At 35.3% G+C, this 121896-nt stretch overlaps 2 protein-coding genes across 3 annotated transcripts; one reads left to right on the top strand and one right to left on the bottom strand.

The window, feature by feature from the left end:
* The first annotated feature begins 17996 nt into the window (after nucleotides 1-17996).
* SERINC1 (serine incorporator 1) lies at nucleotides 17997-50200 on the top strand. The gene is made up of 10 exons (XM_006189568.3): nucleotides 17997-18151; nucleotides 34783-34944; nucleotides 37803-37972; nucleotides 42914-42993; nucleotides 43229-43366; nucleotides 45080-45249; nucleotides 45358-45448; nucleotides 46786-46930; nucleotides 47035-47265; nucleotides 48585-50200. The coding sequence occupies exons 1-10, from the start codon at nucleotides 18113-18115 to the stop codon at nucleotides 48718-48720; spliced, it is 1362 nt and encodes a 453-aa protein (XP_006189630.1). The 5' UTR covers nucleotides 17997-18112; the 3' UTR covers nucleotides 48721-50200.
* A 3352-nt stretch (nucleotides 50201-53552) lies between these two features.
* On the bottom strand, nucleotides 53553-83720 carry HSF2 (heat shock transcription factor 2). 2 transcript variants are annotated; one of them, XM_032484794.1, is made up of 13 exons: nucleotides 83500-83720; nucleotides 72251-72359; nucleotides 71965-72092; nucleotides 70950-71074; nucleotides 68884-68959; nucleotides 65990-66051; nucleotides 65015-65102; nucleotides 63365-63513; nucleotides 62723-62962; nucleotides 61971-62076; nucleotides 57870-57923; nucleotides 55010-55094; nucleotides 53553-54556 (listed from the first exon to the last, which is right to left on the bottom strand). In XM_032484794.1, the coding sequence occupies exons 1-13, from the start codon at nucleotides 83590-83592 to the stop codon at nucleotides 54264-54266; spliced, it is 1608 nt and encodes a 535-aa protein (XP_032340685.1). In that variant the 5' UTR covers nucleotides 83593-83720; the 3' UTR covers nucleotides 53553-54263. The 2 variants fall into 2 exon arrangements, with proteins under 2 accessions (XP_032340685.1, XP_032340686.1); XM_032484795.1 differs by lacking the exon at nucleotides 57870-57923.
* Nucleotides 83721-121896: the final 38176 nt, after the last annotated feature.

The following is a 121896-nucleotide window of genomic DNA, read 5'->3' as shown; positions in this document are numbered from 1 at the left end:
CTCTATGGTGTGGGAAAGAATGTTTCTCCCAGGGAAAACACTATAAGCACATGGCAGTGGCCGGAGATGATACATAATTCTCTTACAGAGAAGGAGAGAATGAATACTTAGAAACAATAATACAAACTGCCCACAAGAGAGATCACAGGTAGAAGAGTAAATTTGGTGAGTAAGTTGATGGATTCACATCAGACATATGATGCTTATAATGTCTGTGAGACATCCAAGTACAGATACTGAGCAAGCCATTTGATACATGGGTCAGAAGTTGAGGGAAAAGATCTGAATGGGAGATATTATATACTTAGAAACATTAATTTAAAATGTTAGCTGAAATCTTACAGAAGTAAATTAAATCTTTTGGGGACAAAAGGGTACACTTGCCATTTGCATATTATTATTTGCGTTCTTCCTACATTCCTTAAAACACAAGGCTCTCTTGGTCTTGCATTTTGCAATTTTTTATAGAAACATGGATATCAAGAAGTACTTCTCTATTTCAAGAAAAACAACACCCCAGGTGAGCTAAGCAGTAACTGGGGCTTAGGGTTAGTGTGTGCTGGACAGCAAAGGAAATAGTAATTGGAAGGGATACTACCTGTCCTGTCCACATGGGCAGCTGACACACAGCTCTAGCTAACTATTGCCAGGTGGAAATACTAGCTTAGGTTGTACAGGTGGTCCAGTTTTTCAGGAAAAGCTGAAAACATTTAATGTGTAATTCCCAAATTTTTAAATATTGAATATATTTATTTCAAAATATTGCAAGAGCCAAATTATTATTATTATTATTATCATTATCATTATTATCGTCGTCATCATCATCATTATCATTATTATTCACTATCTGTAGGCAGATTCAGGCTATGGAGTCACCAGTTTGCTATATGACCTATGATATAAAGTGAGAAGAGGACAAAGAGAGAAACATTAGAACATTTAAAGAGTGAGCAGAAAAAGAGAACTCCACTAAGGAGAGTGGAAAGAGAAACATAAGAGCACAGGGAAGTCACATATCCCAGAGGAAAGGAATATTGCAGGAAGACCCTAATCTGGTTATTTCAAGGCACTGATGCTTTCCTATTTCTCAAAAATGCATTTTATATGACTTGAGTTAAAAATATAATCCTGAGGTGCTATATTAAGGTGGTATATTAAGATACTACCACAATTTAAAGAAGTTAGGATATGCCCTGAAAAATGCAATACAAATCTTTATACGCTTCTAAACCAAAACATTTTATTTACTACCATAATGTAAAATGCTTGTCTTTCAATGAATAAACTATACAGATATGTCTATGCCAAAATACAAGAAAAATAAGAAAAATGTTGCATAACATGGCAAACTTCTTTAAAATAATAGTTTAAAGCCAGAAAATATAGCACAGTTTGTGGAAATGTGCTAAATCATTTTTCAAGTTATGGGCAGTAACTACCTCTGAGCATCCAGGTGTCTCTAATGAACATGCTAAAATTAGACCAAAAAATGCATTAAGAGAGACTGATACCAGCTTTCAAGGAATCTTAAATAAAGGGTAGCACTATTTGAGCAATTGCACTCAGCCACTAGGTACTGATCCCTTAATGGTATGATGTTACTTGAACTATATAGTAGGGGGAAAAAAAAAAAGCAGTGCTTCATTTAACTCATGTTTATTCCAGGTGTCATGGCCCATAATCCCTAAGACAAGATGAGCTTTATCGTTAAATAAAGTATTTTATCAAAAGGAAAATGTATTTAATTGATTGTAAAGAGTCTAATATAAGGAAGAATTCAGATTATTAAAGATACTTAAAGCCCTAATCTTCAAGATCAAAAGACTTGATACCCACTGATCTCAGAAAGGAAACTCAATACTCATTACTGCAAAGTCTACCACAAAAGATAATAAATGTACTCCCAACCTACTAAACCAGGAAGTGAAAAAAAAAAACACTTATGAATATATCCCTTGTTAGCATCGTTCCAAAGAATATGGATAGTTGTGTGTTTTAACTTCTAGAAAATATTCTGGGAACTGCCATTAAAGGCATTAGAATCAACTCTGTCACTACTAGAAACTGAAATGGAGTTGCGTATGCTTGGCTTAATAAATCTCTTTTTGTTTGTTTTTGGTCTTTCCATATTCTTTTTATCTCTCCTAAATTTGTTTGATATTGGAGTCCTTACTTTCTTTGGAAAATTGTTCTTTCTCAACCCCAGCCTGGAGAATAGGTGCTAAAAAATCACAATGCCTCTCCTTCATGACCCAAGAGGTGGATATGTGACCATGGTTGTCCACTGCCCTGGCCACAGGAAATAGCAGAGGAGTGGGTAAGACTAAAGCTAGATATTCAGTCTGCCTTGTAATACCCCCAAATAAACAAGTTCCATTATTTTTGGGGTGCCAACTGGAATGATATACCCTTCATGAAGGAAGCTTGTGGTAGTCAAAGAGAATTAAGCTACAAGCATAAAAGAAAAGAGGTAAGTGATGGAAAAAGAAAATCCTGAAGACATTAAATCCCTGGATTCAGTCACTCTGAAATACAAAATAAATTCCTTTAGTCCTTGAAGCCAGTTTGAATTGAGTTTTAGGAAACAGAAACATGTATATTACATTATTAACATCAAATGCCAACTACCCATAATAATGGTAGCATTTGGATAAATTTATAAGTAATACACAAGCCTCTCATGAAGCATAATTTTTACTTCCTCTGTGACATTTAAATCTTTATAAGGGTTGCTACATGAAAATTTCAGAGACTTACTACCCTTTCCTGACTCTTTCAAGGAAGGTATGTAATTAGTTATGATAAATTACTGAAAAGTTATCTTTGAGAGAAAAGAAACCAGGATCTACATAATTCACAAGCTGCAGAGTTCATCTCCCCCAAATCTGGAACTGATTATATTTAGCAAGCAAAGAAAATATGTTTGACAGACAGCTTATAGCAAAATGAATTTCCTTATACCTAAGAAAATGCAATATCTACTTATTTTATACAAATAAACCATATCTAGGATTCTATGGATGTAACAAAGGGTAAGTTCTTAATTCTCTGTAGCAATCAAACTAATTCTAGAGACATGCCAGACAGCATTTTTGTGTGTGAACTCCCAGCTAAGCAGTGTAAAGTTTTATAACTGCCAATGTGTGAAAAGACTCAAAGAAAATTATTTCTTGCTCTAGCTGTGTAAATGTACTGCAAGTAAAAATTTATAGGAAAAGGCAGACATAGGCAAACTTCTGTTTCCTTCCTCAGTATTACAATTTAGTTTTATTAATACTTATTGAGCACCTAGTATGTGCTAGATATTGAATATAAAAAATGAACATGACATAACCTCTGCTATCTAGGAATTCAAAGCCTGTTGAGAATTTTCTGCCATTATTCCTAATCTCACTGGGGAGTCAATGACTTCAATACTGAATAGGCTACTAAGGAAAGTGTTTTCTCTGTCATGGGCCAGGCTGCCCATTGTCTAAATCAACGCATCATAAAACTGATTTATCTGTAGAAGCGTTGTTGAAAGGATTGGTTATATGTAGCCTTATTCCTGTGGTGCAAGGCTAAGTCCCACCTTCTTAGTTGTGCTGTTTCATCCCACTTACCTACCATCCTCACCACCACGCAGACTGAAAGTATTAAAAAAAAAAAAACTGGAAACTGGGAGCAGGGTTTCATATACTTCCTGTACTATCTTTATAACTTTTTGGTATACCTAAAACTATCCTAAAAATTAAGTTTATTTTAAATAACTTAATATGTGGATAATGAGTAACCCTCAACTTGGCCATGGACCCAAGAAGAGAATTCTATAAACCTAGAGTAAAAGTACAGAGAGGAAGGCCCCAGAGTCAAGGCTGCAAATATTGAACTGGCTAGACCAATCCCTTATGTAAAGATGATTAAGGAAATTTAAGGACTAGGAAAAGATTCTGAAGGGACAAGGGAAATAAAATAGAAACCTGAAGCTCAGAAAAAGGACAACCTGTGAATCTTATACACTAATGAGGCAGAAAAACATTGTAGAAAACTCCTTGGAGCTCTCAATTTCATGGAAAAAGACAAAATAGGACCTCAGGCAAAAGGTTCTATTTATGAGACATTATCAGTATCAAAGTTATAGAACAATGAACATTTATGTGTTGAAAAGCATGGCATGACATATATAAATATTAAAATATATATTATAGATGATAAATATATAATTAAATCTGATACGTACATGTGTGTGTATGTGTATATATAATTAAATCTGATACGTACATGAGGCTGCAGTTGAGCTTGCATCATGGCACAACTTCTTCTGCCCATTCTTGTTTATTTCTCCTCCCTGCTGCAGGTGTTGATCCCTGCTCTATTAGGCACTACCTAATAAACATCCTCGTGCTAAATCTCATCTCAGAGTCCTCTTCCTGGGGAACCCAACATGTGACAACGATGAACATAACTGCATAAAACATCACCCCCCTTCTTGTGGAAAGTATTCAAAATATATAATATATATATATATTAGATTCTGATCTAGAGTCCTGAAGTTGCCCTGGGTCATAGATTCAAAAGATGTACACGTTCCCTGGCAAGCCCATGGCTTCCCTAAAACCTGGATTCTATTTCCTTTTCCTCTGTTCAGTTTTTAATCCCAGGAGTACTACACATGAAAAATTGGTGATTCTCCCAGTATGCTTATAACTGACTTTTCTTAAGCACAAGCACCACCTTCTGTGTTTAGCATAAGTGGATAAATCTGTCTGGGTCTCCAAGACCAAGCCAGAGCCCTTCTCACTGATATGTCCTATACCTGTAGTGCACTGCTCTGGTGGCCCTCTGCTGCCCCCTCTTGGTTGTAGGCGATGCTTTCTCAGGAACTGGGACAAAGGGCTTAAAGCCTCTGAATAAAACTTTGAAATAGTTCAGAAATACCTGCATAACCAAAGCACACTTGGTGAGTCTTTGCTTTTAGTAGCATAACAAAATCACAAAGAGTTTTCGATACTCAAAATCCTCACATACAACTAGAGAGAATTTGCCAACTGTAAAAAGCAGAATACTTATTTTTACCAAGTAGTTTTGAAAATTAACTTCAGCTCAAAGCTTTCTAGATAAAAACAGTTAAGGTACAGACGTAATAAGTTTTCCCAATAATTCAGTGATTCTTTACATTTCTGAGTCATGAATAGCTTTGAAATCAGATGAAGACTACAGCCCAGAAGAGTGCATATCCAGAGTACATCCACTAGGACAGGGTGGTGTGATCCATTTTGAAGGAAAGACTTGTTGCATGAACAGTGAGCTATCTTCAGATGGCCTTCAGCTGTCTGCTCCTTTAGGAAGCCTTGGCTTGTCTGTCACCATGCCCCTTCTAGAGCCCTACACCAACAATGATTGATGCCAAGGTATGAATGTCTGGCCATTTTAGCCCCACTCAGGCAAGTCGAAAGGGTCATTCTAGGTCCAGAGCTTCCCCACGGAGTCAGCTGAGGCTGCAGTTGAGCTTGCATCATGACACAACTTCTCCTTCTGCCCATTCTTGTTTATTTCTCCTCCCTGCTGCAGGTGTTGATCCCTGCTCTATTAGGCACTACCTAATAAACATCCTCGTGCTAAATCTCATCTCAGAGTCCTCTTCCTGGGGAACCCAACATGTGACAACGATGAACATAACTGCATAAAACATCACCCCCCTTCTTGTGGAAAGTATTCAAAAACTGCAAGACCAGGTTATCTATCTATCTATCTATCTATCTATCTATCTATCTATCTATCTGTCTGTCTATCTATCCATCTGTCCACCCACTATAAAAGATAACATTAGGACAATTGGCAAAATGTGACTGTGCTCTATAGAGAGTAGTATTGGACCAACTTATTTTCTTTGTACTATTCTAAAACTTTTCTGTAAATTTGAAATTATTTCAACTAAGAAATTTTAAAATGTTTCACTTTTAAAGAACAAAATATACAAGAAAAATGTTGTCATGGTGTAGATTAAAACTGTGATCAAACATTCTTCCAAAAAATTTGAAACTTATTAAAACGAATCCCTCTAACTAGAAGACCACAAGGCAGAAAGGGGAGTATCATGTCTGTAACATTCTCAATGGATTCAAGCACATTCATTGTTAATTCACAACAAAGAAGACATTGGCAGATGCAGTTGAGTGTTCACTCCTCAGGCATTCTTCAATCAGCAAAGGATTTCTATCACCACTCTTCAGGTCATAAACCTGAACTTCATCATCTGCTGTAACACTGCCTTTGATGTTTCTGCCGTTAAACTAGCCATCCTTAACCAACTCTGTTCTTTCTTAGCTTTGACTTGAAATACATTAACCACTCCTTTGTCACTTAATTTGTTTCTTGTATGCTATGTGTTCTTCCCTTAGATCCTAATTTCTATATTCCTGTCACATACTACTGATTTTATCTAGACTCTGAACTACTCCAGAGAATTTCATGTTGTTTTTATTGCAGATACATCTGCCACTTACCTACAGAACAAAGCTTTGACATGTCAGTTTGTTCTAATATTTTAACCCAAACTCCTCAAATAAATACTTTATGGAAGACTATCTGCTCTATTTCTAAAACAAGATTCTAATTTTCCTTTGGGAAATAATTTCAGTGCATAAATTCTTACTTAGAACTATTATTTGTATTCCATGTAATAGATTAATCCAGTTTTCTCATTTTGTCTCATTTTATTCTCCAAGGAAATATAGACCAAGTTCTGAAAGAGTTTATTTTAACAGTGTTTCCCTAAACACTGACCCATGGGATGTGGTATGTGTTATTTCGTTTCAGGAGACAGAAAGCCCTGACGTCATATAAATTTGAGAAACCCTGGCTTAATAGGTTTATCACAGGATTTCTTGAAGCCTTTAAAAAGTAACGTGTAATGTGAATCTCTGAGAGGGAAAGTACCAGACTTATTTGAAAAAGGTCTCTTTACTTTGGCTGCCCTTTTATTTCAGAAACTTTCTTCTTTCAACAGGGTTGAGTGAAGTTCCTCTTCCTGTAAGTGGCTACCTGATGTACTGCCACTTACCTGCCACTCTACCACGATGGGGTAGCCTTGGGCAAGTCACTTGATATCTCCAGGCTTCAGATTCCTCATCTGTCAAATAGGAATATTAATAATATTTTCCTTATAGATTTGTGATGAGGATTAAATGAGTTAATACATGTAAATACTCATAATAATGGCTTTCATATACTACAGGTTATAGGTTAGTATATAATTATTGTTGTTACTATTATGATTGATTGATGATGACAATGATGTTAAAGGTCATGTAGAGGAAAAGCAGCTAGGTGATTACTTTTACTACCCTGGAATAAATGTGTGTGCCTCTAAACTAAACATAAAACCAAGACACTAACTTGTAAAACAGTCCACTAAAATATTCTTCTTGGCTTTTGTTTTGAAATGGAAAATGATCCAGAAGTGTCAGCTCTCTTAATTTGGTTCTCATGTTTTAAAAGGAAATATATATTACAAAAATTCAGTCATTAATGGACAAAAAAATAACTCTAATAATTCAAGGACTGCCTAGATAGCGTAAGAAGGAAAAAAAACCCAAACCTGATTATAATTTAAAACAAATGTCAAAGTTGTAAGATTTCAAAGTGTATCTATAGTATAGTACTCCATTACTTTGCCTTGGACAAGACTAAACCTCACTACTGCAAACACACAGTATACACAAGTCTCTTGTAAATTGCAGTCTGTTTTGCACTCCATATATTTATTACCCCAGGCCATAACTTATAACCTTATAAAATAAGTCAGGATGCTTTCATCTTAAATATTCCAACCCAACTTTCAAGTGGTTTAACGTATAGTTTCAAGATAAAATTTGAATATTGATATAGAATAAAATCTTACTTAAAACTGAAGTCACATTTCAAAAATAAATATATATTGAATCAACAACTTATTTTTAGAAGAAATAGCTGTTCTACTTTCTCAGATAAAACATTGGTCTTATTTATATAAAACCTACCATACTTATTCATTGGCATAAATAATGCCTACACAAATCTCTCAAGCATTATAATGCCTGCTTTTTATGAAGCCTACATTCTACCTTTAATACAAAAGAAAGGTCAAGCTGTGAAAGTCGAAAGAATTCATGTCATTGTCCCCTCACCAGTGCCTACAGAAGAGGGTATTATTGAGGAAGCAATGAAGAGCTCTTAAAGAATCAAAAATCAATCTGTTTACAACTAACATTGACTGCAGGCATTTTTGGAAGAGGGAGTAGATACACTCAAAACATTTTATTTTTACTTGAAGTAAATATCAATTTAAAAAAATAGTCTGTGAGTTTTGGGAACAACAAATAACAAGAGGTACTTATAATGATGGAATTATTTGCAATCACATTGTGGGTGAGGTGTTTTATTTTTCATTCACTTATATAACATTCACAGTCATGCTTCATCTTTTTAGTACAGTTTATTTTTTTGCTTCTCTCTTCAATGAATTGAAAGTACCTCATGGATTAAGCAATCATATTTTCTGCAAGACTGGCTTCCTTCTCCACATCTCTTTAATCTCAATTTCCTAAGTCAAGACTTGTACCTTCTGAAATAGAGGATGATTTGAATGCTGTGAACCTTTAAATTGGCTTGATATTTTTAACAGCTAAGAGAAAAAGTTTTAAAATTCTTCAAGGCTGTAAGGATTTTCTTAGTTAAAATTCATGGCATTTCACATTCCTGGCTTTCAAAGTGTTACAATTGTGGCAACTCCAACTTCTGGCTTTCTAAATTAAATTCTAAGACAAATCATAGATTCAAGTTTGGTTTCCAAGACAGTCACTTGTTCTACCCACTCATGTATAAAAGAGGTCAAATGTTTTCAGATCCCATTTTTTAGACAAGTGAAGTTTTGTTGAGATATTTCATCATAATGTACTGTACTTACTACCATTTCTATAACTGAGGAAGAACAAAATAGAAAATGAAATTTTGTTTTGTGAGCTAGAGTTCAACTTAACACTGCACTATAGGGGAGCAAAACTTGCCACCCCAAAATGTTACTTTGGCATTTGGATTATTTCTAACTGAATAGTTAGGCCCAAAAGACTCAGGAATAAGCTTTGACTTTCCCCCTAACTGCCTGAAAAATTTAGATAGAGGGCCTATTACAAGAACAGAGCTATCACCAGAGATGTCTGTAATGAATATTGGCTAGATGTGGCAGGGGAAACTTAAGAAGTTAGAGACCACTCTGTGTCCTATTTTCTCTACTTTGCCCAGCAAACATTTGTTTACCAAACATTTGCTTTTCCATCTTCCATGGGAATTGCCTTCTTCTCCTTTGAAGTCCCAAAGCAACACCCTCAACATCCTCTTTTTTCTTTGGCTGAAGACGGTATTTAAGGTGAGGGCTTCAGTCATCTTGGCAAGTCACTTAGTTTTTCAGGGTCTCTCCCTTGTATACATGTTACTAGAATTTTGTCTGATTTTCTCTGGTTAATGGATCTCAGGTCACTTTCATTCTTAGACCAGCCTCAAGAACCTAGAAGGGTAGAGGAAAATTTCTTTCCCCACAACAGCATTAAAGCTCTTCTATTTTGCTGGAATTTGGGGGGATAGACAGGCGTTAGGAAGAAAACACTAAGAGATTTTCTCAATTGATAATGTCATAGATTGCTTTCCTCTAAATTTGTTAATATTATAAGATTTAATAATAGTTATTCATTTAGGACTGTCAACATACATGTTTGATTTTTTAATAGACAATAATAATTAATCTGGGAAAAATGATTTCCAGATTTTGTTATCTTACATTATTTCCAAGAAAATAATTTTTAATCTCCTAAAGAAATATTTTCATTGCAGGATCAAGAGAAGGCAAAAAGGGACTCTAAGTAAGTACTTAGTGTCATCAAAATCCTTCTTCACTTATTTCTCCCTGCCATCAAGTTCACTCTTAAATTCACTTATTTATAAGTATTTATTGAATATATATTATATGCAGAAGCATGCCCAGTACCATCAGAGCATACAAATAATCTATGACCTTATGCACTTATGTAATTTATACTATAGTGGGGCATTCAAGTAGGGAAACAGAACTAAAAGGAATAGTTAAGTTTATTTCATACCAGCTCTGTAATTCATTAATTAATTTAACAAACATTTATTTAAAGACACCTATTATGTGAAGGGCATACTTTTATTCTGTGTATACAGTCAATTGCATAGGTATTGTGTGATTAAATTCTGGGTATAGTGTCTGGGGTAAGGTGAAGACTGCACATGGCTTAAATATATAACAGTATGCTTCTCCAGAGAAGACCTTATGAAAACAAACCAGAAGCTTCATTAACATTTTCATGTAAATATTTTGCAAATGTGTTATTTATTTCTGAAGAATACTGAAATATTTTCTTAAAAGTTACTTTCCATAGACAAAAATTGTATAAACATAAATAGAATAAAAATACTCATTAACCAGGCAATGACAACCTCCAGTTATTGCCAAAATCATAGCACCTGTAGTAGGTTGAATAATGGCCCCTCCAAAGAAGGCCACATCCTAATTTCCAGAGCATATGAGTATGCTACCTATGCAAAGGGGACTTTTCAGGTATAATTAAGTTTAGAATCTGGAAATGGGAAATCAGTCAAGATTATCCAGTTGGGCCCAGTGTCATCACAAGAGTCATTATGAGATAAAGGGAGAGGCAGGAGAGTCAGAGAGAGAAACAGGACAGCACAGCAGAGGTTGAAGTGATGTGAAATTAATAAAATAACCCTTTGCAGGTTAAAAAAAAAAATTAGGTTATTCATACAGGGGGAGAAAAATCAGCCTGCCCTCAGACTTCTTCACAGAAACATTTAATTAAAAAGAAAAAAGACAGTTTCTAAAACCTTAAAAATCCTTAAGAGGAGGTGATCCAATAATTTTATTTCCAGCCAAACTACTATACAAATATAAAGGCAAAAAAAAAAAAAAAAAAAATTAAAGCCACTTCTAAATGAGCAAGAACTCAAGGAATCTTGTTTTCATGAGTCCTCTCTTGGAGAATCCACAAAGAACCTCAGTAACACAAAGATGACTCAAGAAACTGTAGCAAAATATTGCAGGTGAATATTGATGATACATTACCATGGAACAGGATATTAAAATAAACATAGAGCTAAGAGGATCAGAAGAGAATATAAATGTTATAAGCTTTCATGCCTTAGAAATGGCAAAATAACAAAAACTAGGGTAGGAAGATATGGAAAAAAAATATAAGAATACTGATTGCATCCATTAAAATGGCAGAAGGTCAAATAATATCATTTAAAGCAAATCAAGAGAAAGCAAAATAGTATTATAAACATTGGAGAAGGTGAAGATTAAGGTAAAACATAACAGAATAAAGGATTCAGTGTAATGAAGAAAGTCATAATTGAAGTTAATATAACTATAAACCTGAAATAGAAACTAAATACAAAGTAAATACTATAAGAAATGCAAGAAGAATGTGACTTAAAAACTTAGGGGGAGGGTAGAGCTCAGTGGTAAGAGTGTGTGCTTAGCATGCAGGAGGTCCTGGGTTCAATCCCCAGTGCCTCCACTAAAATGAAAAATGATAAATTGAAAAAATAAACCTAATTACCTATCCCCCGAAAAACAAACAAAAAAACCCTTAATTATGGTGGGAGATTTAGGCCCCACTTATAAATGAATTTATCTGGTAAGCAAAAAATAAGTAAGGACAGAGGAATTGAATAATAGATATAATAAACCTAAATTAATAGATTTATGGATCTTTATATTCCTCTAATAATTAGTATACTTTTTTCCTATTTATGTCAGTGAACATTTAGAAACATAAATCAGATGCTTGGTCACAAACTAATAAAATAAGAATTTTTATAGCATTTTTCTAATTATAAGCCAATAACATTGGAAAAGTCTTTTCTATTTTGAAATTAAGAAATACATTGCTGATAACACTCATATCAAAAAGGGAGTTTTAAAAGAAATATGATCTTTATAGAAAACAAAGGAAGGGAGAACTTTATATACTGATATCTACAAGAAAGGAAAAAATCATTTAGGGAAAAATCTATTTCTTCAAATGTCTTCATTATTAAAACAGAATTATAAAAAGTAAAAGATATGTGTATTAATATTAAGAACTTTAAAATATTTGTGGGAAGAAAAAAATGACTGAAAAATAAGGAAATGAAAAGACAGGAGACTGGAGACATCAGCAGGTGATTTACAAGGCATGTTTAACTTTATTCTTTAAACAGAGGGTAAAAATGCCCAAATAGAAATAGTTAGCTCTTTTCTTATAGTATAATAAATAATAGTAGTCATTCTCAATGATTCTAAAGCAATATACTAAACATTAGAAACATCTGAACTCCCTACCCACTTCATTGTTTACATGGTAAATATTTGCTTTTTTTCCCTAAATTTATATACTTTTTTTTCTGAAATAAATATTTTATTTTTGTAGCCATCTACCTCACTAGTAAAAGCATATCTGATTGTCCATGGGATTTACTGGCTTAGATTTAGGCAAAAAAAGAAAATCTGCATGGAAAGAAAATTATTTCCTTTATTTTAATATGAAGTTAATAATGTAGGAGAGTGTTTTTGGTCTCTTCCAACTCTAAGTTTATACTGACCCCTATAGGTTATTATGTCCTAATCTATTTCTGGCTTATTCTTACAAAACACATGGCAAGATATTTAAACATATTTACATTTAGGATTAAAGCCATGAAATGCTTTTTACGGGCCTTTTCTTTCTTTGTCAATGCAAATTTTACTTATCCTTTAAGAGCCAGATGTTTTAGTCCTCAGTAGTTTCAGTCCTGATCTACAGAGAACAGAGAAGCTAAACAGCATAATTTCTAATTCACAGGAGAATATAACCTAATTATTTTCCTCAAAAAATATGTTCTATTTTAACGTTTCATAGCTATAGTCCATTAGGAAATTAACTTTAAAACTTATACAGAAATTTGTATAAAGGCAGGAAAAACTTGGGACGAAAGGTAAGTGATTTCAGTTAACCTTGGTGTAGGGACATTCATTCTTGGTTAAACTGAGAACTTTTAACATGCGATACTAAACCATTTCCTTATGAGTATGGATGAGGGATTACAGGAGAGGGTGAAAGGCTACAGAATTCTGACTTACGGGCACAGGTATTTCCCAAAATAAGCAGTGGGAAAGGAATTGTCTGTGAATGAACACTAGACAATATTGAAAGGAGCATGGCAGCAGGAACTGGCCAAGGTAGCAGTGGAAATTGTCCAAAAGGTCATCACTGATAATCTGCAACCAGAACTCTATACATTCCATATGCTTCCTAAAATTTCCAGACACTGCATGAGATGCTGAACTAATTTCTTCCCAGTCTATGATTTGCAGAGATAGTAAGAAAGGAAAAGCCTCAACCTCTTAAAAGAAGAGTTTCGACAGTGTTAATTTTCAGGGAGCAGGAATTGCAGCAGCTCAGGAGTAAATGTGGGGTAGTTCCAAAAAGTACAATGTTGTGAAGCCCAGAATGTCGGTTCTGTATTCCTCTATCGTAATAAACCCTCTGGGAAGAATAGTGCATGACTATGAGGTGTTTAACCAGTTTTTAAAAAGATTTTTCATTACTCACACTTATTCTGGAGAAAAAAATCAGTCATGGACTGATTGTAGGAATTCAATATGAGGCCCAGCCCACTCTTGTTTTTCTTAAACTTGTGCTTCAATGTAATCTGAGAATTAAGGATAGTACAAATAGGTCTCTTTACAGATCAGATAGTAATTTCCAGAGTGTTATAAAGCAGAGATGGATCTTGACCCATTTTCTGACTTGAAGCTAGGCATGGATTGCCACAGAAAACATAAAGCTAAGTATTGTCCTTTACACTGAAGATACGACTTTACTGCCATGCAGGTAAGTTCCAAAACCAAAATTATTATTTTAGGTAGATATTCTCATAATACTTAATGACTGATAAGTCAATAAGTCTAAATTTCAGAATAACTTATTTAATTACATTAGGGTAAATTTTGTGCCTAATTCATACTGGGGATTACATAGATCTAAACTGATTTTTATTAATGTAATTCTGACACTTTTACCATTACGAAATAAGCCTGATGCCTCTGCTTTACATTTTTCTCAGGCTACAGTTATCACAATCATGCTGTCCGTGGGAGCTTCCATTCTTTGTTTATCCATATGTGAGAATGAATCCAGAATGTTTCCTGAGGAAAACCTCAAGCCCACCTGTGGTATTCCAGAATTCTCTGAGCCCACTTCTGTCCATGTCTATTCTGACCTGTGTCTTGGTCTTACTCCTGAATTTCCCTGAGAGACTATTAATTTTAAATTCCATTTACTTTAATGGTAAAACTTGTATCTTGTCCTTAATTGGCAACATAGAGCATGCTCAGATTCTTGCCAAAGAATATAACCTTGAGCTCTCCACATTCAAAAAGACCTCATCTTTTGAACTAATAATCAAAAAGCTCAGTTATGAAAAATGATATTTTAGGAGGACTGCCAGAAGGCTATGCAGTCTGTCCTTCCCTCTATCAGCATTTCTTAAACTGTATTCCACAGAATATTAATTATGACAGATAATAATACATGTTGCATGGAAAAGAAAAAAGTTTTTAAAAGTCAAATAAGTTTCAAATGTTAACATGCAACATCAATAACAAGAATATAATATGCAGTACCATCCAAACTTATTTGAAATCTTTTTTGGGGTGGCTGTCTATTAACACCTCAAAAAATTAATATTTTAATGTTTTTGGAAGCTGCCCACTTGAGATACTCTAAAGTTGACCCCTGAATCAGGTCATGTGATTAGAGAACTGAGCAATTAGATGGCATTTTTTAAAACTCCTAATTTACTTACTTCCAGATATCAGGACTGACTTTAAAGCAACCATAATTGAAACTATGTATTAGAGATGCAACTATAATTAAAGCTATGTGTTAGTAAATTATGTGTAGATAGACAACTCAATCCATAGAATAGAACAGAGTTCAGAAACAGACACATGTATGAAAATGTGATATATGACAGCAATGGTGTTACAGATGAGACATGAAGGACTGCTATCCTCTGATTCACACTAGGACAACTGATTATCTATAAGAAAAACTAGAATACAGTTAAATCCAGTGGTATGTTGTAGCTAGATCAAACTGACCAGCTGCTAAATAGTCCAGAATTTCACAAGTGTATTGTTTGTTACACCATTGGTAGATGGGAATCAGCCCTGGTGGGAGTATTTATACTGGAAATTAGCAAATGCTATCAGGGCTATTCTCCAGCCCTCTTCCCTGGAGAGCCAGCACATCATTGATTGGATTTCTACCTTATACCATACACAAAAATTGGCTCTAAGTGGATTAAAAAGCTAAGTGTTAAAAGCAAAATGTTACAACTTAGAAGAAAACACACAGTGGAAAATATCTTTAAAATCTTGGTACTAGTAATGCATTCTCAACAACAAAATCATGTAACTTAAGGGTCAAGTTTGCTAAATTTGACTACGTTATAATAAATTTTAAAACTACATGGAGGTGTCATCAAAGGACACCACAAGAAAGTAAATAAGTCCAGACTGGGGAATGCAATTGCTACACACATAACAAAGAATTTGTATCCAAAAATATGTTAAGGCTATCTACAAATCTATAAAGAATAGATGGATAACCCAACTGATGAATGGGCAAAAGACTTGAAAAGGCACTTTACTCAGAAGAGGATGTCCCAATGGTTGATAAACAAAAAGTTCTCAGCCTTATTAGCTATCAGGGAAATGCAAATTGATAGTATAATGAGACATCATTTCTCTCATGTTAGCTAAAGTGTGACACACCTAAGTGCTAACAAAGATGTGGAGCAATTCTCACACACTACTGGAGAAAGCTCACATTGGTAAAACCACTTTGAAGAACAATTTGCAACAGTCAGTAAATTGAAGATGTTGTAGCACAGATTGCTAGTTGGTACCTAACATTCATTTATTATGATCTCTTGGTGGAGGGGGAGGAGCAATGCACTAAGGACCAATTCTAGTTGTAATGTTTTATTTCTTGAAACGGGAAAGTTCATGGTTAAGACATTATTGTCTTTACCTTTTTGTAAGTCAAAATATTTCAACTTTTAAAGCTGTTTGTAGTTTATTGGGTGATACTGCACTTTCTGATGTGTTGCATTTAAGTGCCCATTAGGTGTCCGGATGCATCTCCTTATGGAGATGAAAATGTGGATCTGGCCCTTTTTCTTGAAACTCTCTACTATTTGCATGCCATTCCTTCTTAATTGGATTTGGTAGATCTTCTCATCTCCTATAATTGTAGATTTTCCAATGTCTTCCTAAGGATTGTGATAAAACAAACTTGTATAGAAGCTATGATATTTACAATGAAGATATCATTTTATTGTTGGATTGCATAAAAAAGGTCAATCTCATATAAATTACTATAAGCCTGCCTAAGGAAAAGACACAGCTCTGAGATCAGAAATTGTAACTGAGTAGAAAATCTCTAGATGAGCATTTAAGATTAAATGCTATCTGGGCTTCATCCATAAAAGTATCAAGGAGTCTGGGAAGTAAGCTTCCATGTTATAAGTCACAATATGATATCCTTCCCAAGGATATAGACCAGGAAATGTTAAATAACTTGGGGAAATTATCTGAGAATTTGAAGTGGCCCTTTGGGTATACACTATGCCTGTTCTAAGTTGGCAAGCCACAAAAGCTAATTAGTTTTGGTAGGAAAAAAGGGAAGGAAATTAGCTTGTAATGAAATCTACAAGATGCTACACCTGGTGCTATCAAGTATAAGACCATGTGATAGTATTTAACCCTCACAACTCTTTAGGGTTGATATACCACTAACAAGGATAGTGAAATTCTGAGGAGTCAAGTATCTTACAAAAGGTATTTTCACAACTTATACTCAAAACAGAATTCACAATGCAGAACTTGGAAGGAGGGGTGTGTAGAGACATCAACAACCAAAGCAAGAAGATAAGAACTAAGTCAATAGCTTCTCCCCACCTGATAATTCTTCCAGAGTTTAATTTTTGGGTTCTACATTAAGGCCTCTTATAACTCTGTGACATTTCTCTTTGGTTATTTTTCTCAATTCTGTATCTTCAACTATAACTGCAATGTTAAATTACTTTAAATTTAGTATCTCATTAACTTTTGGTTTTTAAGCTTGTACTTTCAAGGGCTGAAGGGTAGCATTTCAGAGACTTCAAGTTCAACAAGTCCAAACTAAACCCATTATCTTTTATCCAGTCCCATTCCTTCCTTTTTACCACCACCTAATGGTCATAGTTCTTTCAGATTCCTAGGTGGTACCTCAACTTCACCCACCTAATTGTGGTGGATTTTATAAGACTCATTATTAGCTACGACAGTGACTATTTCAAGTTTATGTGTGCCACACTCTTCTCTCGGAATATCTTCAGTAACAAATCACTATAAAAATAACTAGAACATTTAATGAATACATTCCCTGGAGGTGTCCATTATCACCTATGCACAAGGGTTCCAAATATCTCAACAATTCGTGACATTCAATAAAATAAATGAAATATGTTTGTTTGTTTTTTTAGTACGTCTTATCTAATTTAAAACTGTGACATGTGCAAACTTCTTGTAACATCCTAATAGGACAAGAAATTAAAATGCGTTGGCAACCACAAACTGTGATAGAAAGAACAGGAAGCACCCAAATGAGTAGAAATATTATAATAAAACTTGTCCTAGACAGTGGGATGCAGGAACAAATTGAAATGCAAGTGAGGAATAAAAACACGCCGAAGTGGAAACACAAGATGCTTCCTCCAGCTGGCTTACAAGAGATCGGAAGGAGAGTGCCTGGGGCTGGGGGAGGGGGGCGGTCTCAGGACCGCGCTTGCGCAACCTCACCACGACACCCTCCCTCTCCCACCCCACCCACCCCACCCAGGCCGCAAAGGAAGTGACGCAAAGACGAGGGGTGGGGTGGGCTATGCGCCGGAAGTGGCTCGTAGTTAGTAAATAAGCGGGGAAAGGCGAGATAGGCGCTGTCTCCATCTTGTTGGCTTCGGCTGCTCCTGCGACGTTGTGGAGATGGGGAGCGTCCTGGGGCTGTGCTCCATGGCGAGCTGGGTAAGGTGGTTTTAGCAGCGTTCGGGGTGCTAGCGTGAGAGACGGAAGAGAAAGGCACCGCGCGGGGCTGGGTGAGGCCCGGGGGACCGTGTTACCCCACCCAACGGGGAGTGCCTTCCTTCCCCGTTTTCTCCCCTGATCACTCCCGACTTAGCTTCAGGGCCTAGTCTTTGGAAGAGCTGACGGGGGTGGCCATGAGGAGGAGTGCTCTTGGGAAGATGACCCCCCCTAGAAGAAGTGGAGGAGGGAGCTGGTAGTCTCTCCCCTACCCGTCTTCCGGGGAAGCTTCTCCCTACTCTTCCAGGCCGCTTTTTGTCTTTTTCTTAGGTCTGCCTAGGCAATCTCTACAAAGGCCTTAGGTCCCTTTCTTTGGGGAATCCCATCTCTTCCCCTAACGACCTCAGACTGCAGCACTATCATCCCTGGAGGCCTACCGGCCTCTTTGTTCTGTCGCGCAGACTACAATTAAGTGCCGGGTATCTGGGGCAGCTTGGCAGTAATACTGATGTAATTATATCCTTTTTAAATAGTCAGCTCTGCGACTTGGTCCTCGACCTTCATGGTATGAGAAAATTAATGTACACAATAATCTCAAGTAATAATTGATGTAACTGAAAAAACTGGTCAGTTCTGTGGTATTAAATACCTGTTTTTTTGACTTAAAGATCCTGGTGTTATTTGACATCTCAGGTTTAATTAGGTGTACGTTGAAATTGATTAGATAGCGTTGTTAGAGTGAAACCATTCTTCATAATAGTGGCAAGGTTTCTTAATTGAGGTAGTACAAAATAAACCTGAGATTGATATACGCCGTCTAGTAGACAAAAATTGACTTTACAGTTAATACAGGTATTTGTGATTTGGGGCGATGTATTTGGGTTCAAATCATTTCTTTAATCCATGATTTCTAAATTACACTTCTAACAATTATTGTTTGACTTTCCAAATAACTCCATTATATACATTAGCTAGCATTTTTATTATTTTACGTACTTTGCCTCTTTTCAGAAAATTCTTCATGTGACTTGAACTGTGTTAAATTTTAATAAAACAGTACCTGGAGGCTGTTACTCCAACCCAGGTCATTGTCTTGATTATGTTACATTTTTCTCTTGCAGTTGGGCGTGGAAAGCTGATAACATTTTTCTTCTCAGTGAGAAAGAGACTCCATTTGAATCTATTAACTGTTTTATACATAAGAGGCATATTTAGTGCAATAAAATGTATTACGAAGTAGTAAATGATTACTATAAAATTGTCTAAATTTCTTGGGGGGTGGGGAGATGTGTAATTCGATTTGTAAAGTCAGATTCCAGTTAGCAAGTGGGCATGTTCTTTGTATGTAGTAAAGATTTAAAAGGAGAAATACATGTTTTCCATTTTGTTCTCAATTTCTAAATCAGTGATGATCAATTTTTTTGCCTCAAGGACTAATTCAAGTTTTTAGGGCTCTTTAAAAATATGTCTGTGTTTTAAATCAGGAAGAAAATAGTTTTAGTGAACAATATGGGAAAAATTATATTCCTGATCATATTTTTACAACTTAGTTCTCAACCTTTACTGACTAAAAAAAAAATGTGTTGGTGATAAAATTAGCAAAGCCTTTTAGTCACTGTTACTATCAAAGTATATTGGAAAGATAGTAATGGAGGCAGTTTTCTTATTTTTAGTAATTAGATCTCTGATAGAGAGGTTACGTGGCTAAAGGTGCTCATCATGGTTCTAGATTATGGTGGCCAGTCTGGGAATTGGTTCTATAGTGTGCAATTCTGGTCTTTTTTCCTTTCTTTCTTGGTGCCTCAGTCTCTTTATTCCTGAATTGTTCAATTTTAGTGCAGTTCGATAGCAATTAAAAGGGAATATGCCTTGTATTTTACAAACCATTTCTTCCACATTCTTAACAGTCAGTATGCTCATTTACTTCAGAGGTTTTGACAAATTTAAAATTTATTCAAATGTTCAAAGTATTCACGTCATTAAATTAGATCAGTTAAGCCAGAATTAAAACAGACCTCCTTGTTTTGCTCAGGTTCCTTTAGACTTAATCAACTTTGTAAAGGCTTTTTCTTTTTTATAAAACTGTAGAAAGTGAACTCTGAAAGAGGTACAAGAAGAAAAATTACAAGTAAACACTACTGTGTAGAGATTGGAGTTAAATTTTCTGTTTTCATCTTGTGTGTGGGTTTTTTTTTTCTTTCTGTTAAATGGACTAGGATTAGATTGATCATGAGCCTTGGTTTATGCATGGCTATCTATTTGATTGGCGATTACTTTAAGCATTATTGTAAACATCTGGATCTTCCGCCTAATCCTGTAACTACATTACCAGCAATTTATGCCTACTTAAGTGCATTTCCCTACCCCAATCTTAAAATGCTGTCAGTTAATATAATTGATTTTTTTTTGAATCGCTAGGCTTTGTATGCAATAACTATCATATTTTGCCCAAGATACGTAATGTAGTTAAGTAAGTGAGAAGAAAGAGCTAGTGATTCCTTACTGCTTATTTTGTGCAGCCTCTGCTAGATTTTTATTCTTCTGGTACAATGGCTTTTTTTTTTTTTAGAAATGATTCATAGTTGCTATGAATAGTCAAGCAGTGCAGAGTACAAAATGAAAATGTCATCAAAAAAATATTCCACCAGTAACATTCCTTCTTTCTCAGTGCATTTATACAAATGGATGAATGAATAGGCAAAAATACTGTTTTAAGGAATAGTAGTATTGCTAAACATGTGTTTTTAAATAAAACATTAAATTATTATTTTTTTAAATCTAACAAAAGAAAAATAAAAGTAAAGGAATTGTTGGATGTTAAGTAAACATTTCTTCATCAGGTGACATTCCTGAAAAGATTTCAAGGAGATGTTTCTATGAAGCAGTGGTCCTCAGCTAGGCATTGTTTTGCCTCCAGGGGACATTTGGCATTGTCTGCAGACATTTTTCATTGTCACAACTTGGGGTAAGGGGTGCTAATAGCATCTAGTGGGAAGAGGCTAAGGATATTGCTGAATATTTTACAGTTTACAGGATAGCCCTCAACAACAGAATTATTTGTCCCAAAATGTCTGTAGTGCCATGGTTGAGAAATCTTACCTCATCCTCCTTACTTGGCCAGTTCAAGAAATGCATTAAAATCTAGGAGTCTTAACTGCTCTTTAAAAAGACGTTCAACCAATCATCCTATTTTCCCCCTACATTCAGCCTCACTTACAGAAGCACCAGGTGCCACCAATTCCTGATAGATTTGGGTATTCTATACAAATTTTATTGTTTCTTAACTTCTTTCTTTGATGGCTCATGATTCAACTTTCTTGACCTGTTAAATCAATGTTACTTTGTACCTTCCAAATTATTCTCCTGCTTTGACCTAAGTTTATTCGTTCTTTTAAAAATCCTTTTATTTTTCACTTTATTGGTGTTTCTAAAGTAAATTCATATATTCAGTTTGCCGTCTTTAACCAGAATCCCTTTGTATTATTTTTATATGTGGCCATTTTGTTTTATAACCATAATTCCCAAAGGTGTTTAATCTTAGAACTAAACCAGTCATTCTTATAGTGTCCTGGATCCAGTAGAATCAGCACAATAGGAGACTTACTGGAAACACTGACTAGGGCCTAGCATTTTGTTTTAATATGCTCTCCTGGTGATTCTCATGGATAATAGTTTGAAAAGCACTGTTCTGTACTTAACATGGATTCAAACTCAAAGCATTCCTTTTCACCATTTCTTCCTTCTCCCAGTTTTTTTTTTTTAAATTATAATGTCATCTCATAATTGACCAAATTTGGTTGCTTAATAGATTTTTTAAAAAAGATTCATGAATGATGAAATCTCTGAACTTTTTCATATTTAAAAATTCCTCTTGCATTCTTGAGAGACATTGTAGACTGGCATAATAGTATACTCATTTCCTTCAGAACTTTGTATTTATTTCTATGGATTATGTTCTGTTTTACCTGCCTTGGTAGCCATCCACTTCCAGCACATCTCATACTCAATTGACTTGTTTCTTCTGCCTGAGTATCTGAAGAGTTTTACTTATCTTTGAAATTAGTTAATCAAGTCTGTTATACTTTTAAGTCTTTTATCACTTATTTTCTTCTGGATAATAGTATTCTTTGAAAATACAGATTTATTTCTTCATCTAAGGAAATTCTTATTGTATTTTATCTTTGAATGTCCTTTTTTGCTTCATTTATTTTGAGGATTCTCTCTTAAGGGTATGAGTTACTTTCATGTTACATTGTTTTTGTTTTCCTTCCATAAAATTTTTCTGTTAATTTTTTTAGTTGATACAATTTATGTAAAATTCATGCTTTGTAGTTATATGGCCCTGTGAGTTTTGACAAATCATGTAGTTGTGTAACCACTACAGAATATTTGTCACCTTAAAAATTATGCTATCTCCTTCCTGGACAGTCTCTGTTTTTTCTGTTTCCAGAGCTTGCTTTTCCAGAATGTCATATAAATGGAATCATACAGCATATATAGCCTTTTGAGTCTGGCTGCTTTTAGTATAATTAATTTGAGATTTATTCATATTAGGGTGTGTATTAGTAGTTTCTCCCTTTTATTGTTGCATAGTATTCCATTTCTTGGATGTACTTACCTAGCCATTCACCAGTTGAGGGGCATTTCCAGATTTTGGTGATAAAGTAGCAGTAAGCATTCCCATAAAGGTTTTTTTCTGTGACTATAATTTCTTATTTTGTTTACCTAAATACCTAGCAGTGAGATTGGTAACTCATACGGTAAATGTGTATTTGACTTACAAGAAATTGCCAAACTGATTTCCAAGATGGCTGTTGTACCAGTTTTCTTTCTCACTAGCAATTATTTTCTTCAAGTGTGTAACTTGCTTTTTCATTCTCTTAATGATGTCTTTCAAAGAGTAGAAGTGGTTGTTCTTTCTGTATTGATTTGCTTTGGAATTTTTGTCAAAAACCCCTTTACCATGTTTGTGTGAATCTATGTCTGAACTCTGTTCGATTTATTTATGTGTCCGTACTTTTGCCTAAAATATCCTATTTTGATTACTGTAACTTTAAAGTTAGTCTTGAAATCAGGTAGTATGAGTCTTCCAACTCTTGTTTTCTAAAATTCTTTTGGCTATTCTAGTTCTTTTACCTTCCCATAAAAGTTTGAGAAGCAGCTAGTTTGTTCTTACCAAACTCCTGCTGGATTTATGATTGGAATTGGGTTGAATTTATAGATTAATTTGGAAAGAATTGGTTTCTTAACAATATTGAGTCTTCCAATTCATGAGCCCAGTTTATCTTGCCGTTTATTTAGATCTTTGATTTCTTTCATTAGTGATTTTCTAATTTAAATCATTTAGGATCTAGTGTGTATTTTGTTAGATTTATACCTGTTTTTGTTTAATTTCAATTTTCAATTATTTGTTGCTAGTATGCAGAAGTATAATTGATAACAAATTTATGGATCTTGTGTCCTGTGACCTTATTAAACTCACTTGTAGTTCTGGTAGCATTTTTGTAAGTTCTTTGTAATTTTTCATTTAAGACAGTTTTATGTGTGAAAGAAAGCAGTTTTTTTTTTTTTTTTTTTTTTTTTTTTCCTTTTCAAAGTATATACCTTTTCTTTCTTTTTCTTGCCTTGTTATATTGGCTAGGAACTCCAGAGTGAAGTCAGAATACAAGTGATGAGAACAGATATCCTTGGCCTTGTTTTGGGTCTTAAGGGAAATCATTCAGATTTTTACCATGAAGTATTAGTGACAGCTATAGATTTTTTTTTGTAAGTGCCTTTTTTTAAAGTCAGGGATATTCTGTTTCTCATTTGCTGAGTTTTGTAGTTTGTTTTATAATGGATATTGAATTTTTTTCAAATGATTTTTCTGTATTTGTTAAGATGACCATAATGGTTTTTCTTTAGTCTGTGAATGTGATGAATCAATTTGATTGATTTTCAAAAGCTTAACCTGCCTTGCTTTCCCCCAGTTAAACCCTACTTGGTCACAATGTATTATCCTTTTGTATACTTCAAGAGGTTTTTTTTTTAAGCAGTTTTAGCTTCACAGAAAAATTGAGAGGAAGATACAGGGATTTCCCATGTATCCCCTGCCGCCACACATGGATGACCTCCCACATTGCCAACATTCCCCTCCGGAGTTGTGCATTTGTTACAATTAATGAACCTACATTAACACATCATAGTCACCCAAAGTCTATAGTTTACACTGGGGTTCACTCTTGGTGTTGGACATTCTGTGGGTTTAGACATGTGTATAATGACATACATCCTTGATTATAGTAGCATACGGAATAGTTCCACTGCCCTAAAAATCCTCCCTGTGCCTTAACCTGTCCATTCCTCCACCCACTCCCAACTCCTGGTCTTTTTGCTGTCTTCATAGTTTTGTCTTTTCCAGAATGTCATACACCTAGAATCAAACAGCATGTGGCCTTTTCGGATTGGTTTCTTTTAGTTAGTAATGTTCATTTAATAAGTTTCCTCCATGTCTTTTCTAGTTATGTGGATCTATTTCTGTGCTATTTTATTCCACTGATCTGTTTGTCTGTTCTTTTGCCATACCACACTGTCTTGATTACTGTTGTAGTTGTATAATGTCTTGAAATTGGGTAGTGTCAATCCTTCAACTTTTGTTTTTCTCCATCAGTATTGTGTTGGCTATTCTAGGTCTTTTGTCTCTTCATACAAACTTTAGAGTTAATTTGTCACTATCCACACAGTAACTTGCTGGGATTTTGATTGGGATTACATTGAGTCTATAGATCAAGTTTGAGGAACTGACATCTTGATGGTATTGAGTGTTCCTAATTCATAAACATGGAATATTTGTCCATTTGTGTAGTACTTTCATTTTGCTCATCAGAGTTATGCAGTATTCTTGATATCAATCTTGTATGTACTTTATCAGATTTATACTGTTTTGTGTTTTTGGATGCTAATGTAAATAGTATTATTTCAAATTCCACTTTTTCATTGCTGATGTGTAGGGGAAATCATTGACTTTTGTACATTAACCTTGTATTCTACAACCTTAAAATAATCACTTATTAGTTCCAGGAGTTTTTTTGTTAATCCTTTTGCATTTTCTGCCTAGATAATGTCATTAGTGAATGAAGACAATTTCATTTCTTCCTTCCAATGTGTTTATCTTTTATTTTTTTTTTCTTGCCTTACTGCATTCTAGATCTTCCAGTAAAATGTTGAAAAAGAGTAGTGAGAGGAACATCTTTGCCTGATTTTTAATTGGAAAGCCTCCAGTTTCTCATCATTAAGGATACGTTAGCTGAAGGTGTTTTGATGATATTCTTTATGAAATTGAGGAAGTTCTCCTCTATTCTAGTATTGAGGGTTTTTGTCATGAGTGAATGCTCAGTTTTCAAATGCATTTTCTACATCTATTGATGTGATAATAGATTTTTCCTTTTTTATCCTCTTGATATGATGGATTACATTAATTGATTTTCAAATGTTGAACCAGTCTTGCATTTCTAGGATAAATCCCACTTGGTTGTGATGTGTAATTCTTTTTATATATTGTTGGATTTGATTTGCTAATATTTTGTTGAAGATTTATGCCTCTGTATTCATGAGAGATACTAATCTGTAGTTTTATTTTCTTGTAATGCGTTTGTTGGTTTTGTTATTAGAGTAACGCTGATCTCATAGAATGAGTTAGGAAGTATTTCCTCTCTTTCTATTCTCTGAAAGAGATTGTAGAGAGTTGATATAATTTGTTCCTTAAATTTTTAGTAGTATGCACCAGTGAACTTATCTGGGCCTGGCGCTTTCTGTTTTGGAAGGCAATTAATGACTGACTAAATTTCTTTAATAGATACAGGCTTATTCAGATTGACTTTCTTGTATGAGTTTTGGCAGCTTGTGTCTTTCAAGGAGTTGGTCCATTTACCTAAGTTATAAAATTTGTAGGCATAGAGTTGTTCATAGTATTCCTTTATTCTTTTAATGTCCATTGGACCTTTAGTGACATCCCCTCTTACATTTCTAATATTAGTAGTCTGTGTTCTTTTTTTCTTAGTTAGCTTAGCTAGGGGATTATCGATTTTATTGATCTTTTCAAAGAACCAGCTTTTGGTTTCATTGATTTTTCTCTATTAATTTCCTGTTTTTAATTGCATTGCTTTCTGCTCTAGTTCTTATTTCTTTTGTTTACTTCAGATTTAATTTGCTTTTCTTTTTCTTGTTTCCTAAGATGGAAGGTTAGATGATTTATTTTCTATCTTCTTTTTTGGTAAATGCATTTAATGCTGTAAATTTCCCTCAAACTGCTTTCACTGCATCCCACAAATTTCAATAAATTGTTTATTTTCAATTAGTTCAAAAATTTTTTAAATTTCTCTTGATCTTTCTTTTGACCTATGTTTATTTAGAAAAATATGTTGATTAATCTCTCAGTATTTGGGGATTTTCCAGTTTTTCTTTGTTATTGATTTCTAGTTAATTTCATTGTAGTCTGAGAGCAGTCAGTGTATGATTTCTACTCTTGTTAAGTTTGTTAAAGTGTGTTTTATTGTCGAAAATGTGGTCTTGGTGAATGTTCCATGTGATCTTGAGAGGAATGTGTATTCTGTAGTTATTGGATAAAGTAGTCTGTAGATGTCAGTTATCCATTTGATTGGTGTTACTGAGTTCACCTGTGTCCTTACTGATTTTCTTCTTGCTGTCTCCATTTTTGAGAGGGATATTGAAGTCTGTAACTGATAGTGGATTCCTCTGTTTCTCTTTGCAGTTTAATCAGTTTTTGTCTTGCATGGTTTGATGCCCTATTGTTAGCTGAATACATATTAAGAATTGTTATGTCTTCTTGGAGAGTTGGCCTCTTTATCATTATGTAGTGCACTTCTCTGTCTTGGGTAACTTTACTTATTCACAGGTCTACTCTGTCTGAAATTAATATAGCTGCTGCTTTCATTTAGTGTTAGCCGTGTGATTTCTCCTCATCCATTTAGCTTTATTCTGCAGATGTCTTTGTATTTAAAGTGGGTTTCTTTTAGGCAACATAATTGGATCTTGTTTTTTGATCCACTATGACAGTATTTTTTAATTAATACATTTAGAGCTTTGATCTTCAACATGATTATTGATTGATTTGAGTTAATATTTATCATATTTGTTACTGTTTTCTATTTGTTTCCCTGTTCTTCCTGTTTCTTTGTGTGTGTATGTGTATCTGGTTTTAATTGAGCATTGTATGTAATTCCATTTTCTCTCCTTTCTTAGCATATCAGTTATATTTTTTTACCTTTTAAAATTTTTATTTATTTTTGCATTGTTGCCCTATTTTGTAGTCCATTTGGACTGCTGTAACAAAATACCACAGTATTTTGAGTGACATATAAACAACAGAAGTTTATTTCTCACAGTTCAAGAGGCTGGTAGTCCAAGATTAAGTGCCTATGGTTATCTTTTGTGTCTGGTGAATGCCCTCTTCCAGGTTGCAGTTGGCCAACTTCTTGCTGTGTCCTCACATGGTAGTAGGGTTGAGGATCTCTCTAGGGCCTCTTTTATGACAGCACTAATCCCACTCATGAGGGCTCTACCCTTTTGATTTAATTCCTCCCAAAGGCCAGTACCTCCTAGCATCATCACGTTCTGCATTAGATTTTCAACATACGAATTTTGAGGTGACACAAATATTTAACCTATAGCATCCTAGAATTTGCAGTGTATATTTACAACGAATCCACTTTGAAATAACAATATACTCCTACACTACACACTTTGGTATAATGCTGTACCACTTTACGGCTAGTGTGAATACTTCATAATAGCAAAACAATTCTAATTCCTTTCTCCTGTCCTACGTTACTGTCGTTCATTTCACAAACATCCGTATGTGTACATAAGTATATGTATATAGACTTAACATATTTATATGCATACATTATTGAAATCACTGTTGCTGTTGTTACTTTCAACAAACATGTTAGTTCAACTAAGAAGAAAAAGATTATTTTTAACCTCTGCTTATTCCTTTTTCGATGCTCTTTCCTTTTTTGTGTAGATTAGAATCTCTGGCCTATATTATTTTCCTCATCTCTGAAGAACTCTCAACATTTTTTGCAAGGCTGGTCTACAGTTTGACAAGAAATTCAATCAATTTTTGTTTGCAAAAGTATTTCTCCTTCACTTTTGAGGGATAATTCTCAGTATATAGTACTCTAGGTTGGTGTGGTTTTTTCTCACACTTTTAAATATTTCACTTTACTGTTCTTGCTTGCATGCTTTCTGAGGAGAACTTGAATGTAATTCTTACCCTTGTTTCTGTGTAGGTAAGGTGTTTTTTCCTCTGGCTTCTTTCAGGATTTTTTTCTTTATTTTTGATTTTCGGTAGTTTGAAAGTGATATACTAATTGTAGAGGTTTTTTTTTTGTTGGTAGTTTGGGTTTTTTGGGGGGCAGTGGGGCATAAATGTCTGATGTTAATTTGGGAAAATTCTGGTTTTTTTTTTTTTTCCAAATATTCTGTTCCCTTTTCTCTTTCTTGCCCTTCTGGTATTTCCATTATATTATACCTTCTGTAGTTTTCTTGCAGGTCTTGGATATTCTGTTGAACAGAGTATCAGTCTTTACTCTCTCTGCTTTTCAATTACTGGTGAGATAACCTCAGGCTCAGAAATTATTCCCTCAGCCATGTCTGCATTCTTTATTTCTGTTACAGTGCCTTTTATTTCTAGCTGTTCTCTTTGGTTCTTTCCTAGGATTTCCATCTCTCTGCTTCTTGCATGCTATTTTATCCGTTAGAACTCTTAATTAATTATTAGTTGGTTTTTGGTTTTGGTTTGCTAAGTGCAGCACCCCTGCCATGTCTGGTTTTGATGCTTGCTCTGTCTCTTCAAATTATTATTTTTGCCTTTTGTTATGCCGTGTAGCTTTTTTTCCTAATAGCTGGACATGATGTACCAGGTGAAAGGAACTGCTATAACTAGACTTTTGATCATGTCATGGTGAGGTGAGGGGGAAGGAGAAACATTCAGTCATTCTTTAATTAGTTCTTAGTATTTTAGTAATCTTGTGCCTATGGACTGTGAACTTCACAAATGCTTCCGTTTTTTTTCTCCCCCACCCTTAGATGGGAGAAGATGGCTGAAATAGGCTGGAGTTGAGTATTTCTCTTCCCCTAGGTTATTTATCTTCTGATAATACCCCAGCAGACTAGGCTCTATTTAACTGGTTTCTCCTGAGGCCAGGTGTTAAGAACAGAGTGTTCTAGCATATTTTTAAATGGTTACTTTTCCCCTCTGCTGCAAGAAGCATGAGGGAATTTTTCTCTCGTTTACTGTGAGAATCTGGTTCAACTCCTAGAGGAAGAGTTCACAAAATTGTGGGGGCCCTTTTATAACTGGCTTTTTCTGGAGTTTTAAACTCTTAGACTTGTCCACAGTGAGCCTACAGCAATTCTTCAGTTATAGTTCAGGTAGGACAGGCAGAAAACAAATAGAAAAATGGCTGATTTAAGCCCAAACATAATCAATAATCACACTAATAATGTACAAATGGGCTACACACTCTCAATTAAAAACCATTTTGTTAAGATTGGCTAGAAGATCCAACTGCATCTTTTCTAAAAGAAACCCACTTAAACACAAAGACACAATTGGTTAAAAGTTTAAAAAAAAAAAAGGGAAAATACATACCAAGCTAGAGCAGTATCAGACTTGGTTCCCAAGTCAGTTTCCACCTGTGAGCTCCTTGCTCTAGTAAGCCATGACTCCCCTTACCCACCTTCACCTGTCTCTCTCCAGTCTTGGGGACAGTGACTTACCCTGTGTTATCACCTAGCTTATGGATCCTAGAAGAGTTGCTGATTTTATAGTCTCTTTGGCTTTTTACTTGCTGTTAGAGTGCAGTGATGATTTCCAAGTTCCTTATATGTGGATTGAAAAGTGGAAATCTGTATACTTTTTATATTGTTGATTTTGACTTGACAAGATATTAAGTACTTTTTCATGTTCATTAAGGATATTGGCCTGTAGTTTTCTTATGTCTTTGGATTTAGTGTCAGTGTCTTCCCTCTTCAGTTTTTCCAGAATAATTTGCAGAGTTCGTATGATTTGTTCTTTAAATGTGTAATAGAATTCACTAGTGAAGTCGTCTATGCTTGGGTAGGTTTTTAACTATAGTTTCTTTAAGAGATATGGGCTATTCATCATATGTATTTCTCATTGAATGATTTTTGCTGGTTTGGATTTTTCATGGAGTTTGTCCATTTTATCTAAGCTGTTGAATTATTAAATAAAATTGCTCATACTTTACTCTTGTAATCCTTTAATGCCATGGGATCTGTAATAATGTCTTCTCTCTAATTTCCAACACTGATGATTTGTGTGTTCACTTTCTTGCTGTTTTTCATCCTGATCAGTCTGACTGTAGGTTTCTAAATTGTAATGGTCTTCTAAAATCATCTTCAGTGACGTTTTTTCTGTTTTTTACTTAATTGATTTATCTTTATGATTTCCTTTAGTCTGCCTGTTTTGGTTCTAATTTACTCATTTAATAAAGTAGAAGCTCTAATCATTGGTTTGATATGTTTATTCTTGTCTAATACAGCCACTTAATGCTGTAGGTTTCCTTTGAACACTGCTTTAGGTGCATCCCAAAAATGTGATATGTTATTTTCATTCTGTTTAATTTCTTTTTTGATATCTTCCGCCTGGAGTTTAATTACTACGTTACTTAGTTTCTGGAGCTATCTTTCTGTTACTGATCAGAATTTAATTCCCTTATGGGCCAAGAATACATGTATGATTTGAATCATTTTATATTTATTGAGATTTGAGATTTGTTTTATGGCCCAGAATATGGTCTCCTTTGGTTAAGTGTTCTATGTGCTTTTGAAAATAATTTTTACTCTGCTTGGTTAGATGCAGTATTTCCTAAAGATCAGTTAGGCACAGTTGATTGATAATGTTGTTCAAGTTTTCTATATAGTTGTTGATTTTTGTTTTGCTATTTCAGTTAAGGAGGGAACATAAGTATAGATTTGTTTGTTATGCTTTCAGTTTTGTTAATTTTTTCTTGATGCATTTTGAAGTTCTTTTTAAAATGCAGAAATATTTAGGATTGTATGTCTCCTCCCCGAATATTCCATATCTCCATGTATGTCCCCTTTTCATTATAAAGTGGCTTCCTTACCCCTAGTAAAATTCTTCGATCTCCTTTGTCTGATACTGCTCTAGCTTGGTATGTATTTTTCCTTTTTTTTTTTTTTTTTAAACTTTTAACCAGTTGTGTCTTTGTGTTTAAGTCAGTTTCTTTTAGAAAAGATGCAGTTGGATCTTCTAGCCAATCTTAACCAACTGCTTTTTAATTGAGAGTGTTTAGTCCATTTGTACATTATGCGTGTGATTATTGATTGTGTTTGGGCTTAAATCAGCCATTTTTCTATTTGTTTTCTGTTTGTCCTCCCTATTCGTTGTCCCTTTCCCCTAATTTTTGCCTTATTTTGGGTTAATTGACCATTTCTTAGTATTGTTTTATATCCTTTGGCTTACTAGCTGTATTTCTTTGTTTTGCTTATTTAGAAGTCATTTTAGTTAGGGTTTATAGTATTTGTCTTTAACTTATTACAATCTACCTTGTATCATATCATATCACTTCATTTCTAATTTAAGAACCTTACAGTAGTAGAGTTGAATGTTTCTGCTTCTAGACTTTTTGCAGTTGTCACATATTTTAATTCTTTGTTATAACTACCCAGAATTCATTGCTGTTATTTTTGCTTTAAAAAGAGAATTATCTTTTAAAGTAACCTTTTATAAAAGAAAAATCTACGCTTATTATTTCCTTTGTTTATTTCTTTTGTGTAGATCCACATTTCTGTCTGGTGTAAACTTTGAAAGATTTCCTTCAACATTTCTAGTAGTTTAGGTTTGCTAGTTTTGGATTCTTTTTTCTATGCCTAAAAATGTCTTTATTTTGCTTAATTTTTGAAAGATTTTCGCTGAATGGAAACTTATCTTTACAGCTTTTTTTTGTTTGTTCAGTACTGACTTTTGGCTTGCAGTCTTTCTTACTAGAAATCTGATACCTTTCTTTGTTTCTCTTTATATAATGTGCCTTTATTCTTCCTGCTTTTAAGATTTTTCGGTTTATCCTTGTTTTTAAGCAGGTTTATTATGATGTGACTTGTGTGTAGTTTTCATTATGTTTATATTACTAGGGCTTTGTTGAGCTTCTTGGATCTGTGAGTTTGTAGTTTTCATTAAATTTAGGAACATTTTGGCAGTTACTGCCTCAAAAGGAAAGTCTCCTGTCTCTTTTCTCCTTCAGAAGCCCCAGTTTCACATACATCAGGCTGATTGAAGTTGTCTCACAACACTGATCCTCTGTTGTATTTGTTCTAGTCTTTTAATCTCTTTTTCATTTTGGGTCACTTATTTTGCTGTGTCTTCCGGTTTATTAATCTTTTCTGCAGTGTCTTAACAAGTACTTTTTGGTTCTGATGTCTCAGATGCAGAAGTTTGATACGGATCTTTCAAATTATCTTCCATGTCTCTCCTTAACGTGCCGTGTTTTCCTCTATTTGAGCAAATGAAGCACACTCACAGTAACATTAGAGTGCCACTATTTATAATTGAATTCAGTCATCTGTGTTGTTTCCAGATTGGTTTTGATTTATTGGTTTTTCTCCTCATTATAGGTTGTATTTTCCTGCTTCTTTGCATGCCTACCAATTTCTTATTAGCTGTCAGATACTGTACATTTTACCTTGTTGGGTACTAGCTATCTTATATTTTAAGAAAATATTCTTGAGCCCTGTTTTAGACATAGGTGAGTTATTTGAAGGTAATTTGATCTTTCAGTGTTTGTTTTTAGGGTTTGTAGAGTGAGACTGGAGTGGCCTATAGCCTTATGGCTGGTTTTTTGTTCCCTCCACTTCTGTGCAATAATAGCCTTATAACTCTACTCAAGGTCTCAAGAATTACAAGGTTTTTCCACTCTGGCTGGTAATACCACCACCCCGACATGGAGTAATTTAATCAAATGTGCACACTGATCAGTGTTTTGCTGAAGACACAAGTTGAAGCCTCTGCAGATCTCCAGAGCTCACTTTCCGCGTAGCTTTCTCCTCTCCATGATTCTGCCATATGAACTCTAGCTGCTTTTACTTCTCTGAGCTCTCAACTCTTCCCCAGCTCTGTCTCCTCAGCTCAAGTAGACTGCTGGCCTCTGGATTCCCCTCCCTGTACTGAAAACTGTCTGCAGGCAGAAAAATTGGATTAATCATAGAGCTCATGTTGTTTCATCTCTCAGAAATTAATATCGTACATTGTCTAATGTAATTGTCTGAAAACCATTGTTTAGTTACTTTTTCCCCATGGTTTAAGGCAGTAGGGTAAGTCTGGTCACTTACTCTGTCTTGGCCTGCATTTATTATACTTATCCCAAGCTTTATTTATCCATGAGTAATTTTGTTTTCACCTGGTTTTGTTTTGTTCCTTGATAGTTACTAGTTTTTTTTTTAATTGAAGTATAGTTGATTTACAATGTTTTGTTAGTTTCTGGTGATTCAGTTATACATTTATATATATTCTTTTTCATAGTCTTTTTCATTATAAGTTATTATTAGATATTGAATGTAGTTCCCTGTGCTTTAAGCTTGTTTTTCCTCTTCTTATTTCTTAGCTCTGCATTCCTCCTTTTCATCTTGTTTGTTCTTTTTCTGTTTCATTTTTGAGCCCTCCTTTTTGCTTCTTTTTCTTTTCTTTTTAGCTCAAGTGAAGCAATTTTGGGAATTTCCTTTTCTAACTGAGCTGTTTTATTTCAGACTGGATTTTTCAAATGCCTTGCTCTTTTTTTTTTGTCTGAGTGGGCTTGTTTGTTTTGCTGAAGTATGTTTGCATTGTTGTTGTGACATTTATTTCTGTCTTACTGAAATCTAGTATAAGAGGCTCTGATTCTGCTTTATATTGGTTGTTACAGTGTGTCTGGCTTCTGCAATACTCCGTATGGTATCTGGGTATGGTGGAGCTCAGCCTAGATTATGGTCAATGAGAATACTTTCACTTTCCCTTTCTGAGATATTGTTAAATGCCATTACCAGTGTTCACCTCTCCTGCTTAGGGAGATATCCTGTTCCGCTGGGATATACTACTAGTTTAGTGTCGAGTTCTGTTAGAGAATGCTAGGTAGCCCCAGTTGTTCACTTACCTTATTTTGCCTAATTCTATTAGAAATTTTTACTGTTATCACTGCCACCAAGTCAGAAAAGAGAACAGATAGGGATACCAGTTCACTTCTTTTCCTTCTGTGGGGTATGTCAGAAATCTGAGTTTTGTGAATTCACCAGCATGACTTCTGGGGGTTAAAGGGCAGTAGTTGGAGATCATTTTTCAGCTAAATTTTGATTGTTGCTGGTGATTTTTTTTCCCTTTGTTTTAACTGAGTTTATTCATTTTGCTTGATATAAAGGGCAAGCACTTTTTATCTTACTTCATTTTTCCTTTAGCCAGAAGTTACTGAGTTTTATAGCTTAGAGGTAATATATGTGAACCAAAAACCGTTTGTTCCTTGGTAATTACTTTAATTCAGTCCGTTCTTTTCTGAGTAGATAGAATATAAATTTTCACTGTATCATTTTAAACTATTGATTTTTAATATTATTTTTCCTAGATACCATGCTTGTGTGGCAGTGCCCCGTGTTTGCTGTGCCGGTGCTGTCCTAGTGGAAACAACTCCACTGTAACTAGGTTGATCTATGCACTATTTTTGCTTGTTGGAGTGTGTGTAGCTTGTGTAATGTTGATACCGGGAATGGAAGAACAACTGAATAAGGTTAGTCTTTTTTATTTTACTGAACCTTTAGTATGTATATGCATAAAACTGCTTATGTATTGGAAACCGAATACTATACCAAGTAAGATAATACTTAATCCTAATTCTGGTCATTCATAATCTTTTAGGAGAATCAAATAATAAAAGGCAGCTCTTTAAATTCTATGAAGGTGGTACAGAAACTGCTGTGATAAGAGGAAATAAGTAATTCTAGTCAGGGAAATATCAATCACTGTGGGTCTCATGGAAAAGTGGATATTCTAAGAACGAGTATAACTTTTATATGCAGAGATTGAAAAATAGGAAGTAGAATGAGGATAGAAGCTCTTTGAGCAGAGTATGTATACTTTAGGAAGATTTATCTGATAATTTGAGTAGAAGGCTAGCAGTTAAGTGGAGGCTGTTGCAATGGTGTAATCAAGAAGTGCATAGAAGGCCTGAAATATATTTTCTGAATGTAGAATTGACTGAATCTTGATTTAAATATTGACAGTGGTAGAATCGTAAATAATAACCAGTTCTGATCCTAGATAACTGAGAGGAAACTGTTGCTATTAACCTAGGGAAAAAGAAAGAAAAGATGTTTTATTTTTTAAAAAAGTTTTTCAGGGAGTCAGGTTGTGGATGGAGATGGGGAAAATATAGTTTGTAACATGTTGGCTTGGGGATGCTGTGCTACATATGTGTGTGTATCCAGCAGGAAGTGGAAAACAGGGTTGTGTAACTCAAAAAAGAAATCAGGGATAGAGATGAAAGTTGAAACTGGCAGCGTGTGCTGAAGAAGACAGTGAGCAGAGCTAGAACTTTGACGAAACCTCTTAATGGGCATTGGTGGAGAAAAGGGAACCTCTGAAGGGACAGTGAAAAAAGAGAACCAAGAACCTGTTTTGTAGGCCTTAGAAACAGTTTTCAGAATGACAGGATAGTGTCAGTAAAAAAGGTAAAAGGGTGTCAGGATCAAGAAGTAGGCTTTGGACTTGACAACCAGTATATGTTTAGTGTCTTGGAAAAGCAGTATTTTTAGAGTGCTGGGGCTACCACGAGTGGGAGGGAGAATCAAACGGCTGTGAGGAAATGTATTCAATGGATATAAACTGCTGATTTGAAGAGTTTTATAATGAAGATAGTAAGTCTTAGCAGGAGGCTGAGTTTAAAAAAAAAATTTTTTTAGGATGGGGAGATTTAATCATTTGTATTTTGAAAAAAGTCATAAGAGATCTAACCCTTGAGAGAATGTGGTCAAGAGAAGGCATATGGAAGTTAGCTTTCCTCCAAGGAAAGATGAAAGACAATAGAAAATTTGAGGTTGAGAGAGAGTATTTATGTCAGGTAACCTCCATTTTAAAACAAAGTTACCTGCTTGGGGTTGGCTTTGGGGAAAGGAAAAATAGTGTAAGTTTGAGAAATGAGCTTATTACAGTTGTGAAAGTAGCATGGTTGTACATGGCATATACAGATGCTCAGTTAATGTTATTCAAATCCTGCGAGTCCTGGATATAAGCAAAGACAGACCAAAAGACGTTCAGATGGTTTTGTTATGGATCCAGTTGATCGTTGTTATGAATGTTTAGTTGGTAGATGTTAGTGCTTATCCCCAAATATTTCTGCTTCTCTGGTTTCTGAAGGTCCTCAGAGATTTGCATTTCCTAGAGTGCTTGTGATATGTAGGGTCATGTCTCTAGGACTGGTTAGTGAGTTATGAGTAGACGTGGTAACACATCAGCCTCTACTTTCTGATGCAAGTTCTCCTTTTCTGTCACAACCTGTACATCATTTGAGATGGTGGCTTCTCTTACAGCCTGGATTCTTTAGTTAACTACTCAGAACCAATCATGTACATGTACGTGAGCAAGAATACACCTTTGTGGCTTAAGCCACTTATATTTGGAGATTGTTACTATAGCACCCAACCTAATATAGATGGTTGAATTAAGTTGATGCTGGGAATTTGCCAGGTGATGTGCTGATCTCATTTAAGGGCATGGGATAATTAGAGGTGCTAGTGAGTACATGTTACAAGTGAGTATGGATAAGTATATATTGCTGTAATTGTTAATTGTTGGGTTGGGAAGGGAGGTTTTAAGTGAGACCAAGAAAGAGCCTGTAGACTGTATAGGAACTAGCAAAAGGAGCACCTCCAGTAGCTTAAATATAATTTTAGTTTCTTGGTTTTAAAGGCACAGTTTAACAGTTACATTTTCATGTTGGGTTTACTTCAACATTTTCTAGAGGGTGTGATTAATTCTGATACATGTGAATAGTATATGTACTCTCATTTATGTCACTTAAAAATATTTTCTTGTACTCTGATTCCAGTGTGATTTTCTGAAATGGTTATCAGTCTTTTTCAAGATTTTAAGTTAAAAAATAAAAGTACAGCCAGCCATTTGTTCTGTTAATCCAAATCCATTCACTATCAGAAATAACACTTGTAGAATAAGGGACCAAACTCAAAATGATTTTAAATAGCACTGGCTTTGAAAAGCCATCATTGTTCTCTCTAGTATTTAGAAACTGATTTAGTTACTCTAATTCTTTAACCTTTTATTATGTTTTTCTCTTATACATGTGATTCAGCATATCACAGTAGAATGCCACTTTAAAAAAAATTTAGAATGTCTCAAAGTCAAAACAAGCATCTACTTTAGGATTGGCATTTGTAGTTTATCCTGTGCTCACATAAAGTGAAAAAAGTTAAACTTCTATTTTTTGAAAATGTTCGTCTTGCCTTGATTACATTTTCAGCATAAACTGTAAAGCCAGCCTCAATTTTCTAAATCTTAAAAACTATTTGACTACAAAGAATTTTCATTTTTTACTTGAAAAAATTCTAGACCACAAATTGTTTCGTTTTTCAGATTCCTGGATTTTGTGAGAATGAGAAAGGGGTGGTCCCTTGTAATATTCTGGTTGGCTATAAAGCCGTATACCGTTTGTGCTTTGGCTTGGCAATGTTCTATCTTCTCCTGTCCTTACTAATGATCAAAGTGAAGAGTAGCAGTGATCCTCGAGCTGCAGTGCACAATGGGTAAGTTTCTGAATAAATGGAAAGTCTGGGTAGCCACTTCTAGTAATTTTGAGTCTGCCTAAAGAAAGTTTAAAGTAAAATAGACTTAAACAGTATGTAGAATTATTTTGTTACTCATGAATGACAAGGTAAGAAAATCCTCTTGTCTCTACTGGAGAATGTGTCAGGATGTGCAAATATAAATATTGAATAGTAACCTTGGGTCATTTATTGGTATAATCTCTGGTGCATAATGTTTAATATAAAGTTGACTCTTAAACAACATGGGTTTGAATTGTTCAGGTCCACTTATGTGCAGATTTTTTCCATAGTAAGTACTGCAGTACTAGATAATCCATAACCCATGACTTTGAATTCACAGATGAGGAACCTCAGATACAGAGGGCCAACTATAAGCTATATGTGGATTTTCAACCATGCAGAGTTGATGCCTCTAACCCTAGCATTGTTCAAGGGTCAACTGTATTTTCATCCTAAAAAGATTTACCACATTTGTGACTAATAATGAGGAGCTTATTCCTCCTCCTCCTCTTAGCTTTTAGTGGACCAGTCTCACTACCTAAAACTGAAATCACTTCCTAAGATCCCCCCCACCCAATTGCATCCAGCATGAGAAACTTTATTCCTAACAAGGTGACTGATTGATTTTCTAAATGGTTGTACTGGACAGCCTGGACAGTTTTGAAGGTTTTGAATTTTATCTTTTTTCCCCCCCATAAACTAAATATTTTTTAATATCTGCTGTTGCTTATCTATTAATATATGCTACCAAAGAGAGGAAGAATGAACAAGTGAAATGTAGATATTAAGGAAAGAAAATGTGCTGTGCTAGGTTGATTTTATTTTATTTTTTTTGTTTCCTTAGTCATTGGTTGTTTTTGGTTTTTAATTTAATTTTATTTTTTATCTTTTTAATTGGGATACAATTGACATATAACATTGTGTTAGGTTTAAATTGTACAAAGTATTGATTTCATACTTTTATATATTACAGTATGATTACCATCATTGTTCGCTAACAAACCTAGCACATCACATAATTATTTGTTAGTTTTGTTGAGAACAATTAATATCTAGTCTCTTAGTGACTTGAAGTTTGGATTTTGCAGATTCCACCTATTAGTAATATCATACATTTTTTTTTTTTTGGCTTATCTCATTTAGCATAATGCTCTCATATTCCATCCATTTTGTTACAAATGGCAGGATTTCCATCTTTTCTCATGGCTGAATCATATTCCACTGAGTATATATGCTATAATTTCTTTATATACTCATCTGTTGACAGACACTTAGGTTGTTTTTATATATCGCCTATTGTGAATAATCCTGCAGTAAGCATGGGTATGCATGTATCTTTTCAGTACCCTATTTTCAATTTCTTTATTTAGAATTATGCTTGCTAGATTATGTGGTAGTTCCATTTTCAATTTTTTGAAGAACCTCCATATTATTTTCCAGAGTGGCTGAATAGTAGACATTTTCACTAACAGTGCATAAGGGTTTGCATTTCACCACATTCTCACCAACACTTCTTGTCACCTTGATAACCATTCTAACAGGTATAAGGTGATGCTGTCTCATGAAGGTTTTGATTTACATTTCCCTGATGATTAGTGATGTTGAGCACCTTTTTGTATGCCTGTTGGCCTTTTATATTCCTTCTTTGGAAAAATACCTATTTAGTTCCTCTGCCCATTTTTAAAGTTGGATTTTATTTTTTATTATTAAATTGTATGAGTTCTTTATATATATTGGATATTAACCACTTCTTTGATATATTGTTTGCAAATATTTTCTCCTGTGGATTGTCTTTTCATTTTGTTGATTGTTCCTTTTGCTCTGCAGAAGTTTTTTTATTTGATGTAGTCCCACTTGTTTGATTTTACTTTTGTTGTCTTATCTAAAAACTCATGCCAAGACCAAAGTTCAGGAAACTTCTTCCTCATTTTCTTCTTCCCAGTATCCATACCTTCCTGGTATCTTTCACGGTATCAGATCTTACATTTAAGTCCAATTTCATTTTTCTGCCTGCAATTATCCCGTTTTTCCCAAGACTGTTGAAGAGAATGTCCTTTCCCCATTGAGTGTTCTTGACTCCCCTGTCAAATATTAGTTGATCCAAAATGCAAGGGATTGTTGCTAGACTCTCTCTATTCTTTTATATTGGCCTGTGTGTCTGTTTTTATGGCACTACTGTTTTAATTTGGATGCTTTTTATTTCTTTTATGTTTTAATTACTATAGTTTTGTAGTATAGTTTAGAATCAGTAAGTGATAGTCTAGCTTTGTCCTTCCTTCTCATGACTGATTTGGCTATTTAGGGTCTTCTGTGGTTACATACAAATTTTAGGATTTTTTTTTCTGTTTCTTTGTATATGGCATTGGAAATTTTATAGGGAATGCTTTGAATCTATGCATGGCTCTGGGTAGTATGGACATTTTAACTATTCTTCAGATCCACAAACATGAGATACCTTCCCGTTTGTGTCTTCTTGACTTTCTTTCATCAAAGTCTTGCAGTTTTCATCTTTCAGAAGATCTCTCACTTCTTCTAATTTATTCCTAGGTATGTCCTGTTTTTGATGCTGCTGAGAATGGGATAGTTTTCTTTCTTTTTCAGATATTTTGTTGTTCATGTATAGAAACACGGTTGATTATGTTGCTTTTTTTTTTTTAAATGACCTGCAACTTCACTGAATTCATTCATTAGTTCCAACAGTTTCTTGATTTACTCTTTAGGATTTTCTGTATATAAGATCACAGCATCTGCAGAGAACGACAGTTTTACTCTGTCCTTTCCAATTTGGATGCCTTTTATTTCTTTGTCTTAACCTAATTGCTTGAACTAGCCAGTCCTGTGTTGGGCAAGAGTGGTGAGAGTGAGCACCTTTGTCTTTTTCCGAATCATAGAGGAAAAGATTTCACACTTTGACCATTGAGTATGTTAGCTGTGGATTTTTCACATGTGACTTTTATCATGTTGAGGTATATTCCTTTTATACGCAACTTGTTGACGGTATATAATCCTGTTAATGTGATGTTGAATTCAGTTTGCTAACATTTTGTTGAGGATTTTTGCGTCTTTAATCATCAGAGGAATTAGTCTACAGTTACCTTTTCTTGTCCCATCCTTGTCCAGCTTTGGCATCAGAGTGGTGCTGGCCTGGTAAATGAGTTTGGAAGTATCCCCTCCTCTTCAGTTTTTTGGGACAGTTTCAAAGGGATTGGCATTAATTTTTTAAATGTTTGGTAGAATTTACCAGTGAAATTATGTGCTCCTAGACCTTTCTTTTAGGGGAGATTTTTGATTACTGATTTAATCTCCTTGTTTGTTACTGTTCAGATTTTCTATTTCTTTCTGATTCAGTCTTGATAGGTTGTGTATTTCTAAGAATTTATCCAGTTCTTCTAGGTATCCAGTTTGTTGGTATAAATTGTTTAGAGCAGTCTATTATAATCCTGTGTATTTCTTCAGTATCAGTTGTAATACCTCTTTCATTCCTGATTTTGAGTCTTCTCTCTTTTTCTTAGTCTAGCGTTTGTCAGTTTTATCTTTTTGAAATACCAGCTCTCAGTTTTGTTGATCTTCTTTGTTGGTTTTCTGGTATCTATTTCATTTACTTTTGCTCTAATGTTTGTTGTTTCCTTCTGTTTCCTAACTTGGGTTTAGTTCTTTTTTCTCATCCTTGAGGCATAAAGTTAGGTTGTTTATTTGAGATCTTTTCATTTTCTTATTATATGCAATTATAAAGTTCTTTGTGTGCACTATAAACTTCTTTTCAGAACTGCTTTTGCAGCATTGCATACATTTTATTTTTTAAAATTTCCATTTTTACTTACTTTGAGAATTCTTGATTCCCTTTTGAACTCTGTGGGCCCCCCCCTTTTTTTTTCAGGAATGACTTTGTTTTCATTTCCATGTGCTTATAATTTTTCCAGCTATGTACTTGATGAATCGACCCCTTTATCATTATATAATAGCATTCTTTATGTCTTGTTACCATTTTTAGCTTAATGTCTATTTTGTCTGGTAGAAGTATGCCGTGCTTGCTTCCTTTTGATTTTCACTTGCATGGAATATCTTTTACTATCCTTTACTTTGAACCATTTCTTAATCTGAAATGAGTATTGTAGGCATCATAGTTGGGTCTTGTTTTTTTATTCATCCAGTCGCTGTACCTTTTGATTGGTAAATTCACTGCATTTACGTTTAGAATAATTACTGATAGGTAAGGACTTACTAATGCCATCTTCATTCATTGCTTTCTGGTTTTGTATTTCCATTGGTTTTTTTTGTTAATGCCTGTTCAGATTAGTGATTTTCTTTGTAAATTGGTGGTATGCTTCTCTATATTCTGTGAATCTGTTCTAGCTTTTTGCTTTGTGGTTACCATAAGGCTTACTTAAAACATCTTATAGATAAAACAGTCCATTTTAAGCTGATAGTAATAAGCTGACTGCATACTAAAGTTCTACTTATTTATTCCTCCTCTTTTATATTTTTGATCTCACAGTTTACCTCTTTATATTTGTATACCTATTAACCAATTATAGTAGTTAGTATCTTTTTAATACTCTTTAACTTTTATGCTGTAGTTAAGTAGTTAACACACCATCCTATTAAAGAATTATATTTTTCTAAATCTGTGTATTTACTTTGCCTGTGTGTTGTATGCTTTTGTATGTTTTCATGTCACAAATACAGTGTCTTTTCATTGCAACTTGAAGAATTCCTTTCACCATATTTTACAAGGCAGTTTTAGTGGGGGTAAACTTCTTGGATATTGACTGGGAAAATCTTTATTTCTCCTTCATACCTGAAGGATAACTTTGCTGAAAGTTACTACAAACTGTGTAATAGTCACATAAAATGTAGCTATTCTTCAAGAATAGCTCTTTAAAGAGTTCATATATGAAACTGGTATTTCTTTTGTTTTAGATTCTGGTTCTTTAAATTTGCTGCAGCAATTGCAATTATTATTGGGGCTTTCTTCATTCCAGAAGGAACTTTTACAACTGGTAAGAAGTCTTTTTTTTTTTTTTTTTTAATTGTGTGATGTTGATATTTTATAAGAAAATTGAAATAATTGTTGCCTGGCACTTAGCTATTTGTTTTGTCCTCCCCCTCTCCCCTGCCTCTGTTGGCAAAATCAAGCATTTATGTAAAATTTTATTTTCCCTTTTGTGCATTCATTGTGAAAATGAAATAATAAAAAATGAACCAGTCACTCATTTGTGGCTTTTTTCCTTTCAGTGTGGTTTTACGTAGGAATGGCAGGTGCCTTTTGCTTCATTCTCATACAGCTAGTCTTACTTATTGATTTTGCCCATTCATGGAATGAGTCATGGGTTGAAAAAATGGAAGAAGGAAACTCAAGATGTTGGTATGCAGGTAAGCTTTTTGTCTTGCAGAACATCTTCAAGATAGTTGAACTTTGATAGTGAAAGCAGATAATGTAGACTTATGAGGAAATCATGATTTTTATGGTATAAATTTTCTGTGATGAGTTTTTTAGTTTAACAATTTGTGAGTGGCATTATATCATCAACTTTGTAGAGAGAGCTTTTGGCATGTCAGCCAGGAACCAGGAGATAATCCAGAAGACCCTGACTGGTGACAGTAGAAATTCCAAAGCCTATTGCTGAATGTTTGTAATTTACAGCCTTATTTAACCTGCCTACAGCAGATTGAAAGTAAAATATTAGAAGGACAAGGACTGCTAGAAATGAGCGAACAGTGGTACAATTCCTAAACATCAGCAAGCAGGAAAAATAAAGCAGCTCTGAAACATTTTATATATAAGTGCAAAGGATGTCTTATGTGTAACAGTAACACCAAAGAAAGTTATTATAGTAGTGTATGTGATGTTTATTTACAGTGATGAGCTTGAGTCCTATGGTTATACTCTAAGATAGGGATTGACATTCAGATGCTTACAACAGGTGACAAAAACGAGGGAGGAGAACCAGGTTAAGTGCATTTTAAATCCTTGTGCAAATAGAAGAAACTGATGAATTAGAGAGTATGAAGGTCCTTATCTAAAATACATAGCTACTGCTCAGTTCCATCCAGTAGTTGCCTTGTGGAAATGTGAACCCAGTATTGCTTAATTTTTCTGATTTTTTTTCAAAAGAAGCCGTAAGTCTGGATTTTTATGTGAAATGATCTTGAGTTTCAGCTAAAATAATAATAATAATAATAATAATAATAATAATAATAATAATAATAATAATAATAATACTAAAACCAGAATGAATGCTAAACTCAGCATGTCTGCTAGCTTCATGTTTTCTCTCTCACAACTAGTGTGTAGTATTTGATCTCAGTGTTTAAAATAAAGAGTTTGGTATTCAAGAAGTAAGTTTTAGTCATTTGGAACATCTGTTTATGTAGATTATTTCATTTTTTAACGGTAAGTGTAATGCAGGAGTTTGTTTTGTTCCATACTGTCCATACTGTATCCCCAGGGCCTGGAACTTTGTAGGCATTCAGTAAGTGTATGTTGAGAGGCTCCGCTGTCAGTGAGGCACATCTGCGTAAATACATGTATATTAAGCACACATTTGCACCCACTCTAAACTGTGTGTGATGAAGTTTACATAGAAGAAACTTATGTTGTCTCACTAAATAATAATGACTTATTCTTGCATAATTTTTTTAAAGCTTTTAGTTGATGAGGAAAAGCATCATTGTTTTGTGAGCTTAATAAAAATAATTCTTATGCCCTTGTTTACAACTAAACGATTATTGTTCTTTAAAAACCTTAAGTAATATTCACCTTCTAGTTATTTTTCTTAATTTTTAAAATAATGGCTAACATGTGAATGTGTTTTAGAAACTCTGTACTATAAGTATTCCTACTAAGAAAAATCATGTTAATATGTTACTGTCCTTGGAAATACAATAGTGAGCTATGTGTAAAGACTATTAAATTCTTCTTGTGATAAAGTTCAGAATTAATATCCTTACTTACCTGTATAATGCTGACACAACGTAAGTTGCTTAAAATGTATTTGTGAATAAAATTGTTTTTAAAATGAATTAAAATGCTTAATTCCTGATATTTGTAATAAAGCCTAATTGTCCAATGCATTTCTTTCACAGCTTTGTTATCAGCTACAGCTCTGAATTATCTGCTGTCTTTAGTCGCTGTTGTCCTATTTTTTGTTTACTATACTCATCCAGCCAGTTGTGCAGAAAATAAAGCATTCATCAGTGTCAACATGCTTCTCTGTCTTGGTGCTTCTGTAATGTCCATCCTGCCTAAAATCCAAGTAAGATCTTTATATCATTAGTTTTTATGAAGCTTCTAAGTTTTCCTGAACCTTGACTGCCAACAGAATATTTTTCTGTGTTTGATTTTTTTTTTTTTTTTTTTGAAGGAATCACAACCAAGATCTGGTTTGTTACAGTCTTCAGTAATTACAGTCTACACAATGTATCTGACATGGTCTGCTATGACCAATGAACCAGGTATGTTTTGTTTGCTTGGATTTATTTCCTGCAGCTTTTCTTTTTGTCCAGGAGAATCAAACTCCTGGAGGGGAAGTAATACGATTTTCATCTTTGATGTGTTGCTGTGTTTTTTTCACTTAGTTTTGAAAGAACTAAAAAAAAAATTATATGAAAATTGTAAGAAATATACCCAGTTTCTACAGTGCATGTGATAATGTATGTAGAAATAAATAATAGCTGTTAAAATGCTTGTTGATTGAATTGTAAACAGTATAGTTTTGTGATTTTTTTTCACTAATTATTAAAGTTTTCTTTTTGTCTGGAACTACCTTGCAGGTGAATATATTTTGTCTTTGTAATCATTTTATAAGCTAGTAACTTTGCACTTCATGGAAGTAGACACCCATGTATGTCATTTGTGAGATGAGTGAGAATAATAACAAATTAGTGAGAATAATAACAGATTAGTGAGAAATTAATTATAGTTGACTCTCGAACAACAAGAGTTTTTGAATCGCACAGGTCCATTTATACATGGATTTTTTTCAAAAATATGTACTACGGCATTACACGTTCTGAATTTGGTTGAAGCCATGGATGCAGAACTGAAGATACGAAGGGCTGGATACAGAGGCCGACCGTAAAGTTGTACATAAATTTTCCACTTGGTGGGGAGTTGGTGCCGTAATCCCCTCGTTGTTCAAGAGTCAGCTGCATTATTTTTTGAAAATGAAGAAAATGGTCTCTTTTCCTCAAAGTAAAGAAAAATTATAAAATGTTTTCTGAATCTCATTTCATATAGTTTATGAATTTCATAGGTGCTTTTTCACTAGTTGGAGAAAGGGTTTTTTTTTTTTTTTTTAGTATATTAGAGAAGGCTTCCTTACTGTTTTTGTAAAATAAATGTGTAGAAAAAAATAATACTAAATTGCTCTAGGGATTGTCCTTACCTGAATGGCTTTTAGATAAGAATCATTTTTCATTAATAAGGTGGCTATTGACATATCTGACTTTGTGGGAGGGAAAAAACATATCTGGGACACTTAAGTGAATATAAACCCCATTTTAATTCTTTCTTATAAGAGTTAAGAAGCTGAATAGGCATTAGGTCATTATGACTTATTTGGTCATTTTCACAGACTATTTGCTAAAATACTAATAACTGGCTTTATGTGTTTGCTACCTTGCTTTATAGCAATGTATTTTGAAAAATTGATAAATTTCATAAGCTCACTATTGTTATCACAGTATATAGTAGAAAGACAGTGTGTTTTAGTTTAGAATATCTGAATTTTGTTCTTAATTAGTTTTTATACTATTCTAACATTTTAATTTGACCTTAACTTACATTGCAGAAACAGACTGCAACCCGAGTCTACTGAGCATAATTGGATACAATACAACAAGCACTATCCCAAAGGATGGGCAGTCTGTACAGTGGTGGCATGCTCAAGGAATTATTGGACTAATTCTCTTTTTATTGTGTGTATTTTATTCAAGGTAAGAAAAATTACGAATTTTATTTTTTAAGGAAGTCCTGCTATTCATTTATGCATCTTTTGTTTAAATGCCCTTTTTCCTTCTCTAAACTGTCATTCATGCAGCATCCGTACTTCGAACAATAGTCAGGTTAATAAACTGACTCTAACAAGTGATGAATCAACATTAATAGAAGATGGTGGAGCTAGAAGTGATGGATCACTGGAGGAAGGAGATGATGTTCACCGAGCTGTAGACAACGAAAGAGATGGTGTCACTTACAGTTACTCCTTCTTTCACTTTATGCTTTTCCTGGCTTCACTTTATATCATGATGACCCTTACCAACTGGTACAGGTACTTACATTTTATGAAAACTTTGCTTGTGATAATACTGGTGGCTCTTCTGTAATTCTGTTGTAAAACATGTGTAGAGTGTATTTCAAAATTCACAACTAAATAGTGAGATCAGTGTGAGAAGGCAGACTTTTACTTTGTTGCTTTAGTTATAGCAATCATTGAAAAACTTCTAAATCTTGCAGGAAGTTTTATGAAACACATTCTTAGGCAAATACATGTTGACAGTTGATCCAACAAATGTTTTCTTTTTAATACTGATTGTAACCAGTTCCTAACATAGTGTAGTAAAAGATACCTGTCTTGTTCTGTTTTGTTCAACTTTGTCATTAAAAGCTCTGAAGATTTCAGAATTGGGGTGCCTATATATTAATATAGATGGGTTCTTAGAACTCTTAAAAAAAAAACAAACGAGCTCTTCAGAACTGTAATTTAGGCTTCTTAAAAGTCAACTTCAAAACTAATAATCTTTTTTTGTTAAGAGGAAGGTAGCAATTTATGTTTTTAAAAATTCTAATTTTGTCCAAAGGATTACTGAAAGATTTAAAATTTTCAGTTGAACTCTATGGTTTGGGCAGTTCTATTTTTAATAAAATTTAATGCATAATACCCTTAACAATTTGTAAGAAGACTTTGAATACCAGCAAAAGATGTAGAAAAAAGATTATTCTTTGCCTCATTTCTTTGAGAGCAGCCTTTACCAGCATTTATTATTGAGAAAATATATATTTAAAAATTTCTACACTGCAGCATATTGAGGTACAAGAATCCAAATAGCTCTCAGTAATTCACAGCTTTGGCTGTCAGGTAATAGTAAATGTTAAGACTTTTAAGTCAAAAATATTTTTGGTACGTTTCATTAAAACAAGAATCAGCTACATTTGGGATGGATTTCCTTCCCAGTTTCTTAAATCTGAGAAGGTGGATGGGGTTCCCACGTATACATCTTGAACGAATTATATTCTTTACACACGTTAGGGTTGGTAGGTCTTTGTTGTAGCGTCTTATTTATCCAGAGGTCACACTCCATTTCTCTGCTATCTTGTAATTACTGAGCCAGAAATACATAAAGATTCTGAGTATTACGTAAAGGAGCTACTTTAGAGGGCTGTGTCCTTTACTCCTTGAAAGAAAGTTGATTGTTTGCTTTGTAGCTGTCAAAGTGGTATTGAAAGCAAGGCAACAGATGTTAGTCCAGCAACGATGTATCTGTTACCACAGATTACATACAAAGAACACTTCTGAAGTAGTGAAGTTTAGTGACTTGATGACTGATAATCCAACCTCCCTCCCCCCTTTTTGTTGTCCTTAAATTTTAGGTATGAACCTTCTCGTGAGATGAAAAGTCAGTGGACAGCTGTCTGGGTGAAGATCTCTTCTAGCTGGATCGGCATCGTGCTGTATGTTTGGACACTGGTAGCACCGCTTGTTCTTACAAACCGTGACTTTGACTGAATGGGACTTCTGGCATGAGGGTCTCGCTTTGATCATCACTTATTTGAAATTAACAGTATTCCCAGCTTTCGTAAAGTTGTGTATGTGTGTGTTTCCCATGTAACTTCTCCAGTGTTCTGGCATGAATTAGATTTTACTGCTTGCCGTTTTATCCGTGGTAGTCTTGCCGAGCGCACTGATGTGTGTATTAGAATGAATCACAGAGGGTTTTGTGAGTATGGTGGTTAAGTTAAGAGAAGTGGACGTTGTTACGTTTATCTTCTGCTCTGTACCTGTAAAAATAAGAATAGAAACAACTGCTTAACAGTTTGATTTTTAAATTGTTAGAACTTAAGCTGTTTTAGAAAATGATAGAAACGTATGGCTGCCTTTTGAAATATTTGATGCCTTGCCCTACAGGAGACTGCAAAGAATGTGGCTGTTCTAAAATTGTATAAACAAGTCACTTAAATGCCAATTTTCTGAAAAATTTTTTCAGGTTTTTCCCTTCATATGAAGATAAGGAACTTAATACAGGTATGGAGTGTTTGACTGACAACAGTGTATGTAGTTTATGATGGAGATTGAGACACAGTTTTCAAAGAAAGTCAGAGTATCTGCTGATGGTGGGTACAAAATTGAAGACCCAGTAGGTTGTAATGTTCCCTGGGTAGGGATGGCCTTCCATACCTACATAGTGACCTTCGTTTTTGTCGTGACGAACACATGCAGATGTGTTTAGTGCATTCAGTGGAGGTGTTAGGAACTCTGAAGACTTTAGACAAAAGTTTTGAGAAGGATAATCATGCATTAGAAAGAGGTTGTTGAGAATCACTTTGAAAGTGTGTTTTGAAAATCAGAGTTGGTAAATTTTTGACAGGACAGGAAGAAACTGCAAAATTGGCTTCAGTAGATACTTAGACAAAATCTAGCCAGTCTTCTCATTTTAAAAATGAAGAAGCTGAAGCACAGGCTTAAACAGCTCAGCAGCAGCAAAGCTGGGAAATCCCAAGTCTGTCAAAGTAACTAGCATTCTTTCTGGCATTAAAAAATAATTTCTCTTCAAATACATGCATAATAGATTTTACACCTTGTGAGTGGTGGATGATTTATGTGGTGTGACTTGCTGGTGTCCAGCATGCCTTCTGCGTATAGACTGAGGTCAGGGGAGTGATGGAGTGCTGTAGAGTAAACTCCTGCTTACAGTGCACTGTACAGTTCAAAATGCTTTTGTATTTGCTGCCATCTAATTGAAATATATAGGTTATTATAATCTTTCACCCTGAAAATCAAGCAGTATCACTGTTAACTTAGAAACTCTTAGTTACTTGTCATTAGTATCTTAGTGAATATTAAAATGTACGTTTACTTTTAAGGTATTTATTATTGTAAATGAAATATAACAATTCAGTTTAATTCTCCAACTTTATTCTGTATTGATATTGTGTTCTGTGATTTTGAATGGCTGTGTCCTATCCTTAAATAAAAGAATTCAGAGAAAGTTTGTGGTGTATTCTTTAGCAATTCAAATCTAGTTGCTGTAATACTCAGACCTACTTTCTTCTTGTGTATAGAAGAACCTGGCAGTAGAGGGTTAACTGACCATTTTCTGTCCTCAAAAACTGAATTGTTTTAAAGGTGGTATTCACCCTTTTGGTCCTCTGAAGTAACCCCATGAAGTTGGATCTCAGGGTAATTAGTGATATTCTCCAAGAACCTTCAGGAGGTGGACCAGTTAAGTTTGGAGATTTTTTTTTTAATTGAAGTATAGTTGATTTACAATGTTGTGTTAGTTACAGGTGTACAGCAGAGTGATTCAGTTATATATATTCTTTTTCATATTCTTTTCCATTATAGGAATTATACTGAGTATACTTCACTGTGGTATATAGTATGTCCTTGTGTTTATTTTATATATATAGTAGTGTGTATATGTTAATCTCAAACTTAATTTTGGAGAATATTTTTAATTCATTTGATAGGAAAAAAAAAATCCCTGGAGGACACAGCAAGTGTAGGACATCTTAGTTGCCAATTGATGCTTCTTTGACACTTAAGATAGTGTATAAAGAAATCCCTTACTAAAAAAATATAATACAGTGCTCTATTCCATCTGAGTTGTCAAATTCAGTCCTTTTTTTTTTTTTTTTTTTTTTTTTTTGTTCAATAATTCATTTGAAGTGGTCTGAGTTTCTCCAATGCCTATAAAACTCTTGGGTATTTACCCAGTGAAGTAAGTACTGTTTAAACAAAAACCTGTATGTGAATGTTCATAGCAGCTTTATATGTAGTAGCTTAAACTGGAAATAGCCCAGATGTGCTTAAATGTGTGAGAGTTTAAAACTCAGTGGTACGTCTGTGTAATACAGCAGTGCTACTTAACGGTAAAAAGGAGGGAACTGTTGGTATATGCAGCAACTTCAGTGGGTCTCCAGGGAGTTGTACTGGGTTAAAAAAGCGAGTCCCAAAAGGTCACAGAGATTATGCCATATATATAATGGCATGGTTTCTGTCATCCTTGATGATCTCTGTCATCCTTTCTAATGTTACCATCCTTGCGGTGATAAAATTAATAAAATGGAGAACAGATTAGTGGTTGCCCAGAGTCAGGGGTGAAGGGAGAGATACTTCTGTTTGGGTTCAATGTGTAGTTTTACAAGAAATTGCCACTCTGTTTCCAGAGTACCATTTCATAGTCACACATTTGATGAATGAACAGTTCAGTTTCTTTGCATCTCACCAGCACTTGGTGTCACTATATTTTAGCCATTCTGATAGGAATGTTGTGAAAACTCACTGTGGCTTTAATTTACCTTCCCGAAATGGCTAATGATGAATAATATATTTTCATGTGCTTGTTTGCCATCTATATTCTCTTTAGTGAAATCTCTTCGTTTCTTTTAGCTATTTGTTATTGGATTATTTTGATTACTGTTGAGTTTTGAGTTTTTCACATATCCTAGATACTTGTCTTTTGTCAGATGTGGTTTATATTTTTTTTTTCTTCCGATCTGTAGCTTTGTCTTTCCATCTTCTTAACAGGGTCTTTTGCAGAGCAAAAGTGTTTTAATTTGGAATAGCTTAGTTTCTTAGGACTTGATAAAAAAAATTGATGCTATTATACTGATACAAATTTTGGGAAAGAAAACCCCCTAAGACCTGTTCATCTCACTAAAAGATGTATTTCTGATTTAAAAAAAAAAAAAAACCTTAGTAACAGTTCATCAAAATTTGAACTATATTACATTAGTAAATACTAAAAACTCTTTAACAGATCAACCCTCAAAAATTCAGAGGCAGAACATGTTTGTTCACCCTTCACCTGAAGTCTAAAATGAATATCCAGGATTGCTGGGTGGTTCTCCTCTAAGCAGTAATTCAGGAAGCCAAGTTTATCCCTTCTTGAGTGTATAGTAGGAAGCCACATACTCCTCTGCATCAAGTTAGTAGAAGGGTAAAAGGTGAGGAAGGTTGCATGGCGGAGGTTTTCACAGACCAGACCTGGAAGTCCTGAACATCACTTCACCTGATTTATTAGAACTCGGTTACACAGCTTCCCTGTTTACAACAGTGGAAATAATCTAATTGCATGATAGGAAATGGTTCAGCAATCAATCAGTCTCTGCCACATACATTTATACTAGTTTGAGCAACTGTGTATTAATAATTGGACGTAAACTTTAATGTTTAGAATCTTAATGTTACAGGAAGCAATTTCAAATGTAGTTGCAAACGTGTGAGTAATCGTCAGTGTATGACCTTCACACATAATAAAAGTAGAATAAAGTTCTTCAGAGGAAGTAGAATGGATGATGATGGATTATCAAAATCATTATGGTGTTTAGAGTCTTTTAGATACACTTAAAAGCATGTTAACAGTTCTATTTCTTTTAAAAAGGCAGTATTAACAATATCCTAAAGTCCTCCCAACTACTTAGGATGAAAAATGTTAAAATCTCAATTTAGTACCAGGAGATAAAAGTTTTCAAAATTATTAAAATACTTCTAGAGCTCCAAAATATCCCCAAGGAGAAGAAACTTAATCATAGCTCATAAAGAGGACAAGAAGGATAAAGAAAGTCTCAAACTCTCTCTCCTCTCGGTTTCTAAACTTCACACCTTAACAACTTCGAGGAAAGTGACCTCTAAAGCTTATGAAGGAAACTACTCTGTGGTCTTGAATTAGTTCACCAGTACCCCAGCGTCAGAGCCAAGTATTTTAGGATCTGCTAGGGAAGGGTTTCTTGTCCCTCTGTGCTAGGCTTTGAATTTTTTAGTAAGAGAAGTTTCAAGATACTGAGAGAATATAGCCAATAGGAAGGCCGTCTTTCTAATTCATCATCAAACAGCCCTATAAAATATTCATATATTAGCTGTACCGCTTCCTGCCCTCTGCTTGAAAGTGGAATTCTTCAAGTGATAGTGCCTGGCCTTGCATAAGTCTCTGTAATTTCTCTGAGCAAATGTTCCAAAGGGAGGAAGTGATTTGACTATTTTTCTTATCTACTCTCAGGGCAAAAATTGTAGGCCATTGGCGTCCAGTGATAATGTTCTTAACCTCATTTGGGACAATGAGAGGCATACTTCTCTCAGTTCTTCATTAGAAACAGAACACAAGTCAGTTTAAGTTTTCAACAAAAAAACCCTCTAAAACACATTAAATTTGGAGGCACCATATTCCTTCCTCACTGCAATACACAGTCTGTCTTCTTAGATGAGGCACAAAGGTCTTGGTATGACTCATTAAGAATAATGGACAACAAAGTACAGTTTAAATCTGTGTATTTCCTATGAAAAGGAAAAACTGTCAAATGTGGATGTCACCTACAAAGAAGACACATAACAGACACTAGTATGCAACATTCATTATATTTATTTTACTAAATAGTATGCTTCAAAAAAAACACAAACCAGAAAACTTTTACTTAAAACTAGTCCAATGAAGTGGACAGGCTGACACCATCCCATCCCCTTCTTGTATGTGTACAGAGCTGGAACCGTATCAGAGCAAGCACTCAAGTACACTTTGCCTTTCATGTTGAACATGAACTTTTCTGAACCGAGAGACAAATGAAGTTTTACAAGATACAGGCACTTTATGTTCCCAGTTTTAAAAATAAGCTGAGTGAAAAATATTTAATAAAAGCAACTGGAACAGAGAAAGCTTTAGAAGTTCTACCATTAGTTATAAGTGACTTACACTCAATGCAAACAGACACAAACAAGTAAAACAAAAAGTTTAACTGGGGTTAATGAGCAAATATGTAAAAAATCCAATTTACTACAATTGGGGAAAATTGGCCATCTGAATCCAACTTAAAGATATGCCAATAATGTGATTTAACACATCAAATCTTATGTACCTACGTAGCTGAGTAACATCTGAAAGCTTTGCAAGAGTGTGGTTAGTGAGAAAAGCAAAAGGTGCTTTTGATTCCACAGTATCTGATTAAACGAAACAAAGCAATTTACAAAAAAAAAAAACCAAGTACCAAATGATACTTTAAAATAAATAGTTCATCATTTTGATGAATATATACATGTAGAGTCCACTTCCTGGGGATTTAGCTATCTAAAAGTGGCATATCACTATCCAGAGGTGCAGGAGCGAGTTCACATAAATAAAACAGTGTGGCTTCACTTGCTTCAGCTTCAGTCAACGGCTCCAGGCGAACAAGCTTACTCTGGGTTGGTTCTGGGTCCAGGCTGCTATCCAGAAGCTCATCAACTTCTATGGGTTTGTCTACAGAGGACATAACTTCTGAAGAAGCTGTGCTCCCCTGTTCAACAGCAGAAGCAGGGTTCCCATCGAGGAATGCAAGAAGTGGAAAGGCAGTGTACTGGATAAGCTGCTTATCTATAATAAAGATTTGAAAAATGATCTTTTATCACCAGCTTATACAGGGTTCAACCTGAAGGTGGAAATAACAGAAGCAGATGTGCATATGTGTAATCACTACCCTTGTATCACCAAACAAGAAATATTTTGTGTCAGGTAAATTTAAAAATGTACGAGGCAGAAAATGTAGTCTTTTGTTCAATAATCAAGAAATGACAGTTCTTTCAGTTCTCCTAAAATTAATAGGAAAAAAAACACATGACAAACTTGAAGAACTATTACCACACCAATTCCAATTTCCTTTATATGCTGGAACCTTGATACTTGACATGCTATGCATAGAATTGAAACTAGTGCAATCTGTGTTCAACTGTGAAGCACGGCAAGACTTTCTTTGGCTAACAATAGTTTCTACATAGAAATCTTAATTAAAAAAACATCTATAGAAACTAATGCTACATTTATACTTACCTGTTTTGGGTTTAGATTTTCTCCCTTCTTCTGAAACTGGCTGAACTACATTGCTTTTGGTAGTTTCTAATCCTTTATTCTCAGACTAAAAGAGAAAAAATAATATAAAAATACTTGTCTCATATTTTATATGTTCCTGAAAATTGCAAAAAATTAAAAACTGGTACAGTATACGAATATTGGTATGTTATCTGAAATACATGGGAAGAGGGTGTGTCAGGAAAGGTGAACTAGAGAGAGAAAGATCTGAGTAGAGGTCACAAGACTGGCTAAGAAAACTATTGCTGTCATCAAGAGGATGAAACAGAACTTGAACTAGGAAGACAGTAAAAGAGGAAGGAGCACTTCAGCAGTAGAACAGACAGAGTTTGTCAAGGGTAGAAGATGGGAATGAATCAAATATGGCTGGTTTCAAACTACTGATTAAGAGATAATTCTTTAAACAATTAAACTCATTTTAAACAGTTTTGATTAAAAATCTATTACACATTTCTTTTCACTCACAAACAATATCTAGCATACGTGAACATATTTACAGTAGCTCAGAATGACATGACAACCTTAAAGCTATGTATCCCTAACTGCCCCCCAACCCCCCAAAATAAAACACTACTATGTATCTCTGTATTTGGAAGCCTCAAAGCTGAGGTGGTGTTTCTTCATCTCCTTTTTGTGGCTCTTTCAGTTCTTTTCTGTCATTTAAATTGCTTCTTTCAACCACTGTCTTCTCTCCTTACATCTCATTGTAAGGGGATTGAATCTTTAATGCTAAGTTCTTCAGTGCTCTTTTCAATGATGTTCAAACTGAGGTGCTGAGGTTCACAATTTTTCCTGAACAGCTGTAAGTTCCACATATCTGCATGCTTGTTAAGTTTACATGGTGTAAACAAACATACTAATTCCTATAATTCCCCTGATTCATCATAAAACAAAGCAATACAACCTCCAGGATTCATAGATAATAATGTCCCCAAGATATAATAAAAACAACTTAAATTTTCCCCAAAATTTACATAAAAATATCATTTAGCATTCACAATAAATAAACATTAATGCAATAATACCTTCTTTATTTTTCTACTTCCTAAAATAGGTACTGGATGCCACTGTTGTTTTCCCAAAGCATATGAGAATCAGGATAACAAATGGGTTTCACCTCCCATGCAAATTTTTACTCATTAGTAGTGGCCACTTAGATTACTATACTGAGGAGTATAAGGCATCCTGATTCATTAGGAAGGAGTACTGAAATCCATGTCATATAATACCCATCATGAGCAAGGGAATGACATTTGATGTGCCAATTATTTGAAAACTATCTGGATTCTAGAACTATGATAAAAACTCACTCTCAATTTTAATTTTTCTGTAGTATTGTGGAGCAATATGCAACTTACTGCTTAATTGCTATTTCTGAAAGCTGTTTTAAGGTTCTGGTTTTGGGAATAAGAGGATGATCCAAGAATAAAGAATGACTCACTGTCTAGCAATAAACAAACAGTAGAGAACATTCACTAAATGAACGCATGGTGTGAGTTCATTCGACCTCAAGTAACATTCAATAATATCATGTGTACTGAAACACAGTGCTGCCATGGTCCAGATTCTTATACTGCACATCTAGGCAAACTGTGGTCCACATGCCAAATTCAGCATGCTGCCTGTTTCTGTCAGTAAGGTTTTCCTGATGCACAGCCACACTCGTTCTTTGTACTGTCTATGGCTGCTTTTGCACTACAACTGCAGAGTTGAGTAGCTGTGACAGGGAACACCTGGCCCTGAAAAACCAAAAATATCTACTACCTAGTCTTCACAGAAAAAGCATGCCAACCCCTGATATAAATCATCGAAATACTAAATGTATAATCAACTTTCTAGTTCAAAAATTCACAAATTCTTTCAACTTTAAGTTACCCAGGCTTAACTTTGAAAATGTAGAAAATCTGGTTAGGTCCTCAACACATGGCAATAGTTAGAAAAATTCCACATCCTCACTCTAATAAGTCATACTAATTGATATGTATTCATTTTCAACTACAAAGAACAAGAATAAAAATTAAATTTGACTCCACTAATCTAGAACTTACACAAATTTCAGAGGACCCAATTTACCTTTGTACTCAATGAAAAAAAGGGATTACTGAACAATATGGTGTAAATATACAAAACAAATGAAGTATATACCTATTCAAGGCAGTAAGCTATACAAAATAATAAAATGATTTTAATGTCTGCTCTAACAAATTCAAATTGTTCTTATTATTTATTAAAAACAAGTTCTAAAGAATTTGTCAACACTTGCTAATCCCAATTGTAGTTCCTATATGTTTAAGAAAATAACAAAACCATTACTTAAAAAAGGAGTCCAAAATCCATATGTCACTATTTCAACTCGCTTTACCTACAAATAGTATTAATCCCTAAGCTTTTATTGTATACTAATAAAATGAAGGAACTTATTTAAATATGGGTACCAGTAAGTTTTCAATAAAAAATGCTGAGAAATTGTTCATAGAAGAATGTAAAATGAAGACATAAAACATGAAGAAACCATATTTTAATAATTTTTCAGTGATTATCACTGAACATGCCATATTTAGTCAGGTGATCTCCCAGCTGAGGGCTGATTTCACACTGGTAGTATTATAGCACAAGGGACAGAAGAATTGGGCAATCATTCACCCCATTACCAAAAGCTAATTTTTCATCTAGAATTTTACTATCTTGATCACATATATTAGGTAATAAGACTATAAAATGCTTTTTGTAACTGGAAGTGATATTTATCGCTCTCTACTTACTAGGACTTTTTTCAAATTCTTACAGCTATGGGTCCTGAGCAACATGAATTAAAACTTACTTTTGTATTATTGATGTAATCTGTGGGATTCATCTGCACAGAACTAGTGAAAAGCTGAAAGACCAAACAAGAAAGATGATAAGTTTTAAAAATATTTTTAAAAAATTAACTGCGTGTTCAAAATTTTTATACAGCCATGTTGGGTGAAGAGATGTAGCTCCTGCACTAGGAAGTTTCCATACAGTAAAACAAGTTTGGAAGAGAAAAGCAGGAAAGCAGAAAGAAAAACAAACAAAAGCAGAGCAAGCTAGCCCATGCATCAGATGTTGTAAGAATTTCTATTCTATAAAATAGTGGGGTAAATTTCTTGAGACAAATGGTGGTTTTCCCCACCTCTTCTCTCCTTCATTTCCTTTACTTTTTTTCCTCCATAAATGCCTTTGGCCTTAAATGGCACCCAGGGCTGAGTTCCTTGCCCTGACACTGAGCCTTCACTGACTACCTGCTAAATTATGTGATAAATTTATAGAATCTGCTCTATGACAGTGGCCCCTAAATTATACCTCAAGTAGAGCCCTCAGACCAAATGGCATAACTCCATGTTGGTTCTTTTCACCTCACCTAGCAAGGGAAGCTATAAATGTTAAGACCACTGCTTACTATATTCCTCAGACCAACCAGTTTACATATATAACTTCTGTTTACATCATAAGCTTCAAAGTCATCCATTCCACAGGGATTTACTGAGAATCTAAGAAATAATTGACATCATGAAGAATACAAAGTGAAGACACTATTTCTGCTCTCCAGGAGCTTACAATCTAAAAGACAAGATAAGAGAACAACCTCAAATAGCAACATAAGATTGATACAATCCAGCATTATAATAATGAGAGATTGGGGGGTGCTCAAAAGTACTAAGGAGTTAAGAGAAAGAACACAGACACAGGCAGACACAGGATGAAACAAAAAGTCCTGATAAAGCTATGTGTCATGTATCAGTTCCTGGAAAATGGTTAGGACTTAGAAAGGAGAGGATGAAGGGGAAAGTACATTGCTATAGCTTTAGAAACAACAGAGAAGAAGGAATGGTTTTGGGGCAAGTTCTAGAAATAAGATGATTACAGAAAAGTTCTGAGTTGAATGTGGAAAGGACCACATTCTGCCAGCGATAAGAGACTTGAGAATGGCCTGAGCAATGAAATTTACTGATTTTAAAGCATTTTAAGAGAATGAGCACACCAAACAGTTCACAGGGTAGAAAGAAATGCAGTGAGGCGCCTCTACCCTCTCTAGACACTGATTCCTCTCCTTAAAGTTCCACATTCACGGTAGCCCTAAAAACACCCCTAGCTCTTCCTTTTCTTTCCTTTAACTTTTCCTCCTTTCATACTACCTACTATCCATGAAGAGGAAGAGACTCAGTTCCTTAAGAATACAGAACTATATATACATCATTGCCAATCTCTACCAGTTCAGCCTGTCATCACCCCAAAGGCCTAACCAGATTTTATCCCTACTGAGAGTGGCATTTGAGGAGGACCAGCAGTTGTAAACTCCTCACTCCTTTGCCCTATTTCCCCCACCCACTAACTCACGGATACCTTCATGTATTCCCAGCAGACACACCGTCTGTGAAGCAGGAAAAAGTAAATCATATATGGAGGAGGAAGTGACAAAGATGGCTGATTCCTAAGGCCAGGTCCTTCCTGCTGATTCCACACTGGGTCACTCAGTACTGAACTCTGCAGCAAGAAATCCATGACCTCTTCAGCACACTTATTACTCACACACGTCCTTACCATCTTTGCCATCTCAGAAAACAAGATTTTTTATTTATGACAATACAGCATAATTCAAGGATGAAACAACGAAGGTCTCAGATGACAGAGGCAACAGTGGAAACAAAGTAGGGATGGTTTGTTAATGCTGTTTTGGAAAATACACAGTACTAGGTGAATGATGAGATAAAGAAATCAAGATGACTGTGATTACTAACTTGTGTGAGTGAAGAGAAATATGATACTACTACAGAAAATAAAGCTAAAAAGACAGCTAGTTTAGAGAATAAACAAAAGTCTGTGTTAAACACAAATAATTTAAGGCAAAATCTGATGATCTCAAAGGCATGGAATTAGAATTCAAGAAAAGTTTACCGTAAAAAATATTAAGAGCTGAAGATATACATTTGAGAGCAATCCTATAAACCAAATCCCTCCAGGGAGGGACAGAAAAAAGAAAAGAGGTAGAAAAAAATAGGATAAAAGACTGGGTACCTTAGGGAATATCCACAAGTAGAAGACAGCAAGGAAAAGAAAAGCTCTTAGAGGAAACAGAATGGTTAAGGAGACAGGAAAAGAATAAAGAGGTCCAGTACCTTTAAAATCAACAGAAAAAGTTCTGTTGTAGAAAATCAATACTGTTAAATAATAATAGTGTTAATTACTTATAATCCTTGCAAAAGCCCTTCACATTAGGCATTAGCCACATTTAATAGATGGGGATATTGAGCAAGACAGGTTCACTTTCCCATGGTTGAAAACATAGCTAGTAAGAGCATGAGCCAAAACTGGAACCCAAATCTGTCTGATTCAAAACAAACCTTCTTCCACTAGCCCACTGGTCTAATTTTGGGAGAAAAAAAAAAGTTGCAGCCTACTTACAACAGATAAATCAAGAAAGCACAGGCTTTGAGTAAGTAAGACAATCCAGGATTTCAAAAGAAATACAGAGTGAAAAAGAAGTAACAAATACACTACTCATTTCTAAAGTTCTGTAGTAAAAGGATTAGAGAAGCAGAATGGTAACTGAGCAGGGCAACACATCAAAATGTTTTATAAAATGGAGATGATCTGTACCTATTGAAGGCAGTTGGGAAAGATGAAGGATAGAGATAGAAAAACAAAGAGGCAGAGGGCAGGTGTACAAATTGGCTTTAAAGAGGAAGTACTTCCTCTAAGAAGAAAGGATATGAGATTCCACAGCTTATGAGAGGACCAGGGCATGGTGAATTACTCTCTGTGAATGGGGAATAAGGAACTGGCTGGATAAGATCCTGAATATAAACGAACAGTAACAGTTCTAAATTTAAATTAAAATGACCTAGTTGATGATTGTGAGGATTTGTAGAGTCGTAATTATAGGATCTGATTTCCTTCTTAGTGATCTAAGGGACAGATATTCTAAAAAGTCTCTGGATTCAGACTGGGGACAAAGACTGATAGAATCAAGAAGGGCTGTCAAGTTACTGTTCAAGTCAAAGTAGGTAATTAACACAGATGTTGAATTCACTTAAGAGGGTAACATGGAAAGGAAATCTTCAAAGAAGGTGTTATCTATCCTGGGAGGCACTAATGATTTAGGAAAAATGATAGTCATATGACACTGACAAACTGTAGCATCTTTTAATGTGAGACAAGTTGCATTTTAAGGTAAGAAATGCAAAGAAAAAAAAAAAAAGGAACAAAAAACCTGGAACATGTTCACAACAGAAAACGGAAATAGAGAAAAGAACAAGATTCATCTGGATGAGACCAGGCCACACAGGAAGCTTTAGATAAGGGAGACAGGAACAAGAGAAAAGAGAGCGAGGAAGGCAGTTAGTGCCAAATATGATAGACAGAGATTCAAACTCGAGACAACACTGGAATCAAGTTCATACAGGTGGTAGTGAGGACTGGAGCAGGGGAACCTTAGGACTCAGGACATGAAAATTTTTTAAATATAGCAAATATAGTAACATATAATACATTTGATTGAAAAACATTAATTCTCAAAGGATTAAGAAGTATCTCCATGCTGTTTCCTGGATAAGTATTTCTACTAATTTCCACCGATTGCTAGTCAGTGACAATTTATTCTAGAGCAAAACAAAACACAGCAACAAGTCCAGACAAGACCTGGATTTAACAGCACTGTTGAATAGACATGATATGTTGCTACAAGGGGATTAACTGAACTTCTACTCAGAGACGAACAGTGATCACCCTCCTTCACTGTCCTGAACCCATCTGTTCATTCTCTCTGATAAACAAAACCATTCATTTAAAAAAAAGAAAGTGCAAAAACAGTGTAGAATTCAAGAAAATGATGCACTGATTTATAAATAATACACATAAATACACAACTGCCAGTACAGCAAAGAATATTCAAAGTACCTACATCAACCAGGAGATCTGGGTCTATGCTAAACTGTCTTCCTGACAGCATGGCTTGAAAGTCCTCTAAACTGCAATCAATACTGTCAAGATAATCCAACAGCTCAACCCTAAGGAAAAAAGATTAAAAGAAAATCAAATACTACGTCTCTTTGGTTTTATGTTTAAAATCACACTGCAATCTAGCTAGGCAAAATATTCCTAGCAACTGCTGAATCCTTACCAGTTCTTAATCTTAAGATCCTATTCAGTATTCAGAATTTCAAAGAATTTGGTTATCAGAGAACCCAGAGCCTTTACACAAAACTTCAGTATTTACAGAAAAAAGGTTCTGCAATAACACAATCTGATTTATTTTTTCCTCTATACTATAAATTATAAAATGTTTAACCTCTTATTACTAGTTACTGCTACTGATTTCTAGTTTTCTTATGCTGTAAATTCCTTAATAGACATTGTGTTATTCCATAGTCTTGATAAAAACACAAATACACACAATCACACATTTTGTGGACATTCAAAAACAAGTATTTCATTAAAGAGATCTGAGGAATTGACAAGAAAATCCCAAGACTGCTCTGGGGATAATTAAATCTTTTTCAAAATATCATTTGCAGAGCTCAGCCCTGACCAAACAGAAAAAGGCTGACTACACACATTTATAATCTGAAAGGAAAATCACTCAAAGAGAAATAGAACATGTGAAGTAAACAAAGAAAGCAAATAAATTTAGACAACATTTAGATGAGCACTCACTTTCCCAAAAGATTGATGTTATCATTTAAAATGGAATCCATCATGGTAACAGGATCTTCTGTGGTTAGACTAGATGAGCCATTTAGCTGGACAGCACTAGACATGAGAGGGCTAGTGACATCACTGCCTGAACTTAATGATTCTCTGGCTGGTTCACTCTGATCTCCACTCTGAATGACAGGTGCATATTCATCTTCATTGTCATCTTCAACAATGACAATATCAGGGTATTGGCTACAGCTAGATCAGCAATATGAGAAAAAATCAATTACATTTTTCAGACCAATAAATTCATTCTATCCATCCATTCTCCATGGAAACTCTCCAAACCACCTATCAAAAGGATTAGTTTTCTTGTGTGTATAGCTTAATGATAAATATTGACACTTCATAAGATAAAAGATCACAAAGAATCAAACTTTAAAAATAAGAATTAATTCTCATTACTTTTAGATTGGGAGCCTTTTTGCTAGAGGGAGAGGGATATTTGGTTGAATAATTTGGCTTAATTTTTCAGTTCAATAATTAAAATATGAGTTAGATATAGTAGTTTTAAATTTAGTTTTAAAGTAGTTTTAAATTTAATTTTTGATAAGAAAAGTAATTAATATTTTCATAAATTTTATTTTACAATCTCCTTACTTGGAGGGATCAGACATAACATCCTCATTAGCTTCTGGGATAACTGGGATATTTTCTTCATCTGCATTATCATCAGTAACATCATAAATAATGATATCATCTGAAATCCGCTCCCTTGGCTTTAAACCTTCAGTCCTACTGTGTGGAACCTAAAAAATCAGATAGGAGATATATCAGAGAACTAAAATTATTTTGACTACCAAACAACATACCATTTAAAAATGCTAACTGGACACCTGCTCTTTGACTACATGTCAGAGATACAATGTAAACAAAACAGATATGTTCCCTGCCATTATGGGACTTACACACTAAACTCGTATTAGAAGTACCAGTTCACAGATGTATGAAGTATATTATCTGCATTCCACCTATTTTTTTTTTTTTTTTTTTACTTAAAAGGACCTTAAAGATGGCATGCCTCGGAATAGTGCTATGAAAAGATCTTCAAATTTTAAGGTATTTTTTATACCCAAAGAGTAAAAAAGTCTTGGGACTTCATCAGAAATCTCAAGCATAACCCCAATAGGCTGATGGGGATTATTTTATCTCAAGCTACTCTGTTAGATGCATGATTTATTCTTAGTCATTAAATGGCTTCATTAATAGGAGGAAAAAAACTCAGTTTGGCTTTTCAAGCAATGACTTTTTTAAAGAATTCAACTGCAGATTTATTCAGACCACAGGTACATAAATAAAAATATTCTCTACAGCATATTGAAGTTATTATTATAATGCAAAATTCTATAAATTTCAACACTAGGTAATTACAGGCAAAAGTAAATCAAGTTAAATTAAGAAATCTTCATCCATTTATAGCAGTCTTCAATCCTAATAACAGGTAAGCTTGATTAATTAAAAACAGTGGGAAGAGGAACCAGATGTTAGGTTAACTCTGATTTGCCTAAGAACAAAAATCTCAGTACTTTAATAATAAATATAAAGCAGTACTTAGGATTCTAAGATTTGAAAGTAACAATGATAGTCAGATATTAAAAGAAGTCTGGACTCAACTAATTTGCCACTGGGTGTAGGTTTGACAAGTTATCCAGAGAGCTTCTGAAACAGTGATGGTAAACAAAAATATTTTTTGAAATTGCTATAGTAAAAGAGAGTCTAATCTATACATATTTATAATAAAAGTTGGAAAAAAAAATCAATTGGCATGTGCATAATTACATTATCATAATATTCAATTAATCTCATATAGTAGTTAAGATGAACTAAATCTGCATGTTTAATAAATCTCAAAAGCAAGACCAAGTGAAAAAAGCCACACTGCAAAATGATATGTACAAAATGCTATCATTTATATGAAGTTTAGATATATGCAAAATAATACCAAATATTGTTCATGGATTCACACATATAAAATGGCTATGGGAATGATAAATACTAATTCAAGACAGTAATTTATCTCTGGGTGAGAGGGGAGACTACAGAGGTTTCAAAAAATTGAACTTAGGAACAGGCAATTAAGAAAACTGTATTTGTAACAGCTTATTTCTTAAAATAATCTAAAGTAAATAAAAGTCACAATCTTAAAAAGCTGGATTAGATTTTTCAGTGAACTTTTTAAAATGCATGAACTACTACTGTAATAAAATTTAGTTTGAGGTAATAAATTTAAAATAGAATTTTAAAAATTACTTTATGATGGTGATTATCAGCTGGTTCTTTTACTATGTGCTGAAACAGATTCTTCTTTTGGGCTCCGTTAGTGTTTAGAAGTAGAGGCCTGAAAATCAGAAGACATTTATGAAGTTCAGTGAAGCAAACAAATAAGGAATTCAAACTGCTTTTAATAATTTACCCAAACACAAACATACTCACTTTAATAATGAATAAAAATTTCAGTAAGGATATACAAGAAACTTAAAAATGATTACCTTTTAGAAACAGAAACTGCGGAATGAGTGTGTCTAGGACTTTTACTTCTCCATTCTCCTGTATTATCTTTGTTATAATAAATTACTAATTGCTGACCGAACTATGTAACTGTATGGTACTTACATAGTAAGAAATAAATAGGTAATAGCATAAAGAATCAGTGGAAGCAGAGTTAATTCCACAGCATAAGCTGTGAGTATAATGGAGGTTTCCTCAATCCTTAGCCTTACAAGATAAACTTCTCCTTCTACCTATTCCTTTGTCCACTATCCCTCTTATGTTTTAGTTGTGACAAAGGCAGTTATTGACATTTATGGGTATCACAACCCTTGGTCAATATACAGGTTTTTAAAGACCCTTGTGAGTGATTAAACACAAGAGATATCAAATAAAAAATTTTCATTTTTTTTTCCAGCATGTCGTCTCTTTTTAAGAATTTCCCTCACTGAGTCCTTGTAACACTACAATAATTTGCTAATGTGAATGAAAAATGGATTCTTTACTAACTGTATGTATGTAAAGTGACCATTTAGGCTATCCTTATCTCTCAAAAACAGCAAGATGACAGTAGTGGGAAACAACACCACTCTTGAAATGTTGAGAGTATAATTTAACAAGGGAGGACTGTTCATCTGGGACAACATGCATACACTCAGCAGATGTAGGCCATTCATAGTTAAACACTAACATGTTTGGTTGTCTACTGGTAAGTTAGAATGCGTTATAAAAACTTACCTTTTACGTTTTAAACTCACAAGTTGGTTATTCTGAACCAATGTAACAATAAACTGGACAATCTAAAAGGAAAAAATAAACAAAAAAATGTTCCATCATAGATTCTTAATTCTTCAGTCCACACTACAAGTCTTATAAATTAATTCAGGTACTATATGTCCTCTATTCTAAGTCACATAATTCTTACATATTAACATTTTAAATTTGAATGCATCTTACAATGATATGTAAAGAAACATACCAGCTTCCAGGCAGAAGAATAACCTGGATAAAGTTGCAGCTACCTAAGATATAGAGATGCCTAGGACATCCATCTACCCATGTATCTATCTATCTTCCCACCCACCTAACCATCTATTTATCTATCCAATATTCAGTTCAATTATTTGTCTTGGTGATAAGTACCAAGCATGTCTGGATACAGATCTCAAATTTTTACTTAAAATTCTTTCAAGATGATTATGATGCAAAAAAGAAGACTGATGTTTGACAAGACATTTTTCTTATCCCAGGTCATACAATTAGAGGCAAAAGAAATTGCAAGCTCTCACAGAATAGATCATCATATTTTCAAGTTAGAAAAAATTTATTGTCTAATTCTAGAAAAACTATTCTTGAAACATTAAACACCTGTCAAAGCTTCCTGCTGACAATAAGAGAAGCTGGTTTAATCTTCAAAATCTGATTAAATTTAGAAGAAAAAGTATTAAACAGATCAAGACATATAAACAATCCTTCATATTCTATGACAGTGTTTCTTAAAGTAAGGTCCATGGACCAGCAGCACTGGCCTAAGAGACTTTTAGACATGCAAATTCTCAGCCCTGCTCCAGACTTGCTGAATGTGAAATTCTGAGGATGGGGTCCAGCTATGTGTGTGTTTAGCAAGCCCTCCAGGTGATACTGATGTGAATGTGAGAACCACTGGTTTAGGGTATACCTTGAAATTATACTGACAACTACCTAAAAGAGCTTAAAAAGTGAGGGTCACATGGTAAAATATGAAAAGCTGTGTATCACTGAAAGGCTGTGAATAAAAGCCAAGTGACTGATGACTATACTCTTTGCAGAGGAATTTCTTGTACAAGCTTTGTGAAATGTAATTACATGATTAAAACAGACAACTGTCACTTGAAAATACATACTATATAGCTTTAACATTATACATTCTCCCCCAAAAGAAGCTACTAAATGGTATTCTTTGCAATCAATATGAATTTATCCATGGAAAAAAAATAATAGACATTTTAATTGAAGAGTTAGCACAGTTTATGAAAAGGTAATAGCCACTAAATTGCTTATTCAAAAGAAAATGTTCACAACTGACAAAAAGACAACATTTAACCTTGAAGACATCTATGAAACAGTTCAACTTCAATTATTTTTGTTAATTTACAAAAAAGCATTATGGGAAAATTCTAAAAACATTAATTGGTTGAATTTATAAGAACATTAATCACTGGTAACATTTCTCCTGAAATTTGCTGTAACATTTCAGTTCTCTTTTGACACACTAGCATCATGTTGTAGAGTTTGTTCCCTGAAGGAGAAGATGAGGCATTTAACATCTACATCACTGAACTTCTGTACCTGACAAGTTGTGTAACAGATACCTCCCATATATTACTCCAATTAATACAAGGACAAAGAGTAAATGGCAGAGTTAAAAACCAATTTCAGGAACAGAGCAAAAATTAGAATGCTAGCTTTCATGAAAAACTGACATGCTAAATAAGTATTTTGCCAGCTATCTTTGCTTTCAGGAAAAAAGAAAAACCCAACAAATTATAGAGTATTATAAGTTAATATTTAACCAAAACATTGTTTTCTGAAAGAGATCAACAGATTTTTAAAGATAAAGTACAGATTAAGGTACATCTATTATTTTAAATCAGGTATTCTTAAATAGGGCTTCAAGCTGGAATCAACTAAGGAAGTTTTGAAAATACATGTACTTGGACTAAACATTTAAAACTGAATCCTACATTCAACCTTCACTTGCATACTAATTTTTAAAAATCAGTATATTTATTTTGACTATAGGGCAAAGGCTGCAACTATCATTCATTGCTACATGCTAAGCCTGCTCCACTAGACCAAGATCCTTTCAGTCATAACCCTATTTTTAGCTAAAGCCCTCTGTGTAGGAACAAGATGAAGCTCTCCTACCCTCCCTCCCCTCAAAAAACCTGTTGCTTAAACTTAGAGTCCAGTTTACTCATGAGCAAAAAATAGTTGCCTTAATTATGTTTATCTTTCACCTCTTATTAACATATGAAAGCTGATATGAAAAGATTAAATCACAAAGACACAATGCAGCAGAGATTTCTGGTTCCCTCAGTAATTTTCAGCTCAGATACTAAAATCTAGGATTTATGTTACAGTACTACGTTAACTACTTTTAACATTTACTGCACAGACTAACAATGGTGTATGCTAATAACTTACTTTTTTGAACACATAATTTGATCAACTGATTTGAAAATATTAGTCATTTATCTTCTCAGACGGTATCTATGCCTTTTAGAATAAAAAATAGTAAAACAAAAACAACAAAAAATTCCACAGTCTGTCTTTTATAGTACATGTGAAGAAATTGGTAGCGTATTAATTATGCTCCTAAGAATGCAGTATATGAAAGTTGTTATATCAGGCAAAAGATATTACTAAAAGCTAACAAAACATTAGCTGGAAGTATGGGGTGACTATATTTAGCTAATAAGAAAGTTTTATTAAAAAGAATATATAACACTTGGCTTAATTTGTTTGATTCCATAATTTTACTTCTGTGTACCCAATGTATAAGAAACCAAGATCACTCACTGACTATTCAACAGAGTTTTTTCGGGATCATTAAACAAATGAAGGTTATAGTAATGGGAAAAAAAGCTTACCTTTCGAATAACTTGTTGTTGTTGTGCATGTTTTGCTCGTAATTCTGAAACCTCCTTCCAAAGGGACTCATTCTCACTATGTTACCATTTATTAAAAGACAGAATCAAAAAATTCAATCAGAAAAGCCAGCCTCAATATCTTTAATTAAGAATACCAGAGAATAGAACTAGTTTTTACTATATATCTTTATGAAACTAGGAAAACTTGGGTTCAATTACACGGAATGGCAAGTATCTTGACAGAACTCCAAAATCCTCCCTTCACAACTGTAGTATCTTTCACTCATGGCAATTTATACACAAAAACTTAAGACTCATGTCTACACTGAAACAGTAGTAGGCCATTTACTCCTCTGACAATCTGGTTCATTATTTCTTATTTAAAAAAAAAACTACCTTTTCAACTATGACTACCCTGTGAATTCAGGACTTGTGCTTAGGAAGAAATTCTTAAAGAGAAGTGAAATTTAACTAACACTTGCTATGCCAGGCAATATTCTAAGCATTTTATGTGTACTATTTAAACTTCTCTAAAACCTGTCAAGAAAGGAATTATTGTCTATTTTATAGAGGAAGAGACTGAGACTCAGAGAATTGAGAAGACTTACCCAATAAGACATAATACAATTTGGTCAGTGTTGATGTCGAACTTAAGTCTATCAGACTCTAAACTGTCTAAAGATCTGTCTCAAACACAAGCATATAAATGTTTGAGTTGTTTTCTTTAAGCATATTAAAAATGTGGGTTTTTTTAAAAAGCATATCCAATATGTAACTGACAAATTAATTATGTTCCCAGTAGTGAACAGTTTTTTCCCCTTCATTCACCATTTTTTACTGACATTGCAGCTATTAAATGCTAGCAGCAATGATAATTCTGAGAAGGCATGAAAGATAATTCATCTATTAAATGCTTTAATTTCTGCTCTTTTGTTAATTTCCACAAAAGCCATCTTCTTCAATCCAAACTATTACAAAAGGAACTGGATTTAAATATAGAGGGTATAGAAAATGAGACTTTCTTTAATACTCACTGAATAAATACTGTACTTTTTTGTGACTCAGCAATATAAAGATACTGTCATCTGCCTACTACAGGTAAGTAGGAGAATGGTTACCACTAAGATTTGTAGGATGAATTTGGGATCCCATTCCTTAAGGGCTAAACCTGAGATTCAAGAAATCGGGTTAAAGGGCACTTCAGCAGACACAAGATACATACAGTACATTAAGTACTTCAATAAAACATGCAAAATGGACAAGCTTAAAATTAGGGCTTATTCAAAAAGGGAATAAAGTCTAAGGTTACTCTCTTAATGAAGATTCTTCAGTTAAGACTAGCCAAACAAATGCCCACATTTGAAATGGGAGAAACAATACATGAAACAACTACTCTTAAGACCTTGACATCTATTACAGTAAGAGAAAAATTCCAGCTACCTACTAAGAAGAGAAATACACGTCAACCCTATATACAAGCTGCTAGTGTGGCATTACGATAGTGGTTGGTGCCAAAAACTGTAGTAAAAAAAATAAAGCATCTTTCTGCAGATAAAAGCTTTGAGTAACACTTTCCCAAGTCTATGAAAAGTAAGTATCAAGTAGGGCAAGTCTCTTGTGTCCTTTTTCCCTTTTTTTTTTGTGTCCTACTTATTCATAGATAGGCCACGTAGAAAATGCCTTAAGAAACTGCTATTAAAAAAAAATGAATGTGTAACCTATGTGGTATTTTTTATGGCTTGTGTTATGTGTGTAAACATATGAAAGTCAACCTAAGTAAAATCATATATCCTACACCAACTTAATGCTCTATTATTTCATCAGTAAGATTTGTGCATTAAACTGTTTCGATTGCCTAGATTTATATATTCTCTCCACCTCCATCATGAAAATATAAAGTCTATAACTACATATAAAAAATTTAAAAAACTTGGAAAAATGGCATTTCATCTTGGCTTCAACAACGTAATCTAGGTACTTAAAGCACCAACCTCCAATCCTCAACACACACATACAGAGATACACCAACCCCCATATCAGGATTATATTTGGAAATAAGACTTCACCTTTTTAATTCAGAAAGCCTGGACTCAATAGTTTCTTGTTTTATTTGAACCTTCTGAGCGCTACTTATAATTTTTGTTAAATCTTCTTGACGAATTTTACTTTCTTCTGGTTTTGAAGATGAAACCTTTCAAAAAGCAAATTTAGGAAATTAATCAAATACTAAACACCATGATTATAATTCAAAGCTTCCCTGTTGTAAGATGTTTTTGTAGCCTGTTCAGGAAGTGAGATCTAATTCCAAAAGGTCCAGGAAGAGAATAAACTTCATAGCTCAAAGAGAGAGGATAAGGAATAACCAGCTTATTTATTTATTTTTAATGTGGAAAAGTTTCCATGAGCAGGAACATCTTAAGGGCTTTTTTTTTTTTTCACTTCCTTCTGCCAAACTCCCTGTAATTTCCCCAAGCCTCTCTATTATCACATTCCACGTTTAATTAAATTTATGTAGTAATTGCTGCACGCTAAGGCCATTTTCTTTCATGGTCCATAACTCTTTTATCCCTTTTATGGATTTAGTCAAAATATCTTACTTCAGCAAAATGTATCTTTCATTCAAAAACGTCTTATTAAATGCTTACTATTTATGTAAGGGACTTATTCTGGGCACTGGATATTCAACAGTGACTACATAAAAAGGTCCTCTAGGTAGCTGTTGTTCTAATAGGAGTTCACATTTTTTAAGCTAAATTAGAAGGAGTGAACCATTCCAATATAGACGACTCCTTATCCTAAGTCAGAATGTAAACATGTCCTTCCCTCTAAAAGGTATTTAATGACTGAGTCCTCAGTACAATTGAGTGCAAGAAAAAAAAATGAAAGAGGAAATAATTAAAGCTTTATTAGTCTAAGCCATCTCAACAAGAACACCTGTGTATTTCTGCACATTTGTATTTTCAACAACTGAAATATATAAGTCTTGGCCAAGTAAACTATATGGTAATGCCCTAATTAAATCACGTTAACAATAGCTTACCTTCCTTTTTTTAAAATTTTTTATTGATTTATAAAGCTTACCTTCCTTTTAATGTTCTCTAACAAGTCATCCTGGCCTTGTTTAAAATAAGGATGCTGAAATTCAACAGGACCATCTCGTTCCTGCTTCACAATTCCAGAGTCAATATGTACTACTTTACGAAAACCATCTGAAAAAGATTCAAAATTCAGATGAATAAAATAGACAAAAGTCAAAAATTAATGGTGCTTCTATGGACTATGTTTTCCTTTACCACCTTAATGGGGGAAAAATGGTTTAATCAGTGGCTGATGACAGTACTCCAAATAAATTGCTGTCCATACTCACACATATTCAGCTGCCTCACAAAGCTTGCCATGTTATTGTGCTTGAAGTATTTGGGAAGAATTTCTTTTGCAAATCTTTGTTCATCCAAAACCAGAAAACTTTGGCCATTCTGAAAAAAATTGAAAAAGTCAATTAGTTAAGAACCTATTACATTAGCTGATATATATAAACCCCCAAACTTGGCAGACCTTCCATGATACCTTCAGACTATCTTTTTATTCCTGTTAATAGCAACAAAAAACAAGCTGCAATTTAGTTCCAAATTGAGATTAAGTTCCAAATTGCAATTAAGCTTTTTGACATTAATCTCAAAAGTTTAGGAATATGTCTCAAACCAAAAGCTGCAGCATACTCCATGGTAAAATATTAGAAGAATTTCCATTCTTCTACTCAAAAACAATAGAAAGAAATACAGCATGTAGCCAGCATAATTATTTAATTCTATCTTAAAGCCAATGCAATTAAAACAAAAATAAGATAAAATTTGAAAGGAAGCTTTATTTTATCAATAGACATAATTATATCTTTGTACAGTCAATTGAAAAACGAGAATTCAGGAAGGTAACTGGTTACCAATTAATATTTAAAGTCACTAGTGTTCTTTCATATAGAAAATAAACAATTTGAGACCTCCTACTAAAGTAATCAAAACAGCACCGTACTGTCATAAAAACAGACCATTCAATGGAACAGAATAAAGAACCCAGAAATAAGCCCTCATATACACAGTCCAAGTATTTTTCACAATGGTGTCAAGACAATTCAGTGGAGAAAGAACATTATTTTCAACAAACAATGCTGGAAAAACTTGATACTCACATGTAAAAGAATGAAGGTGACCCCTTACCTTACACCATATACAAAAATCAACTCAAAACAGATCAAAGGCCTAAATGTAAGGGTTAAAACTATAAAACTCTAAGAAAACATAAGGGGGAAAAGCTTCACAACAATGAATTTGGCAATAATTTCTTGTATAACACAAAAGGATAGGCAACAAAAGCAAAAAGAGACAAATATGGCTTCCACAAAATTAAAAACTTTTGTGTAAAGAACACTACCAAGAGAGTGAAAGGGTAACCCACAGAATTGGAGAAAATATTTGCAAATTGTGTATCTGATAAGGGGTTAACATCCATTACATATTTTAAAAATTCCTACAATTCAACAACAACAAAACAAACCTCCTGATTATAATGGGCAAAGGGCTTGAATAGATATTTTTCCAAAAAAGACAGTAAAATGGCCAATAAACACCTGAGAAGATGCCTAGCATCACTAATCATTAGGGAAATGAAAACCAAAACCACAATGAGATGCCACTTCACTCATTAGGATGGCTATTTTTAAAAAACCCACACATAAAACAAAACAAAACAGAAAATAAATGTTGCTGAGGGTGCAGAGATGCTGGAATCCTGGTATACTGCTGGTGGGAATGTAAAATAGCTGTTGCTATGGAAAACAGTATAGTGGTTCCTCAGAAAATTAAACACTAAATTACCGTATGTTCCCTACAATTTTCTCTCTCTCTCTCTCTCTCTCTTTCTCTCCCTCTCTCTCTCTCTCTCTCTCTCTCTCTCTCTCTCTATATATATATATATATATATATCCAAAAGAATTAAAAGCGGGGACTCAAAAAGACATCTGTATACACATGTTCATAGTAGCATTATTCACAATAGCAAAAAGGTGGAAGCACCCTAAATGTCACTGACAGAAGAGTGGATTAATAGAATGTGGTATATACATACAACAAACTATTATTCATCCTTAAATAGGAAGGAAATTCTGACACATGCTACAACATGGATAAACCTTGAAGACATTGTGCTAAGTGAAATAAACTAGTCACAAGCAGACAAATACTGTATGATTCTACTTATATTAGGTATTTAAAATACTCAACTTCATAGGGACAGAAAGTAGAACGGTTACTAGGGGCTAAGAAGAAGAGAACTGGAAGTTATTGTCTAATGAGTATGAAGTTTTGGTTTGGGAAAATGAAAAACATTCTGGAGATGGATGGTAGTGATGACTGCATAACAAGTGAATGTACTAAATGCCACTGAATTGTATACTTAAAAATGGTTAAAATGGTTAATTTTATGTTATGTATATTTTATACAAAAATTTAACGATAAAATGGAATAAAAGATTCCAGTAAGAGAATAGTGTCAAGTACCTAAAAATAAATTTTATAAATATACTAGACCTTTAAGAAAATATTAACTAAAGAGGACAGATACTGTGTTGTAAAGCTGTCAAGTCTCCTTAAACTAACCAATACATTATTATTTTTCTCAATTAAAAAAAATTTTTGGAGATAAGTTGAAAAGATGCTGAAAAAACAAATATTAGGTACTAAAGTTCATTCACAAAAGTAATTATGTAACAAATGGGCAAGAAACTACTGAAAACAATGGGGAGAGAGGTGTTAACCCCATCCTACACAGATGATAGAATTAGAGTCTACAAGAGTTCAATACTAAAGAAGGGATAGTCAAACAGATGAATGGACAGACTAGAGAGATGAAACAGCAAATCTATTTGAGAACTGAACAGGTAATAAGGGCAGCATTCAGGGGGGAAAATCAGGAAGGAAAAGGATCAGTTAATAAACTTTTCATTTGGAAGGAAAAAACAAAAGCTCAATGCTAACTCTATGCTATCTCACTCTTTATTCCAAGTTTTGGAAGCATGACATAATAAACCAACAAGTCCATACAGGTAAAAATTAATACATTTATTCATGGAGATTGTTGGCTGCTAACCCTACCTTCAGATTCCTCTACTTTCTTTTTTAATTTTATTTTTAAAAACTGAAGTTGTATATATTTAAGGTGTACAGATTATTTAACATATGTTCACATATGCACAGTGCAATGACCACTACAGCCAAGCTAATTAACATAACACCTACAACAAACTAAAAAGCTTCTGCACATTAAAGGAAATAATCAATAGAATAAAAATACAACTTAATGGAATGGGAGAAAGATTTGCAAACATATATCTGATAAAAGATTAATATCCAAAACATACAGGGAACTCTCACAACTCAACAACAAAAAGAACAAAATCCAATTAAAAAATGGGCAAAGGACCCAAATAAGGCATTTTTCCAAAGAAGACACATAAATGAGAAATAAGTATGTGAAAAAGTGCTCAACAAAACTAATTATCAGGGAAATTCAAATCCAAACCACAATGAGCTATCATCTCATATTTATGAGACTGGCTATTTTATTAAAAAAAAAAAAAAACTAAAGATAACAACAAGTGTTGGTGAGGAAGTAGAGAAAAGAGAACCCCTGTAATACGATTACAGGGAATGTAAATTGATAATGTCATTATGGAAAATGGTATGAAGGTTCCTCAAAAAATTAAAAACAGAATTACCAGATGATCCAGCAACGCTCTTCTGGGTATATACACAAAGGAAATGAAATCAGTATCTCAAAGAGATATCTATGCTCCCCTGTTCACTGCAGCATTATTCACAAAAACTAAGACACAGAAACAACTTAAGTGTTTGTCAAAGAAAGAATGGATAAAGAAATTATGATATATACATCATAACACATACACAATGGAACATTATTCAGCCTTAAAAAAGAAAAAGATCCTGCTGTTTGCAACAACACGGATGATTCTCTAATTTCTTAGTAACAGAACAATTTTGTTTGATGCTGCAACTACATTTCTCAGTCTCCCTTACAAATAGAGGTGGCCAAATAACACACCTGGCAAATAATATATAAGCAGAATGGATTGAGTAGGGCTTCCACAAAAGCTTCTAATAGGGAAAAGAGTCAAAGTGTCAACCCCCTACATACCATATCCCTGCTTGGAACCTGGAGCCAATGGCTAGAGCTCCAGGACCCAAGTATGGCTGAAAAGACAAGAAGGTGACTGACTCAATATCTATAGATGTAAGAGAAAAACACATTTCTACTTTCAGCCACTGTTGTTTGGATTTCTATTACTAATGTCTGAACTTAAACTTAACTGGTAATAGAGATAAAAAAGTTCAATGAAGTTGAGGTACATTATTAACATAAAAAGTATTTCCAACATTTATGATAAATGATTAACTGTATTAATAAAATTTTCTAACTAATCAGTAAGATGAAAAACCCAATGTAAAATTTAGAAGAAGGCCAAGTCTCATTTATAATGAGAATAATTTATAATAGAATGTACAGGGATGGGGGATAGCTGGGGTCAATCCCCAGTACCTCCATTAAAAATCAGACAGTCAATCAAATTACCTACCCCTTTCCCCCATGCAAAAAAAGCAGCTTCCCTAGCATAACACAATGTACAGCAAAACAGATAATGATTTTCACTTTAAGTATTAGATTGGCAAACATTTTAAAAGTTTTAACAACACTTTTGGTTATCAGGTAATAGCTATTAAAATTAAAAAATGCATACATCATCTTCTATCTTAAAAGAACTTTCCCTCTACCTTACTTCCCTCTCAATCTACCCACTCCATCTGTCCTTTCATTCACTGCAAAATTTAACAAATATTTTTAAGCCCCCTTCTCCAATTCAGGATCATCTACTTACTCTTACTAAAAACTAGTTTCAGCTTTTCTCACTCTACTGAAACTACTTTTTCTAAAATGTCAAATGCCAAATTCAACGCTCTCTTTTCAGTCCTCATCTTCTTACACCTCTCTGTGGCACTTCAGTTGGCACTACTGACAATTCCCTCCTGAAATGCTCTGCTCTTATGGCTTTGAAACTATACATTATTTGGTCTCCTATCTCTCATATATCCTTTTCAATGGTCTTCCGCATATCAAGAGGTAGTGTGCTTTTTAGGTTTCTATTTTTGATCATGACACCTTTTACACTCTTTCCTTAGGCAATCTCATCCACACAGTGTATCTAATTACCGATTTTTATTATGTATAATGATTATCACATCTATGCCTCTGCCCCTGACCATCTCAAATTTCCCACTTGAATTTTCAATCATTAACATTTTTACACAATGTTCTTTAACTCACTATGTTCTCAACCTATTATTTATTTCAAACCCATCTTCCTACTCCCCCAAAGTCAACTTTTCATACATTCTCCATGGTAGCATGCCCCATCCCCTCTAAGTTAACCAATTAATTTTGATATCAATAACAAAAAGGCAAATTAAAACCTCTCAATTTTAACAGCTAGCTACTTAAAGGGGAAATACTTAAAAACATTCTCTTTAAAAATAAGAGAAAGGGATCCCACAATTGCTGCTTCTATTTGACACCACGAGGTCTTAACCACTGCAAGAAAAAGAAAAACTGAAAAGTACAAGGTTCTGAAAGTAACAACAAAACTGTCATATCCAGATGTTCATGGCTATAAACTTAGAAAACCCAACTAGCAACAGCTCGATTTATTTTTCATGAAAGGATACCGCTTAAACTATCCATAAATTCTAACAAACATGTGAGAGACCTAATCACAAAAATTATAAAACTTTATTAAACAACAAAATGAATTTGGAAATACGTCTTTCTCTTGGAAATAGCCAATATCATAAAGATATCTATTTCTCCTAATCTGATTTACAGTTTCAGTACAATTCTAATAAAAAATCCTAATAGTTTTTTTTTTTTAATGGAACTTGGTTTTAAAACATAGATGGTAGAGCAAAGACCAAGAGGAGTCAAGGCATTCCTGAGGAATAGGATGCCCTCTCAAAAGAAAAACTTTTTATAGAGCTACAGTAATTAAGACATGTGATAACTGGACAAAAGGATAAATTATCCAATGGAACAGAATAAAGAACCCAGACAAAAAGCAACCATATCTATATATAATTCTGCTATAAGGCAGAGGCAGCTACACAAATCACTAGAGGAAGAATAAACTATTCAATAAAGGGGCTTAAAACAACTACATATTTATATGGAAAACAATGAAACTGGATCCCTTATACCACACACAAAAATTGATTCCAGGTGAATTAAAGACTTAGATATAAAATGCAAACTTTTAAAATTTTCAGAAGGAAAAAATAGAGATGGAAAAGTATTTTTCTCTCCTTGGGATAAGTAAGCAAAAGCATCCTGAAGAAACAAAACACATGAACCACAAAAAAGGCTGATATATTAAATTATACTAAAATTAAGAACTTCTATTCATCAAAAGAAAGTAAAAACAATAAACCACAACTGAGAGAAGGCATAGGCAACAGATACTTCCAAAAATACACAGAATATATAAGGAATTTCTACAAATAATAAAAGGCAAACCATCCAATACATCCAATAGAAAAATGGTCAAACAGGTCATAGAATAGGAAATACAAATGGCCAATAAATATGAAAAGGTGTCTGAACATATTAGTTATCAGGGATATATAACTTAAGACCTCATTGAGATTTTATCCACTAAACTGGCAAAAATTAAGAAGAATGAGAATATCAAGTTTTGAAGATCCGGATTAATGGAAAATCTCATGCATGGCTAACAGGAGTACAAGTTGGTTTGATTTCTTCAGAAAATAATTTTAACTACCTTGAGGTTGAACATTTCATACCTTATTTTCCAGAAATTCCACTCTTCAATGTAGGTATAATTACCTTGGAGACATTTTTGCTTATATACACACCAGGAGAGGTGTATAAGAATATTCATAACAGTGTCTGACACAGTTGATCATCTTTCTTGAACCACTTTCTTTCATTAATTTCTATGACTTCACTCCCTTGTTTTTCCTCCTTTCTCACTGCTCCTTCTCAATCACTTTTGCTGGCTTTGTCTTGTCTTCATACCCTCTAAATATTGCAATACTCCATTTCAGTTCCTATCTTCATTTGTCTCCCTGGGTGATCTCATCCAGTTCCATGGATTTACCATTCACAAGCTTCAAACTCCACTTTGAATGCCAGAGTCTTGTATTATCTAAATATCCTATTCAACATTGCCATTTGAAGGTCTTGGAGTGTAGAAGTCATTCCTGTGGCTCTCTTTTCTAGCACTGCACTTCACCACTTCCTCTGAAATAAGGTGTGGGCATAGGACCAAGTGTGGTCAATGAAATGTAAGAGAAACAAAAACATTTTCAAGAAATACTAGTGATCTGTTTGTAATGTCAAAGTTAATAAGGCCAAACAGAATCCCCACCTCCACGTCTCAAATCTTCCCCTATCTCAGCAAACAGTACCATCATCCATCCATGTAAATCTGTGAGGTTTAAGCAATACAACACAGAACTCTCCCTTCACATTTTATACAGGACAGAATGTCACTACTCTTTAGGATGCGAGAGTTGGCAGCTTTTCTTTAGGCCTTACCTATAAACACTGGCAAGTTTAAATCTTAGTAACAGTTGTTACTGCTCAAATTGGTACTCTTAGTCAAAAACATCCAAAATATTCTTACTAATAATCTTATACTTCAGCCCCATTACTTTAAAACACCCAAAATAGAAATCTGTTAAAAAAAAAAATAGAAATCTGTTAACACTTTTTTAAACAACCAATCTATAATTTCTTAATGTTCACCAACCATTCCCTCTGAGCCTCTAGCTCATTCTCATGTATACAAATAAAAAATACTTGTCAATGAATCAATCAACTTTTCTGTAGGCCCATCTAAAGGGAATTTTACCCCTATTCTGGTACATTTGTGGCCGCCTTTCTTGTTTTCACTTAAGAATACTATAATGCAGTAACTGCTGGGAAGTTCAAAACGATACCTTAACATTGGGAAGTCTAAAGACCTACTGCTAAACTCATCCAAAACAGCTAGAAAACACTGGACAAATTCCGATTTTGCTTCCTTTCCCTCCTGTTTCCTGATTTGTTTCTTGTGATTTGAGGTGGATAGGGAAGTAGAGACTGCCAAAGGGCACAAAAAGGTGGAACAGATGGGTATGAAGCTTTTGGTGACAATCACTTCTTGGTCTTCTCAAGCAACCTGAAGAACTAAGACAAAGGTAATAATCTTTACAAAACAATGACTTTCCAGTTCTTTCCCCTTTTTTTTTAAAACTTCTTCACTTCAACATACGTTGAGTATCATATATCAGTAACAGTAAAGGCTGTTCCTCACTATCAATGGCCAGAACTTCCATTCAACTTCCACAGCCTATCGTCCCTGAGTATCAAGTTTCCCCAGTTGCTTCAAAGCTAAACCTGTGCCCTCTGTTTAGAACTCTGTTACATTTAAAATAAAACAGCTTTAGGTTGTCCAATAGCACTATCTCTGTCGTCGATTCTGGTAACACACTGTCTATCAGAGCCAAAATAGCTATATAAAATTTTGAAGTTATAGGAAATGTATAAACAAACAAAAGAGTAAGAAAACATCAGGGAAATCTGGGGGATGTACACTATGTTTTAAAGACACTCTGGATTTAAAGCCATTTTATTATTTGAGTCTATAATAGTGTAATTTTGATTTTTCAGAATATATTTCTATAGTTAATGATGTGAATGGGGGTACTATTTCATTGTCATATTATAAATTTCAAGGAAAACTAAAGTTATATAAGTTTTCAGGAATATTAGGCCAAGCTTTTCAAATTGCAGCTGGTAAGAGTTTTCTTCCCTTGCCTTATACTCAAGCTAGAGGAGTAAATTATTTTCTACAAGTGAAAACAATTGCATAAAAGACTGCCTGGTTTCCAAAACATCTGCTACTTCTAAAAGGTCTTAATGTGATTTTTCACTCAGATAGTATAAATGGTAAATTACCTCAACAGAAGTCCAGCAAAACAAGTTTGAAGGAAACCAGAAACAACCATAAATAGCAACTTTTAAAAGATGAGAGTAAATTATTCTGGGTTTTCCACCTAACACCATTGTTCAATTAAAGTTTTACCTTTCATTGTTAACACCGTTTCGGGAAAAATCTCTGAGGGTATAAAACAGCTTCCCTAAGCAACTAAACTTAGCCCTAGACAACATTAATCCACAATTTTTTTTTGAAATTTTTTTTTGTGGGGGGTAGGTAATTAGGTTTATTTATTTATCTATTTACAACTGTCCTCTGACTTGTGGAGGGGTAATATTTTGGCATAAAACTAAATATTGTGACAACCTGTATTAAGTGTAATGCCATTGATGGATGAATGATCTGGGAGGTCAGAATTCTGTTAGAGGCCCACCTCCAATAATGAATAGCTTTGTAATTATAGGTAAGTAATCTAACCTGTCTAAGCCTCATGTCCTCATCTATACAGTGATGAGACTAAACCAGATGACTTGAGATTCTTTTCAGGCATAATTCTACCTTTATCATTCCTACCAATTCCATTACATATTCCAGGGATTTCACTGCTTCATCAAACACTTATTAAGTACCTACTGCGTCCCTGGCACAGACACTGTTCCTGCCCTCACTGAGTTTACAATCTAATTGTCCCACTATGTATTAAAAAATGAGTAGCTAAAACATAAGCTTAGACTCAAACACGGGAAAAATGAGAATGACTATGAAGTGGCCTATTTGGCTTAGAATTCATAAAGTGATGCACTTAAGGATTAGTATAAAATTCTCCACATTTGATACTACCCATAAAATAAGAATATTACTAAAATATTTTGGCTAATGAATTTATTAGCCCTGTCACCAATATAATACACCTTAATTAAAACCAATTACCAATATATTTAGGTAGGATTTCTAGGCAATAAAAACAAGGCCCACCCAAACCAAATAGGTATGATATAAAGACAGCTTAGGGAAGAGGAGACTCTCGGTCCAAACTCTTACATGCACAAGGCTGAGTAACAGCAGTCTGTGCTGATCCATCCTTGTCAACTTTTAATCCTTATGACCGATGAAAAAGCATGAGACATGTTTATTTTTAAGTGTATACTGGTGGCTGGCTTCCTTACTTTCACCCTTCTTTGTACAACTGTACAGAATTCATCAAATGTTTAATACACACCATCTAGCTGATGGTACTGACCTTCAAGAAAATAAGTCCTAGAGGGAGATAAAGAAAATGAACAAATGATAGTAATATAAGGCAGAATATGGTGTTATAGTAGCCAAAACTTCATGTACTCAATATAGTGTTCTCTATTAAGTAAGATAAAAGTAAATAATAAAACTGAGGGTTCCTATAACAGGAAAGGAACAGAAAAGAAAGGGAGAAAGAGAAAACATTTACTTAGCACTTAACAGGCAGGTGCCAGGCACTGTGCAGGCAGTTTTCACTTACTCTCTCCCAGATCTCCAGAAGAGACAGCATCCCAAACAGATGATCATCTACAGTAAGAGAACTCCACCCCCTTCACAAAATTATTCCAAAAGCCTGAGTGTGTTTTAATGCAAACGCATTGTTTATGTAATAATTATTCTAATTAGATTAGTATTTCGAACTAGAGGGGGTCCTGGATCACCTAAGCAATCCATTCATGTTATGGACAATGACACCTGGGCCAGACAAGATACAGAACTTGACTATGGTCATCCTGTTTACTGGTCGAATTGGGATCAAACAAATAATCAAGGCATCTATATACAACAATGCCGGCAACTGTTTAGTGAAATTTAGTGACTGGTCTTAGCTCTTCGCTATATTACTGAATACCGTCTATTGGTACTTTTATTAAATAATCATAAAAATCCCTTTATGGAAATGGCTCAGAAACGCTAAAGAACAAGGCTTTCTAGATAACATTTTAAAACCTACCGACTGAGAAGCAGTAACCTGCGTCTGAATGTTTGCCTCCTTCCCTGACTGCTGTCCTCATAAAGCTCCCAGACACGAGGGGGGTGTGTGCCCGTTTTACGGACAAGAATCGGGTCGCTAAGGGAAAGACTACCTCAGATAAACCCCGCGCGCGTTGAAGATCCCGGCCGGGGCCGCCCGTGCCCTCGGCCAGTCGCAGCCCGCGAGCCGGGCGGGAGGACGGAGGATGAGTGTGCAGTAACGTGGCTCCCGCGCCCTCGGCTCGTCGGCCGCCCGCGCGGTTCCGAACGCCGCCCGGGCCGGACCGTTACGGGGTCTCCCGGGCCGCGGCGCCCCGCGCGGGCCGCCCCTCCCCCACCGCGGCCTCAGCCAGCGGCGCCGGCCGGGACCCCGCGGCTCCCCGCGCGAACAATACCAGGGGTCCCCCGCGAGGCCGCACGCCGAGGCCCCGCGCCACCCCGCCACCCCCGCGCCGCGGGCCTCGCAGAGAGCGTCGAGCCGCAGGCCGCGGGAGACAACCCCGCGGGAAAGAGCGAGAGAGGAGGAGGTTAGTCAGGGGGTTCGGAGGCCGCCGTGCCCTCACCCTTACCTGACTCCAGGTGATGAACTCGTTGGTGTGGGTTTCCTCCACAAGCGTCCACAGCTTGCTGAGGAAAGCCGGCACGTTCGAACTCTGTTTCATTGTTAACGAGGAGCAGGGATTCCAAATTCTACACCCGAACGCGGCGGTAGCAGCGGCGGCGGCGGCGGCGGCGGCGGCGGCGGCGGCAGCTGCTCCCCGAGAACGCCCACAACGCAGGCGCAGCAGCTCCCGGGCCCCGCCCCCCGGGCCCCGCCAGGCGCGCAGTGAGGCGGGGTGGCCCGGCGGCCGCACGTGATGGACAAGTCTCCCCGCCCTGCCGGTGCGCACGGGTCCCGCGCCGGTCCCGTTCCCAGCCAATCCCAGGGGCCGACCGCGCGACAGAGAAAAACGATTGGATGTTGCAGACGTAGAGGGGTGGGAGCAAAAGGGGGCGCTGTCTTCTCATTCGCCTTTTATACGCGAGCTCTCACTGTAGTGGACCTTGGGCTTGGGGCACTGTGTTTGGTTGTTTCACGTGGAAACCACTTTGGGTGTTTGGGCTACGGCTGGAAAGCTGGAAGGCTGCAGAAAGTCCTCAGGGGCCTTTGAGTCATAAGTTTGGTAGGCGAAGTGTGGTTTGAGCCAGTCAGGGGGAAGAAGTATAATAATTCACAAATCGGGGAAAAAAACAGCTTTCAAGCATGATGTGCTAGGCCCCAAATGGTAACTGAAAAATAGTGAATAGTCCTTAAATCTTTGTTAGGAGAAAATGGTCGCTTTAAAATACATTTATCAAAAAGAGGAATTTTAATAATAATAATAACTACTCCTAAGCAAGTACTACTGTGAGCCGGTAATTGTACTAGGTACCTTCCATGCTGTTTTTAATTCAACAAACATTGAATGCCCACCATATGCCCAGTAAAGAGAAATACTCTCACTGATTGTTCCTATAGGTACATTACAGGTATATTCTTAAAATAATTGTTCCGTAGGTCCTTTACAGATTTGGTATAGTAGAAAAATCGCACAGAGTCAGTACATCTGAGTTTAGATCCAGCTTCAAGGACACGTTAGTGGATATTAAATTACACTGGTCGTGTTTGTAATTTAGAACAATCTCTTAATCTTTCCCATCTCCCTATTGGGAATAAGACTGGCTCTTCACCCCTATAAAATAACATTAATAACATACTAGGTGTGAAAATACTTTGAAAATATAAAGGTTGTACAAAATTAAACTTTTTTTTTTTGCAGAAGTCAGAATGTGAGTATAAGAATTTACAAACAAGTTAGAGATAATTAACACTATATGAAATTCAACATCGGATTGGTTTACTTATTGGGTACATGCAAAATAATAAAAAATAAAATACACAATTTCCAATGAGCAAATGTTTATTGAATACTGAGAGGATAAGAGAAATAGTCTCACTGATTTTTCCTGTAGGTACATTACAGGTATATTCTTAAAATAATTGTTTAGCAATGATCTGTTCGCTGAAACAAAATCAGATGTTTGGCAAGAGACATCCGATGAATGAACTAATATCTGCTGACCAATTATATATGCCCAGGGATTTACATATATTATATCATTGAATCCTCACAACAGCCCAATGTAGTAGGTCCTATTATATCATTTTTCCAGTGAAAATTCTGAGGCTCAACAGTGAATTTACCTATATCACAGCTAGTAAATGAGAGAGGGTACTCATACCCAGGCTTTACTGAGTTCGAAAGCCCATGCTCTTTACATTGTATGATGTATCTCACTGTTTACAATGCTTGTATTCTAACCTAAGAAAGAAGATGAACACAATGATCAGCAATCATTGATATTTTAAAAATGTATGTCATAAAACAAGTACTGAAAAGTTTAGAAAGACAGCATTAAGTGAGTTAAGTGATAAGGGAAGACTTCCCAGAGGATGGGTACTTTAAGTTGGGTCTTGAAATATAAATGCATTTGTATGGTTAAAAGAAAGACAACACTGAGCAAAGATGGGAAGACTGACAGCATAGGAGGAAGTTTCTGAGTGGGTAATGTGGCCTACTTCTATGACATTGTATTATTTCCATCTAAAGAAAAATTAAAAACTGATGTGGTTAGATACATGCAGGAACTCCTCTTTGGACATTCAACCTATGCAGCCCTATGCTTAGCAGGACCCCGTACCTGGTTTAATGCTGTGCTGTCACCATTTTGAAATTCTTAATTTTTGAACAAAGGATTCTATTTTCATTTTGCATTGGGCCCCTCAAATTATGTAGCTGGTCTCCTTTCAATATATTATACTTACAGACGAGTGGTTCTTAAACTTAAGCATATATTCAATACACTCAGAGAGGGGAGACTGTCAATATAACAAATAAACACGTATCACTTATAATACTCATGAGGCCAGCTAAGGAGTTAAGTTACTAACCAGATAACCTGACGATGGCACCAAGAAATAGATGATGTGTATAAAATCAAATGCCTGGGATTGGATTTGGATCCATGTCTTTCGTAGTCTGAGGCATATCCTTCTGTCCTTTATACCAGTGTGCCTAAAGCTTTAGCCTGTGTCAAAATAGCCTGAGGGCTTCTGAAAAAAACATATTGCTGCTTCTTCCACCTGCTCCACTCAATTGATCTGAGAGTCAGCCTAAGAATTTGTATTTCTACCAGGTCCCTAGGTGATGCAGATGCTGCGGGCCCTGGAGCTACACTTTGAGAACCACTGGTATAGACGAAAAATTAGTAAACTGACTTTCCCTTGCTAACATTTACAGACTTGTTGCTACTCACCCTTCACCTCAACAGAATCCAGACTTGCCATAATCTAAACTACTGTGTTTTCTTTTTCTTTGAATATAATCCTCAATATTTATTGTAATTAATACACTTTTTGAAAGCTTTAAGTACCGATTAGAGACATTTTGGAGGAAGAGAAAATCATTATTGGCTCATTTTTAACTATAAAACTGAGAAAGGAAGAAAAGCAAATCAGGCTAATTTACAATTATTTGCCACCTACAGTATCCCACAAATGTCAGAAGAAACAGATTCAAGCCAGTGGCAACAATTTTGAAATGTTTACAATATTAGAGAATAAAAATATCACTTTCTTAAAGTGAATTGCCTCCTGTTGACTCCAAATTTAAAATGTTGGAATATTTCCATGGCTCATTTTCAGCCTGGAGTGTAAGATTTAGAAGATTTGGAAAATATGAGTGACCCAGGCCTTAGCCTAGGAAATAGAAATGCATATTGTGGTGCACTCTGATGCTTCAAAGTATCTGATTCAGATTGTACAAATTCTGTATAATCAATTGTGCAAAACTAGTTGGAAACAACAGGGCAACCAAGACTAGCTTTTAAAGATTGTTTTTGAGGATAGCATGACTGAAGCCAAAGGTGAATTGCATAGAGGTTTCCATCTACTTTCCTATCTGGACAAATTGTTGATTTTTCTTCAATTTTGGAATGACCTAGGGGGCTTTAAGTAAATCACTTGCCATCTCCAAGTCCTAGATTCTTATATGTAAAATCTGAGTAAAAATACCTATTATAGTCACTTCACAGAGTGGTTTTGAGGATCAGATAAATTCCTTCTTCCTCAAGTCCACCCTCACAATCTTTAGAGATCTCTTTCTAAGACACAGATCTGAAAAGGTCACTTCCTGACTTCAAACTATTCAGTGGCTTCCCATAATTTTCAGAAGAAACCCAAACCCTTTAAGATGGCATAAAGTGACCTTCTGTGATCTGATGCCACCTACCATTCCAGTCATTGCACCTTAACTTTCACAAACACCTAAACCTTAGCCACACCCAGTTCCTGTAATTACCCTGTTGATCTTATTCTTTCATACCTCTATGCGTTTTCAGGAGCTTGCCTCTGTGTGGAGAGCCCTTCTTCTTCCCCATTATCCCAAAAGTTCTTCCTTAATCTTAACCTTTCTTAAAGGTCAAGTACAATTCCATACAGAAGTCACCTCTTTTGTGAAACCTTCCCTGGAGGCTTTTATTATAGCACTTATTACATCATAGTATAATTATTTATTTAAATGTTTATTTTTTCATCCTAGACTGACAAACTCTTTCAACATAAAAACTGTCAAATTTACATTCATTTTCATCTAAAATGGCTATCACAGTGCTGGTATACATTAGACCCTCAATAAATATTTGTTTAATTAATCAATGAATACATGAAGAGGTGAATGCAAACCATTCATTTAGTCTTCCATGACCCCTAAATTTGGATTAGTTGTTCCTCCCATGTGCTCCCACAGCATATGGAACTTGACCCTTATGGTATTTAGCAAACTGCTGTTGCTCATTTACTTCTCAGCAACCCCCACTAGCCTGGATGATTGTGCTTGCATTTTTCACTCTTGTATCCTTGGCAGTAAACACAATGCTGTAATATAGGAACTGCTCAATAAATATTTGTTGAATGATCTATTTTAGTTTTTGATATCTTTTGGATAAAGTGTACTCTACCTAATAATAAGGAAATGACTTACAGCTTATTAAGTCTCAGTCTATATAAACTTTTTTTTTTTAGTTTGTAAGAGAAGAAAACAAAGAAAAGGAGAGTTTAAGGATAGCCCAACTTAGAGGCATATGATTGAGGAGCTATCAGTGGAGCAAATATCAGACTCTTGGAAATGCCAGCTGTTAATGGAATGTCATAGAGTCCCAGGTTTGAGGTCATTTGTCTTTGACACAAACAGAACTTTGGTGACAGTGGTAGGTGCTCAAAGAACCCATAGTAGGCTTTTGGATAAGTAGAGGGCTAGAGGACTATGAAATTAGTTTCTTAAAATTTTCAAGGTCAAAGAAGAACCTTCTTTTTATCTCAGGCTACAACTTAGATGTAAAAGGCACTGGCCAGAGGAGCTTTTAAAGTAGGAAATGTGCTATTACCACTTGTACCAGACTTGAGCTGGGGTTGCTCTACATGAAAACTTCCATTGTATTTTACATTTGCTAGAATCCAACCAGGCATCCAACAAAGGTGACAAACTGGTCCAGATGTGTGCAGGACTCTCACATTTTAGTACTGAAAGTCCTATGCCCCAGGTACTACCTCAGCTCCAGGCAAACCAGGATGGTTGGCCACCTTAACTCCAGCCTCTATCTACTGATGTTAGACAGGAAGCAGGAACTCATCAAGCTAAGTCAGGTAACTTGTAGAGCAGCTAGTGCACACGAGGAATCTAAAACTTTAATGCAGTCTTTAGCCTTTCTGGAAGCAAGGTGGAAGAACACTTTCACAGGCACCCCAACAGGTAGCTGATAAATAGAAGGAATCTATGTACCCCACAAACCAATATGATGGTGGAGGTCCAGACCCAGGATGAAAGATGTTGATAAGAAAGAGAACTCAAGATCAGAAAAGTTAAAGGGACTGAGGCATTAGAAAAATATAGTAGATTAGCGACATGGCATGTGACAAAAGACTTCCACTAGAAGAGCATCTTGCTGGGGTTCCAGTTTCCATTCCCCTGCGACTGGTTTTGCTCCAAGTGGAGGTGGCCAAGATAGAAGGTGTTTTGGCTTCATCTCTCAGGATAGTGGGGTTTAAAATGATCCCTTTATTTAAATCATTTGATGGTGGAGATCTGAGTCATCTCAATGATTAAATGAGTTGGGTTATATGGCTTGTGTATTGAAATTTACTCATACCTCGAATACAAGATTAAACTGGAGAAATCGGCTTCAGTGAGGAGATAGCCACTGTCAGAGATGTGTGCCAAGGTCTGAGAGATGTATATGGAGAAGTGGCAAGATGGGAACCCTTCTAACCCATTAAAGTTTAGCCAAGTACTATAAGCACCATTGAGGGACCAGCTGGAAAAGGAGATGTCCTTTCTACTCTGTGGGCTCACAGTGCGGGTTCCAAACAGCAGAGATCAAATTGAGGCCTGTTAGGATAGAACTGAATGACTTCTGACCTTTCAGAGAAAAGTCTGGCATTGTGTGAATCAAGAACTCATTAAAGAACCTGCTAATTAATGGCAAGACTCTTGATTATAAAGCCCTTATATATGGTGATTGTTGCACTTGCTATAATTTCCCTTAAAATACTGCTATTTAAACAGTGGTATATAGTGTGATAGTTTGTTGTAATTTACACCTTAGGGGCAGGTAGTTTACATTTGAATTACCCTAATTAGTTATACATACTCCAGGGGTGGTTATTTAACACTTGAAAGACTAAGCAAAAGCCTAACTCCGAAGGCTATTTCTTAATATTATTTACAAATTTTTAAAATCAACATCAAAAGTTTTGTTGATTAGAAAAATGGATGTGGAAACGATTTTTCCTTGGTGAAATGAATGAAGTTCAGGATATGTGTGTTGATTAGAAACAGTGTATTGGCTTTCTCTATTCTTGACTAAACCAGGTAATAAGATATCTTGAGCCAGTAACTTATGCCCTTCTGCAGGTTCCCTAATCTTAAAACTCTCTTAAATCCTATATTCAAAGTGCCTTCCATGCCTGTTCAGGAGATTCGGGTAGCCTGAGTCAAAAGTAAAAATAGAGGCCCACATACATATTTAGAACCTTTGAAGATCACAAATCAAGGTAACATGCTGTAAAAACATGTTCTATCTTCCTACCTTGACAAATGTATCTTCATAATAACATTTGAAAGATATGTGTAAAGCTACAGTTTTGTAAAGACAGTAAGCTGATGAAATATCCAAAAGACCAAAATTTATTATTGTCTGATGTTCTGTTGATTGGGAAGTGTTTTAGGTGACTAATAGAATAAAGACATGTATAATTCATAAATCATTATATGTTTATAAAATTGTTTTTTCTTGCCTTTATTTCAGCAAAATCATTAGGTTGTCACCAAGATTTTTACATCACCTATGTACTATTAATGATAATGATCAAAGTATTAAAAATTCAATTGTATTCAAAGCACGATTGTATTTAAAATCCAAATTTGGATATATTTTATAAAACGTATTTTAAAATAAATGTAATATATTAAAATTAAAGTTCTATTAATGTTTTAAAGTAATACAATATTAAGAATTATGTAATCAAATTTTAAATGCTTCCACCTTTTGTCTATTGTACATAATGTTGCTATGAACATTGCTGTAGACACATAGTTTTATGCATTTATTTTGCTTTTCTCACTTGACAACGCATGGTGGAAATTCTTTCAAGTCAACTGGCACAGCTATAATTTACCTCTTTTAATGACTCCATGGTATTCCGTGGTACGTGTCAGCCACAATATATTCAGCCGTTCTGTTACTGGTGGGCATCCGCTTTGTTTCAAGGCTTTTATTTATTTATTTTCACTCTTAAAGATGCTGCAAAAAAAAAAAAAAAATCCTTAAACATAAGTCATTAAATGCTGGTGCTTTTATCTTTCTGGATTAGTGAATTCAGATATTCATGTATAATTTGCATGGTAAATGTGTACGTTTGACTATTGTACTGGCATGTAAGAAGAAAGAGCTGCTGATTAAGAAACCCCACATTTGAGCTGACGGAATGCTATTGTATACGTATCCAACACTATGACGCTCCTAGCAACCAGAAATGTCAACATCATGCTTCTATGGCAATAAGCAAATGTTTAAGCTGGGTTGAGAAGACTCTAATATTTGGTGTTCAGGGAAGTTTTGACTACTAGACAGGAATAAAAGGAGATACCTTTGTTCTTAGATATTTTCATAACATATTAATGCAAAGCCAGGAAACTGTAGATTTATCGCATGTGACTTTACCAGCACTGGTGGCTGAAGATCTATTCAGTGTTGCTACTGGCCCTGTTTAGTTCTGGTTTACTATTCACTAGATTAGATTTATAATTGTTGGTAATTATCTCCGCCAGTCCTACTCAGCTGTCCAAAAAGAGTAAAGAAAAGGAGCTACTATTTACAGGGATATTTACTGAGACTGAGACCCAGGGAGGTTTGACCACGTTCTCAAATATTCACCACCAGTTTGATATATATTTAGTGTTTTGATTCAGAACATTTTCACTTAAAAGCTGGTGTCTTTCCACCACTTTGTTTAGAATTTACCCCTCGAGGACCCTACAAGAATTCAAACCAAACCTGGCAACCCAGGTTTCCTTTCTGATGTGCCTGGAGTGTGTGGCTTTCCCAATCCATGGTGGCAGCCTTCCCTTTCAACTCTCTTTACTCCTCCGGACACTGTAACTGGAATTCAGTCATAGTTCTCTGATTTGCTTTCTAATTTCCATGCTAGGTCAGAGCCCTGCCTCGACTACCCATCCACTTACCTGGGCTGCTTCTTTAGCTCTCAGCCAGGGTTGGCCACAGACCAGCAAATATGCTTAGAGGCCAGTTAATAAGACTATTATAATAAGTATAAGACACTGCAATAAAGTTTTGATTTTACCATTACGGCTGCTTTGATGCTTTTTAAAAATACAAAAATCTGAAGTAAACAAACAAAAAACCCCACAAACAAACAGACAAAAACATGTTTGGGTTCTGTCGCTTTGCCTACTGCTTGGTTAGGTAACTGGGTGTTCCTGTCCAAGTCTTGCTTCAACCAGATGGATGATTCAGATCTTGATGCTACATGTTATGGGCTGGATTGTGCCCCACCACAAATTTCTATGTTGAAATTCTAAGGACCACAGAATGTGACTGTTTGGAGGCAGAGCCCTTAAAAAAGGTAATTAATAAGGTCAGGTGGATGGGTCCTAATTCAATATGACTGGTGTCCTTATAAGAAGAGAAGATTAGGACATAGGTAATACATAGGGATGAGCATGTGAGACCCAATGAGAAGGTGACTGACCATCTGCAACCCAAGGAGAGAGGTTTCAGAAGAAATCAAACCTGCCAACATATTGATCTTGGACTTCTAGCCTCCAGAATAGCAAGAAAATAAATTTCTGTTGTTTGAGATACCTAGTTTGTGATTTTTGTTATGGCAGTGTTAGCAAACTGTACCTTAGGTAAGCAGTGCAGCAGCCCAGCTACTCCTTGGGTTCCCTTTTTTGGGCATCAGCACTGGCTGAGGAAGAAGTTCATCACTGATCACTGTGATTGGATCCGCTGGCCACACTCCCGTCTGGTCTGCAGCCAGGCTCCCTCTACTACCCTGCTCTACGCATTCCCTCTTCCTCCCTTGCACACTGGCATTGCTGGAAGCCCTGCTTCTGTGACTGCTGATGTACCTTCTGGAGGAGGTCTGTGCCCTTCAGCTACACCAAAACCTGAGGTCATCCCAAAAGTCCAACCACTCTTCATATTGAAGCAACTTTAATCAAAATATTTACTAACCTAGTTGATTATAACAACTAGATAAACTGATAAACAGAGTTTAATGGCTACTAATATTTTTATTTTAATAATCAAAAGTTTATGGTGACATTAAGGCATTATTCCAAGCCTAGGTGAATAGACAATTATTTTTCTCCATTAAAATTGAAATTTATTCTGTGATATCTGTCATTAACTAGAAAAAGTTTAATCAAGGAGCAATACTTGATACATAAAAAAAAAAAACTGGATCTGGCATAAGGACAGGCTCCTTTTAATACTGTATTAATCCTACTCCAAGTTATCAAAGAAATGGCCCACTTATGGGGTCAAGAAAGAGTTTAGGCTAATCCTTAAAAATGTAAAAGAAAAATCAAAGTACTTTGTTGTTATTATTAACCTTGTTCCCTCCATAAATCCGTGTCCACAAATTTCCATACCACTCGTAAAAATTGTTTTGAAATTTTCACCTTCAAAAAATGTTAACAGATTTGAGATTTGACCATAAATTTACAGAGTTCTAATCTTTTGTATTAGTTAATTTTTGACGTTTGATAATTCTTGCTAGATTTCCTTGAATAATTCTAGAGATAGGCATTTTGATTTTTTATACTTACTCTTTGTATTTCCACAATTGTTTTGCCTATGTACTCTACCTGTTTTGTCTAAATAGTATTTCTCCAATTTACCTTACTTCTATTTTGAAGATGTTATAGAAGAAAGAGAACGTACTTGGAGTTTGGTAGACACAGATTTGAACCCTAGTTCGGTCATTATTAACGACAGTGTGACTGTAGACCTTTCTGAGCCTCACTCTTTTATAAAATCTCATAAGGTTGTTGGGAAAATTTAACTAAATAATGACTTCATTGCAGATAAACATATATGTAACGGTGACTGTCCAACAAATGCTCCCTCACAGTGTGGAATAACCCTGTAACAGTAAAATACCATTTATTTCTCTGAGCAGTTCTTCTTAGATTTCTTCTGAGCTGATTTATAATTTTCATCTTCCATTAATGAATGTGCAGACTTACATGTGATACTAGTCACTATCCGCTCCTAAGAGATGGAATTCATTGGTTAGTTTAGCTGATGCTTCTTAGAGCATCTCTTAGGTGTCCTCAATCATATTAGTTCCACTGACAAATCAAGCAAGTGTACAATACTTTGTGGTACCTGCCAAAAGGAATTTATGATCTAATGAAGATACAAAATGAAAATTCATAAAATAATCAGAGTAAATATTAACTGGGTAACATCATCTAGGAGTACAGTGAAAAAAAGGTCAGAGTGGGTTGAAGAGATTAGGAAAAAAACTTCATGGAAAGAGCATAGAGGACTATTCGAACTGGCCTCAATTAACCCTTAATATAACAAAAACACCAACAATAAGAAATACGTACACAACACTTAATATGTTCCAGGAACAGTTACAGTACTTTACATTATTAACTCACTTAATTCTCACCAAACTCCTATGCAGTAAGTACTATTTTAATCCCATTTTACAAAGGGACAAAGAGGCAAAGGAAGGGTGAAGATTAGTAACTGTGATATTCAATCTTTCTCACCAAGTGTGCAGAAAAGTGGAAGAGGTTTACTGAAAGGCAGAGTCTATTAGGAAGACTGCAGACAGACCAGCCTCACTATCTGCCACATAGCATACAGAATCCCCAGTTATTCTTCCACACACACCCAATGCCTTAACACGATGAAACTGTGCCCTCTTTAACCTCGGGTTATTATTCATTTTGTTCTCTCCATTTACAATCACTGATATCCCTCCTTCCCTCAAGATTCCTCACAGAGGTTGTGTCCTTATAAAGAGTTTTCATGTTAATCCTCCATATCCCCATAGAAAATATTATATTTTTCTGATAGTACTGATACTATTCTGCCTTGATATTTATTTATGTCTATTTCTTATTATATTATGAACCACAGAGGAAAGGAAAAATGTCTCTTTCATTTTCATCTTCATTCATTCCTTATTCCTATCCCCTCCAACCCTGGTGCCTAGTACTTATTTTTCATACTGTAGACATGACTTAAGCATTTATAAAATAAGTAAATTAGTGATCACAGCAGCACATATTACTCTTCCTACTTCACTAAAGTGGAAAAGAGATAGCTTTTTCAATAAACATGAAAAGAGAAAGAGAAAGAGAAAAAAGAAAATTTTGGAAACAATGGCTAAGATTATAAAAGAGGGAAAACTTACAGAAGAAAGAAAAGGGTGAATAAAAAAAGGAATAAATTATTGAAAAGAAGTTAAAGAGCAATACAAAATAGGGGTTGAAATAAAACGTGATTGGAACAAAAGATAAAAATAGGAAAACACATAGGAGTCATTTGGAGAAAAGGAGTTGTGGAAACGAAAGAAAAAATGAAAAGTAAAACACGAAGGAAAAGATATACATTAAAAAAAAAAAGGGAGAATAACATGAGACAATAGAGAAGAGAGCAGTGAATAGGAATTTTAAATTGCCTCATTTGAGGGAATAACTCTGTAACTGGGCTGCTGTGCAAATCCTTCTTAGTAGAAGTCATGAGTGAGATGATCTGTTTTGGCTTGACTCCCCACTCCAGGGTGGCAAGTCTTCATATAAGGATCCCAGACTCTGCACTGATTGATGATACAAAAACAACCATGGAGTGGTGAAGTATTTGCAAATGGTGTTTCCAAAATATTTTAAAAATAGACAGACAAATCTTTTCCTAATTATCTTTGCCCAAGAAATAATATTTGGCAAGAATGAGCTCCATTAAGGATAGTTTGAAGTTTTCATACTATTTTTGAGAATAAAGAGATCTCCTAATTATTTCCATCAATATGCTCTGCACACCCTCACAGTGCAGAGTTTTGCATATGCATACCTCATAGGAGTTCAAGCCTGGTTCAGCTGTAGTGGTTGAGATGCTAGGCATTCGCAGGCTGGCCTGTGCCTCCAGCTCCCTCTGCTGTTCACGCTGCATTACTGCTGCGATCTGTAAATGCATGCGTTATTTTTGGCCTCTGAGTTAAAAATAAATACAGCAGAAAAAGACTACTTATAAGAAAAATACCTATTAAATAAACCTGAATATCACTTTAAGAAGCCCCCAAAATATGTTTAATATGATTAATTTCCTAAGTTCCACTCTCCTAGCACTAGAATTGCTCATTCTTGGTAAAACTACGTCACTGAATATAGTACCTCAGAGAACTGTATGCCCTAGGATCAGATTTCCCTCCCTCGATTAGTGTCAGTTTTATTTTAACTAATGATTAGATATAAATACATAGCAAGTGATTCTATTTGTAGGGCTATTTTTAGAAAATGTCTAGATGATGTTCAAGGAGAAAATTTCTCTAAGTATGTCATTGATTCATTAGGACCATAGAGTTTTGAAATACTCTTAAAGTATGGTTCATATTTATTTAAACATCTTTAGAGGTTTTTTTCCTTAAATTTTAAAAATGTGGTCATATCTGAGATCTTAGGAAACCCTTCCAACATTATAATATAGAATAAGTTGTGTTTAGGATATATATTACAATGACTATACTATAGAAATCAGTACATTTTGATTTCTGAAAGAACTCTTTCCATGGTCATCAATCCACTGAGTATCAAATACCTCCAACAGGGATAAGCAAACACTGTTAGACAGGCCACTAATATCCTAAAGCTTAGGCAGGGCAACCAGTGTAGAAGAGAAGACAATGAAAGAAAAAAATGGGATGGGTGGAGGTGGGGGAGAATGAAAGGAAATGAAGGGGAAAAAGAATGGAACATTTTTGTTTGTATATTTTTGTATGATGTAGCAAAGAGGAAGAGAGCATGCATTTTTGCCTGGAAGATCATAGAAGGATGAGAATTTGGCTTAGTTACTCATGTTAATCCTTTAATTCAATTTGATCTTATATAGCTTTTACTAGTATTATAGCAGAGCTCAAAAATTCATTGTATAAATTTAAATTTGGCCTCTTTATGCTTTGGAATTGACCTTTTTTCAACGGTAAAACATGATTCTGAACGTTATTTTAAACAAGTGTCTTTTTTGTTATCAGAGCAATACTTATTCTTGTTAAAAGAAATAAAACAATAAGAAGGGCAAGTAATGAAAATTAAGAGCCCTGTGGCTTCCTTCCCCATCTCCACCAGTATTACTCACCAAGAGGCATCATTTATACACACACACACACACACACACACACACACACACACACACATATACGATTGTATGTGGCACTCACAATACACCAGGCAGTACAGTTGGACTTCTGTCTCTAAGTGTTACAATCCGTGGAGTCAATCAACCCTATATCAAAAATATTCAGAGAAAAAAACAGAAAAATTTCCAGAAAACAAAACTTAAATTTGCCACCCACAGGCAACTATTTACATAACATTTACGTTGTATTAGGTATTATAAATAATCTAGAGATAATTTAAAGTATTATGAGGATGTGGTAGGTCATAGGCAAATATCATACCATTTTATATAAGGGACTTGAGCATCTGCAGATTTTGAAATCCGAGGAGGTTCCAGAACTAATAATACCCTGCAGACACCAAGAGATGATACAAGATTTACATATGTTAACTCATTTAATTCTCACAATAAACACCATGAAGTATGCACTATTATTGTTCCTATTTTACAGATGAGGAAATAGGCACAGTGGGGTTAAAAATAATTCAGTTGCCACAAAGTTAGTAAATCTCTAAGATATCTCCAAAATCTCCTCATGTATCTATTCCTAGACTTTTCAGTTTTATTCTTTATTGACTTCTTGCTATGATAGATCAGGATTTAGCTCATTTTTTTTAACCAAGCTTTCCAGTACTCCCCTACTTCCCAATATATTTTTATAAAAAATTTGACCTTCTATTCTGTAGCTTTAGTTTAGTTTAGGTAGTATAATGTTTTACTGCCTTGATTTCTCGTTTCTCCAGCTATAGAGTAACTTCCGACTCCTGTCTGTAAACACGGACTGTAGCCTGTTGTCCTTCAGTTTTCCTACTTTCCCTCCCACCTTCACCTCTTGTCACTGACCTTTTAAGCTTTTTTGAGGTTCACACCACTTACATTCTACTACATAATCACAATAATTCCATACTTGGTCTGTAGGTTGATTCTGAAATATGAAATTCAGGAGACACTGTTAATGGTATTGTCATTGTGGAAACATTGCTCACTGAAGAGTCAAGTAGTACATTGTATTTACATTTCCTTTCTTTTACATTTTTTTCTTTCTTGTAGAGTTTCTAATTGGGTTCATTTTTTCCCCTTGCATCATTTGCCTTTATTAAATTTTAAATTTTGTTCAAACTTATCATACAGTCAATGATACTGTGGACCTCTTTTTCCCTCCAAGTTCTCCTGCTTGGACCCCTCCATCATCTTCCTGGGTTAGCCAGGGTGACTTCCTGGGTCAGCCAGGGTATCCCGTGTCATCCCGGGACTTACCTCCACTGCCTTTCTGAGTAGGACCCACTCTTTCCTGGGATTTCACTTTTTTTTTGGCTTATTACTTTTTCTTTTATTGGAGTATATCTTAAAAGGAGTTTCATCAGAAAGCACCACGGTGTAGCTAAACTTTGTGATTGCTCACATGTCTGAAAATATTTCTTTTTTCTGTCCTCACATTTCATAGGTGGTTTGGCTGTATGCAGACTTCTAGGAGGAAAAATCATTTTCCCTCAGAATTTTGAAAGCATTCTTCCACCGTTTTCTATCATCTAGTACTGCTGATAATTTTGATGAGAGTCTGTGTTTTGTTCCTTTTTATGGAATTTGTTTTTGTTTCCACACTGGAAATTTAAAGTATATTCTCTTCATTTCTTGTTTTGAGGTTTTAAAATGATTACTCAGTGAGTATCTTTCTTTAATGCATTGAGCCAGGCATATTACGGGCTCTTTTAATCTCCAGACTCTCACTGAAGTACTTACCTGTAGAACATTTCTTCTAGGATGATTATTAGTATTTATTATCATTATCACCTCTCTTCTATTAACTCTGTTCTTGCTAATGTTGGACATCCTGGAGTAATCATCTGCATCTCGTTTTCTCTTATATTTTCTATTTCTTGTCTATTAGTTCTATTATTCTGGAGAATTTTTAGTATTCATATTTTAATTTGACACATTTAGTACTCATATTTAAATTTGACATATATTGTAACACACTTGCTTTCTGATATTTCATTTTTAATAGCAGCCTGTTCTTGTTTTTTGTTTTATACATGCAATAGATGTGGTATCTTCTTGAATATTTCTGAATATGCAATCAGAAGTATTTTTTTAAACCCTCCTTTGTTGATAAATTACCTCTGTTTTTCCTAGAGTCATTTTCGCTTATTTTATCTTTCTCATTCATATTGCAGGTTTATTTCCTCAGATATTTGGTGGTTCTTGCTTTTCCAGTTATATTTAAGGAAGAGGTAACAGAAAAGCTGAATGAGTTTTTTGTTAAAGGCAGCTACTGTGCTGACAAGCTTTGTTTTAAGGTGTGTGTGTGAGGAGCTGAACATTATAATTCGGGACTCCTAACTGTCAGAGTTCCACCTCCCACACAAGCTGCCCTGCTTCTCAAGGAGTGTATTCAATTTTTATAAAGGACTGGCTGCTTTTATTCCTTCCTTTCTTCTTTGCTCCTTCCTTCCTTCTTCCCTCCCTCCCTTCCTGCCTTCCTTTCTTTTGCCCAGCATTGGGATGAGGGTGGATGCTAGGTAACTGGACCTTCTGAGAAAGATGTTGGAGAGCTGCAAGAGAAGGAGGCATGTGGGGAAAGAACATATGGAGTTGAACTGTCCTTGAGGGTGTGGGGGGGAGAGAACTTGTTTTCTCTGAAGTCTTTCAGAGAATCTCTTTGGTTTTAGCCCCAGCCTCACTTCTGCTCTCCCCTGTAGTTGGCACTTCAAAGTTCTTGGCTCCACTGGGCAGGTTAGTTTTCTGCTACAGCCCAGGCTGTGGGTATACTTACAGCATCTTTCTTTGCCTTACTTTATCAGTCACTAGTTCATCATCATCTGCTTCAATCTTCCCAAAATTTGTTAAAAATCATCGGGTGAGTGCCCCTACTTTCTACTCTCTTTCTCATTGTCGGTTTATACCATTTTTGTGTATACCTCTGTATTATTTTATTGAGTCTTGGGAAAGAGAGGAGACAAACATAAGTTTTTTTTCTTGGAATGAAGACAAAAATGGCCTTTGTCATTCATGTATTTATTTACTCATTCAAGAAATATTTATTAAGTGCTTACTAACTCTATGCCATGTACTGAAAATATAATGATAAGCAAAATCAGAGGGTTTTTTCTATGCTTATGGGGGTACAAAAGTGGACAGATGGGAAAAGGCGCCCAGCCTAATCTCAGGGGGAAGGTTCCCTGAAAGTATATTTGAATTGAGATCTGAGGAATAATCGAGAATGAGGTAATTGGATTAAAAGGGGAAGGAGGAGTGTTCCAGGAAAATGCAAAAGTATTTACAAAGTTCCAGGCTGAAAAAAAGAGATGGTATTTAGAGGAGCTGAAAGGATTCTGGTGGCCACAGCCTGGAGGACAAAGAGAAGAGCAGTGTGACGTGAGTTGGGTGAAGCAGGTGCCAGCCAGACGGACTCAGTGAAACGGGGCCTTGTTAGTACATTAAGGACTGGAGTCCTGATCCCTGGGAGCTTTGGGAAGCCACTGAAGGACGGTAGGAGGGTTTCGGGGATGGGAGCCATGTGGATAGCACGGCCTGGCCCTTGTGTGGTGAACTGAGTGTGGGCAAGAGGGATGAAGGGAGATAGCCTGCAAGTTATGACAGTTGACCTGTTCAGAAGTGTTGGTTCTTTGAACTAGGGTTGCCAAAGTGGAGATGGACCGGAGTGAACAGATTGGAGAGTTATCTAGTGGTCTGGACAATGGAGTAGATTTGAAGAGAGAGGGGAAGGCAGTTTTTAAGGATGACTTCAAGTTTCATGGCGTCATAGCCTAAACAAAGTAGAGCTGCAAGAGAAGGAGGTGTGCGGGGAAAGAACATATGGAATTGAACTGTCCTTGAGATATACAAATAGAAATGCTGAACTGGTAGGATCTGTATGACATACAAATTTGGAGTCAATGGCACATAACTATTAACTGAGACTTTATTTTTGAATAAAATTAACTAGGAAGAGAGAACATATAGTGAGAAGAGATGAAGGCACAGAGTTTTTTTTTTAATTTTTTTTTTTGAGGGGGAGGTTTTTATTGATTAAGTGTTTTCAACATAGTATAGTAAGAGTAAGCAGCCTCTTCTCATTTAAAAAATTTGTGTTTATAAGTCATAATATTTTTTTCTAGAAAATAAGTTGAATATCCACCATAAAGACAGAGTTGCATATTAAAAATGTTTAATCACAGAAGGTAGTTAATTTAATACACTTTGCTACATAGATGCTGTGAGACCCAGAAAGATACTTGGTAAAAATATTTGGTGATGAAGTTTAATTCTTTTCCCTTCTCTTTTTGGTAATAAAACTCTTAAGTTTGGAAGTTTTTATAACCTGCATTTCAGTTTCCCTGTCAGTAATATAGACTTTGTTTTTTTTTTTGTTTTTTTTGGTTTTTTTTTGTTTTTTGGTATGGAGAAAAAAGAGAGAGCAGTTTTTCCTTGTTGTTTAAATTATTTGTTGGTAACACAAGTGCTATATTTAATTTTAAATAAATAGACTTTGGTTTAATGTTAGGAAAAAATCTACTTGGAGGCTTTCTAATTTACTAAGGGAAATTAGAGTTTAAATTATGCTCAAGAAAAAAGTTTTAGTAATTGCAACTATAAATATTTATGCTAGATTCCAAACGGCATCTACTTCATCTAGATAAGACTGGAAGTCATACTGCAACAGGACTACATGAAAATCATCTCAGGAAGATGAAAATCGCTTCTTTTTCATAACTGTAACAATAGGATTGTTCACTCAGTCTCTATAACCAATACAACTGTTTATGTTCAATATGAATTTTACATATTTCCTCTAGGTGGTGCACAAAGCACAGTTATGTTGGAAAATCAACAGAAAATCCCTAATGTCTTTCTGTATTTTATTCTGCATCTGAAAAAACACAAATCTCTTCTATCTACTATAATTTACTAATTGAGATGACATGACATCAGATCTTTGAGATTGTGGCTTGTCTACAATAGTTGTTTGGAGTCTAATAAAATACAGATTTTTTTTGTTATAGATTATTATAAAATTAATTTTTAGCCCTCAATGAAGAAAACTTTAATATGTCATATACCTTTCTTTCAGTTATTTCTAGTGAATGCTAAATATCCAAATATCACCATCAGCCACACAACTATCAATGCAGAGTGGGAAACAGGTCTACATTCAAGTGTTTCAGACTAACTTTTGAAGGTGTGTCCTGCTGCCATGGCTTCATATACATTAACTAATTCCCATCTTTCCCTCATCCGTGAAAGTCACAGGAAGTCTGAATGCCGTGACTTACACAGTTTGGATTACTTCTCCTCTCTGTTGCATAGGACAGAAACTACCACAAGAGTGCAGGGCAGGCTTTTGCAAGAAATGGGACGGCAGTGGACTGGGAGCACTAGACTGGTATGGCTGGACAGAATCACTTTTTAGGTATTAACCTGAGTTTTAATAATTTTTAAAGCTAAGGTTGTCTTTTAAAAGGTAGTAGTTGTGTTCAAATAACCCTAAAGTCTTTATTAAATATGAATAATTCTTTAATGTTGCATTTTTTTTCCTTCTGAATGACTAATTGACTTATAAGTTATTCAAGTCCATGTGTTTCAAATTAGCATCTTCTTTATTCTTCTTTTTGTGGTGGTAGACAATGTGGTTCAGATATTTTGTGAACAATCCATTTTTAGCAAATACGAAGTATTGGCGTTACCATGATAAACATTTCCTGAGAACCCTGCTATTCCAGGGTCTAGTATTTCAAGGAAGACTTTTCTAAATCCCAAGTCCACAGTGTAGACAATAAGTAAAATACCTCTGGAGTTCAGAGTTCTGTGCAGAGCTCATGTAAGAAAGAAAGTCTTACAATGGGCCTCGAAGAAATGGGATGAGCAAAGGTTCAGAGGAAGAAGTTCCTTCTTTCCCTTTTCTCTTTTATTCTCTTTTTCCTCATTATCCTCCCAATCAATTTTAAATTGTAAAAGAAATATATGTCAATCCAAAAGAAAGTTAAATAACATGGAAATGTATACTGTCAGAAACATCCCCCTTTCTTGTCCCCAGCTCTCCTACCACATCCCCTAGAGATGGCCATTATTGTTAAGTGTCGGTATTCAGTGATATTTTAATACATAGTCACATATTTTACACCAATGAGATATAACCATTTGCTTATTTTGCTTTTTTTTCCCTATTTTTTGTTTACAGAAAGATTTATCAAGAGATTATAGGATTATGTAAGCATGTACTAACAATTCTAACCCTATTACACAACAGATAGCTCTCTTTTAATACACTAGCAATATTCAGCTTTGTGTTCTAGGAAGACCTGCACAGTCATTACACAGTATTAATTGTATATTCTGTGAACACAGAGAGAGTGCCTATATATTTAAAAAAATTTTTAATTTTGATATAATTATACATTCACAGGAAATGGCAAAGATATATACAGGGAGGTCCCATGCACCCTTCACCTACCCTTCTCCAATGTTAACATCTGTAGAACAGTATCAGAGCTGAGAAATTGACATGGTGCAATCTACAGAGCTTATTCAGACTTTACCAGTAATATATGCACACATTTGTGAGTGTGTGTGTGTGTGTGTGTGTACTTTTATGCAAGTTCATCATAAATGCAGCTTCCTATAGTTTCCACCAGAATTAAGGTACAGGATTGTTCCATCAGCACAAGGCTCTCTTCTGCTACCCTGTTACAGCTGCGCCCTCAATTCCTAACCCCTGGTAATCACCAACTGTTCATATTTATAATTTCGTTATTTCATGAATGTTCTATAAATAGAATTGTATAGTTTGTAACCTTTTGAGATTTCCTTTGTTTAGCAAAGATAAAATGGAATTTATTTATTTATTTATTATTGAAGTATAGTTGGTTTACAACATGTTAATTTCTGGTGTAGGGCATAGTGATTCAGTTATACGTATATATTCTTTTTTATATTCTTGTTCATTACAGGCTATTACAAGATATAGAATATAGTTCCTTATGCTATACAATAAGGCCTTGTGGTTTATCTATTTTTTGTATAATAATTAGCATCTGTAAATCCCGAACTCCTGATTTATCCCTCCACACACTCCTTTCCCCTCTGGTAACCATAAGTTTGTTTTCGATGTCTGTGAGTCCATTTCTGCTTCGTAAATAAGTTCATTTGTGTCATTTTTTTTAGATTCCACATATAAGTGATATCATACAGTATTTTTTTTTTCTTTCTGGCTTATTTCACTTAGCATGACAGAGACTGCCTTTTTTTTTTTAACTAAGCATAATTTCCTCGAGATTCATTGATGTTATTGCAGCAGCTTTTCCTTTCCATTTAACAACATATCATAAGTATCTTTCCATATTAATACATATGGATCAATCATACACCTATATATTTTTTAATTTCCAAAAGTGCAATGTGCCATTGTGCAGAGGCATCATAATTTATTAACTGGTTACTTATTTCTTATATAATCTTTGGATTGTTTCCTAGGTAGTATTTTTAATGGCACAGCAATGTTTAGTGAATAAATTTGTGTGTATGTATGTGTGTATACATGCAAGGATATGCACACATGTATATGTATATATTTGCCTAACTGTATTGTCAATGAATTAAAGTCCTATTTTTCCACCCCCTTATTAGCACTGAACGTTATCAACCTTTTAATTTTGTCTTTGTCTATATAATGGATTAAAATTGTATTTCAATGTTTTAGCTAATGTATCTTAATTGTGAGTAAAGATGAAAATATGGTGTTGGTTCACCTTTTAGAATCAGAGAGATTTGGGGTTTGGAGAGGAGCAGTACATAACAACCATCTGAACCTTTCGTCTTCTGATTCAGCTGAGATAGACAAAGAGGTCTAGCTGAGGGGAATCCAAATGTTAGTTGTATTATTGCCAGAGCTGCTGGGACACTCGGGTATGCGGCAAAGATACTGAACCCCATAAATATTGAATCTCATAAATATCCAGACTTTCCAACCCACAGGCCTGTCGGGACTCCAGCCGGACTCCTCCCCCAGGGCAGAGTTGTAACTTTTCAGTTGCGTTAAGGATAGAGGATAATACATACCCTGCAAGCAAACTGTTCTCAAAAAGGAGATGGAGGGGAAGGATATCAGCTCTGCTTGTCTGGTTTTTGTTCCCAAATTTGTCAGTTGAATACACTGTTTCTCCCATCCTCTATTTGCCACTTCCATGGAGTTACTGTTTTTGTGGTTTTCAATCCATTGGGTTTCACCATTAAGACCATAGTCAGTCAGGAGGGTGGCTTTCCACTTTTGGGAGAAGATGAACGTCATGAGACAGCTTCCTTCCTCAGGAGGCCACTCTTCCCTTACCTGTCATTGAGCCTTTTTCCACCACTGGTTATCTATATAGATTTAGCCCTCAGAAGGCTCTGAAATGAGTCAGAGAGGTATACTAATTAAATCAACATTTTATAACTAAGGCTGACCATGATACCTACAATCGCTTGGCAGAGTTGTGCAGTGAGATTGAATGCAAACATTAAGATAATCTGGTAACCAACTGCTAACAGCACACTGATGTCTCCAATTTGAATATAAATGCCTTCTAATTATAACATTTCCAGGGAGATTCCAAAGATTTTAAGTCTTGAATCAGATAATATTGCTTAGGTTAAATTAAAATCAAAGCACTTCCAGTCTTCCCCAATTTCTAATTCTCTCTCTGATGCCTGGGTTGAGTCAGGTTTTCTTTAGCACCTGTGGCTAGACTTTTTCACCAAGATACATGTAGTTCCTTCAGTTGTAAGAGTCAAATCTTTCATATTCTTGTCTTTAAAAAAGTGTGCAGTTAACAGAACAAAAAATTCCTGAGTACCACCCCTCACTCACCCAATTTAGAAGATGGGCCAGTTCCCACCTCTGAGAGCAGAAGGTAGATTTTTTTCTCTGTTTAGACTTGTGGCAATTCTTGTCCATGATTAGTTCTTTCAAATCCACAACAGGGTAACTTGAAAGCCTGAGATCTCTCCTAGCAAGAAGTAATTTTGGCACAATCCCATGGCCAGAACTGGGGAGGGGAATGTATCCACGTACCGTGTATTCTTTCCTCCAAACTTAGAAGTTATGATGGTGGCAACTTCGGTCCGTGGATCTCATCTGAGGTGTTTTTCTTTTCTTTCTGCGTATTAAGACACTTTCAATTTCCATTTTTCTTCTTGAATCTCGTGCTCCTGGCACTCCAGAACCTAATGAGTGTGGACATCTCTCTGATTAGAGTTGTAATTATCCAGTATCTTGCGAGCAGGCATTTCCAGACCTGTGCCTGTTCTTTCCTTTAACAGGAACTGTCTACCTCCAGAAGCCCGCTACTGGGGCAGTTCTTCCCTGGTACTTACCTGAGAATCACTCTTAGTTGATTTCTCAACTGAAGACCCTTTTGCTAATTCTGAAACTTGTACCTCTAGAGGCCTACTGTTTAAAGCATTGTATTTAGTTTTCAAATGTGCCAGGTCTTGAGGAACATTATTTTCTCCCAGTCTATTTCTGTGGTTGCAGAATATTTGTCTCTAGTTTCACTTGTCTCTAATGTTCTGTTACATCTTCAGAGAAGCTGAACTGAATTTTTAATCAGCTGCTTAAGTTGTTTCCTTTCCTCTTCTAACACTGTTTTCTTGATCTATTCACTTTTCCCCTTTAATTTATTCTTTGTGCTTCTACCTTATTCCTCCAGGTTATGTGTAGGTGCTAATAATGGTATAGTGGGGTTCTGGGACTGCTGAAACCTTTGCTTGCCAAATTTTTATAACTGTTTCTCAGTTTATATGTTTGGGGTTGGATAGTCCCACCCAGAAGCTGTCCTCCCATCAGACCGACATCTGACTCAGGCGCTATCTGCTTTGGTTCTGCCTGGCTCTACTTTAATGTGCCCCTCCTTTGCTTTGCCATCCCTTGGAGTCCTAATTTCACCCATATTTCTGGCATGTACTTTCAGGGCACTGTTTCACTTTGAAACTCACCTAAAAATTCTTAGAGTATTTTACTATTATAATCCCAACGTTCTCTCCTCAAATCTATGCAGATTTTTATTTTCTTCAACAACTTAGTATTGCTGTCCTAACATTAAGAGTTTTGTTCCCAAATTACCTTTACAAGGGAGTCTGTATTCGTAGCTTAAGAAACCACCTCTTAATAGTTTCCAGGATCCTGGCATCCTTGGGGGAAATCATTCCTTTTTTGTTTTCTGAGATTTTAACTCTCTCTTCTTCTCTAGATGTTGTGGGGCCCTAATAGTCATTAGATGGCTCTTCCTCTTCTAATGACTTCTTTAACAGCAAGCAGTCCTGCATATATCTCTTTTTCCTTTTTATGTGTTTCTATTCTGGCCTTCAGAATCTAATTTCTTCAATATTTCAATTTTCTTTTGTGAAAATGTCTCTCTTTCTCCAGCTTAGTTAGTCTCTTCTTCTATTTGTGTCCAGTTTTCCACTTGGAAAATGAGTTTGAGATGGCAAATTTGAGCCAGATTTTGGAGGGCCTTGAATGCAGACTCTATCCTATAGATTGCTCTAATGTGGCTGCATATTACAATTATCTGCAGAGCTTTAAAAAAGCCAAAAGCTAGGGCTCACTTCCAGAGATTCTGAGTTAACTGTTTTGATGGAGATTGGACATGGTGTTTTTAAATGTCTCCCAAGATGATTCTAATTCTCAAGAACAGTGATGGGTCTGAAATTTTACTTTATTTGCTAGCTAAAAACTTAGTCTGCTGCAGTTTGAAGGATGCTGGCATAGAACATGAGATTCCTTTGTTAGAGAATGAAGGGCAGCTTATTATTCATAGAAATATCAGCAGCCAGAGTATCAGCATTTTTGGTGCTGGTTCCTTGAGCCTTAAGTCCCTCAGGGTGATACAAAGAGGGACAGATGACACCTTTACACATAGTAGGTTTCATTACATGAGTTTAGGGGACCTGAATATTATACGCTGAAAGGCAGCATGCCTACCCTTTGTTCCAGAGGGAGAGACACTATATCTTCTTTATAAACATTTTTGAAAAGATAACTGAAAAAAAGGGCAGTCAGTGCTTTGTTTCACCTGATGAATCTGTGGTAGATCTCTGGGAAACTGACTCTCAACAGAGCTGAGACCACTTCTATGGACAAAGGGGAATTTTAAAATTGTTTTAAGCCGATGAATAAAAGAAGTGCTTTAAACATTACAGAGATTTTACCAGGAAAGAAAGAAAGCAGAGCCACAACTTATAAGCTATTCAGATAAAAGTTGAAAAAGGCTTTGGCCAGGTGGTGGTGAAAGACAAGGACTGACACAAGAAGAAATTTTAAAGAAAAACTGATAAATATGGGTTATTGATTAGATGTGAGGGAGGAAGATAGTGACAATGGAATCCAATTTTCTTTGTGGGAAAGTTAATTTTGATTTCTTTAATACATAAAGGGCTATTCAGATGATCAGTTTCTTCCTGAGTGAGCTTTGGTGGTTTATGTCTTTTAAGGGATTTATCCATTTCATCTAATATGTTGAATTTACAGGCATAAAATTGTTCATTAGCTATTATGAGGATGTGGATAAAGGGGAACCCTTGTATGCTGCTGGTAGGATTGTAAATTGGTGCAGCCACTATGGAAAACAGTACAGAGGTTCCTCAAAAAGTTAAAAATAGAAATACCATACAATCCAGCAATTCCATTCCTGAGTATTTATTCAAAGAAAATAAAAACACTAATTTAAAAGATATATTCACATCTATGTTCACTGTATTATTATTTGAAAGAGCCAAGATACAGAAGCAACCTAAGTGTTCATCAAAAGATGAATGGACAAAGAAGTGGCATACATACACACACACACACACACACACACACACACACACAATGGAATATTACTCAGCCATAAAAATTGAAATATTAATATTTGTGAGAGTGTGGATGGATCTAGAGCATTATGCTGAGTGAAATAAGTCAGACAGAAAGACAAATATTGTATGATCTCACTCATATGTGGAATCTAAAAAACAAAACAAAACAATCAAAACAAAAACAGACTCATAGATACAGAGAAAAAACAGGTGGTTGCCAGAGGAAAGAGGGGTGTGATAGGGAGAAATAGGTGAAGGGGGTTGAGAGGTACAAACCTCCAGTTATAAAGTGAATAAGCCGTTGGACTATAATATACAGCATAAGGAGTATGGTCAATAATATTTTAGTAACTTTACATGGGGACAGATGGTTACTAGGCTTATTGTGGTGATCGTTTCATAACATATATAAGTGTTAAATCACTATGTAGTACACCTGAAACTAACATAATATTGTTAAGTCATTTCAATTAAAAAAATTGCCCATTGGTTTTCAACAGTTGAAAATATAGAAATTTTTTTCTCCACTAAGAAAATGATACTCTTTTTTCCTTCCTTCCTTCCTTCCATTCCTCTGTCTTTCCTTGTCTTCCTATATCTCAGGAGAAGCAGCATGGCACAGGAAAAAGTGCCTTCAACCTTGGAATTGTTCAGACCATCCATCAACAATTATTGACTAAACATCTGTTGTGTGCCTGGCACTGTTTAAGGAGCTGAATGTATGTTAGTGAATTATGCTATGTTTGCCCTGATGGAGATAATTTTCAAGTGAATGAAGACATTATTTGACATCTGAATTCCAGTTTCCTTGTCCCTAAAGTGGAATTTTCCTAAAATAAGGGCACAGTGACTCCACGAGGCAATGAATGCCAAGTTGTTGGCACATAACATGTACTCATGAAATGATACTATTATCATCAGTATATATTTTTTGGTCTATAACTAACCTTTTTCAATTTCTTGTTGAAATTTACTGAATGCCAGGTAGAGCAGGCAGAAATCTGAGGTTCCTAGGCAACAGGTCCAGCTGTATGCTTCTCTGGAGTAGCTCTCTTGAGCTACCCAAGCAGGTAACCCAAAATCACCTGTTAAAAATTTGTGATTAGCCTTCTCTAAAAGTCCTTTGAGGCTAACGTTTTTCTTCTGAATGTATGAAAAACACCTTTGCCTTCTTTATCTCCCTGCATGGATGGTCTTTTTGCCTCATTTGTCACATGATTGACTTTGACAATGTTCCTGGTGTCCCTAGATAATTCACTTGGTATGTGGCCAGAAACCAGCTACAGAATTTCTATTTTAAGCCAGGGAATTATATCTGTGGTTTCTATCCTGTGGTACATTTCAAACCAAAGGCTGTTGTGACCATGGGGAGAAGGCACAGGACAAGTTTAGCACCTAACAGATTTTTCTTTATTAGTCTATATTAATTTCAGTTTACAATAGCAATATGAAAGCCAAACAAAATAATTTCTAGTTGATATGTGCAGTTCTTATGAATCACTTTGCTTTTGGCCTCAGGCCTTACAACGGTCCCCTGAGGTGCAGTCTGTGATAACCACTCAGAAATGTGCTGCCTAGCAGGCTGCCATGCTTGAATAATCGGGTTTTGTTATTTCACTCAGCAGTAACATGGCTTTGAGCAAGATGAACCTAATACCAAACACTCCTTTCTAAAGTAAAGAAAAAAAAGTTCACAGTCTTAAAGGAGAGGATATCTCATTTTAAGGGGCTTCTGATCACTGAATATTATGTGGCTTATTTCCATCTCAGTATAAAGAAGCAACCAACATTTTCATTCTCTTCCTATAAATCAGAAAGTATTTCTGGGTTGAAAGTAGACTTGAAGGCTTTTCCTAACATTTTCATGCATAACTGAGGTTTTGGTAACTGAATATATGACTATATTTGGAACTAATGCATATAGCTAACTCTTGGGTTTTTGGAAGGGCCATCAAGAGTTCATGGGTCATTCTACCGAGGTAGTTCACTTGATGACAGACTGATTTCAGTGAGGTCAGCAGGACTTAGCTCTCTCTATGTGCTGGTTAGTGTCACACAGAGACACACACTGTTCCTTGGCCACAGGCTGTATTCAAGTTTCTGGTTGGCCATTTCTTATATATATATGTTTGCTCAAAATTGAAGGTTGGAGCAAATACATCTATTAATAGAAATCAACTTGAAGTTGCATCTTTTGACACTTTGTAATTTCACCTGTGAAATCATCTTATCACTAACTACTCCTTCTAGTAGGAAAATGCAAGGGAAAATAAGAGAGCAATTAAATGCATATTCAGAGATATGATACACTGAATAGTTTGAGGGTTTTTCTGAATTACTTAGAAGAAATTTATTAGTTGTATGTGCATCAGTAATATTTTAAGAAAAAAAAACACAATGTTTTCATAGGATAGCCTACCTGTTAAAATAATTATATAAGTATTTTTTTTCTGTAGTTATCAGTAAATGAAATTAAATGAGCTTGTATGGTCTCTGTAGTAAATGCAATAAATCATTGTCTAATTCGCATCTTTGGTCAATCACCTGCAGTTACTAGCGGCAGCACAGCGCTGTGGAGAGAGAATGGGTTTTGGAGTCAAAAAAATCTAGGTTTGAATTCTTGTCCTCTCATTGGCTCCGTTTGAGTCATAATAGTCTCTGACAGAAGGTCAATAATATCTGCTTCCTAAAGTTGCTGTAAATAATGTATTTAATGCCCTCAGCATCAACACAGGAACACAGTAATTGTTCAGTGAGTTGTTAGTTTTCTCCCAGAGATTTTCAGAAGAATAGCGAGGGGGATTGACCTGTGCCCGAGATTTTTGCCATTATCATGAATACTTGAGTGATTAAAACCGATTAAAAGATCCTCCATGCTGCTCTAACTTACTGGTGGAGAAAACATCCAGCAGAGACATAGTAACTTCTGATGTTGGACGTAAATGTGAACTATCTTCTTACCTTTCATTAGCTCAAAAGTCTGTGGAGTATCCACTTCCCTCAAGGAAAAAAAAATCTAGTAATTCTGATTGAAGTTGATTTTGTTAACTTTAAGGCATTTTATAAGAAGCCCTGTTATTTTCATATATTTTTTAAATTTAAAGATGCACACATAAGAGGGTTTTTAGCAAAAAGGGGCACCTATTCCTGAGAATCACTGAGAGACCAAGCAAGCCTCAGCTTTTGTCTTTCTTTTCTGTTGATATATTTCTATTGAGGGCTTGGGAAGTTAAATGTCCACATTTTTATTCTTCCCATGTCATTATTTATGTCTAGTCTTCTTCTCTGGGACTTGCTATGGAAAACAGAAAAGGGTGAGGAAAAAAAAATACATTGACCTGGATTCTGAATCTTTACTTTTTTGCACAAAACATCTTTTTCACCATCTCTTGATTTATTTCCTTGTCAAACATCCAATAAGTGTTTTGCACAGAAAACATACTAGCTTTGAAGCACTTACATTAGTGTTTTGGTTTTTGGTGGGGAAGGATGAAATTCATGTGGGCTGTTGCCGGGACAAGATGTGCATTTGAGTCTCTGGTGTTCTACTGTGATTTTTATCCTCTCTTTCTGCTTTTTCGTAGCAACTATCAGGGTTGGGTTATAACATTTGTATTGTTATTCCTTGTTTAATTTATCTTCAAATGGAATTGAAGTCTGTGCACAAAATGAGTTTCAGCCTGTTAGAGCATCAATGCTGGCGATTTAGAATGGGGAATTAGTCTTTTGAATAGTATTGAATCAGTACTTTACAACTGAATTAGTTCTGTGCTCCTGGGAAATCTTAAAGTTCTAACTTCTAAAAACCTCATGAAACTTCTACTTGTTGGTAGCCATTAGCCAAGAACATTACTAAGGTGACAAAATGTATTTGAGCTGTATCTATGTTTTCATTTTGATAGCTACTCAGCATCATTTAGATTCCCCATGTCCTTTCAAATTGGTAATAATATTATTTCTCTGTCACTTGAATTTAATTTGTTTTTAGTGATTTGCTATTATATTTCACCCTAGGAGTATCTCAATTTTACAGGTGAAAATGAATTACCTGTATCTTGTAAACAAAGCTTAGTAGGAGGATACAAATGATGGGATGAGACATATGCTAAAGATCAAAATATAATTACTGTTAAATTTGGTCTCAGCACTGAGACCACAGCTAAGGAATAAAGAAGCTTTTGTGGTAGACAAACCCTTGAACTAGAAGATACAGCATTTAGCTTCTAGTATTAATTCTGCCACAAATTTGCTATATGGTTCTGATTAATCTATCTGGGATTAGTTTCCTCATCTATAAAATTTCTATGTGTTCCACAAGATTTTTTTCTTACTTTAACATTATGATTTAGGAGGTTAGAAGCCCAGAAGCATTCCCGAGTACAAGAGATTTAGTTTGAAATGCTATTAGAACCTAAAATGGAAAACAAGAGTGAGGGTATACTTAATATGGAAGTCAGATACACTGGTAGGACTCTGGAGGAATCACATGACCCAGGACAAAGCAGGCTAGAGGGTTCAAAGTCTTATCTGTCTGGACTTAGGAAACTGATAAGAGCCATAAGTGCAGGGCCAACGAATAGAAAGACAGATTTAAAACACTCATTCCAACACTTTGCCTCCCCTAATCCCTCATACACTTCTTGTTCAGGCAATAACAAACCCCAATTATGTCTGGCTTAGGAAATGAAGGAAGAGAGAGTAAAGCAGGAATATATTGCTGATATAAACTGAATCTAGGTAAAGAAGAAGGCAGACTTACATATATAAATCAAGCTATTTTTCTCTTTCATTTATGATTTTTAATGAAAATTGCTTTCTTACATCATCATATTTGGGCACAGATTGATATCTAAGATTATGTACTGTAAACCATTCCTTAAATTCATAATTTCCCTGGCATTGATTATTCAATTTTTAAAAAGCAATGTCAAAGAAGTCACATCAATGTTTTGTACCTCCAGGTCTCTGAAACTGGGATTATAAACTAGAAATTTGATATTTCTACAAAAATGGAAGGATTCATTTCATAGAGTTTAGTTTTCTTTGGACCTAAAGATATCTAAGAGAACAGACAATATAGTTATGACTTTTATAAATGAAAAATGAAAGGAAGGATCAGTTCCAAGGCAAAAATATAAATTAAAGTATCTATTGGGTATGTCTGCTTGAAGATCATGCCATGGACTCACCTTCTGAACTCCTTTCTCTCCAACTCTGCAATCCCTTTTGTTTCTTATTTCTTTCAGGCATCCAAGTCTAAAACTCAGAAAATCATCCTTTACCTTTTCCTCTCTCTGGCCTTTTGTAGCCAGGCAGTTTCTGAGACATGTTGATTCTCCATCTAAAAGGTATATAACATCTAATTTATTTTTTTCCTGCACAGTCCCCAAACTGCCATTGCCTTCTTAACTTATTCTCAGCATATTCTAATTAATAGGTTACTTCTGTACATCCCTTGATTAATTTTCTCACTCTAAACTTTATGTTTTGAAAAGGTCTAGCCATAAACTGCATTTGTAGGTTGCAATGTTACTTAATTTATCTATATTTTAATAAATCCAAGACATGTAATGTGTAACTGCAATAAAAATTTGATCCAAATGTAAATAATCAGCATAACCACACCAAGAAAATATGCTCTTTCTGTATCCTGTGCAGTCCTTCATTTGTGAGCCACACATCCTGAGGCCATAGGCTGCATACCACCATTCTAATCCATTTAAGTGAAATACTAATTTCATTATGTCTGGGGCAACTATATAATTTATTGTTCAAACTGGATCACTTCAAACAATGAAAGGGAGGATATTAATAATTATTATAATTGTGTCTGGTTGGTCGTCTAGACTAGAACTGTCCCAGGCAAAGTGGGAAGTAGGACCATCCTAGTCATGTCACCCTGTTCTGTAACCTCACTGCCTTCCATCACCAATGAATAGAACTAACTTTTTCAGCCTGGCATTCAGGAACTTCACGTTAATTCTTTGTGTCTCTCTGATGATGTACTCGCTGATCTCCTCACATCCTTCACTTAAACTTGTCTACCCTTGCACCTTTGCTTATGTTTTTCTCTCCCTGGAATGTTACCCCCACACCACTTCACCGATCTAGTCCCTATACAAGTGTTAAAGTAGAGTTTATCCCTCCTGTTTTCCGTGAGCGCGACCATTTCAGTCTGCTGGGATTACCCACTCTTCTCTCTGAACTCCTAAGCACTGGTTGATCACTTGGCTCATACGTGTAAGCTTGCACTGATGAAAGTTTTAGGTTTGATTGTCTGATATCTCTCAAATGGCTTTCAGATTCCCCTAAGGCGTCTTTCCTCTCTTATACTTCCTCTTGGTACTTTAGGGTCTTCTTTCACTCTTTCTCTTCACTCTTATTATCTAGACAAGAAGCTCTGGAAGTGAGTCAAAATGAAGGAGGGGATTCCAGAGGCCAGAGACTACAAGTGATAATCTCCATTGAGAAATACGGAGGCTGTAGAGATGGACAAAGAGACCAACTGTATGGCTGTACCAATAGTTAATAAAATGGGAGTTGGGGTGAGGTGTCATGAAAGTGGGTCATGGAGAAGAGAATAAGTAAGCTATGAACAAATCATGGGGAAAATTGGGAGGAATGGCAGCTGTAGAATTCTGAACATTGTCTGAGCCTGGAAATTTGTTATTCAAAATGATCCACAGTCTGGAAGCACTGGTATCACCTGGGAGCTTATTAGAAAAGCATGTCCTCAGGCCCCATTCTAGACCCTCTGAGTCAGAATCTTTGTATAAACAAGGTTGGGAGGGGATTCCTTTTGGAAGCACTGGCCTAGACGGCCACTTGTCTTTGCTTATAGATTTTATGGACAAGCTTGGTCCAGGGGAGTAGATCTCTCTGAGCTGAATATTCAGGGGGTGATGCTCAGGGTAGCCAGTAATAAAGGTAGGTTAATTAAATGCTGAGCTGAAATCTAGTTTTATTTCCCCAGTGGTTCTTTGGTGCTTCAAATGATGGTATAGGTCTTGTATGAACTTTCATAAAGGTGAGGATGGAGGATATTTGAGCTCTATGTGTTTTAGAATAATATTTTTCAGATAACAAACTGTGACTTAATAAGAGTTGGGTGGAGAATAACTGAAATAATTTAATTACGGATGAACTAGAGTTTTCAAGTGTCTGTTCATGTCATTAGAATCTGTAAGGTTTTTGACCTCAAATATATTCTTGCCAGTTTTAAGTGCTTCAGAACAGGAAAAACAGTTGGCCATCTGGTTTTACTAAACACTTTCTCACATACAAGGACAAGATGTATTACTTGGAGCAGCTAGGAATTGCACCGTTGGAAGAATTTAGGACACTTCTCCATACAAACTATTTCTCAAAGATGAAGAGCTTGGCCTGTGTCAAAAATTATAGACATTTCTGTTGAGAGTACTTCTGATTCTTTTTTCATATGCTTCAGTTTTCTGTATCTGTGTATAAATAAGCATTTATTTAACTAGAGAAGGTATCTTATAGTCTGAGCTACACATAGCCACTCACCAATCCTTCCATTAGTGGAAACTTTGTTATCCAAATCTTTAAGTGAATTCTGTTATGTTTTTCGTATTACTTTCATTGTTGAATTAGAAAGGGCACCTAACTAGTTAAATTTTTTTACTTAACAAGAAAAAAAAATGAAATCACAGGTTGAAAAATACTAATGATAAATTTCTGATAAAATATTAACTATATTATTCTGTAGAAAAAAGGCAACACAAAATGATAGAAAGCAACAAAACTCAGTGTATGGTGCTAAACGTATTGTTTTCACTATAGACATAAACTCAGGAACACAAAAATGTTTCAATGTTACTAATTTTACACTTAAAATGAAAGTTCTTTCCCCTGCCTGATTTGATCTAACTAGTGTCCAGCAGACTGTCTTTTTTCCAATGATCCCTGTACAGTTTGTCAAAGGATGCTTTGATCACAGTTAAAAGCAGTGCAAAAACATAAGGTCAATAAAACCAATTTATGTCTGTGAGCTTACATATTTGTTCAACCACAGGCAAGATTATTCAGCAAATACTTAATTGTGTTTTTTGATTTTTTTGTATTTGATCCAATTGTTTGTTTAACTAGCAGTTTGTTCTTGAGGCAATAACATACAGATATTTGTCAAAATATTGACCACTGTAAGATATTAGTCAGCAGCTTAATTTTAAATATAATTTAACAGGAGGAGGATATTTAAACTGGGGATCAAGAGAGCTGGCTGAAAACAGTGACATAATGTCCTCAAATTAACTAGGATTGTAGTAGATGTATTTATAGAGAATTTGTGACATCAAGGACTCCTTACACATGTACAGGCAGACCTCAGAGATACTGCAGGTTCAATTGCAGACCACCGCAATAGAGTAAACCGAGTCACACGAATTTTTGGTTTCCTAGTGCATATAAAATTTATGTTTATACTATACTGTAGTCTATTAAGTATGCAACAGCATTATGTCCAAAAAAAGTATATAACCTAGTTAAAAACTACTTTATTGCTAAAAAAAAAATCACCTGAGCCTTCAGTGAATCATAATGTTTTTACAATAGTAACATCAAAAATCACTGATCATAGATCACCATAGCAAATATAATAATAGTGAAACAGTTTGGAATATTGTGAGAATTACCAAAATGTAACACAGAGACATGAAGTGAGGAAATACTTTTGGAAAAATGGCGCAGAAAGACTTGCTCGAGGCAGCACTGCCACAAAGCTTTAATTTGTAAAAGAAAGGCAATACCTATGAAGCACAACAAAGAGACGTGCAGTAAAACGAGGTGTGCCTGTAATTCTTTTCTCTATTCAGAGAATTTACTTTAAGCCAGGGATAGTGAAATAGAGAGGCAACAGAAAACAAAACATTTACAAAACCAAAAGTCTTGTGTGTTCCTCCCCATCCCCACTGCTGGTGCCCAGGGTGGCCACGCAGGCTTCTAGTCATGAGTCAGGCAGTTCTCAAGATGCATGTGATATAAGGGATGCCCATTCCATGTGTAAATGGGACCATTCTTGCTTTGCCCATGTGCTGGGAAACAGGCTGCTGGAAAACAAGCCGCTGGAAAACGAACAGCTGGAAAACAAGCCGCACCTAAATTTCCATGAGCTTAAAATATCATATTCACACTTGCTTGCTTAAAATGCACATGCTTGCTTTGTTTTAATGTTTTACGCAGTAGATGACCTACAGCACGTATTATGCTAAAGAAAATTTGTGGTGAGCAATCCTGAGATTGACCCTAAGGGCACGAAGGAGGGCAGATATTTCCTTAGGGTGAAACAATGGAGGTCCTGGAAAGCCAGATCATCCATTAACAGAACTTTGTTCTGGCATGAAAGCTTGCGGTTAAGCCCAGAGGAAATACTTGCTATCTCGAGATGTCCCAGAGGCAATAATAGGATAGACTTAGAACTTTTGCATACCCTGAGGAGGGTGATTGTTCCTGGGAGGGATAGGCCTGAAATTAATCAGTTAACCAGCAAGCAGAATTTAGTGATTATCGCAATGGAATATCTAAAGCCTCACCTCTTTGACTGCATTTTTTCCTGAGCTATATACTCCTAATAAATATGATGTTGACCAGGCTTTCGGGACCCTGGATCCACGAGATCTTGGTCCCATCTTTGCTCTTTACTTTGTCGCTTTGTTTCTTAATTCTTGCGTCGCCTGTCCTCAGACACGGTCCCAAGCTGCGCTGGATGCAGCGCCCGTGGAACTTTGTGTATCTTCCTTGATGGGGCAGTGTGAGGAAGGCAGATGCCATCACTGTTGTAAGACATGTTGTTCTGCATTTATGCTACAAAACTCTGAATAGTAAATTTAATATGACCAGTACATGCATTATTGTTTGTACTTCCTGCATCCTTTGCATGACTGCCTTCATGGTTGTCATGATCTTTCTTTGAGAAGAAGATTGGCAATCTCTGAGATATCATGGGAAGCCAGTATCCACGGGCAGCATGAGAGATAATTCAGCATCGCAAGTAACGATGTAAGCAGTATTAAGTAAATAATACTAGGGAATGGCACAGGCAAGAAGATATGGATTATTTTGCTATAAATGAGCTCTAAGGAACCATGGCATTGTAATAATAACCATTTGCTTTTGTAGGGTTCCCTTTATCTAGGATGTCAGTCCACGGCCTAGGTTCCATCCATACCCTCCTCCGACTTTGAATGAGAAGTCACTAATTCAAAAGAGCAGGCACTGGAGGAAAATCTGCTGTGGTGATGGGTGGTGGCAGCAGCAGTGGCAGTAATACCGTTTCTAGGGCCAGCTTTGCATGCCCCATGTCAGCAGTGGTGGCAGAGCCACCCATGGCATTCAGCCTTTAGTGGTGGAGGTGCAGCACTGGATGCAGGGGCATCCTCTTCTCAGGCATTTCTGCTCTCTCTGTGAGTCCATGTCGTCATTTGGTGTTGCTGACATTCTGCTTCTATAAGAATCTATTTTCTTACGGGGGCATGGGGAATGGGGAGAGGTGGGAGATCAAAAGTGACAGAAAACTGCAGACAGCTAATTGTTAAATTTCCAGAGGATGAAAAGAGGAGTCTTGAGAACATCAGACCTGAAAACATACTCTCAATCTCTAGCAAAAATACAGAATGCAGTAACAAAAACAAGAACAAAAAAGCAAAGGAACTGTGAGCACTTTGGAGAATTTTGGAGAATTGTGATATCACAAGGATTTGAAATGAGTTCATTGCGAACAAGGCATAATTAAATTTGATTCCTTCCAGTAACAGAGTTGCTAATATGGTAAACTACGCACACAGAATAACTTCAGTAAAGCACTTGATATGCTTGGTATAATTTTCATTTGTGGATCAACTGATAAAATGCAGAGTGAATGACAGAAGTGATAAATTCTGATCTGGTTGAAAACAGTGTACCCACAGTGTGTTGCATGGTGATTTACACAGAGCAGAGAAGTTGAAGGCTCATTGTGGGTGTCCGTCCTCGACTCTATGATGGTATCATTTTTATAAAAGCCATTTAGGAAGATGAAAGAGCAATGTTTTTTTCTAATCTTTGATTTAAAAATTTAAAGGGATAATGAACAGAATATACAGCATGGGGAAGCAGAATTAAAAATTGGCAATGTTGAAGGGAATGCTGTGATTAAAGTCACAGTGGACTTCGTCAGTGTTGGAGGAAAATTTCTTTACATATCAGTAGACAGAGGTGGTGGTGATCTGCTTGTAGAAACACGAATGAAAAAGAACTAGGGTTCTAACTGATCATAAAAAGTTTCCCGTGAGCTTATAGTATAATGCAGCTATGTGAGGGCAGGGGCTACTTGATTTTGAATTCCTGAGGCTTAATCTGAAACTTAGCACATAGATACTCGGTGAATGTTTGCTGAATGAATCATTATTGAATTACACAAGAGCTAGCATTACGTCTTGTTGTAGTAACAGAAGTCTAGAGTCTATCGTATAAGATGATTTACACCCAAAATATTACATCTGTTCTGAGTACCATGTTTTCAGAATTACAGCGACAAAATGCTATGCAGGAAAATTAAATGAAAACTCTACTGAAGAAAAACTAAAAACTGTGTCCTATGGGGAATACTAGAGTGAAACAAAAATGAAGAAGGAGACACTTTAAATAGGCATTATTTAAAAATCCTTATGTAAACATGAGGACAGGCTTGTTATTATAAAAGGTTGGTAAAAGGACAAAAGTAGGAAAACTATAAAGCTATAAATTGTAGTTTAATGTAAGAATTTTCCAACCAACAAGGCTGTCCACTGACGGAATGGTCCTGCCTTGATGGTGATGCTTTTCTGTCACTGGAGGCTATTGGTCAGAGATGCTGGGTAAAGGAGTGTTCATGTCATGGAAGGAGTCCGTAAAGACACTTCTGATTCTCAAGGATGTAGGGCGTACGCTGTAGATTTTTGTTTTTAATCTACTGTATTATTCAGGAAATATTTATTAACTTGGCATTTGTTAACATTTATGGGGTTAATGTCTCTTTAGTTTGCATCTGTAAGTTTGAATGAGCCAAAGTGAGAGGGTATGGTGCACAAGGAATGGGAAGGAATGGGACTCTTCAAGACATTTAGGAAATTAAGAAATTTCTAGTTAACCCCTTGTTGCTAAGTTTCTATGCAATCTTCTTATTGATTTCTCTCCTACAATGAATAAAAAAGAATTTAGAGATGCAAATGAAGTAAACTTTTCCCTGGGTTTCCCTTAATTCCTAGCAGTTACAGTAGATCTGTATTGCTTGAAAATTTTTTGCTCAATCATTCACTCATATCTCTTACTTTTAGGGATTAAAAACAATTAAGACATAATCCCCCAAGACATGAGGACATCAAAACATACTCTTGTAATAGAAAAGTGGATATTTGAAATTCATAGATATAAGGATCACTGCCACTAGAAGTGTTGTGTTGTTATTCAAAGACATGCTTTACTTTTGATGTGACTTTAGAGTGCAAACGTTACCTCTGGAATAGAATGACTTCCTAAGGGAGATGTGGATGGAGAAAGACTGGCAGATATGGTAGTATGTGAGGATATCCAAGGAGACATAGTGACAAAATCTCTTGGTTGGAAATGGGAAATAATAGACTCAAGATTTCAAGGTACACTGCAGTTTCTAATGACCTTCACATTATTAAAGTGCAAATGTTTTGTATCACAATCAGACTACATAGTTTTGGAAAAGCTCTTTGTGACAAAGTTGCTGCAAAAATACATAGAAAAAAACAAAAAAAGATACTTGAATTGATGTTTGTCATAACTTTCCACCTCCTACTTGTCCCTGGTAGATTTGAGGACAAAGCCAATGTTCTGGTTAAACAAAGAGATTGTTCTGGGCACGACAATGTGAAACAAAAGATTTTCTGTCTAATTCTTCCCACATGTTGGACAAATCAAGTTTATTGTTTAGAGTACTTCGATGGAGCAAAAAAGTTAATGAAGTAAAAACAAGTAATGAATTCAGTAAATTCATTATAATTCTGAGTCTCCCACTGTCAGATGTTGCTATTAGTTGTTATTACATTACCATTTCTCTAGGGTAGGATCTACAAATCATGTTTATATATAACTGTACTGAGTTCTTTTCCCCCTAA

Source organism: Camelus ferus, chromosome 8, assembly GCF_009834535.1.
Source record: "Camelus ferus isolate YT-003-E chromosome 8, BCGSAC_Cfer_1.0, whole genome shotgun sequence".
NCBI lineage: Eukaryota > Metazoa > Chordata > Mammalia > Artiodactyla > Camelidae > Camelus > Camelus ferus.
The sequence above is the reverse complement of the archived record's forward strand: the minus strand, read 5'-3'. Positions and strand labels throughout refer to the sequence as shown.

Excerpts from the sequence above, each read along its gene's own strand:
- HSF2 (XM_032484794.1), bottom strand. The coding sequence starts at position 83,592 with ATGAAACAGAGTTCGAACGTGCCGGCTTTCCTCAGCAAGCTGTGGACG. Across the intron at positions 63,514-65,014 it reads CTGATAATCACCATCATAAA|GTTCCACACAGTAGGACTGA; the intron begins GTAATTTTTAAA and ends CTGATTTTTTAG. Across the intron at positions 57,924-61,970 it reads ACCCAGATCTCCTGGTTGAT|CTTTTCACTAGTTCTGTGCA; the intron begins GTAGGTACTTTG and ends TTGGTCTTTCAG.
- SERINC1 (XM_006189568.3), top strand. The coding sequence starts at position 18,113 with ATGGGGAGCGTCCTGGGGCTGTGCTCCATGGCGAGCTGG. Across the intron at positions 18,152-34,782 it reads TGTGCTCCATGGCGAGCTGG|ATACCATGCTTGTGTGGCAG; the intron begins GTAAGGTGGTTT and ends TATTTTTCCTAG. Across the intron at positions 42,994-43,228 it reads AGAAGGAACTTTTACAACTG|TGTGGTTTTACGTAGGAATG; the intron begins GTAAGAAGTCTT and ends TTTTCCTTTCAG.